The sequence below is a fragment of the Chenopodium quinoa genome, unplaced genomic scaffold (genome assembly GCF_001683475.1).
Source record: "Chenopodium quinoa cultivar QQ74 unplaced genomic scaffold, ASM168347v1, whole genome shotgun sequence".
Classification (NCBI taxonomy): Eukaryota; Viridiplantae; Streptophyta; class Magnoliopsida; order Caryophyllales; family Amaranthaceae; genus Chenopodium; species Chenopodium quinoa.
Genome location: NW_018745286.1, coordinates 1,086,130 through 1,230,308, shown reverse-complemented (window position 1 = coordinate 1,230,308; position 144,179 = coordinate 1,086,130). Strand labels below are relative to the sequence as shown.

The window sequence follows — 144,179 nt, the reverse complement described above, 5'->3', positions numbered from 1 at the left end:
TTGGCAACTAGTAAGTATTGACGGTTGGGAAGTGAAAGGTTACTCTAAATGGGGGTATCACAACCATGAGATGATAGTATATGAAGTGGGTCATCGACAACTGAGCAGCTTAAGTCCTGGTGCAAAACTGGTTGTCAAAGAAATGAGTGATGCTCAAGTGAAGCCTGCTAAAATATTAGCATCTGTGCTAGAGAAATTTCCTGAAGACCAGCCAAACCGAAGACACATCTACAACGTCAGACAGAAACTGAGGTTTGAACGATCAGAGGGAAGGAACCCTATACAACAGCTTCTACACCAGGCACAAGCACGTGGTTACCTGTTCTGGTTTGATTCTGATGAAGATACAGCGGAGGTGACTCATCTATTCCTTGTGCATCCTGATTGTGCTGATATGATCAAGTATTGGCCATCTGTGATTTTGATCGATTCAACGTATAAGACAAACAAGTACAGGTTCCCACTGGTTGAGATGATTGGGATGACTCCAATGAACCAGAACTTTCTAATTGGTCATGCAATCATCAAGGATGAGACGGCTGCGAGTTATCATTGGGTCTTGGAGAAGCTGAGAAACTACATCGGCCCTAACGTTCAGCCATCAGCCATCGTCAGTGATTGTGAGGGAGGTCTCTTTGCCCCCATAGCAGAGCTGTTTCCAGAATCGAAGCACTTATTGTGCACATGGCACATCAACAACTGTGTGAAAGTGAAAGCCTACAACCTTTTCAACAAGAATTTGGAAAGTGCAGAGAGATTGGTAAATGGTAAGTGGCGGAAGATCCCGCAAGCTACCACAGAGGCAGAGTACGATCGAGCCTTGGCTAACTTCAGGGATTCGTACCAATGGTGTCCGGCACTGGTAAACTATGTGATGCAGCAGTGGGTACCTCACAGGGAAAAGTTTGTCAAATATTGGACAAACCAAGTACTTCATTTTGGAAACACTACAACATGTAGAGTTGAGAGCGCTCATAGAGCTACGAAGGACTGGACTGATTCATCCACCGCTACTCTGAATACACTGTTCAAGAGAATAAAAAAGGCAATTGAAACTCAGAAGAACGGCATCAAGAACTATCTCGAGGACACTAGGCGGCGACATGGTATGATGTATGGCCATTTCATATTTAAGATTCTCCATGGTCGTGTGTCACACTACTGCTTGGGGTTGATTCTGACCGAGCACAACAGGATGAGGGAGTTGGCTGATAAAGTGGATGAACGATGTGGATGTGCTATATCAATAACTCATGGATTACCTTGCGCATGCACCATTCACCGCGTAATTACCCAAGATAGGACGTCGTTACATGTTGATCAGGTTCATCCATTCTGGCGGACGCTCGTTATTTGTGAGTATGCAGATACACAGACGGTGGACCATGAACAAGAGGAGTTGGAGCAGTTTTGTTCGATGTATGACCGAGTATCCTCCAGTCATCCTTTTATTATTCGTGATGCTACTCACGTACTTCATGACATGTTCAACACGTCTTGCTTAGATCACGAGGAACCTGAAGGGGTCGAGCGACCTAGAGGTCGCCAACGGCGGAACAGGAGTGCGTTTGAGTACATTCGTGGTCATGATCGTGGTCGTGGTCGTACATCGTCATCCAGTCGTAGCCAGTCTTCTTCGTCTATGAATATGCCCGGCACTGGTACAATAGCTTACTTTAATTTATGTTTTATATTGGTTTTGAGTTTACTGCTGACTTGTTCACTGTGTTTAATGATATGTTCAACAGGAAGATTTGATATTGATCAGTTTCCATACAAGGATAGGATACCTAACATCATCATGTCATACTTAGACGGGTGGAATGATGTAGTTGGAGATGGTAACTGCGGATTCCGGGTCGTGGCTGATGTGTTTCAGATGGGCGAAGACAACTACTGTTTAGTGCGTCAGTTGATGTACAGTGAAATTGCCTCTAACCGAGATGTTTATCGTCATGTGTACCATGACAGCTTAGATAGTGCTCTGCGGCGTATCCGGTGGGGAGGAGGACCTTGCGGCTTAAATCACTATTTCGACGCACCACTAGATCTATTTGCCGTTGCAAACATTTACAAGTTGCAGTAATGCATTTCAGGCTAGGATTGCATAGTCGAGCTTATTATCCTTGTACCACGGTTCTCCCTTGGTCTTCGCATGAGACCGTCACTACACCGGTCAGAGAGTTAGCTATTGCATTTCTTGGGTCGTCATACAAACATTTCATCCGACTGGACTAGTCATCCGATTTTCCTGTGCCACCGATCATACCTCGGTGGTTCGACAGTCGCACAGTAAGCGTAGAGGGTTTGGATGCGTTGTATCATGACCGGATCCATCAATGGAACACCCTAGCTGCCTTTTAGTTTTTCATAGGTACACTATTTCCTATGTGAAAAACCGAAACGACAATGTGAAATGTTAAAAACTAAAACGATTATGTGAAATGTAAAAAACTAAAACGATAATTTTAAATTCTGCAAACTACAAAGATAATGTACTATTTCACAAACTAATATGATAATGTAAAAAATGTTCAACACATAAACTGCCAAAAACATCATTATTCCCTCTTTGCCGCCGACTCCCAATGCGCAAGGGTCTGTTCCAACTCATCAACAGCAGCTCTCCCTGCTGCACTCATGTTGTCCCTCTCCAGAGAGAGTTTTTGTACGCCTTGCATTATCTTTCCCATCCACTACACACAACAAAAAATAAAACATGAAATTGAATAACGATATATAACACTTACAAAAAACACAACAATAAATTTTTGTTTAGACATACCGCTTCCACGGCAGTGGGCGGTGGCATATCATGAGCATCGGTGTGGTCGCCATGGTCGAGGTCTCCAATCAACCTCGGGTGCGAATGCCGGTTGTATCATTCCATGTAGTAGTGGTCACACATGGGAGGCACCCCAATTGGCGGCCTCTGCAACTCCGCAGTCCATAAGCGCGCAACCATCGGAAACTGCTCCCACGTGGCAATCATGCTATCCGGCCATTGGACAACGTACTCCTTCGACGATGCAGATCGGACCGCCTTACTCGGCCATGCCGGTGGAGGAGGGACAACTTGGACGAATCCAAGCTGGCGAAGACATCGCCGGGGCATGTACGCCTCCACGATCTCACGATACTGAATGAGTCCCGTATAGAGGGTCCTGGGTACCCTGTTACTAGGGTTCGGGCCGAAAGACATCCAGTTCACTTGCACATAATTTTTCAAATTAGTAAGATAAATATAATAAATGCATTACAGTACAAATTTAGAAATAATTTATACACTTTACCTCTAAGGGGGACATCCTGTCAAGCATTAACCGTATCAATCGGAGGCGGGTAACGGACTTCTTCTCCAATTGCGGATTCCACGCACACACACGCGACATCCCATCATCAACAGAAACCGGGTCACGGTGTGGTCGCAATGCAGGAAAATACTCGTATATCCAGGTCTTCAATAAAGTCAGACACCCAGTGATACCTGCCGCGTCAACCCGACTCGAAAATCCTAGTTGGCGATACAAATATGCCAACGTAGCCGACCCCCAAGAAAACTGGCCTACTCTATCGGGCTCACACGCATCAACTATGTCGTGTGACCTGAGCTTATTTCTGCTCTTATCCGGAAACAAGGTACACCCGAGGAGAAGAAAAACTTAAGCAGCCAACTGTGCGTCGTGCGTCCTACGTGCACTGGGGTGCAAACAACGCTGCAACACGGATGCGATCTTCACACCGCCATGATCCCAAACACCAAGAGCCCCGGTGTACAGCGCAGCCCTGTCCACCGCCTACAGCTCCGCCAACAAATCTGCCTGATCCGCATCAGTCACAACAGATAGTCGTTTACCCTCTGCGCGAATCCCAAGAATGGCCTCGACGTCATGCAACATGATCGTCATCTCACCGAACGGAAGGTGGATAGAGTTCGTATCTGGCTGCCATCGCTCAACGAAAGTCGTGATCAGCGTAGAGTCAATCCGATCGTGCATGTGGCAGGAAGGTGATTCACCCCAGTGCCCTGCAGTCGCTCGAACATCTCGCTCTCCACCGGCCAAGCCTCAGCCCATGTTCTCAAAAAGTTACAAGTCTTTTCCCGGGTTTGGCATTTCAACAAGCCCGCCACCAAAGCCCTCTCCTGGTCCTCCCAGATACGGGTAGCTATGTGTCCTAGAAAGCTAGGAATCACACTGTCGTCTACAGGCCCCCAGGGCACCTCACCCCTAACAACTCAAGAATCATTAACGGCCCTCGACCATTTTCTGCTTACCCCAAACACGATGGACGCAGATGATGTGCCAGATCTACTAACAAACCTACCATCTCTACCCTTACGCACCTCTACCATATGCGTCTCGTACATGTCATCAAGCCTCTGAATGAATGGACCGTAATCATCATATGGTCCACTTCCATCGTCCACATCCTCAAATGCGTCCTCCTCCTCCTCCTCACCATCATCATCTTCATCCTCATCCCGACGGTGAGCCCGTTCTCTACGAGCCGAGGCCGAAATACCACGAGCTCTAACATGTCTTGGCCCCGAGCTCTTCATCAAATAGTTTCTACTTATATTCTTCCTCGCACCAGGACGAAACTGCGACACCTGCAAAAAAATTAAAAATTTATAAACATAAAAAAAAAATTAAGAAAAATAACTACGAATCACGAAAACAAATAAAGAAAAAAATACTAACAAATTAACGTAAAAAAGAAATTAACATAACACTTACAAAAAATTAAAGAATAAAAAAACAGCACATAGAAAATATCGTAATATATAAACATAAAACAAAAATAAAAACAAATTTACTAACCCTTCAAAAAAAGATTAACACAAAAATTATATTAACATTCTGATTTTCAAAAAAAATTCTGATTTTCAAAAACAAAATATATTAGACAATAAAAAATTAACACATAAAATTAACACACAAAAAAATTAACACTTAAAAAAACTTAACACATAAAAAAAATTAACACAAAAAATTATAACTTAAAACAAAAAAATTAAACATTAACACAAAAGTTAATGATTTTAAAAAAAAAAATATGTTAGACATAAAAAAAAATTAAACATTAAACAATAACACAACAACTTAACAAACACAAAATATTAACACATAAACAAAATTAACACAAAAAATTATATTATTCATAAAAAAAATTTATTAGACGTAAAAAAACCAAAAAAAAAAATTCTGATTTTCCAAAAAAAAAAAATATATATATTATACATAAAATCAAAAAAAAAATTAATAAAAAAAAAAACCACAAGGCGCCTGGCCAAGACGCCCAGCCCCTGGTGGTGGCGCCTAATCCGGCTGCCAGAAACCACTGGGCTGGCGTCTAGGCTGGACGCCCAGCCACGGCAGCGGCGCCTAACAAAAACGCCACAACTGTGGCTGGGCGTCCAGCTGAGACGCCAGCCCAGTGGTTCTGGCAGCCGGATTAGGCGCCACCACCATGGGCTGGGCGTCCTGGCCAGGCGCCACGCCAATAACGACGTTTTTTTTTTTTAATTAAAGAAAACAAAAATACCTTGCCACCGTAAGCCCTCCTTCCCTCCGCCGCAGCCGCAACCGCCGCCAATTCTTTGCCTTGCCGCCTCGACATTGCCGTAGTTTGAATTTTTTTTTTTAGAGAGACGTAGAAAGAAGATGGGTGAGATAGAGAGTGTGGGTGTGTGTGTTTTTTTTTTTTAAGTCAAGGGCAATAGCGTCAATTCAATATAAGTTTGTGGGCTTTATGTGGAGATTTGCTGGCGATGTTTAGCAATCCACCGAAGTACCCACATGTAGTCATGTATGGTTCTTGTTTTTCAATTTTCCTTGGTTTATATAATTACAGTAAAGTGAGTAAGACTCAACAAAACGAAAGTAATACTATACAACATGACAATATCTATGCATCACACAGTGCCACTTATTTATAAATATGGCCGTGTTTGGTGAAAAGCTGAAAGTTGAAGTTGATTGGGTTAGTTGATTTTGACTAGCTGATTATATTAACTAGTTTGACTAACTTATTTTATTAGCTAGATTGTAAAGTGTTTGGAAAATAGTTGATTGGTTAAAATTAGAGTATGTGACATGACAAATAAGCTAATTGTGGGGTAGATAGTTCAAATAAGATATTATATTAAATGGGGGTATAAATGTCATTTCATCATAAGTTATTGAATAAGCTAATTGAAAAAACTCCTATTTTAGGAGCTTTATTGAAAAAGAGCTTATTTAGTGGAATAAGCTCTTTAAATAAGCTTCCCACCAAAACACCCTAACTAAACTTATTTAATAGTCAATAAGCTAATATTGGTCAAATAAGCTAATTTTTCTCAAATAAACTATATGAAAAAATCAAGAAAAACTAATTTTCAATCAAAACTTCATTGTTCAAGTTGTGATTTGAGAGAGAACAAATAAGTTGATTGAAAAAACTCCTATTTTAGGAGCTTTATTGAAAAAGAGCTTATTTAGTGGAATACACTCTTTAAATAAGCTTCCCACCAAAACACCCTAACTAAGCTTATTTAATAGTCAAGCTAATATTGGTCAAATAAACTATATGAAACAATCAAGAAAAACCAATTTTCAATCAAAACTTCATTGTTCAAGATGTAATTTGAGAGAGAACAAATAAGCTAATTGAAAAAACTCCTATTTTAGGAGCTTTATTGAAAAAGAGCTTATTTAGTGGAATAAGTTCTTTAAATAAGCTTCCCACCAAAACACCCTAACTAAGCTTATTTAATAGTCAATAAGCTAATATTGGTCAAATAAGCTAATTTTGCTCAAATAAACTATATGAAACAATCAAGAAAAACCAATTTTCAATCAAAACTTCATTGTTCAAGATGTAATTTGAGAGAGAACAAATAACAAAGATAAATTCTTATTACATCAATCACCAACTTTGATGCAATAAGAGTTTAATCAAAGCTAGCTGAAAAGATCGGGAAGATCGGCGGGAAGGAATTGAACAACACCACCACCACCACAGTTGGGTTGAAGACTATGATGATCGGACTACCACCATTCGTGGATATGGCTGCGTCAAAAGTCCTAGTCCAAAAAAATAAGCACACAGTCGATGGAACACAAGCACGGTAAAGGCTCGTCGGCAACCGAGGAGGACGATCAACCCACCAGGTCGCCGGAGCCGACGGCCTGCTGCACTGCTGCTAGGTAAAGCTATCAATTCGGGTAAACGGGTCAGGTTAGTGTAGGTCAAGTCAACTCAGGTCGAGTCAAAACGGGTTAATGTCGTAACCTATGCAGGTCGGATTCGGGTTGGGTCATACTTGAGTCGGATCGCTACGGGTCATACATCTTATCGGGTTTGGGTCAGGTTTAGGTTGGGTCAATAACAGGTCGGGTTACATTCGGATCGGGTGAATAATAGGTCAGGTTTAACGGGATAAAACAAATTAGGGTCATTCTCGGGTTCGAGTTGGGTTCGGTTCAAGTCAATAATTTTGCGGGTTATAATCAGGTCGGGTCATGTTTAGGTTCAAGTCTCAAATATTGGATTAAGTTGGGTCTTAGGTTGATTTCAGGTCGGGTCATATCAGGTTCAAGTACATTTTTTGGGTCGATTTGTTAACAATTCATGTATTGACGTTCACGTTTAATCAATACTCCCTCCGTGTTTTAATAAGTGTTACACTTACTGTTTCGGGGTTTTCTGATGTCCTGCGGGAGAGTTACAATTCCGAGACTGGAACCGGATGCCTGTACCTGCAAAACAAACGGATGCTCCGGATGATTGGAGATCCGCCTCCGACGGTCAAGTTAGTACTTGATTAAGGAGTAATTAATGCGGAAATTAAAGTGATTGGGTCTCTCTAGGTGAGAGGGTTTAATGTGTGTAATCTGCGTAATCTCCCTTAATGAGGATTAAGGGAGGTATTTATAACCTCGGGAAACGTGCCAATCTAGGTTTAGGTTAACCTTGGGCTGATTGGGCTTCCCTCGGAAGTTGGGCCTGGGTGGCCGACTTCTCCATTAGGCATGGAGTATGCCACGTGTCATGACATAATAGGTCCAAGGCGGACGAATAAGCGTGTGCCACGTGGCAAGCCCTAAGAGGTCCAACTGGGGAACACTTGGCAGGACCTGATTGTCCCACGTGGCGCATTCCGATTGGTGGGAGCAAAATCCCCTAATCATTTTCCCCTCACAGGTGGCACGTGACTGGTCACGTGTTACCTGTGACAGGTATCGCCCTGTAACAGGCGACGACCTGCTACAGGTGTCACTCGGCGAGAGGCCGAGAGATTCTCCCGCCAAAATTTTTAATTCTGGAAGTGACCCTTCGCCTTCTCACTTCGCCTATATAAAGGAGTGTTGACTTCGGTCATTTTCACACTTGAAAACTTTGTGAGAGAACATTCGGACCCCTGAACTTGCTCTGACATTTTGGACCCTTTCTGCCTACCGCCTGCTCTGACAAGCCGACTGCAAAGGATTTTCAGAACTTCATCAATCGTCACTCGTTCAGGTAACTGTCGGTTCTCTTACTCTTAATTTTCTCTTTACTTTATTCTTTTTTGAAATGGCACCACGGAAGCACACGACACGACCTAGGTTAGTGATCAGCCGGTCACCAGGGACGGCTGAATCTAGGACTAGGAGTGCCGCCTGCCCTTTTCTGGACCCATCTTTGCCCTTTATACAAAGTCCGACTGTATCTGTGTCTATGCAGAGCATGATGGCCAGAACCAAAAAGACTACCAGGATCTCAAACTCAGACGGCTCCTCCCACAGGGTGCCGATTAGTGAAACATCTGACCAGGCGCCAGATGTGGAAGTGAAACAAAGCGGCTTGAAAGCCGGCAGTTCTGAGGGAGGAGTCAAAGTGACCCCTTCCCATTTTACAGTTGACAATTCTACATTCTCTCCTGCTCCTTTTAAAGGAGAGGAGGCGGGCCCCTCCGGGAGAGGGGAGGAGTCGTCCTCTTCGGACTCGTCAGAGGACGATTCCGAGTATAGCTCTTCTGGCCATGCTTCTCTGGACACAGAAGAGAAAAACAGTCGCCTGCAAGAGGCGAGGCTTTCTCACGCAGTTGAGAAGGGGGACGATTGGGCGGAGCCATCCGCCTCTCACCGAGAGCAAAATACCCCCTACTACTGCACGGTACCTCGGGGCCGGATCACAGCCATGCAAGAGAAAGTGGAGAGCTTTATCGCAATCCACACAATGGGCCCCGGCTTTTTAGTGTTCGTGCCGGATCCAGAAGACACAGTCGTCTGGCCGGCTGGTACCAGTTATGATGGCGCCTGCTTTGGCTGCTACGAGGCGGCCATCAAGGCTGGGCTGCGCTTCCCACTACATCCGGTTGTTCAGCGGATCTTGGATGGGTATGAGTTGGGGTTATGGCAGTTAGCCCCGAACTCCTGGGTCAACGTACTCGGCTATGTGGCCGGGTGCGAACTGCACGGGGTGGAGCCGAACTTCGAGGCTTTCGCCCACATGAACTACCTCAGCCGGACCCCTAAGGCAGGCGGTACCGGCTTGTATCAATTGACGAGCCACAGGGGATACCTCAGCCACAGGATATACCTCATGACGAGAGGTAAAGCAAACAAATGGAAGGACTGGCGGAGCACCTTCCTTATCATTGAGAGTTCAGACACAGAGCTGAACAAGCGCTTCAACAGGTGGAACAGGAATCCGCCCCTTCTTGCAGGCGGCCGCAGCATGCCGCCTGTTCCCCCCAAGGCTAAGAAAGAGATCCTAGATAAAGGACTCTTCAAAGTAGAGTCGAAGGTGAACTCTACTTCAGGGGTACGAGAGCAAGTACCCCTGCACTGCGTCCCGAGCTTCAAATGGCTCTACGACGAGTACTTTTTGGCCGCCTGTGGCCTCAGCAGTCGGTGCTCAAGAGGTAGCCGGCCTGTCGAATACTCTGTTGTTCCATGCATTTCTTGTTATGACTTTTATTAACTTTGCTATTTGTTTTTGCAGCGGACGACATGAGCAAAATTACCGCCTCCAAGACTGCGGCGGCCATGTTGCGGGCCTCCATCATGCAACAGTCTTCAACCGACTCCCCCAACAAGGGGGCACCCTTGGTGGGCTTGGAACCTTTCACCCTCTTTGTGGAGTTGTGTTTATGCATATACTGACTCTTTTCTTCTTTTTTAGACGGGCGCTCCAAGAGCTTCTTCTTCCCAACAGCCGGACCCCAAGGCCCGGAGGACGACTGTTGCAAGCTCTCCTGGTTCTGCCAGGAAGCATGTGGCGGCTAAGAAACAGCCGGCCACTTCTTCTAAAACTCCAGCTGGGCCACCTAGAAGTATGAAATTATCCTTGTAAATTTTAAACTTGCTCCCTTCTTTACTAGGTCTAATCCGTTTGTTTATGCTTGATGCAGCCAGCCCCAAGGAGCCTGACTTGGTCGAGGTGGCCAAGTCTATGATCAAGGTCGTTCCTTCAGCTGAAAGGGAGGCGGTCAGGGGTGTCGGCACCCTTGACCTAGACGGGATTGCAGGGGTCCTTGCTGAGGTATACTTAGCATATTTTTGAGTATTTGAATTCCAGGACGCCTGTTTTCTTTTTTTTTGGAAACTGACGCCTGTTCCCCTTTTTACTTAGGCCCTGCTCCGAGTGAACGACCTTCGCAAGCCGCTTGACCGGAAGAACAAAGAGGTAAAGGCTGCAAAAGCTATGGCCGCCTCTGACTGTGATAAGGCAATGTTTCAAATTGCCCAAAATGAAGTTCTGACCATTGATATTCTTTATTATCAGGCGCAGGCTACCGCCGCTATCCGGGCTCAGTTAGAGGCGGCCCAGAAGAGGAATAGCGAGCTGGAGGCGACCATCAACAACCTCAAGGCCGAGCTGAGACCTCTTCGCCAAAAGATGTCCTCATACGAAACCTTGGAGAAATCCTTGGCGAGCGTAAAGGTACGCCTGGTGACCCAGGAGAAGAGTCTTACTCATGAGCTCTCGGAAAAGGCCGATCAAGAAAAAAAAGAGCTGGTCCGGGAGATGATGGAAGACTCTGCTCAAATCCAGCGCATGACTTGGGGTCGCCTCTTCCCCAATGCCGACTTTGCCTCATGGGAAAAAACGTACCGCCAGTGTTCTGATAGATATAGTCAAGAGATCCTGGCGGCTGCTGAGGAAGAGGCGTTGGAGGAGGAGGAGCAGCCGGTAGTGGCGCTTGTGCCGCTTGGGGGTAATGCATCAAAGAAGGATGCAGCTGAAGCCGAGTCCAGCAAGAAGAGTGCTGACCAGGCGACAGCTGCTAATATTGAAGATTTGCCCCCTTCTTAAGCTTTATGTCTTCTTTCCACGGCCTGCGTGCCGTTTGTTTGTATTTACCCGGCCAGGGGGGCCGGGGCTCTGAATATTTTGCCGGTCTTTAATGACCGGCTTCCTTTTAATGAATATTTTTGTTTTGCTTCAAATTTGTTTAAGTATTGAATATTCTGATATCCAATTGTACACTATACCGACTGTTTTACATGGCCGATAGTTGCAGACAGGTACGAATAGTTAGTCACGCCGCCTATGCCCCTGGACGACTGGTTGTCTGTTTCCAGGCTAGACGATCAGCCGGCCATTTATCCAATCGGTATTCGAACCATTTTAAAGACTGGATCCCCTTTAGGCAGGCGGTCCTGTCATTTGTAAAATTAACCAAGTAGGAAAGTGGTTTGACCAAGTAAACATGATTGTTACCTAGTCGCCAAGTAACTGAGTAGTAGAGGTATCAAGCGGTTGGTACCGGTTGTTCCCCTTTATTCGCCAATGTTTGTTGGCTTTTAACTCATAGGTTGTTAACCTAGCAGGAGTAGTGGTTGAGAGCCCCTGTTTGCTAAAAACAGGCGGACGACTCATACCTTTTAGGCTCCATACTAAGTTTGAGAGAGTGACTATGAGTTAACTTTGGTGTTACTCAGTCGCTGTCACTCCTGCTTGAGTAGTAAAGGTACCAGGCGGCGGAGGCCGGCTGATCCTTTTGATTCGCCAATGTTTGTTGGCTATTAACTCAAGAGGTACCCCCTGCATTTATCCCAAGTAATACAGGCGGTCATCTGACTCAGATGTCAACTGCTACCACTGGTTTGGTTAGTGATAGAGTTATCCTTGTCTCAAAAACGGCTACGTGGTTGCCCTTGGGGACAGTCGTATAGGTGCCGTGTAATTAGTTTATAGAGCAATGTTCCACCCAAAAGGGATCTGCTCTCTGCGACGAATTTCATCTGGAGGGATGCCGCCGGACGCCTGCTATGATGTTGGGACAGGTCGAATTAGTTTAAAGATTGGATCAGTTGGCTTGGCGCCTGGACTGATCATTCGGCTTGTGGAATTGGTTAGTTCTTGGTGAACGTAGGTGCTAAGTAAGAGGAGGGTAGCCGCCTGTTTAGGCACAGGGTCGGCCAGGCCCTGATCATTTTAAGCTAAGTATAAGGGGGGTGGTTGTGTGCTTTGGAACCAGTCAGCCCTCTTCTATGGAGAGTAGCCGACTATATATCCAGACGGCATGCCCCTATGGTGAGAGTAAAATATTCAATGGAGAGTAGTCGACTGTAAAGGTACAGGCGGCATGCCCTCTGAAGATAGAGTAAAATACTCAATGGAGAGTAGCCGACTGTAAAGGTACAGACGGCATGCCCCTCTGAAGATAGAGTAAAATACTCAATGGAGAGTAGCCGACTGTAAAGGTACAGACGGCATGCCCCTCTGATGATAAAGTGAAATACTCAATGGAGAGTAGGCGACTGTAAATGTATAGGTGGCCTGCCCCTCTTAAGTAAGAATAAAAATTAAACATGGAGAGTAGCCGACTGTTTGTCAGTAGGCATGCCCCTCTTAGGTAAAAATGAAAACTGAGTATGGAGAGTAGCCGACTGTTTGTTAGTAGGCGTGCCCCTCTTAGTACAAAATTGAATATTAAGTATGCAAACTTTTATTAAGTAGCCCTTGACTATTTATATAATTCAAAAGAAATATTTCTTAAGATTATCTGCATTCCAAGTTCGATGCAACGGTTGGCCGTCTGGTGTTTCCAGACGGTAGGTATCGTCCCTGACCTCTTCACAGATTCGGTAGGGTCCTTCCCAGTTGGGAGTTAGTTTGCCAGACTCATTAGCCCTTCCAACTGCTTCCATTTTTCTAAGTACAAAGTCCCCCACTTTGAGTGGACGCCTGTGTACTTTTTTGTTGTATGATCTAGTCATTCTCAGACGGTAAATTGGATGGCGCAAGACAACATTGCCCCTCCTTTCAGGAAGTGAGTCTAATGCCAGGCGCATGGCTTCCCAGTTTGCCTCTTCGTCATATAGCATTACTCGAAGAGTCGGCTCGTAGTGTTCTATTGGAAGAACAGCTTCCGAACCATAAGTTAGGAGGAATGGAGTTTCTCCAGTTGCCCCTTTTTCAGTCGTCCTAATGGCCTAGAGAACATGTGGTAATTCATCCGCCCATAGGCCGCCTGCTCGTTCAATCTTTTTCTTGAGACCGTTTGAGATGATTTTATTAAAGGCTTCTACCTGACCGTTTGCTTGTGGACGGCCGACAGATGCAAAGTAGTGTGCAATTCCTTGGTCACCCAACCAGCTTTTGAGAACAGGCGTCTCAAATTGGGGACCATTATAAAAAACCATAGACATGGGAACCCCGAACCGAGTGATGACATTTTTCCAAATGAATGAAATTACATCCTTCGTCTTGATTCCCTTTACAGCCTCCGCCTCTACCCATTTAGTGAAGTAGTCGACGGCAACAAGTATGTACCTCCTTCCGCCTGTAGCAGGCGTATATGGACCCAGAATATCCATGCCCCACTTAGCAAACGGTAGTGGGCTATGAATGGTAGTGAGGTCAGTAGCCGGACGGTGAATTAGTTTGCCAAATCTTTGGCACTTGTCACATTTTTTCACCATCTCCATCGCATCTGCTTCTAAAGTAGGCCAAAAGTAGCCCTGCCACCTTGCCCGTTGAGCAAGCGTCCTACCGCCTATATGGGAAGCACAATAACCAGAGTGAAGATCGTCTAGTATCTCTCGTCCCTTTTCTGGAGTAACACACTTTAAGAAGGGTTGAAGGTACCCCCTTTTGTGAAGTTCTCCCTTTATTATTTCAAAACTGGTTGCTCGTTTTTTCAGTGCTGCCGCCTGTTGATGATCATCCGGCAGGGTACCCTTTGTCAGATATGCCCTGATTGGATCCATCCAGGTTGAGCTTCTGTCTAAGATTCCAATAGGTTCTTCCTCAATGCTTCTCCTCTCCATTACTTCCCAAAAAACAGTTCGAGGAGTATCACAGGAGGCGGATGATGCTAATTTTGAAAGTGCATCCGCCTGGTTGTTTTCTGATCTCGGCACTTGGGTCAGACGAAAATCTTCAAGGGATCCGACCGCCTGTCGTACCGCCTGTAAATACTTGATCATGGCCGGATGGGTTGCTTCGTATTCGCCATTGTACTGACTCACTATCAATTGTGAATCGGAACAGGCGTCTATTTTTCTTGCCCCTGCCGCCTTGCACATGCGGATTCCGGCTAGTAAAGCTTCATATTCTGCCTCATTGTTTGAGGCCTGAAAACTGAAGCGTAGAGCATACTCGTACCTGTCGCCCTCTGGCGACTGACATATGACGCCTGCTCCACAACCATTTGAAGTAGAGCTTCCATCCACATACACCTTCCAGACTTGGTCTGGAACTTGAGAGTCAGGAGGACGAGTCATCTCAACAATAAAGTCAGCAAAGGCTTGCCCCTTCACTGCTTTTCTAGGCTCGAAAGTAACTTCGAGGCTCTGTATTTCTATGGCCCATTTGATCATTCGGCCTGACGACTCCATAATGGTCAGTGGCCGCTTGATAGGTTGGTCTGTATACACGACGACTGCATGTGCCAAAAAGTAGGGCTTCAATTTTTTAACATCCATGAAGAGTGCAAGACCAAATTTCTCCACTAAGGGATACCTCAACTCGGCATTTTTCAGTACATGACTGACAAAATAGACCGGGAGCTGACAGTCGTCTCTTTCAGCAAGGAGAACAGCGCTTAACGCATGATCAGAGACGGCCAGGTACATGTAGAGTACTTCTTTGGGCAAAGGGCTGACCAGCCTCGGCAAGGAATGCAAGTGAACTTTCAATTTCTGGAAGGCCACCTCAGCATCCGGCCCCCATTCAAACCTTGCCTTTTTCTTAATTGCCTGGAAAAAGTATAGGCATTTGTCGCCTGATCGGCTTAGAAATCTTCCCAAGGCCGCCAGACAACCTGTTAACTTCTGAACCTCTCGGATGGTACGAGGCGACTGCATGTCGATGACCGCCTGCACCTTCTCAGGGTTCGCCTCTATTCCTCTCTGATTGATAAGGAATCCGAGAAATTTCCCAGACTCAACTCCAAAGACACATTTCTTGGGATTGAGCATGACATGGTGCCGCCTGAGTGTGGCGAAAGTTTCTCGGAGGTCCGACAGATGATCTTTCTGAAGTTTAGACTTGACAATCATATCATCAATATATGCCTCGACATTTCTCCCAATCTGATCAAAGAACACAGTGTTTATCATTCGCTGGAAAGTGGCTGGGGCATTCTTAAGACCAAACGGCATGACCGTGTAACAGTATAACCCCTGATCAGTGACGAAGGCCGTCTTCTCCTGATCTTTCTCCCATAAAGGAATTTGATGGAAACCAGAGTAGGCGTCCATAAAGCTCATCAAAGCATGGTCGGCTGTTGAGTCGACCAGGTTATCAATTTTAGGCAGAGGGTAACTGTCTTTGGGGCACGCCTTGTTTAAGTCTGTGTAGTCTACACACATTCGCCAGGTGCCATTCGGCTTTTTAACAAGCACCACATTTGCAACCCAGTCTGGGAAGTAACATTGCCAAATGAACCCTGCATCAAGTAATTTTTTAACTTCGGCGGCTGCCGCCTGACTTCTTTCTTCGCCATGGTTCCGCTTCTTCTGCCGTACCGGCTTCTTTTTCGGATCCACGGCCAGTTTATGTACCGCCAGATCAGGACTAATGCCTGGCATTTCATGGACTTCGAATGCAAAGATGTCCTTGTATTCTTTCAATAGTTTGTGAAAGTCGTCACCCAGGTCCCTTAGAGCAGTCGTCCCAACCTTGATTGTTCTGTCAGGACGCGAGTCATCTAAGATCAGGTCCGTATGCTCACCAGCTGGCTGAGGGCGGAATTCATCCGACCGCTCCTCTTCCAATGATTGCTATTTTCTGTCTTTTCTTGTGGCCCCTGTCTGGGATGCCTTTCTCTTCTTGTCGCCTGCTTCTTGAACAGGCGCACTCTCCTTGACATTGTCAAGGTCTATTTTTCCACCGCTCGACCCAGTGGCCATAACAGTGGGCTTGACATCCGAGAGATAGCACTCACGGGCCATCCTCTGATCTCCCCTTAGGGACCCGACTGTTCCATTATCCCTCTCAAACTTGAGCAACATAAGAGATGGGATTATAACAGCCTTGGAATTATTCAGGGTTGGTCGTCCCAGAATCATGTTGTAGGCCGAGAGTTCTTCTACTACTAGGAACCGGACTACCATATGTCGTCCTTCCCCTTTTTCGCCCAGGCGGATGGGTAAATCCACTCGTCCCACTGGGTGGACGACTCCTCCTCCAAACCCTACTAAAGGGTGGGATGCCGGATGTATGCAATCAGTCTGATATTTTAGTTTCGACAGACATTTGCTACTGATGAGATCTGAGGAGCTTCCGGTATCTGTGAGGATTCGCCCAACTCTCTGGTTGGCCACTTTACATTCAATAACGATAGGGTCGTCATGCGGCCCTCTTACCCCTCCTAGATCTTCTTCAGTGATGACAATCTCAGGAAATGAATATTTGGAGGGTCGTTCTTGGTGAACGGAATTTACATCTAACCGTCTGATATTGTCTTTGTTGCCCCTAATAGTGGGGCCGCCTCCTGAGAAGCCGCCTGCAATGGTGTAGACGACTGCATCATCTGTATCGGAACTGTCGGCCTGTTGATTCTTTTTGGCCGACTGCTTTTTCGAGGAAGTGTTCCCCGTAGATTTCTTGACATAAGTGTCAAGATCACCTTGCTCAGCCAGGCGGTCCAGATACCGCATGAGACTGATGCATTCATTGGTGTGATGACCAACATCTTCATGATAATCACAGAATTTTTCTTGGTTCCGGTTGTTTGCAGAACCCTTCATGGGGACCGGCTTCTCAATTGAGATCCGTCCCTTGATTTCCTTTAGGATAAATTGGCTATCCTTGTTAAACGCATACTTTGGGGAGTATGGTTTGAATTCTTTTTTCTTTTTCTGGGCCGGCTGTTTAGAGGAATCAGCCGCCCAGACCTCTTTTCTCTTCTCGTCTTTGTTTGACGACTGTTTCTGTCGTCCTTCTCTTTTGTCGGACCTTCTCCCGTCTGACTGTTTTACCGTACTACAAAGATCAGTCGCCTGTATATAGGCTTCCGCTTCAATCAAGGCCTCTTGAAGAATCGCCACCCTCTTTCGGACCAAATCAAATTTAAAGGTCGACCCGTCTTTGAGACCTTTGAAAAAGTCAGTATAGGCTACTTCATCCGGTAACCCTTGAATCTGTATTCTCATCAGGTTAAACCGCCTGATGTAAGAACGAAGCCCCTCCTTCTCGCCCTGCTGAATTGTTCCTAAATCAAGGGTCGTCTTCTTCGCAGGGATGTTCATGGCGAAGTTGGAGGTGAATAAGTAAGCAAGCGTCTTGAAGTTATTTACACAACCAGTCGGCAGGTTGCCGAACCATTGTTGTGCGATTCCTTTGAGAGTCGCTGGGAAACACTTGCACCAAGTGGGATCATCCAACCCTTGAAGGTACATCAGGTTGGTGAATGCCATCAGATGGTCTTCTGGGTTAGTAGTGCCGTCATAGGCGCCTACTAATACATTTTTCACTTTGGCCGGCTGAGCGGCTTCAGTAATTTCCTTGGAGAAGGCCGACGGCTGTTCACCAAGTCTAAGCAACCGTAGCTGCCAGTCCATAGGTTGGACATTTTTTGCTGCATGTCCACCAAACGGAGGTGGCTGTAAAAAATACTGTTGTTGCGGTACAAACGGTAAGTTTGGTACCGCCTGGTCGCTATGAAAGCCGGACTGACGGGAGGTGCCGCCTGACTGACTCTCATGATACGACTGAGTATGCCTCATCGAGGTATTTCGCAGACTGTCTTGGAAGTTTGAAGTAGAGGCCGACTCTGACAATCGGTCACTCTTCTTCTGCTCTAGCAGTAGCCGAGCGTCTGTGTATGTTTTCCTCGACCCGTCCGCCTGAATATGACGAACAGGTTTCCTATTTCCTGGAGTAGGAAAACGGTATTTTGTGAAATCAAGGGCAGGTGGCTCCCACTTCCTAGATTTAGGATGAGGGGTCGCCTCTCGCCCTTGAACTGGCTTCCTCTTCCGTGAAGTGGAGGGTTTCTTAGCCGACTGCTCCTTGTCCAGAGCAGGCGGCTTCTTGTTGATCAACTCTTGAATTTCTCCCTTGAAGTCCCTCATGAAGGTCATGAGTTCGTTCCTTGTGATGGGAGCAGACCCATCAGTCGGCTGCTGCCGAACAGGCGGTGCGCCTGCTGGCTCGCTTCCAATTTGAAGATGTTCTCGTTCCCTCCTTTCGGTATGACGGGTACGTCGGGCCCTTAGGGTCCCGTCTGAAGCTGTGTGAGCTTCAACTTCAAATTCATTCTCAGTATCGTGGTCCGACTGAACTAGAGGGTCGTCCAGGGGACGTCTCTCTTCAGAAGCCGGTACAAACGTGGATGCCATCTCAGAAGTACTCTCCCCACAGACGGCGCCAAGATGTTTCGGGGTTTTCTGATGTCCTGCGGGAGAGTTACAATTCCGAGACTGGAACCAGACGCATGTACCTGCAAAACAAACGGATGCTCCGGATGATTGGAGATCCGCCTCCGACGGTCAAGTTAGTACTTGATTAAGGAGTAATTAATGCGGAAATTAAAGTGATTGGGTCTCTCTAGGTGAGAGAGTTTAATGTGTGTAATCTGCGTAATCTCCCTTAATGATAATTAAGGGAGGTATTTATAACCTCGGGAAACGTGCCAATCTAGGTTTAGGTTAACCTTGGGCTGATTGGGCTTCCCTCGGAAGTTGGGCCTGGGTGGCCTACTTCTCCATCAGGCATGGAGTATGCCACGTGTCATGACATAATAGGTCCAAGGCGGACGAATAAGCGTGTGCCACGTGGCAAGCCCTGAGAGGTCCAACTGGGGAACACTTGGCAGGACCTGATTGGCCCACGTGGCGCATTCCGATTGGTGGGAGCAAAATCCCCTAATCACTTACCAAATCCGGCCGTGTTTTAATAAGTGTTACACTTCCTTTTTTTGGCAAAAACTACATTTAAATATTATATTTCTCTTATCTCATGGTCCCCACCTAAACTCACTACTACTTTTTATATTATATCGTTCCTCTCACATTCATTACTTTTCAATAAATTATTAACCCTGCTATCTTTCTTTTATAATTTTTTGATACTCCAACTACCCCATTTACCTCTTATTTTATTTAAGTCAATTAAATTGCCTAAAATTATGTTTCAATCAAACTGTAGCACTTATTAAAATATGGAGGTAGTATCAATTTCTTTATTTACTGTAAGAGAAATAATTTCAAATAAGTACATGTTCGAGCTAATAAATTTAAACTACATTTTTTTTTCCACTTATTTGAGGATAAATAATTTCATATAAGTTCAAATTCGAACTAATGAGTTCATACTACTTCCGGTAAGATAGGTTTAGTAAAGATTTTTGGAAGATAAGTTCATACCCTATTCTGATCTATTTTTCATTGGTTCCACTCATTTTAGGAAACAATTTCAGATTAGTTTATATTCGAGTTAATAAGTTCAAATAAGTTTAGAAAAGATATATATAATAAGTTCATATTAATTCTAGTAAGATAGGTTTAGTTTAGATTTTTAGAAGATAAGTTCATACCCTGATCTATTCACATTGTTTCCACTCATTTTAGCAATAACAATTTTGCATAAGTTCATATTCGATTTGACATGTTCAAATAAGTTTAGATAAACTGCAATAAGTTGATTTAAGGAATCAATATGTAAGCAATGTTAAAGGTAGATTTATTAATTGAGAGTTTGGGTCGAGTTAGCTCGAATCGAGTCAATTTGAGTTAATTGCATTACTATTCTGGTCGTGTTACATTAGGTTTGGGTCACGTTAAAAACAGATCGAGTTGAATTCATGTCGGATTAGTAACACGCCGGGTTGAATTCGGGTTGGGTTACTAATAGGTTGGGTTGATTTCGAGTTTCAACACGTCAAAACAAGTTTGGGTCAATCTCAGGTTTGGGTCGAGTTCGATTCAGGTCAATAATTGACGAGTAATGTTCAGGTCGGGTCATCTTAAGTCGGGTCATGTTCGGGTTCAGGTCCTGAATCCTAAGGTTAACTAGGGTCTCGGGTTGGTTTCAAGTTGGTTCATTGGGTTCGGGTCACCAATTTATCGGGTTCAAACAAGCCTAGTCATGATCAGTTTCAGGTAAAATTTTCGGATCGGGTCAGCTTTTGACAACTTTACTGCAAGGGGGGTGGGATTCGATTAGGAATGGTGGAAATTAGGGGAAATTGATTTGGGAATTTTCTGAATTTGGGGGCGCGTGGCTGGGTGCATTCTATAAAAGTAGTTCTATACTTAATACATTACAGTACGGCTCAAGTGTTCTAATCCAATTAAGTAAGATGATTAATCAGACATGGGCTCTAAGGGTTAGGCTTCAAAATAGACACGCTCTAACTAAATTTTTTTAAAAATAGGTTATAGGTTATAACTTATATAGGCTGTATACACTCAGTTTTTTTTAACATCGACTGCAAAATACATTAGCAAATGATGCTACCGGGCAAGCCCCAAGCCGAACTCAGTACATCAGTGTAGAGATCTTCTACAAGCAACAAAGCTTGTTGACTCAATTAAGTACTGAGTTATCCATGTCAGCATGCTGTATTAGGAATAACTGGAATTAGCATCTTATTTACAGTGTTTCTTCAGTTTTCTAGTTTAATGATGTTACTGTTAAGACTTCTCTGAATAAACACATGCACCTGAGCTACTACATGAAGTTAATCCTTTGCCAAGTCCAATGTAACTTAAGTTCTACAATGCGCAGATGATACAAAGTAAACAATACCATCACAGAAGGCTGATTTTTCCAGATAGACATGTATTACCCTAGATACAACCCTCTGCAAAGATGCAAGTCTCCCCGCACACTAACTACAGCATGGACGTCTTTCAAAATTTGGCTGAGCAGGATGCAAACCTGAATCCATTTCTTCAGGATGATGTGACACATACAATCGTATTCCATCCCCTCCCTCCTGCCTGGTTAAAAGAAAGATACTATAGACACATGTAAAATAAAAAAGAAAAACTGCAGTACGTCTTTGCTAGCCAGGTAGGGTCTCTGCAGGTTTTCTTTCAGCCAAGGCCTTCTCAGCTGTTATTTTCTCAGGAACAAAATCTGGTTAAGAACAATAAATCAACATTTTAAAGTACCACAGAATGTATCAAGTGGTCAAAAAATTCATCGAAAGGCTAAATGAACAATCTATTATTTGTATTCAAGTACCAAGGTTGGCAAAAGTGAAGAATAAGGGTTGGGAGTACCTGAAAGGAAGTCGAGCCTCTTCTCTTTACAGACAACAGAGGCTGAAAAAGACAGAAACGACTATAAGACTTTCTCCATGCAATAAAGCAACTAAAATTAACACAAAGCAACAGGCAAGTGCTAGGCAAGTCACTACAATATCCAAACTTTAAGCCAGAGTCCACTACCAAAAAAGAATGCCAGCAGCATAATGACAAGTGCTGCTTCCATAGTCATGCAAAATGCTTAGGACTACTTACATTTACACATCTTTCTCCTCCCCCCACTCAAGTCATCTTTATCTCTCGATTTTCACTTATTGTTATTAGCATAAAGGCTAAATGTTCTATGATCTTTCTTTTTTTCTTTTGTTTTCTAGTATGCCTGGTCCATTTATGTAGTAAAATTACAGAGGTCACTTTTATGAGGACTAGTGAAGATGTTAAACACTAACAATAATCAGTTTGCAAAAGAAGATTGTCAAAATTTGAGTATGACCTTAGGGCTTACATTATTTAGGAAAATAAATAAATTAATAAATTAATAAATAAATAAAATCTGAATTACAACACAACGATCATCTTTTGCTGTTGACATCCAGCCTAAGACCAATCACCATCTGAAAGCTGCTCTCATCCAGCCTTATATCAGCAGCATTCAAAAGCTTTGAATCATTGCTGGTTCTCATGGATCAGTAGACCTCATTGCAGAGACTAACTTCATATATATCATAATTATCAGCTAGTAACGCAATTTCTGCGTACACTGTACTAACAATGATTTTGCTTCTGAGTCAAGGCTTTCATGAATAAACCTTATCTCAATAGCACCTTCCTATGTTCCACCGCTAGTGGCAAAAAGATACTTTGTATCTTGCTACACTACCTATACTGTAGCTTCTTAATAATAGCTACAACTGAGTACTCAACAAAAGTGACAACTGATTGTAGCAAAGAGATCTTACCAAGGTGCTTGTAGCCAACGAAGCTCTTACGATCTTCAACAGCAAAGTCATACGCATCTTTTGAGAATAGTTCAATTAACTTTTCCTGCAACCAACAATAGAAACAAAAATAAGCATTAAGAACAGAAATATAACAAACTTAAGCATGAAACTGTTATATAATTGTTCCAAACAATAATAATTGTGGCAACTTCTCCATATTCTGTCTTGCCAAACCATGAATCTGGGGAAAAAAATTTATGACTTATTTTTCTTATATAAATCAAAAGCGTTAGCACATCCTACAGAATTTCAGTTTACGGTTTTTCCTTTTTTTGTTTGGTATTATATTTCTTCATTTCCAAATCCGATTAGTGAACAATACTCTACAATCCACAACTGTTGATTTCTCTTTTATGTTTTGCAAGAAAAGGCAAACTGGTATAATAGAATTGTTTCTTGGCAAAAATAAGACTAAAGATTATAAAAGTGAGGACTTAGAAGTTAGAGATCTGAGATATCAAAATATTCACAACTCACTAGGGCAAGACAACAAGCCACCAGATTATATAAAGGTAGAATCAAGTGTTCCATGAATTAGGAGTTATTGCTAAAAGTTTGTGAAAGGGGATAACAATTATCAGTATATTATTGTTAGAATGTCTAACATCAGCCAATGCTATTCAATTTCAAGTTAGTCATCAACCTTCTATTTCTCTCATTCTAATTAAAGAAAATCATGTTAGGAGGAAAAGAGAAAGTGTACACTGAAGCATCCATAAAACAGCATCTATGAAATGCATACCACCTACTAGTCATAACGATATATTTGAACTTTAAAAGTGATAGTTCACTTTCCCTGTATACATAAGGTATAGAAATCGATGCATACAGCCACTAGTCATAAAGTATACTTTAAAAATGATAGTTCACTTTCCCTGTATAGATAAGTCATAGGAGTAGAACTGATAGGTCTAGAATCCAAATTTCAAAAATTTGAATCTTAATACTCAGAGAAACAACATATTCAGCTAAGATGATATCATGTATTCATGCATCACAAGAAGTTTTCCCAAATTCAGAAATCCAATATTGTATACTGAATGTTTACTCATGTAACCTGCTTGCTCGATAGTTCGATACCGTACATAATTATCATCATTCCTCAATATGTACCCATCTTTGTCCACCTAACCTGTCAGTCTATCACATCTTTAAATCAGCTCTCTTACCCTTCTTAACTGCAACCTGATGTTCTCAGCCAACAAATATTCACCTTTCTGTCTCCTTCTCCCTCTATCTCTGTCAACCTCATTATCCAACAGTACGGTGAATACAACTTCAGACCTCCACACTTGCATGTTGAGCAACCTAGAGCCCCGATACACCATCATAAAAAATATGAGAAGGCTACAATTATTCATCTTCCAAGTTCCAACCAACCATTTACAACCTTAATTAGAGTATTAGACTCCACTTGACAGCAATTTTGAGGCTCCACAAACTATTCTTGTTAAAAAATAACCAACCAATTTCATATTGTATGATTTTACTTAAAATCCTTGCATATACACTCACAAATTGGTGCCCAACAATTGCCTTTTCTTCTCCATCTAAACCAATAACTTCATCCACTCCCTCACACAGCAACATTATGCATAACATTCCCTTCTTAACCGACACCAAAGGCCACTTCCTAAAAGTACGATTTTTCTGTAACCTCTCCAACCCCCAATAAACTACAATTCTCCAATTACCAACCATGATCCCAAACCTTTCCCTAATCCAATTAATACAATATCACTAAATAATCAATAACTTCGCAACAACAAATTCTCAATCAATTAGTCCAACACATAGCAAACCCTAACAGTATTGAGTAAACAAATTGCAGCAACTGGAAGCAGACATACACAAAATTCAGAATAAATTTAATTAAACACAAACCCAGAATAAATAAAACAAATTAAGCAAAACCCACTTCAAAATCAAACAAATTCAACCAAAAATTCAATTCAAAAATCAATAAAATATAGGAAAAAGAGGAGAGAGAAAGTACAGCAGCTTTGTTGATGAGAAAAACAGCTTCACCACTGATCTTGGAATCAGAGGAAACACCCTCACTCTTAATAATCCGAAATATTCGATTCGTCGGAAACACACACTCAGAATTCTCTTCCTTCTCCTCCTCCTTTCCCTTCCTCTGATTTTTCGCCATTGTCGCCGTCTTCGGCTTCTTCTCCTTCTTCACATCCTCCACATTCCTCTCTTCTCCCCCATTCTCCGCCTTCCTTTTCTGCTTCTGGGTTTGATCCTTTCCTTCATTCTCAATCTTCACCTTCTTCTCCTCTTTCTTCTTCTTATTATTCTGGGTTGTTGTGGGAGATGTTTTCTTCTTGTTGACAACAATGGCGGATTTGGTGCCATTGCTACTTTTGGGTTTTCCATTTTGTTGTTGAGATGATGATTTGAGTTGTGAAATTAACAGTTCTTCTTCTTCATCCTCTGTCTTTCCACCATTGTTCTTGTTGTTGTTGTTGTCGGTCTCCTTCTTCTTCCTTGAGAATGTCTTCTCAAATCTCTTTCCGCTGCTCATCTCTTTCTCCCTCTCTCTCTCTCTTTCTTCGAGCAGTAAAGAAGGAAAGGAAAGCAAATTGTAAGGGAGAATTGTGGTTGCAGAAGGAACCCAAATCAGGAGGTAGGCTCAACCAAAGTTATGTTATGTTATGAGGTTTCAAAACCAAGCATATGGGTATTGAAGTCAATTTACCTAAACTTGAATCGATTCGATTCGATATAAAGTACGGAGTATCGGTAATTTTTCATTGTAAGGTAAGAAGTAAACACTTTTAGGAATCCATCTTCACAAGGAAATACATTAGCATAGTATATCGAAGATCATTATTAATGTTGACGGTTAAATAACAAATTGCCGTTTTCTGCCTTTGCCAACCTGAAATGCCTTCAACGGTTCTACTTGATATTAGGAAGAATGGAAGTACTTTTATTATTCGTAATGTTTTATATGTTCTTATACAAGCTATTCTCCATGTCCATAAGCTTGTTGTTCAAGCAAGATTAGATGGGATTAGAAGAGCCATTTAGGACCCTATTTTGTGACTGTAAATATAATTTATCTTTTTTTAAAAAAAAAAAAACAAGGGAATCATAATACGAAATATATCATAAGAAAGAATCGAGAACAAGCTAAAGTTATTACAAATTAAACATCTATAATATGCATAGTATAAATTACTAAATGATCTACATTATTAGCCATCTAATCTTCCGTGTAAATTGTTTCTCAATAAACACTTAAATACGATGAATACTCCAACTGTGAAATTGAAGGAAAGAAGGAAACGTGTATATATGCTCGATTTGCTAAGGGATTGCCCAAGTGTCATTTATTGAGTTAGGAACTAATAGATTACACCTTCAATATAAATGTGTATGAATTTCTTGTTTATGATGTCTAACAAAGATACTAGAATTATTAACACCTTTGTTATTTTATCTAATAAAGATATTGCTCCTATAATAGTGCCAACGTCTTCTGATAAAATAATAATAATAATAAAAATAGATTTGTGTTGTGCTTGATCTAAAGAACCACGTCTTTGTACTGTCATTTTAGGAGGGCTTATACTCCTCCTATTGCCGTATGGTTTTGGGATGGAACTTCCTCTGGTCTTGTGAAATGGACTCTCTCTCATGGTTACGGGTGCAGCTTAGACCCGTTTTTAACATGGTGCCAGAGCCAGGTTCACGGTGTGGGACCTCTGATGGCTTTGAGTAATGAGTACAGTGGGCCAAATTTAGTGAGTCCATGTGAAGGAGAGTGAAAAAATGCACTCTAGCCCATGAAACATCACATGAGACAAAAATTTAAGGGACCTTACATGTGAGGGAGAGTGTTGAAGTATAAACTTCCCAAACAACACATGTAAGTGTCCCTCATTGAGAAAAAAAGAGAGAGTTACACACTTTATAAGGCTAAGGGGCTACTCCTCCTATTGCCATATGGTTTTGGGATGGAAGTTCCTTTGATCTTGTGAAGTGGACTCTCTCTCATGGTTGCGGGTGCGGCCCAAACCCATATTTACACAAACCAAGAGAGAATCTACTTCACAAGACCAAAGGAGGTTCCATCCCAAAACCATATGGCAATAGGAGGTTTAGCCCTTAGCCCTATAAAGTGTTTGCCTTTCTCAAATTTTATCAATGTGAGACGCTTACATGTGTTATTTGGTAGGATATATTTCAACACTCCCCTTCACATGTAAGGTCCCTTTAACTCAAGGATCACTTTATCCGAATCAATTTGGCTCAGAATACTTAATGCTATTAAAGGTCCCAAACCATGAGCCTAGCTCTGATATCATGTACAACTTTGTAGAGAGAGAGAATGAAAATGTAGAATGAAGATTTTATTTTAGAAGATTATTGTAGAAATAAATCTTCAACTATCATTATGATTGTACACTATATACAAGAGTTAGTTACAACTATTTAACTTTATAAGGAAATAAAATAATAAATGTTGTAACAAATCCAATAGTCCAAGCTTGGAACTCAATAATATGTGCTGCGTTGAAGCTAGAGGTTTGGTAAGAACATTTGCAAGCTGCTTGATAGAAGGAACATGAGCAGTTTGTAGAAAACCTTCTTCAACCTATTCTCTGACATAATGCATATCCCTCTTCAAATGTTTTGTCTTCTCATGATACATGGGATTCTGAGCAAGATGCTCAGCAGAGATATTATTACAATAAAGTGTAACAGGTAATTGAATTTGAACTTTGAAATCCTCAAGCAAACCATGAATCCAAACAAGTTCACTAGCTGTTAAAGACATGCATGTTCCTATACTCTGCCTCTGCTCAAAATTTAATTACACTACGTTGCTTCTTGGTCTTCATGACACCAAGTTTAACCCAAGAAAGACATGTAAACACTAAATTTTGATCATATATTATTATTATTATTATTATTATTATTATTATTATTATTATTATTAATGTTTTATTCAAGGTACGTTCGTGTACTTGGTAATTATTTGAATATCTCCAAAATAATATCAGCAAGATCCTAGGCATGATAATATGTAAATAACGTAAAGTGAAAGAGATTACGCACCAAAATCATCATCATTATAATAAAGAAATATCTCCAAAATATTATTAGCAAGATCCCAGACATGATACTAAACGGATTAATAACAATCTGTACTTTTTTTATATAATTTTTATGTAGTAGTTTAGAAGTACAAATTGTAACATGTACCAATTGCAATATCTCCAAAATAAGTATGGATATTCGACTAACCCAATTTTATTGGAATTCGGATTTTGTATGAGTCTTATCTTCTAAAAAACATTGCGCAGTGATGAATCCATCGCACAGCGATATCCCCATCTATTGCGACGCGATGAATCCATCACCACGCGTTGAAACCTGTTTTATTTCGGATAGAATAATTCGGAGATATTGCTTTATTATTGTGATTATTATGCCAAGTATAATTAATATTTAAATAACGTAAAGTGAAAGAGATTACGCACCAAAACTCTTGGAACGTATATACCTTGAGTATGAACATATAGGGGGAATTATGCGACTTTATATTTGACCATAACTTCTACTGGGAGTACAAGACGCTGTATATTCCTTTTTATTACGCGCAAGAATTCCGCCACTTACGAGTGGTTTCTTTTATACTGGCACGGTTAGCTCCCGTGTTAGTACCCCTTTATTGGGGCAGGTTAGGGGGAAACCCGTTCGATGCATAATCAAATTAAATGGACATTGGTATTTGTCTAGTTAAGTGTTGAATGTCTTGTATGCTTGTTTACAGGTGCAACAAGGTAAGTTGTGTGATGATAGGATGAAAGCATGTTAGTGTGTTTTAGTTACGCTTATGTACTCAGCATTGCTGATTGTGTGTTGTATGTTTGTTTGGACTTTTCTTTACCTTGGCCCTATGACGACCCATTTCTAATGGCGAGTGGTGGGGACAAGTAGAGAGAAGTTTTTCAGGTAATGAAGCATTTTAATGATGGGCATGAGTGAAGAGCAAATCATGCTTAGTTTCTATAGGAATATGATGTGTTTTATTTGCTTTGAATATTATTTATTTTATTATGCTCATGAGACTAACACAAAGGTTTTCAATATTGTTTGATTTTAAGGGCCTACAATGATTCCATTGTAGGTTTGACTTTGTTTGACTTTACTTTCGTTTGGTTTGACTTTTGAGTTGACTTGTTTTGAATGGTTATAAAGAAAGTCTTCCGCTGTGTGTCTTTGATATTTGCCTTAGCCGTTTTTAAGGTGGCGGTAATGTCTTAGATTTTCCTATTTCGTATTTCAAAAAGGGAAAAACAGGTATTTTAAAGGAAAAGAATTTCTAGGGTGTTACAATAAGCATAAAAAGGCCCGCATGGAAAAGACCATCCGTAATGCGTCAAAAGCATAGGAATTTTACACGTAGGAAAATTGAGAAATATCTTTCACAACTAGAATAAAAAAAAAATACTATGAAAAATCGGAAAATTCTGAGAACACAGAAAGCTGCCGCGAAGTGTAGGAACTGTCGCGAGACGACAGTGTCCACCGCCGTGCGATGGCTTCATCGCTACGTGATGGGGTCATCACTGTGCGATGAACCCTGTTTTCTTGCACCGAGTTCTTCCTACATCGAGCTAGATATCTGCCTTCTTGTTTTGACCGATTTTAGTACTATTTGACCGATTCTACTTCCTGATTGAGATTTTCCTTCTTTTCTGAAACCCATATGTTTTCACATATGGCTTTAGCCCTTGGGAATTCACGCTCTATCTACCCAATCGAAGCTCCGTGCAACCACGGGTACATCCGATTTTGTGAATTCACCCTACCATGGAAGCAAGTCTATTTTGCGAGGTCCCATCCATACGTGCCAACCCTTTCAAAGGTAAGGCTTCCGTGCGATGCATCCGGACTCATAACCATGGATCCTCTTTGACTACCATAATCCTTGAACTTTAGAGAACTAGAGCGTTGGTTAGGTTACAAACTCATTGCATCATGTTGTGACTACTTGACTATTTGTGCATCTCTTACTTGTGCATACTTGCTTGTGACTAAACTAACTGTTTGTGTTGACTTGTGTTATGAATGAAGTCTAAACAAACTAATTAATGACTAAAAAGGACTTTGCTTAACTAATTGATTAATTAATTTGAACTTATAAATATGTCTAAAATTAAGTCATAGTTCCTTTTTTACTTTGAATCAACCCGGATTTTTTATTTCCGTATCCTGCACAAGCGTCAACTTATTTTGGTCATAGCCGGAGTTCTAGAAAGAGTTACATGTTGTGAAACCTATGGATCTGTAGCCCAGAGTTTTATCTTTCATTTGGAATTGGTTTAGTACCAATAAGATTCACAGATCAAAAGTTATGATCAAAATACTACATCCTGTCCAGTTTAGGAGTTCTTGTTAACATCCAACCTTTTTTTTTATTTCTTTTCGTGTCAAGTTTAAATTTCATAATTAACCTATTTAATGAATAACGAAGTCTTTTTTTTAGTCTTATTTGAGTCTAATCATGTAGTCACATGGTCATTACACGAGTCTAGAACATATCATTTTCACTCATGAGTCTTAGCACACCTTGTACATACTTTTTCACACCACGACCATGTCTTAGGTCCATGCATGAGCCGTCATTTGAGTTGAGGGTCCGTCCTATTCCGGAAATTTCAAAATATCTTTCCATTTTCTTTCACATCACTTTTCATACATTACATACCTCACACCATACTTCTTATAACACTTTCCACATTCACATACCTTCATCTTACATGCTTTCTCCATACATCATTCCCCTTATACACTATAATCTTTCCCATCTATGCATGTTGAATCGAGTTTGAGTCAAATAATTAACAATGAGTATCCATGGTTTCCCTTTCCATAACGTTTGGTCAAGGAGAGAAGGGCACTTAATCAAGGACAACACCTTTATACAAATACTACTTTTTGATAGATCGATTCGACAAAGAAGAAAGTTCAAAATAATGGCCAGTCAAGAAGAATTCGAGAAACTTCAACAAACTGTCAATGGACTTGCTGAAAAGCTCAAAGGACTTACCACTCAAATCAATGACCCTAACAAGCAAATACCAGTCGAAACCATCAAGCGTATAAAGGATAACTTGAGTCAATTATCCAATGACTACAAGTACTTTGAGATAAATTCTAAAGGGGTCTCGGTGGACAAGGAACTTCTTCCGCAAAAGTTCAATGCCAATGACATCCCTAAGTTCAAGCTAACTGACAATCCTTAATTTTACCTGAGAGCTTTTGAAACAATCATGGGAATCAAGGGGGTTGATAAGAAAGCTTTTCCCCCACATTTCTCTCTTTCCTTGGAGTCAGTATGTCAACAACGGTTTTTTTTTCTATGGACTCTGAGAAAAAGGCTACTTGGGATTCTATTACACATGCTTTCATCGATAGATACAAATGTAATATTCAAGTAGAAACCGATCATAGGGAACTTGAATTGCTTAAACAAAAAGACAATGAAGGTTTCATTGCATTCTACAATAGATGGAAAGAAACTTCTGCTAAGCTAATCGAAGTTCCAAGTGAGAAGGAATCTGTAAGGATGTTCATTAAGAACCTCCAAGAGAAGTATCAAAAACATTTAAAATATCAACCTTTAAGCACCTTGAAAGCTGTCTATGACATACGCATTAACATCGAAGATGACCTCTTGAAGGGTAGTCACAATGGCAACAATAATGGCAAGGGCAGGAAGAACGACAATCCTAGTTCTGCTTCTTCCCATATTAACTACATTAACAACATCGATGACGATGAAATCTAGGCCCTTGATAAAAACGCCTCAAAAGCCCATAAACCCTATTGGAATGTCCTATGATGTTGCTTTCGATCATCTCTACGATCGAGCATTAATCAAACCTATTGGTCCCACTGAGGATCCATCACCAGAAAAGCGAACTTCAAGATGGAATCCTAACTCCTACTGTAAGTACCATCGAGGAAATGGTCATACCACAGATGAATGTTACAGGTTTCAAAACCCTCATTCAAGATCTTATCGATGCAAACAAGCTTCCATTCCCTCCAGCTGGTAAGAAGACCGAGTGATGATAAGCACACAACACGAGGCGGGCTTCAACGACAATATTTCATGATTCTTTTCTTATTTTTGATTTCTCTTCCCCGAGAAGTCTAGCAAAGGCGCCCTTCATTTTTCCTTAGATTTCTTAGAGTTTGTTTTCACCCTTTTTCCATTTTTAATAAAATGAGCATTTTATTTCTTTGCATATGATCATTGCATTTCATTTCATTAAAAAAAAAAAAATCACGCCGAACTAAGCACAACGTATACTAATGATTTGAGGCACCCCTTGTAGCCACCTCATGTCACCTTTACCCTTTCGAATATGCAATCTCTTTCTTGACAAAAACACTTTGAGCCTCGTCTAACGATAAACTTTTTATTTTTTCAACCCACATTTACATAACCTTGGGATGGGATGGCGTGCAACTTAGGAAAATTTTCATAGTAAAAGCTTGAGTAATTTTTACCGAAGTTTAAAAATTTCAAAAGTTCAAAAAAGTAATAAAGTGTGCAAAAGGGCAAGTGTTCCAATGTCATTGATATGAACACGTCTCAGATTGCGTCTCTTATCGAGTGCTCGGTACCGTGCCTGAGAAACATGAATGCCAAGTGAGTGATAGACTGCATAATCGGGATTGCCCACACTTATAAAAAAAGATTCGAATATGAAAAAATGCAAAAGTGAAAAAACGAGAGTAAAAAAATAATAAAGAGAAAAATGAGTTCAAAAGTGAGAAACCTCAAGCATACAAATACCAAGATTCAAACGCAAGGTTGCACACCTTGGGGGCTTATATTGGAGAGAGCTTTTATCCCTTCTTCTTCAAACCTTTAGCCTAACCCCGTTACAACCCTTAAAAAGACCTCCTTGAGGTATACACACACTTGTGCGAGGTTCGGCTAGAGCAACGTTCAGCCTGATTCCTAACGAATACGTAGGCAATCTTACATTGGGGTGTGGCCGTAATAAAAATACATTCACTCACATTCATGCATGATCATATCAAGGGATCTCCAATGTGCATCCCTATCCATTTAGAGCTAGACTTGGGGGCTTGATCCTTACTTCATTAGCCTACCCAGCCTAAGAGTCACAAATATTTGGCTCTTCTCAAAATATTTTCCACACCCATAGCCTTTGCGGCCTAACTATAGTGTCACTTTTACGCACATCACAAATACATAGCCAAATAATCCTTCCCTTATGAACCCTTTGTCATGAAATCTTGATACAACTTTGAAGCATGCCTTGTCATCTTAGAATAATTCATTACTCATAATCATTATTGCATCACAATGTATGAAGTACTTAGCCTCCGTGCCTAAGTTACCCAAATACTTTCTTTATCGAATCATTAATTAAGATAGTCCAGGATGCTACAATCCTTGCACCACGTGATACAACATCAACGCATACGCTTGATTAAGCTCATTCAACATGCACCATCGCTTGATTCATTCTTTTCATCTCTTTTTCCATTTGGGAAAGTTCAAAACCTTCATCTTTCACCAACACTTTACCTTCCTTCATTTCACGTCTTTCTTTTTTGGGAGAAAGTCGGTACCCTCCACAAAAATGACGGAAATTTTTTGTTTTTCTATATTTTCGAGTCACACGAGCATAATCACAACACAATGCACACACGAGTCATGCACATTGAGTCATGTCGTGTCATCACATCGAGTCGATCTAAGTACATTAAGCCTAACACAATGAGTCGAGTAACACCAAGCCTTGAGTCAACCTCAAGCCAATCAACTGTCAAGGTCCTTTGGCAAAATTTGATCTTTTTTTGCAGGGTTCAAGCACATCACCTATATGGCAATTTTTCCAAGATTGGGTGGTCATCTCAAATTGACAATGTTTCCAAGACTGGATTTTCGAGCACCTTTTTCATCTGGCAATTTTTCTAGGATTGGATTTTCATCTCCTATGACAATGTTTCCAAGAGTGGATTGTCGCGCATCTTCTTCAACTGACAATATTTACAAGATTGGATTGTCACCTCTAGAAATGTTTTTAAGAGTGGATTGTCGTGCTCCTTCTCCGTTTGGAAAATTTTTCCAAGTTTGGATTGTCATACATTCATCAAATCCTAGGCAATTTTTTCGATATTGGATTGTCATACACCCAGTTCCCTATGGCAAAATTTCCCAAAGGATTGTCGTAGGTCTTTATTCAACTTAATATTTCGGCAAAGGTTCCCCAACGTGGATTATCATTCATTTCAGAATTGGCAAATTTTCCCGAGACGGATTGTCGATCGACTCTTTTTTTGCAAATGTTCCACGGCGTGGATTGTCGATGGTGGCAATATTCTCCGAAAAGGATTGTCGCATAGCATCGGCAAATTTCCAAGCATTGACAACATTTCCTAGGATGGATTGTTAAGTGGCATTGACAACTTTCCCTAAAACGGATTGTCGCTCATCATTCAAGAATTGTGTTGACAACTGTTCCTAAAGAGGATTGTCATCACCCCCCAGATACTCATTTTTTCTCCATTAACTCCTTTATTTGTAGATTAACATTTTTCTGCAGGTATCGGCGTTAAAAAGAATGACTTAGGATCGCAGAACGTTCTGAATCATTCTCCGTCCCTATCGACTACTTTGACTTTTGTTTTCGAAACTTACGTTTCTCCAAACTCAGTCAAAGTGGGGGCTTCTGTAGACACCTGATTGTGTCTCCCCAAAACCAAACCTAGTGATGAGTACCTTTCACGTCTTTGATTAACAAGTTAGGTGAAGAGTTGAAGGGTCTCGTGAATTTCCCTTTAGCCTTGACCATTACTAACCTTACCAAGAATGTTTTAGACCAAAATCATTTATTTCGTGCCTTTAAACCCAAAATCATTCATTTCGTGTCCTAAAATCATTCTTTTCATGTCCTTTTTATAAAAACGTCCAAACCAGTTATTTTTGGTCCGTAATCTGGGTCCAATGATTGTGTAGTTGGATGAGGCTTGAAAAGAGATTTCCAACAGTATATTTAAAGCCTAAATCCGAGTTATAACGAAGAAGTTATGGCCAAAATACTAAACTGGGCCCAAACCGAACTTTATATGCGGATCCAATGATCATATGGAGGGTCCATTTATCTTAATTATATCTAAAATCATTAGGATTTATCTTAATCTTCTAGAAGGTTGTTTTAGATTCTAATTATCCTGTTTTGAAAAGATAATGATTAAGAATTTTATTTCGAATAAAACGAGTGTTTTTAATAGATTTTTAATTCTGATAAAATAAGGATAAGTACGGATATTCGACTAATCCAATTTTATTGGAAGTCGGATTATGTACGAGTCTTATCTTCTGAAAAGCATCGTGAGCGATGAATCCATCGCACAACGATATCCCCATCTCGACGCGATGAATCCATCGCCACGCAATGAAACCTGTTTTATTCCGGATAGAATTCGGATCTTTTTATGATCTTTCTCGTGTTTTTTCCTATAAATAGAGGTCATTTTCCCCCATTTTCAATAATCAACAAGCTTGATCACCAACAATCATCATCTAATCTTCTCTATAAGCTTTAAGCTTTTATTAGCTTAGCCTAAACACATCACAAACACACACCATACGTCCTTTACAAGACTCTAATACACCTAGCCAAGCTCAAAGTTGCCTTCGCCCTCGACGTGAAAGGTTGATAATTTTGAGGGTTTGGTCCCAAATTCATATTTCAGTTATTATTAATATTATTGTTTAATCTTTCTTGAAGTTACTAACGTGAGTATTGTTTTGATAGAAAGAGATACGAGGCATCAAAGTGAGTAATTTGATCTCCCTAATATTTATTCTTTTAATATAGAAATCATGCTTAGAATATTATTTTAATTTCTAGTATCATGTTAGGATGCTTAATTAATATTTCTAATATCATGTTCCTAGTATCATGTTTAGGATGTTAATTAATATTTCTAATATCATGTTGATTTCTAGTATCATGTTTAGGCTAAAGCTTTGATTTTTATTTAGTGACATGCTAGGGTTTGTTATTAATCCGTTTAGTATCATGCCTAGGATCTTGCTAATATTATTTTGAAGATATTGCTTTATTATTATGATGATGATTTGTTGTGTCGATTATACATTGCTTGATTATTTATGATTTATTGTTATTGCTTTATCACACCCTTTCTTGCTGGTTTAATTTAAGGGAATTTGTACTTGAAATCACCCTTAATAAGATAATTAATAGTTTGATTTAGGCCTAATATGATTTTAATTCAAGTGATCGCCAATAATAGATTTATTTGTGCATTAATAATCAACCCACGTAGATTAAATATGCTTAGGATTAATTTATTGTATGTATGTTGATCGGAAAGCGCACATGAATATCATAGGAATTAAGTAAAGGCCTATTTAGGGCGGGTTCAATCTCTTTTAGGTTGGATTCGTACCATCATCCCCGAATATCAAGTCATGGTTCCAAACCACTATGGAGTTAGCAATCTCTGTGATCTTGAATGGGGTGTAACCTTCACACCCGTGAACGGTTTACAAGTTCCTAAAACTTGTTGGCGACTCTTTTGCTCTAGCTTCTTTCCCTTTGGACGCCACCATGCTTATATGCATGATAACATTGGGGCTTAAAGTTGAGTGTTGAAATATTCCCTACAGATATCCAATTGCAACCAACCTTGCCTTGTACCTTTTTATAGAGCCATCAAGATTTAGTTTCACTTTATAAACCCACTTTGACCCTGTAGCCTTTTTACCATCATGTAAGATAATCAAATCCCAAGTATCATTGTCTTCTAGAGCCTTAAGTTCTTTCTCCACAGTAGCCACCCAATTAGGATCATTTGATGCCTGATTATAACTGACAAGCTCTATAGCTTTGCAAGAATTCACATTGAAGGATTGTGAATAGTATGAAGTAACATCTCTATGAGGAATGTAAGTGGTTTCAAAACCCTTATACTTACAGGAAGGCTTTATAGGCCTAAAAGAACGTCTCAAAGTATTGTCTTCAACAAAATCAGAATGAGAAACTGAATGATAAAAATGAATAGCAGCAGATCCAATATATGATGGTTCAGAGTTAACTGAATGTTGTATGAGAGGTGGCTGATCATGATGCAAATCATGATCATTATGAGAAGAATTATGTGAATAGTCTGGTTGCATGCCTTACCATAGCAACTCTTCTCACACCTACATTAATGATTAATAAGATATCAGGACAGTGTGGGTAGTTACTATGATCATAATTGAAAGACTTACAGAAAGAATACCTTCCAAGAGAGTTAGTATAAGGTAAGTCCTGTCTACACCAATTGTATTGTTGAATCTCTTAACAAAATTGTTGGTGTTCTCATCAGAGTATAGTTGTGGATCAAATTTCCACGTAGTCCATCTATCCAGTGGACCAACATCTTTGAACCACTTAACAGCACCAAGACTAGCAGCTTTTTGAATTTGTTCCAGAGCCTTCTTAAGTATGAAAGCAGAGTATGCATTTACCACTCCCCAAAATAGCGTGTGCATCAAAATCCCTGGGTATTCACTCTTGAAATTCTTGCACAAATGCCTCCCATAGTATCTCCTTGAGACTTTTGGCCACACTTGATCTAGGGAGGGATCAATACCCTTGTAAAAGATAAAGGTAAAAGGATAATATTAGACTTTATACATACATACATTAAACAAACCAAAAAAATTGTTTAAATCACTGACCTTTTGTCGATCTGACATAATTGTCCAATCATCCCTTCTTGTCTCAGTCAAGATTTGCATATTTGATGGAAAAACCAACACCAACTAGTCTTGCTCTTTAAGTCAACTACAACAGCAGCCACTGGGAAAATTTCATTGATCCCATCTAAGGAGAAGGCTGACAGTAGAACACCACCATAATTTCCTTTCAAGTGGCAGCCATTCACTCCCACTAACCCCCTGCAAACTTGAATTGCAAAGGATGTTCAGGTTGCTGTAAGGCTTTCCATGTGTAAAAAGATATTGACCCAGGTTTTTTTCTTTCAATAAGACACAATACCCATTTAACTTCTGGTAAGAGTCATCATGACCACCTTGTATCATTTTCATGGCCAGGGCTTTCATCTTGTACAAGTTGGAAGTAGCCATAGTCAGCCCAAATCTCTCCCACAACAGACTATTAAGGGCTTTCCCTTTGATATCAGGACTTGCTTTTATGTCCTCTAAAAGTTTCTTAGCTTCCCACTCACAATTGCACATTGGATTTTGTACAAGGTTCATGTCACATACATGGCCATTCTTAATGCTTTTTATGGCCCATGTGTATCCATCTGGCAGTATGCTTGCATGGATTCTCCCACCACACCTCGAATCAGCACATTCTTCAGTGTACCTATTACACTATGCTCTCCTCACTACCAATGAAAAACCTTCTTGAATACAATAATCCCTCAAGGTATCCTTAAAATGCTCTTTGTCAACAAATGGTTGCTATGCTTTTATCCTAATCTTTCTTATGTCAAAGTCAAAATAAACTTCTCCATTCCTATATACCCTACTCAAATAGGCACCATCATCATCATAAAAAGACTCATCTGATCTGAATGGCTCCCATCCACCATCAACATAATTACGGTTTAACAAATTGCTCAAATTCTCTTCAACTTCATCATTCCCTTCATCAGATTCACTCTGATCTCCCTCAGACTCATTTGATGGTTGGTGATCACCTTTAGAATCATCACTTTCTGATCCACTATTGTCCACCCCTTGTTCATAGTACCTCACATTTGGGTCCCTCTGTCTACACCTACCTTTTACATTCTTAACAGGGTTAGAATCCTCTTAGGTTGGTGTATGTGAAGGAATGACAATCCCCTTCATTCTAGTAGTGGTGTGAGGCATCTTTTTTCCATTAGTAAAAATAAGAGTGTTACTCCTAACGCTGGTTTTTTTTCTTAAGAGAGGATGTAGGTTCATTGCTTTGAGGAGATGGTTGTGTTTGAGGAGTTGTTTCTGTTTCATGAAGTGGGTGTGTTTTAGGAGGTGGGTGTGTTTCAGGAGGTGGGTGTGTTTGAGTAGCATTAGATTGGTCACTCAATTCATCATCATCAACCGCAAGTGAAACAGAGGGAGGGGACTTATTGGGAGGTGTCAGTCTTGGGCTCTTTCTAAGTGGTTGTGTTGGTGATTCAACTCCTAGGCTCAATGTTTTTGGGTTTTTCCTAGCTTGAAGTTTGGTCCTAGGAGGGTTACTTGGCCCAACAGTTAATTGTCCTATTAGGGTTAATGCGGAATTAGATAGGCTAACATTAGATGGGCCAGCATTAATGGGTCAAGCATTGGATGGCCCAGCAATTACATTAGATAGGCCAGCAGTTACATTGGGTGGGTCATGTGAAGCAAAAAATTATTTGTTGTGGTTTGACTGTTTTTGCAAAGTTCCATATGAATTTAGGCTCATTTAAACAACCCACCCACACATCAATCTCCCTCTTTGTAATATTCTCAAACATTTTCATCAAACTACCATCATCCACTAACTTATTAGCCTTCATTTGGTTACAATAATGCAACCAAAGGAAATAGGCAACTCAAACTCTCTCCTTTGAAATTCCTCACACATCTCATTAAGCACATCAATTAGCAAACACTTATCTATATCATCAATCGTTAACTCAACACAATTAGCACGATAATGGATTTTCAAAATTCTAGAATCCTCCATCTACAAATTGAAAGAGATAAACCAACAACACAAATATCAACAGTAGCCCAACTATCAAACAAATCACATCAACAACAACAAGTAGTTCACCACATCAAATTGCAACAACTAAACAAAGCTAAATTACGCTCATATCACATATGCCCAAAATTTATACAAAACAAAAGTAAGTTCGCAAAATACCATAATTCTAATAAATTTAACAACTTTGATCATTTCAAATATCAATTTCTGGTAAATTCGCAAAAAAAAATAATACAAAATGTAGTTTGAAAAAACATACCTTCGCCAAATGCAAAGCCACATCGTTGTCTTCAAGCTCTCCTCCTTTCGCCATCCAAAAACCCTTAGAATTCGCTCTTTGAAGATATTGATTTTAGGGAATTACGAATTTATGGGGTAAGAGATTACATTTTTAGGGGGGGGGGGTTATCAAAATCAAAGAGAATGAAACAAAGAGTAGAGTTAGGGAGGGAATTAATTATAAGGAAAGAGAAAAGAACTGTTAAAGGTGAAGTTAGGTGACGGAGTAGATGCTCCTCTAACGTCCGTCATAAATGTAGGATGACGTGGGTTACCGTACAATTACTAACTGTACCATGGGGTCAAATGTAATACCTCGTATTTTTATACGTATAATAATTTAAAACATTATTTTATGAATTATTTAAATAATTCGAAATGAATTATTTATGGTATTTTAATAATTTAAAAAGGTTTATTCTAATTAAAAGTCCATTTTTATTTATTTAATTGCTTTGAAAATATTTTATTTTATTTAGAAACTTTGGGGCATAATTTTTTATAAAAGGAAGTTTTAAAGTCAATGGAGTTTTAAAGAAAGTCAAATGTCATTTGGAATAGGAGTAGGAATCACTAAGGGTAGAAAAAGAATTTAAGTTAGGAGGGTTTTGAGAGAGGGTATAAATACCCATCATCTGAGCAAATTAGACTTTGTCTAAGGTGGATAATACCCAAAGGTAATAAATCTTTCTCTCTCCTCTTATTTTTCTTTCCCCTTAAATTTTCCCACTCCCCTCTTCTCACCTCACACGCACGCACGCACCACCTTCACCATCGGTGGCCGGCTGCAACCACCACCATAGCCGGCCGCCGCCAACACAAAGCGACAACAGCAACCGCCATTGGGAGGTAGTCTTGGAACATATATACCTGATGAGTGACATTTATGTTGCTCTTAGGGTAGTCTTTTCTAGTAGTTTTAGTAATAATTTGGTCCATTTTCGTATGTTTTTGCTATGATCCGCCTAGTTTGAGTATTCTACCTTTTTGATGCGTAATGTGTATTCATGTGGTTTAGGTAGTCTATACTCCCCTCCCCTTTCATTGTATTACGCTTTGCCTTCCTGTTCCATGATTGTAGGTGTATGCCGTTGATTCGGAGATGGAAGGAACTGTTGGGTTTCGTAGTGACCCGACACTACGCGGAAGGAAACCCACCAAGACCCGCCCCTTAATTAAAGCAATTAAACAAGCATAATAAACTTAATCAAACAAGATTAAGGACAAGAATTATACTTTTGACGCGTGCTTCGCTCCTAAAGAGCTCTTACTTCAAAATCCCGAAAAGACGAGATCTCCGACGGATCGTACCCTCGACCCGACCCGAGCGTCTTAAGTCTTGAAGGTTAGTCAAGACCCGGACAAAATTAACTATGAGTTTTACGAATCAAAGGTTTACTCTTTTCTAGAGTTGCCTTTTTAATTCCACTCAAGGTTGTTCCAAATCCCAATACCAAGCTTGGTATTTATAGGGAAATGATCCCTTGATTTCCAATCTCCCATCAATGTGGGAGAGTTGGTAAAATGACAATTATTTAATTCCAAAATTACATAATTAATCAACTCAATCACAAATCGACACTTGGCACAATTATAGAAAAAGCCAAGTGAGGACCAAGGCTTGGGGGGACCATTGCCTTGATCCCCAAGGCCATGAATTGGTCCCCACACACCATGCCCTAAACCGGGTCAAGGTGTGCTAGCTGGCTGCCAGCTAGTGTGCCATCTGGGGCTGCCAGCTAGCGTGCCTTGCTGCCCAGCACCCAGCCAACCAGCCAGTGCACGCTGCTGCTGGGCTGTGCTGGTGTTATGTGCTGGCGCTGGGCGCTGCTAGCACCTAGTGCTGGCACTAGCCCCCAGCAGCCCCACGCACACATTCGCACACTCTTCGCGCCTCATTGCTAGCACAGCCAGCATGCGTGCTGTTAGCGAGCCACGCATGCTGGCCGCACTGTCCCTCGCACCATTCGCATACCCCATTGCACACACGCACTGGCACCATGCCTACGTTAGCACTAGCCAGTGCCTAGCACTGCTTCTGCTTGATGCGAGGCATGCGCACACGCACACGCACACACACATGCATGCGTGGTGCTGCTACCTAGCACCTAGCCAGGCATTGCACACACACGCACCAGCCATGCGCCACGCACCACGCACTGCCAGCCCACACGCATCAATGCGCCTGTGATGCGAGGCTGCTTGTGCGAGGCTAGTGTGCGAGGCTGCGAGTGCCAGGCCTAGCATCGAGCTGGCGCGCATCCCCTCGCATGTGCTGCGATGCTTAGTTCTGCCATGCGAAGGCTAGCACTCAAGCACACGCACATGTTGCGTCATTGCCAGGCAGCCAACCATGCCAGCACTTGGTGCTTGCGATGGTGCTGCCAAGCCAGGCACGCACGCATGCAGCACCTAGTGCTTGCGATGGTGCACCTGGTGCTGCCATGGCCTGCGATAGGCGACATATGCACCCAGGCACCACGCTAGCATGCCTGCTAGCTGCTATGGGCTGCATGTGGCTTGCGATGGCTGTCATGCGCACCTAGGCACCCATGCTAGCTTGCGATGGGCTGCCAGGGTGCGCCTAGGCTGCGATGGTGCCTAGCACACCATGGTGCGCCTAGCACACACATGGTGCACCTAGGTTTGCGATGAGCTATCCTAGCCTAGCTATGGATACGCTCATACTTGTCGATTGTGATTTTGCGACGCTCGGTATCGACGCCCTAGGCTCGATTTCCGACGTCTGTATTCGTAAAACTCTGTCGACTCATTAGATCCTTTCGGATTAATTCGACGTCTCGGATCGGAGATTCGATTGGGTTCGACCCGAAGGGTTCAGTTAAGATTAGCTGTAATATCAATTGTACCCTGATATTACTAATCGGAAGCGGCCTCCACCTAGGCATTCCGATCACTTGACCTTACTGAAAAATTAGCTCTGTAATAATTCTGAACCCTCTATCGGAATAATACACTTGTTGGAAGGACACCATTCCTTTCAGGAACAAGGGCAAAACGGGAGAATTCCAGACCAGACAAATGGCGCGGGCGCGCCACCAGAGGAGCGAGCGTGCCACCTATATGCGCGGGCGCGCCTCCCATGAGCGGGAGCACGCTGATGAGCTGGACCAACCATTAAATACCCACTTTGGAGCGGGCGCGCATTTTGAGGAGCTGTCGCGCCATCATTTAAAGCGCGGGCGCGCCTGTCTGTTGCGGATTCAAATCCCGAATTCAGTCCAATCAACAAAAGGGAGAAAAAAACGGCTAACATTCGACAACATTCTATCATTAGGATACTTTAGCCTAGAAACCCTGGAGGAGAGCTTTTGAGGAATTTTTCTAGGTTATTGTTTTAGCCACTTTTGTATTGAAGAATCTTGATAGTTTTTAGTGTAATTTCATTGCCCATCAACATTAGTTTTACTCTTAGTTTTTTAAGAAGTATTTTGCAACATTGATGTATGGTCAAGCTTGGAGCTTGGATGATGTATGGTTCTTTACTTGGATTTCAATGAAGGTTTTGGTATAATTCTCTATTTTCTCTTGTTTTTATGATTAAAGTTTCTACCTTTGTTAGTTTAGTTGATAAAAACCTTGTCTTTCTTACTATTTCATTGGTTATAATGTTGCTTAGTATGATTGTAGTTGTAGTCATGGATAGTGAGTAGTTTCTTGTTGCTAGGGGTTTGGTGAAGGTATGCTTTGAGTTTGATGTATATTAGGCTAGGTTAATTTGGAATATTTGTGATTAAATCTTCCTTGTGCTTATACTTATTGGCCACTCCATGTTTATGGCCATATGCATGTTGTGGTTGAGTGACTTGAACTAAATCATGACGATAGTGTGATTTAAGAATAGTCATTAAGTGATTGATTATTGCATGACCTTAGTTTTTATGCCTTGTGACGATAGTGTAAGTGTATGCTAGCTAGGATAGCTTTTAATCCCGATAGGTGATTAGAGAGTATTCTTGATATTGCCTTGTATGAGTTGCTTGGGTTACATGTAAACCTATTTTCCGATGCTTAACTTTGTTGAATTCATAGCATGTTTGATCCTTCCCCCTAGCGCTTGTTTTAATTGTTATTCTATCCCCTTTAGTCATTACTTTACCCACCATATTTCTTGACCGAATTAGATTGACATTAGGAGATAAATAGCGGTGCCTAATCGTTTCCCTGTGTTCGACCCTTAACTTGCCTCTATACTCGTTTAGTTGCATGTTTAGGACTACAAATATCATTTGATAGAGGTGTCTTAGTAACGACCTAAAATACCGCTTGTCAAATTGGCGCCGTTGCCGGGGAACGAACCCGGTTCACCCGCGTGACAGGCGGGAATACTTACCACTATACTACAACGATTCTATCGAATTTGACCTTGAAGGTTGACAATGATTCTATCGAATTTGATTCTATCGAATTTGATTTGAATAAGGTAATGAGACAACCTTCCTCTAGTAATGAATGCTTTAGAATAGATACAATTGAAAATTTGATGAATGAGTTTAGATACCCTCATATGCATGCTTCTAATGATCTACTTGAGAATGTTTTGTTGAATGAGAATGAAGTAGATGATCAAAAGGAGATGCAATTATATGAGGAAGTGCTTGATGAGAAAGAGGAGACAACCACCGACCAAGAGATGCTCCAAACATATAAAGTCTTCCAAGTAGAAGAAGAGGAGATCTCCAATGGTAAGGGAGCTCCGAAGGTAGAATTGAAACCTCTACCTTCGGGCTTGAGGTATGTCTTTTTGGATGCTAATGAGACCTCCCCGGTCATTGTCAATGCTAACCTCACGGAAAAGCAAACCTCCTCATTGCTTAATGTTTTGAAAAAGCATAGGAAGGCTTTGGGTTATACTCTTGATGATCTCAAGGGTATAAGCCCATCCCTATGCATGCATAAAATCGATTTAGAGGAGGGTGCTAAGCCGTGTAGGCAACGGCAAAGGAAACTTAATCCTTCCATGAAAGAGGTTGTGAGGAAGGAAGTTTCCAAGCTACTTGAAGCGGGGATCATCTATCCAATCGCTCATAGTGATTGGGTGTCCCCGGTTCAAGTAGTGTCGAAAAAGGGAGGTATGACGGTAATGGTCAATGATAAGCAACAATTGGTCCCAACTCGGCTTGTTACGGGTTGGCGTATGTGTATTGATTACCGCCAATTGAATGCCAATACTTCCAAAGACCATTTTCCATTACCGTTTATTGACCAAATGCTTGAGAGGCTTACAAAGCATGCTTTTTATTGCTTTCTTGATGGTTATTCGGGATTCTTCCAAATCCCAATTGACCCAAAAGATCAAGAAAAGACCACTTTCAGTTGTCCTACAGTACTTTTGCTTACCGTAGGATGCCTTTTGGTCTTTGTAATGCCCCGGCTACCTTCCAAAGATGCATGATGTCAATTTTTAGTGACATGATCGAGGAAGAAATGGAAGTTTTTATGGATGACTTTTCCGTTGGTGGAGGCACATATGAGAAGTGCCTAATGAATTTATCTCGTTGTTTAGAAAGGTGTGAGAGTGCCAACTTGGTGCTCAATTGGGAGAAATGTCACTTCATGGTGGAAAATGGCATTGTTCTTAGCCATAAAGTCTCCCAAGCGGGCATCAAAGTTGATGGTGCGAAGGTTGATGTGATTGAGAAGCTTCCCCCTCCCACAAATGTGAGAGAAGTGAGGTCTTTCCTTGGTCATGCCGGCTTTTACCACCGCTTCATCAAAGCTTTCTCTTTGATTGCTAAGCCTCTCACATCTCTCTTGCAACAGGATAAAGAATTTGTATTTGATGAAGCTTGTCATGAGTCATTTTGTAGGTTGAAAAAGGCTCTTTGCACCGCCCCCATAGTCCAAGGACCGGATTGGTCTCTACCATTCGAGCTAATGTGTGATGCAAGCGACGAGGCCATTGGATCGGTTCTGGGACAAAGAAAGGATGGGAAACTTCACGTTATATACTATTTGTCCAAGACTCTCAATGATGCTCTTGAGGCAAAATCGGAGCCTTGGTATGTGGATATTGTGAACTACTTGGCTTGTAGTGCCATACCTCCGGATTTCACTCCTCAACAATATCGAAGGCTCAAGCATGAAGCAAAGAAGTATATATGGGATGACCCCATGTTTTTGAAGAGAGGGTTGGATGGACTTTTGAGAAGATGTGTTCCTAATGAAGAGTTCCAAGATGTGCTCTCAATGTGCCACTCATCCCCTTGTGGTGGTCATATGAGTGCTCAAAAGACCGCTTCCAAGGTTTTGCAATGCATGCTCTTTTGGCCCTCTCTATTCAAAGATGCTTGGCAATTTGTTAAGACTTGTGATAGGTGCCAAAGGACGTGGAACATATCAAGGCGCGATGAGATGCCCCAAAATCCGATACTTGAGCTGGAAATTTTTGATGTTTGGGCAATTGACTTCATGGGCCCTTTCATCTCATCCCAAGGAAACCGGCACATTCTAGTTGCCATTGATTATGTTTCCAAGTGGGCGGAAGCCGTGGCATCTCCCACCAATGACTCAAAGGTGGTCATCAACTTGCTTAAGAAGGTCATCTTCCTAAGATTTGGTGTCCCGAAGGCAATTATAAGTGACGGAGGTTCACACTTCAAGCACCATGCATTCAACAAGCTCCTCTCAAAATATGGTGTTTCGCACAAGCGTGGTCTTGCTTACCACCCCCAAACAAGTGGTCAAGCGGAGATCACAAATAGGGAGTTAAAGATCATCTTGGAAAAGACCGTGGCTAGAACAAGGAAGGATTGGTCTAGTAAGCTCATTGATTCATTGTGGGCATATAGGACCGCCTTCAAGACTCCGATTGGGACAACCCCCTACAAACTTGTGTATGGGAAGAATTGTCATCTCCCGGTGGAAATGGAGCACAAGGCGCATTGGGCCATAAAGCAAATTAATTTTGACCTCCATGCCGCGGGTGAGCAAAGGATGCTAGATCTCCATGAGTTAGAAGAGCTTCGAATGAACGCCTATGATAGTGCAAGCCTCTACAAAGCAAGAACCAAGGCATGGCATGACGCTCAAATTTCCAAGAAGGAGTTTGTGGAAGGACAAAAGGTCCTGCTTTACAATTCAAGACTCAAGCTTTATCCCGGAAAATTGAGGTCTAGATGGAGCGGGCCATTCCAAGTGTCCAAAGTCTTTCCATATGGCTCAATCGAGATATTCAATGACAAGTACCCTCCATTCAAAGTGAATGGGCACCGTCTTAAGCCATACTACGAAGGTCAACTAATTGAGAAGCCGGAAAAATTGTCACTCATTGACGTTTTCGAGTCACCATGATTCTTTTGTGAAGGGCGTCAAGCTAGTGACGTTAAAGAAGCGCTTACGGGAGGCAACCCGGTTTCTAACTTTTTTTTATTATTTATTTTTATTTCCTTTGTCACACTTGAACTAATCCATCTAACATTTTTCTTAATCAATTGTGATTTAGGTGTGATTGTGTGTGTCCATGAGGAAAGAGAGATAAGAGTTGAAGCAAAATGAGAAATTTTGAGAATTTGTGGTCGAATGAAGACCAAAGACAGAGAGCCAACGCGATTTGGTCGCGGCAGAAGAGCGATCCGCGAGAACAGAGTGGCGCGGGCACGCGTCTGAATGGCGCGGGCGCTCCAGTTCTTGGGTCATAAATTGCTCCCATTCCAGAAAGTAGGAGCGATTTTGTCGCGACTAAGGAGCGGTTCGCGTCATCAAAGGGGCGCGGGCGCGCTAGTTTTTGTCGCGGGCCCGCCAACTGTTTGGTCTAAAAGGCCTCCCAATTCCAGAGAGTAGGAGCGATATTGTCGCGCCTAAAGAGCGACCCGCGATATCAAAGAGGCGCGGGCGCGTTAATACTTTGGTCTAAATTCCAGGGAGTTGGGGCGATTTTGTCGCGATTCAAGAGCGGTCCGCATCTTCACTTATGCGCGGGAACGCCCGTATTTGTAGCGGGCGCGCCATGTCTGGCGCGGGAGCGCCTATTTTGGGAGCGGGCGCGCCCTTCTGGGTTTCAAAAAAAAAAATACGGCTTGGCTTCGTCTCTTAATTCCTCATAAACATAGCCTACCTCCCACATCACCTTTCTCTCTCTAACCCCGCGGCCGCTCCTCACCACCCATTCTCAAGATCCGTTCATCATCTCTTAATCATTCATCATCATCAAAGCTTCAATCATTCATCATCATCACCGTTCGTTCATCACCAAAAAGCAAATGGGCATCATCAACACCAACCACAACGAACTTCTTTGCTACTCAAAATCTTCAACAATTCGACACCAAAACAGTAATTTATTCGCATAAAGGTAAAGGTATTCAAATTCCTTCGTTAGTTATTCTCTTTTAAGCAAGGATTTTGGTTATCTTAGGTTATTATCGAGATTTTGTTGATTATTGTTGAAAATATTGCTGGATTCTGTTGAAATTGTTGTTGGATATATTCGTTGTGTTTGTTGGATAATTATTGCTTGTAAACAGGTACATTGTGGTTTTCTGGAGGTTAAGGGTGGAAATAGCCAGGAGTTGGCTTTGAAAAAGGAGTGAAAAAGTGGGTAGTCATGAGTCTAAGGATTGGGAAAAAGAGAAAAATCGCAAAGTCGGGACAATCGTCCCAAAACCCAAAGTTGGACCAACCCTATACCTTGCCCACCTTAAAGTTTTTAAACAAAAGCCACTCCTCCATATACTCTGATATGAAAAAAAGGAAGTTGCGACCTTCTAGGCACTACCATCGTGGAGACATGATAAAACTTGGAATAAATGACGACTTGTGGATTCTTTTTGACAACCTTCGACTAGGGTCATTCGTAAACTCTTCATTCATGACCTACCAAGAACCCACCTTAGAGTTTTTCTCGTCTTTCCAAGTTGATACACTAGAAGATAATGACTTTCGGATATCTTTCCAACTCTTTAACAACCAACACACCATGTCACTAGCACAGTTTAACCAAGCCCTGGACTTTCACTCAGATGCAGACCTCCTCTACCCGCTTTATGAGAACTTTAAGGAGTATAGTGAGTACGCTTGGTGGCATTCCATTTCAGGTATAAAAGAGTTTCATACCAGAACTTCCATAGCCAGTGAGATTTGGCACCCTGCCCTTAGGATCCTACACCGTTTATTAGGTTATTATACCATTAGTAAACAGGACCTAGGAAAACTTACTAAGGAATAGGTCCTTTTCCTGTGGATAGCCACAAAGGGAGAGCATGCACGGAGGTTGAATTTGGGATTCCTCTTTATGCTAACTTGCCAAGCCATAGCAAAGGGAAAAAAGCCAGGGGAGATAGATTGCGGGGCGATGGTCACTAGATTGGCCACCAAGTTAGGTTACACTGACCTTCTACCTCTATGCACGGCCGTAGGTAGTAGTGGGGATATTTACCTCGACTTGGACCAGCTTCGCCGCTCTGATTTTATTACTCCCACGGCAAAACCCAATGCTTTTAGGTGGCTAGTTAGAGGAGCCCACCATTGTTTCCTCCCTAAGCCTCACTTCACCTCCCTCACGCGTCAGTCCTCCAATGTGTGGAGAGTTTTGAGAGATAGCGGGAGAGTGCCCAATGTTGATGGGGACGATGAGGTAGGGGTAGGTAATGAGGAGGAGGTTCAGGAGCAGCACCAGCAGCAGCAGCCGGTTACCCAGCAACCCACATGTACAGGTACATTTAGCTATCTGATATAGCTAGACAGTTGCAAGTGATTTATGAGTCACAGCAAGGCCACCATCTGCAGCAGCAGGCCCTCTATGACTCAGCTGTGGATAGAGGAGAGATTTCTCCCCCGTGAACTACCCCAATTGGCCGCCACAGCACGGCCCTATTCCTTCTTGGGGAGGGGGACAATCTCCCCACTTACCCCTACTGGCAAGGTCCTTCCAAGCTCGGTAGGGAGCTCCGCAGCTTCCCAGAGGACAGGCAGTATGATTATCGTGTGCCCGGCGGGTGTGACTTTAGAGGGGACCCTGCTTACCCCTATGTGCATCCTGATCACCCCGCCCCTCTGTATTCCCAGTCTGAGGACGCTCCCTCTGATCCTTTGCCCAGTTGGAAAGAGGATCTTTACAAAGGTCACTACGATTGGCCGCCGGGCTTTGACGGTGGTTGGGGCCTTCTCGGCCCCCCTAGTGGCTTCACTTATGACGAGCCACCACGTCGGCCTGGCTCACCTAGTGAGCCTAGCTATAGTGGCCAGTAGGCTACGTCCCTTGAGTATATCTCTCTCCCCTGCTTTTGCATGCTTATTTTGATGAGTAGGAGATATACTTTTGGTAGGGAGTGACTTGGCTGGGATTCTTACTTGCTTGCCTATCAGTCTTTCATTGTTCTACTTGCACCTTTATGCTGCTGAGTTGCATGACTGTTTTCTTTGGTTGATTTTGCCCCTGTTCACTGATATTGTTGATGAGTTTTTGATGTGGTTTTGATGATGATGCTGCTTTGGGGACGCTTCTCTCGGTTTGATGGATACCGGTGAGTCCGCCCCCCGTTTTTTCCTTGATGATGATGATGATTACTGGTTTTCGCCGACATGGCGATTAACCAGTACAGGCATGTGTGTATATATTGTTCAATGATTTTTGATGATGATGTTGTGTTTTGAGGAGATTAAGAAATTTTGTCAGTGGTAGATTAGTTTGGTGTGAAGCAAAACTAAAAGCAAAAAAATAAAAAAAAAATTAAAAAAAAAAACCGAACAAGTGAGGGTTGCATTATATCTTCTGTTTCTCTTCCCTATTTTCTTTCCTTTTCACCCTCATTTGTACTAATCCTTTGTGTATATAGTTTGTATTTTTCTTTTTTTTTTCTTTCTTTCTTTCTTTAGATACTCACCTCTTCTGGGAAGTGTGTTATCACTTGGATATGCTTGCGAGGCGTCTTTTTGGTGAGATCTTTCCCTTTTTCTTTTTCTTTTTCTTCCTATTTCTTCTGGTGTACTTCAAGATAGTTGTAGTTTAATGGAAGTTGAATGGTTCGAGGATGTTTGCTATTAACACCTAGTGTGTTTGGGGCCGTTGATGTTGATATCTAACGACCACTTGTTTGTCGATTGGGATATATTTGATTATGCTTGCTTCCTCTTCTATTTCTGCTTTCTTGGATTGCCAAAAAAAAAAAAAAAAAAAGCTTAATGGATTTGCATTCTTGAATGTCTTTATTCCTAAGGATTAAGAGTTTCCGCGTTCTTGGATTGCCATTGGTTGACTCTAGGATATGTCTATGCTAAGGTAGTTGTGCTAGAAATCGTAAGGCCCATCGAACCCAAATTCAATTGTTTGTGGTAAGAAGGTGTTGCTCTCATTAGGGGATTTGAAGCCCTCAAGGTAGTTTTTGTACCCCGATGTGAGCTCTATTGTTCAAGCCTCCAACACTTCTTGTATGAGCGGCATAGGATCCTTACCAAGGCATGCTTAGATCGAGAACTTGATGTCTAGCTACCCGAGATCGCGACTGAACTAAATCTAGGAGGACAAAGGCATTTTCTTTGGTGACTATTTTGCTTTTCTAGGTTTAGCTTTTCTTTTGTTGCTTCCTTGTAATTTCATTTGCATATCCCCCTTGCTAGCCATGTTGATCCTACACCTCCTTGTTTGTAGCTTATTACAAACCCTATGGCCCTTCTACTTCCCTTTTCACCCGTAGAATTGTGAAGTTTGAGCCAAGAAAGTTTGTTGTGATTTTGGTTTGATAAGTTGGAAGGTGATGGTTTGATATGGAAAGTAAGGTTGTTTTCGATATTTTTGGTGTTTAATAGAAGCAAATGTGAATTTAAGAAAAAGCCGTCCATAGTTATAAAAGGGAAGGCCAAAGTAATAAAAGTTGACAAAAGCATGAGCTTAAAAAAAATTGAAAAAATTGAAAATTTGCAACAAGATTTTGATGTCGTGTCCTCCCTAGTTTGCGCATTGAGGACAATGCTCAATTCAATCTTGGGGGAGATGTATTTTTGTTTGGAAATTGGTGATATTCTACGTTGTTTTCGGGAATTGGCGCCATTCTTTGCTTCACAATTAGGATTTACCACCAAATTTTCATATTTTTCCTCACCTTTACCTCCTAGCCTACATTACAACCCCTTTTAAAGTCCTTTTGACTTGGATTAGTTGAGTCACTAGTCGGTGGAGGGGGCTAGATTTCAAGCATATGGAGATAGCATGACTTGGTAAGATGTCGGGTTTCCCTTGATTTTATTGTCTTATCTTTGTTCCGGCTCCTTCATGGAGTCATGAGATGCTACCTAGTAGGGTGGATTTGAATCTAGATGAGGGAACGCGGTAAGAATGTTTGGAATGCGGGGGGAGTGGAGCATGTTAGAGTTCTCTATGCTTAGCATAGCTTATCTTTCAATCAACCATTGGCATCTAAAAGCATGTTTACTCTCATTGCTTAGAAAGATTGTCATTCATCTATGCTTGTCCTTTCAATACACTCTTCTTATTCACGTTTTGTTTCATGTTTTTAGTTGATTTTCTTCCTCATTTGCTCCTTTGTTTTGGGTTTGTTTTGAGCATGACGCCAAGAGTTGTGGGTTTAACTCTTTGGAAACCCCCACGAGAGCATACTCGTCCTCATTGGCAACTTTGAGGTTTAAAAGGCTTGTTGTTTATGCTAAAAACAACCGTGATTCCAACAAAAGTGAGTTAGTGTAAATTCCTTTCCCTCCTTATCTAATTTTCTTGTGTTAGAATAATTGTTTCTTATTCTTCTTTGCCCTTAGCTTTGCTCGAGGATGAGCAAAGGTTTAGCTTGGGGGAATTTGATGAGTGACATTTATGTCGCTCTTAGGGTAGTCTTTTCTAGTAGTTTTAGTAATAATTTGGTCCATTTTAGTATGTTTTTGCTATGATCCACCTAGTTTGAGTATTCTACCTTTGTGATGCGTAATGTGTATTCATGTGGTTTAGGTAGTCTATACTCCCCTCCCCTTTCGTTGTATTACGCTTTGCCTTCCTGTTCCATGATTGTAGGTGTATGCCGTTGATTCGGAGATGGAAGGAACAAGGGCAAAACGGGAGAATTCCAGACCAGACAAATGGCGCGGGCGCGCTACCAGAGGAGCGAGCGCGCCACCTATATGCGCGGGCGCGCCTCCCTTGAGCGCGGGCGCGCTGATGAGCTGGACCAACCATTAAATACCCACTTTGCAGCGGCCGCGCATTTTGAGGAGCGGTCGCGCCATCATTTAAAGCGCGGGCGCGCCTGTCTGTTGCGGATTCAAATCCCGAATTCAGTCCAATCAACAAAAGGGAGAAAAAAACGGCTAACATTCGACAATATTCTATCATTAGGATACTTTAGCATAGAAACCTTGGAGGAGAGATTTTGAGGAATTTTTCTAGGTTATTGTTTTAGCCACTTTTGTATTGAAGAATCTTGATAGTTTTTAGTGTAATTTCATTTCCCATCAACATTAGTTTTACTCTTAGTTTTTGAAGAAGTATTTTGCAACATTGATGTATGGTCAAGCTTGGATCTTGGATGATGTATGGTTCTTACTTGGATTTCAATGAAGGTTTTGGTATATTTCTCTATTTTCTCTTGTTTTTATGATTAAAGTTTCTACCTTTGTTAGTTTAGTTGATAAAAACCTTGTCTTTCTTACTATTTCATTGGTTATAATGTTGCTTAGTATGATTGTAGCTGTATTCATGGATAGTGAGTAGTTTCTTGTTGCTAGGGGTTTGGTGAAGGTATGCTTTGAGTTTGATGTATATTAGGCTAGGTTAATTTGGAATATTTGTGATTAAATCTTCCTTGTGCTTATACTTATTGGCCACTAGCGCGGGGAAATTATGTCGTTGACTAACCTCCTCACGGCCAAACAAAATTTATTATAATCCTAAACTAACCCCTAAACAAGTCTAGTGGTAAGTTCGGAGTCGAACCACAAGGAACGGTAATGTTGGATTGTTCTCGATCTAATGCTTAAGCTACGCCGAAGTCGGTTTATGGATAGTGGACACTACAACTACACTAACACACATATAAAGATCAAGATATTACAAAGTCTACTAGGGGCAAAGATCCACTTTGAACAATTAACAAGTTAATGGGAATCGATTTGATAATCAATCATGCAAAGAAAGAATTAAAATGGGAATTAATTACCATCAAGAGCAATCTCTCAAATTCCTAGCCTAGATCCCTCATTGACTAGGTGCATAGAAGAAATTTACCCAAAATGCAATCAAATATATAAATTCTAATTCACAATCCCTTGTCAAACTAGAACTAACATGCAATTAAGTTTGCTATCTTGGGAGATCAATCCAATCTAAAACAAACAACATGCCATCATCAATTCAATCAATTTAATCACACAATTATCATCAAATTTATCTCAAATAACTCAATTAACCATAACAAAGCTTCACTCAACACCTAGTAGAAGGAAATCTACTCAAACATGATTAACAAAGCAATTAATAAAGCATAAAGAGAGAAGAGAGTAAGAAATGCTCATTGATATAAAATGGAGATCTTCAAATCATCAAATTCCTCCTTTGATTATCCAAAATCCATGAAAACCATTGTTTCTCTCACTTTCTCTCTCCAAAATTTGAGAGTTTCTCTCTCTAAAAACCTAAAACTACTGAAAATATGAATTCTCTCCCTAAAATGAGCAAAAAATCTATTTATACCCCTTACTAAATTGCCTAGGAAGCTCCGCAAAAAGTCGAGCAGCGTGCAGAGGAGCGGGCGCTCCAATTTCGTGCACGGGCGCTCCTAGCTGCAGCAAAATATGGCAGAATCGTTCCAGAAAGTTTAGAGCGGGCGCTCCTCATAGGATGCGCGCCCGCTCCTATCGGACTAGGCAAACCGCTCAGCTTCAAATGAGCATATCTCCCACGTTTTACAACGGAATTGGGCATATGACCTGTCTTTGGAAAGCTCTCAAGATAAGCTTTCATCTCCAATTGGAATTGCCCCAAAATGTTTTGTAGATCAAATTATATAGGCGTTTGAAGTTTGATCATTGAAAATCAAGTGCACATTTCTTCATTACTTGTTCTTTTATGTTTTATATTTCTTCAATCTTGAGCAATGAACTTATCCAAGTGTTCCTAAACATAAGAATAAACCAATAAAGTTTAATCTAATGCCATAAGCAACTAAAATATGCAAGAAAAGCCAAAATTGAGCAATAACGACATTTCACACGCAATCATGACAAATGTAATAAAATGTTATTAAAACCAAGTAAAAAGATATAAAAACTATGAAAAAATAACTAGAAAACTCTTAAAAATAGCGACATAAATGACACTTATCACCACTCCATGTTTATGGCCATATGCATGTTGTGGTTGAGTGACTTGAACTAAATCATGACGATAGTGTGATTTAAGAATAGTCATTAAGTGATTGATTATTGCATGACCTTAGTTTTTATGCCTTATGACGATAGTGTAAGTGTATGCTAGCTAGGATAGCTCTTAATCCCGATAGGTGATTAGAGAGTATTCTTGATATTGCCTTGTATGAGTTGCTTGGGTTACATGTAAACCTATTTTCCGATGCCTAACTTTGTTGAATTCATAGCATGTTTGATCCTTCCCCCTAGCGCTTGTTTTAATTGTTATTCTATCCCCTTTAGTCATTACTTTACCCACCATATTTCTTGACCGAATTAGATTGACATTAGGAGATAAATAGCGGTGCCTAATCGTTTCCCTGTGTTCGACCCTTAATTTGCCTCTATACTCGTTTAGTTGCATGTTTAGGACTATAAATATCATTTGATAGAGGTGTCTTAGTAACGACCTAAAATACCGCTTGTCAATACCTCGAGTATGAACATATGGGGGGGTTATAGGTTTTTATATTTAACCATAGCTTCTACTGGAAGTACAGGACACTGTATTTTCCTTTTTATTATGCGCAAGAATTCCGCCACTTACGAGTGGTTCTTTTATACCGGCACGGTTAGCTCTCGTCTTATTACCCCTTTATTGGGGCAGGTTAGGGGGGAAACTCGTTCGATGCGTAATCAAATTAACTAAGCAATTTATTTATTTATTGGTTGGTTATGTTGTATGTTGTATGCTTGTAAACAGGTGCAACAAGGTAAGTTGTGTGTTGATAGAATAAAAGCATGTTAGTGTGTACTATTTACGCTTATGTACTTAGTATTACTGATTGTGTGTTAGTATGTTTGTTTGGCCTTGTCTTTATCTTGTCCCTACGACGATCCATTTCTAATGGCGAGTAGTGGGAGAGAAACTTTTCAGGTGACGAAGCATATTCATGATGGGCATGAGTGAAGAGCGAATCCTGTTTAGTTTCCATAAGAATATGATGTGTTTTATTTGTTTTGATTATTATATAATTGCTTGTGAGACTAACGCAAAGGTTTTAATATTCGTTTTGGGTTTTGATAAGGGCCTACAACGGTTCTAAGTTGTAGGTTGACTTTATTTGACTTTGTTTGACTTTGGTTTGAATTTACTTTTGTTTGGTTTGACTTTTTAAGTTGACTTATTTTGAAAGGTTTTTAAATAAGTCTTCCGCTGTGTGTCTTTGATAATTGTCTTAGCCGTTTGCACGATGGCGGTAATGTCTTAGATTTTCCTATTTTGTATTTTCAAATTAGCAAAAATAGGTATTTTAAAGGAAAGGAATTTCCATTGTGTTACATTATAGTGTGGAATTCCTCAAAAGGGTGGGCACACCTTGGAAAACCCAATACTATAGGGTTACTACGTAGAAAAACCCTTCTTTTTTTTTGGAAACTTTTAAAAATATTTTACTATTTTAATGTTTTTTATATTCTCTCTTAATGTGGGTGCATAGAACTTGGTAGAGGAAGTTGAAGAAGTGTCGCGTGTTGTGACACATTGTAGTATTAAGCTCCTTGGTGGTCACCTCTCGAGGTTGACCATAACCAAACTCAAGTAATCTATAGTTTTCTTAGAATAAAGCTCCAAGGATTCCATGTGTTAGCCGAGAGAGAAAACTTGTCAACGCATCACTTGATTCAATCAGCTATATCTTCTTTATTATAAGGAATTTTCAGGTAATTCAAATCAGAGATGAAAGTAGAGTCCGAAGCTTTCCAACGACAGGCCATATGCCCAATTTGAGCAAGAAACAAAGAAGTTATGAGAAACTGAAATCGATTTGTCCAGGTAGAACCACTGGAGCGATTTGACCGCTCCACCCTTTAGAGCGACTGTGCTGTCTCAATTTGGAGATTTTGACAGAAGTATTGGAGAGACCGCTCTGACCCTCTAGAGCAATCGCTCTAGTATCCCTATTCTGCGGCGGTTTTTGTTCTTTTTTTTTGTTGCTTTTCTTACTTTTAATCTTGGCCATTCATCTTGTGATCCTAGGGTTGTAAGTTTATGAACTTTAAGTTTGTTTGTAAGCCCTATAAATAGGGTTAAGCTAGTCGTTATTTTAGACTTTTGCTTAATTTTAAATTTAATGAGATTTTCTTTCTATCCTTAATCTTTGTGATTATTTGTTATATTTGTGATTGATTCTTTGTAATATTTGTGTTTACACCTTAACCCTAGCTTTACTTGGTGTTGGCTTTGATTAAGAACCCCTATTTTATAGATCTTGGTGATTTTTTAGATTAGTTTACCTTGTGTTGTTGCATTGGAGTTGTTGTAAGTTGATATTACCCTCCTCCCATGGTTATTTCATACCATCTCTCCTTCCTACTTATACTTAGGTCTCGTTTGATTGACGCCAGAAAATATATACTTCGTACTAACTCCGTTTTTTTTAGTTGAAACGTTTTGACTTTAGCATTATTCACTCACTCTCCTTTGACCATGTTTTCTGTTTCATACCTAATGAAAATATAGTCATGTGGGATCTTCTTAGATTCGTCATGATATATATTTTCAAAATATCAACTTTTCATAAATTTTTCTTTATCGGTAATTAGAGATATTAATGGTTGAAGTTGTGCATTGGTAAACGTGACTAAAGAAACAACTAAAAAGAAACGGGGATAGTATATTTTAGTGATAGTGTAAAAAAAGTTGATAGTATAAAATAATTTTAAAATTTGGGAAATTCTCTTTGGTAACACCCAACTTTCTTTTTTTCTCTTTGGTAAAGGGCCAAAACTTTCATTATCATTGGTAGCATTGTAGTTTTGATTACCAAATATAATCACCATTTTAATAAAAAAAATTTAACCATGGTTAGTTTATTTAATTATTTAATAATTAAATAATTACCAAAAAAAATTGCAAAAAAAAAAAAACCCAACCCCTTTCCTAGCCACCAGCCCCCGTGCTGGCGCCAAGCACCCTCAGTCTGCAACTGCAACCACCCAACTCCACCAGCCACGCACTCCAACCACCGATGCTGCTACTCTTCGCCACCTCCATCACACAAACATCATCAATCGCCAACTATAGACACCAGATTGTGTCTCCCCAAAAACCAAACACGGTGATAAGTACCTTTCACATTTTGATTAACGAGTTCGGTAAAGAGTTGAAGAGTCTCGTAAAGTTCCCTTAAGCTCCGACCTTATTCCTAACCTTTACCTAAAATGTGTTATTACAAACTCATTCATTTCGTGCCTTTAAACCCAAAATAATTCATTTCGTGTCCCTTAAAATCATTCATTTCGTGTCCAACTCATAAAAACATCCAAACCAAATTATTTTGGTGCATAATCCTAGTCCAATTATCGTTTAGTTGGATGGGTCTTGAAAGAGTTTTCCAACGATATATTATAAGCCAAAATCCGACTTAAAACGAATAAGTTATGGCCAAAATACTAAACCGAGCCCAAACCGGACTTAGGTCCACCTTACCTACGGCCCAATGATCATGTGGAGGGTCTAATTACCTTAATCTCATTCCTAAACCAATTAGGATTTATTACAAGCTTCTAGAATCCTCTAGAAGGTTGTTTTCAATACTAAATCTGTTAGGATTTATTATGAGCTTTTACAATCCTCTACAAGGTTCTAATTATCATGTTTTCGAAAAATAAAGATTTAAGAATTTGATATTGAATAAAACATCTCTTTTTTGATGATCCTAATTCCGGTAAAAAAAAAATACGTACGGATATTTGGTTGACCCAATCCGATTGGGAATCAAACTCCGTACGGATTCTTATCTTTCCAAAACCATCGCAGAACGATAGAACCATCGCACTGCGATGGACCTATCGCGCCCCGATAAAACTGTCACGCCGCGATGAGACTTGTTTAGTCCGATTTAAATTCTGACTCTTTTCTGATCCTTCGACCCTCTTATTTCCTTATAAATAAAGGTCGTATCACCCCATTTTCAATCACAAACAATCATCATCAATACCCTTTCTAATACTCTCTATCTCTCCATATTCTTAACCTTAGCCTAAACACATCCTTGATACTCATCCAAATCATTCACCATTCCTCATTCACGAGATTCGAACACTCCTTGCCCTCCTCAACGTTGCCTTCGACCCCAACGAGAAAGGTTGATAGTTTTGAGGGTTTAGTTCCAAATCTATATTTAAATTATTATTTGATTTATTTACTTTGTTGATTTAATCTTTCTTGAAGTTACTAACGTGTTTATTGTTTTAATAGCAAGAAGAGAGGAACATCAACGTAAGTAATTCAATTACTTAATCCTTGGTTTTGGAATAGAAATCATGTATAGAATACTATTTTAATTCCTAGTATCATGTTAGGATGTCTTTATGATTCCTAGTATCATGTTTAGGATGCTTTTTATGATTTCTAGTATCATGTTCAGGTTAATGCTTTGATTATGATTTATATTAGTGACATGCTAGGATTTGTTATTAATCCGTTTAGTATCATGCCTAGGATCTTACTAATGATGTTTTGATGATTTTGATTATGATGATGATTGTTGTGTCGATTAATTGTACATTGCTTGATTATTCATGGTTTATTGTTATTGCCTGATCACGCCCCTTCTTGCAGTTTTAAAGGGAATTTGTACTTAAAATCACGCCTAATAAGATAATTAATAATTTGATTTTAGGTTAATATGATTTTAATTCAATTGATCACCAATAATAGATTTGATTGTGCATTAATAATTAACCAATGTAGATTAAACAGGTTTAGGGCTAATTTGATGTATGTATGTTGATCGAAAAGCGCACATGAATATCATAAGAATCAAGTAGAGGCCGATTTAGGGCGGGTTTGATCTCTTTTCGGTTGGATTCGTACCATCATCCCCGAACATCCAGTCATGGTTCCGGACCACTATAGAGTTAGTGATCTTCGTGATCGTGAATGGGGTGTAACCTTCGCACCCGTGAACGGTTTACAAGTTCCTAAAACTTGTTCGCATCTCTTCTATCTCTAGTTTCCTTCCCTTGGAGCGCAGCCATGCCTAAAAGCATGAACGCAGTGGGGTTCAAAAGGTTGAGTTTGAAAAATTCCCTACAGCAACCAAGCGACAAAATTACAGCCTGCAACAATCCAATTCACAGCAGCCATCTCCACCTTCCCTGCTTCACCTCGCCACAATTATCCGCCCAAAACACCGCTTCCTTCACCTCGCATCTGCAGCCATGATACTCCCCTGCTCCCCACAATAAATCGCAAGCAGTCCAGCTGTAGACACCTGATTGTGTCTCCCCAAAAACCAAATCCAGTGATGAGTACCTTTCACGTCTTTGATTATCGAGTAAGGTAAAGAGTTAAGGAGTCTCGTGAAATTTCCTTTAGCCTTGACCATTTATAACCTTTCCTTAAATGTCTTTAAACACAAAATCGTTCATTTAGTGTCTTTGAAAATCATTCATCGTGTCCTCTTTATGAAAACGTCCAAACCAGTCTATTTTGGTCCATGATCTTGATCCAACTATTGTGTATTTGGATGGGGTTTGAAAAGATCTTTCCAACGATATATTATAAGCCCAAATCCGACTTATAACGAAGAAGTTATGGCTAAAATACTAAACCGAGCCTGAACCAAAGCCTTACCTGCGGCCCAATGACCATGTGGAAGATCCATTTACCTTAATCTCATCCCTAGAATTTATTACAACTTCTAGAATCTTCTAGAAGGTTGTTTTCGATCATAAATCCATTAGGATTTATTGTGAACTTCTGGAATCCTCTAGAAGGTTCTAATTTATCCTGTTTTCGAAAAGATAAAGATTTAAAAATTTTACATCGGATAAAACATCTGTTTTTCTATGATCCTAATCCGGTCAAAATAGAATACGTACAGAAATTTGGTTAACCCAATGCGACTGGATATCGGATTCCGTACAAATTCTATCTTTCCAAAACCATCACTGAGCGACGGCATCATCGTGCCGCGACAAGTCTGTCGCGCCCGCGATGGAACCTGTTTTACTTTGATTTGATTTCTGACTCTATTCGGATCCTTCAACCCTCTTTCTTCCTTATAAGTAGAGGTCATTTCACCCCGTTTTCAATAACCAACAATCACCATCTAATCTCTTCTCTAATACTTTCTGTCTCTCTTGGTTCATTTCTTAGCCTAGCTTAAACACGTCCTAATACATCCTTGATACTTTTCCCTAATCAAACACCATACCTCTATCACGAGCTTCGAATACTCCTAGCCAATCTCGAAGTTGCCATCGACCTCGACGTGAAAGGTTAATAGTTCTGAGGGTTTGGTTTTTGGGGAGACACAATTAGGTGTCTACACCGGCCATCTCAACCTCGCACACGCCAACCACCTGACCAGCCGCCAACAATACCACCGAACCGTCGCAACATACCACAAGTCAGCCACCACTCCACCTTCGCACCACCGCAGTAGCCCCAATTGCACTAATTTCGCATCTAATTGAAGAACCATGGCAGCAATTCAACAGAGAAATCCCAATTTTGATTCATTCTCATCGCGGGCACGCATCCTCCAAGCATAGGTTTACCACGGCCGCGAACAGAGATGTGAAAAATTGCAATTTGAGGTAGCCACACACTCCAACCACCGGTCGATAATTGAGGGTGAGAGGAGCAGGTGAAGGTGTTTGCGTGAGGTGGATGTGAGGTGCGGTTGTTTGCGGGGCAGTTGATTGATGGTGTGCGGTGGAAAAAAATAGAGATGGAAGTGTGAATTGTGAGGTTGCTGTAGTGACTGGGTGGGGCGTCGGGTTTAGGGAATGAGGGGAGGGTGGGGCGTCGGCCGAGGGTGGAGGGTGCTCGGCGCCGGTAGGGGAGAAGGCTGGTGGGTGGGAGCGGGTTTGGGTTTTTTTTAAAAAAAAAAATATTTTTATGATTATTAATTATTAAAACCCAAAACCTTTAACTATAGTAAAAAATCTAATATAAATTACTCATTAATGTTATAAGTAACTTAATATCAAAACTACAATGTTACCAATGATAATGAAAGCTTTGGCCCTTTACCAAAGAGAAAAAAAAAAAAGTTGGGTGTTACCAAAGAGAATTTCCCTTAAATATTTATACTATTATTTTTATTAAAAAAAAATAATATCACTACGAAAGTATCTGCTTTCATTGTGAGGGTATTCTAGTGATAGTGATAGTGTCGGCAATTTGGCATGTCATATCATATGCTGCATAGAAATGTCACCTTAAATTCAATCGTTATTTCGTACAATTTGATATTTGATGCTACTATAGACTATTTAGCTATTCTCATTTCCCGCCAAGGTTTTCATTTTACATTGGCTAATCCCTTAGATCTATAAGCCAATGTATTAGTTTGACTTTAATTTTATATAATTAAATATTAATAAAAATTATTTTAAAAATTATATTATGAAACTTTATATTACTACCTATCTAACAACATATTTTATGATAAAATATGTTTTTATCATGTTAGTAAAAAATTATGGTCAAAGCTAATATATGAATAGTGAAAAAAGTCCAATGTCCCAAATATTCTGGAACGGAAAGAGTATTATGGAGTAAAAGACGTGGGAAGCAGATAATTTTTTTTCTTTTTTTTTAGAATTGTGGTAATTTTTTTTTCCCGTTTTAGTAATAGTATAAAATACAAAAAGGAGTATGTAGTTATTCAATCATTAATATACTTTATTATTAATATGGAAAAATATATATAAAAAACATGATATTCATATGAATCTAATGAGATCATGTATAACAATATTTTTTCATAACTATAAATTAGAAAAGCTAATCAAAGTAGAATAAATAAATAGTGTAAAAGTCAAAGTGTTTCAGTGATTGAGGCTACACTAGGTAAGGAGGACCGTGTGTTCAATTCTTCGCAACAACAATTGGGAGGGGAGTGGAACCTAACCACTCGGAATTAGGCCCCCAAATCCGAATTAGCCTAAAGGGTGAAACGGGTGGAACTAGGAGTGCTGATCGAGCGAGTCGATCACGAGCAGAGGGCTACTCGACTCGTGCTCATTATGATTCTAGTCGAGCCGAGTTGATCATGAGCTGCTCGTTTAAAGATTTAGGCATCTTAAATTTCAAATGTTTGTTGACTATATTTTTTTAACTTTATATAAATTTTTCCTAGTAAAGTGTATTAATTTATAATTATTAAGTCAAGATAATTTTTTGTTTTTGAAGATAGAAGAATGGAAAAATGTTGAAAATCCGATACACTTAACAAGTTTCGAGCGAGCAAGAATCAACTCAAATCGAGTTTGAGCGAGTCGAGTTCAAGCTGCTCAACTCAATTAGCACCCTTGGGCGGAACACCAAAAAAGAGAACGGATGTATTAAAGTTAATAGACACAAATCCCACCCTAGTACAAGTTTAACATTTTATAATCACGAACCCCATATCGAGTCGCCACGTTTGCACTTAACCTCCCCCCACCGAAAGACATTACTCATTTTCGCAAATGTTGTTTTCCCAACCCACATCCTCCACCTTCACGTGGTTGGTTATCAACATCCTTCAATTCTCCCATTAAATCATCCTCACCATTTTTTAATACTTTCGGGACCACTCCACACTAATTTGTACCCTCCTCCACCCTATTACCTCCTCCTTAATCACAATTAACTTCGCTAATCTCACTTCCCATCTCTATTAAAACATATTAAGTGTAGCAGTTCAATTGTCATGACTCACCACCTATCACCATTATACAACATTCCCCATTAATATCACATTATTTAATATTTTCTACGTATCCACATTATATTGTAAACCATCTTTTATCAAGACGATATATGAATGAATAAAGGAGGAATTTTTCGAGAGTATATAGATATCGCCACATAAACGTGCCAAAGCCGAACACTTAAACAAAAGAAGTTTTGCTGGGGTTCTTTAGTCTTTAGCTTTAGGCTTGAGTATTTTTTTGGGTTATCTTTTAACCTGGGTTTTGTTCAACAAAGCGGACTAGCAACAATTTGCTTCAATTTCTCTTCTATCTTAGCTTTAAACTCAACATTATTATATCTTAAAGTATTTTTTTCTGGGTTTTTCATCAATTAATACTCCACATTATTACTATAAATATTCAAAATCATAAAAATAAATTTCTATTTTGGGTTGTTATAGAAAAATTGATTACAATGAAGAAGAAAATGATGATGTTGTTAATAGTGGTTTGTTTGGGTGTTGTTACTACGACGTCGTTTGCTGCTGCGAGTAATGTGACGTATGATCATCGAGCTTTAGTCATTGATGGCAAACGCCGTGTTCTTGTGTCTGGGTCCATTCATTACCCTCGTAGCACACCCGAGGTTTGTTCCGTTTTTTTTTTAATTACACCAATCGACGCGTGATTTTGTTATAACGGATTACATTACCTATGAACTAAATTACTTTTTGTGTACAGATGTGGCCAGACCTCATTCAAAAATCAAAGGATGGAGGACTAGATATACTTGAAACTTATGTTTTTTGGAATTTGCATGAGCCAGTTCGAGGCCAGGTTTTTCATTTATTTTATTTTAAAAAAAATTGTTGAGTTATTTTTAGTTGCAATTTCTATATCATTTTGCTTTCTTTAATTATTGTGGTAGTTAATAGTAGTATAAATTTGGAGAAAATGATGAAAATTTACTTGGGTTTATCGTTATTCTCAGTTTTGGAAACTTCAGTTAAATGATGTTTTTAATGAAGTACCAAATTAAATTTATGGGAATTGATGGGAGTATACTTTTATTAATCCCATTTTTGGTAATGCAGTATGATTTTTCTGATAGAAAAGATCTAGTCAAGTTTGTCAAATTAGTTGGTGAAGCTGGGCTTTATGTTCATCTTCGGATTGGACCATATGTTTGCGCTGAATGGAATTATGGGTAATTTTATTTACTATTTTCGTTTGTAATTTAACTAGTTTTAGTACTAACGTAATCATATACTCTTTTTGAAAGAATGTAATCTTATAATTCGTACAACTTTTGTCATAATGTTGTTTCCTGGAAAATTTGATGTATTAGTGGGTCTAAATTCTGTAAATGTTTGATGTAGTGGGTTTCCTCTTTGGTTGCATTTTATTCCTGGGATCAAATTTCGGACCGATAATGAGCCATTCAAGGTTGCTATCTTAGCCTTTATTACTAGTAATTCGGATTTTGGATTCATAATTTTCTAGTAAATATACTAGTATAAAAAAAAAAAAATTGTTACTGAAAATACTAATACATGATGGATGATGGTGATATAGGACGAGATGAAGCGATTCACCACCTATATTGTGGATTTGATGAAGAAAAATGACCTATATGCTTCACAAGGAGGACCCATAATCTTGTCCCAGGTTAGTTCTACAATTCAATACTGATTTATGATGATTGTTGAAAAATCTTTGGTGGTTGAGCCTATATATTATAATCATACATATCTAACCATTAAAAAATGTGTTTTTTTGACTAACTAAAGTCCTCATGACATGGGTCAATGATGAGTGTTTGTTGACACTTGATAGGGATGTTTAGTTGATACGGAGTAATAGTATATTTAATTTTGCTAATCACAGATTGAAAACGAGTACGGAAATATTGATGCAGCGTATGGATCGGCTGGAAAATCTTACATTAAGTGGGCAGCAAACATGGCGGTGTCTTTGGATACTGGGGTGCCATGGGTTATGTGCCAACAGTCAGATGCCCCTGCTCCTATTGTAAGCCGGAATCTTTGATAAATGTTTGCTATGTTGGTTGGATATCTGATAAACAATAAAAAAGAAAATAGTTCTGTAATCTTTCTTGTTGTTTCTGTAATTGTCATTATACGCAGATCAACACGTGTAACGGATTTTACTGCGATCAGTTTACACCAAACTCCAACCAATCACCAAAATTATGGACAGAAAATTGGAGTGGATGGTGAGTGAGGTTTATGAATCTGTCTCGTTTTAATAAATAATAATTCTTTTGGGTTTATATATTCTACAGGAAATTGGAATAATATCTTATGACTTGCTTAAACTATAAACAAATCAGCAATTATTCCCTGATTATTTTATTCTTCATAAGCATGGGTTGCCATGCCAAGAAATAGACTTCTCTTTCAGTACATTGTTTCTGGATTTTTATGGTTTAGCCTTTCTGGTGTGTTAGGTTTACTTCTTTTGGTGGTAAGATACCTTATCGACCTGTTGAAGACCTAGCTTTTGCAGTAGCACGCTTTTATCAACGAGGGGGATCGATGCAAAACTATTACATGGTAGTACTCTGCTCCTGATTACATTTCACATAGTTGAGCTACTTTATTCATAGAGACATAGAAATAATTACTGCTATAAAATTCTTACTCTAATAACAGAAGAGTTGTTTCAACTACAACTCTCACTAACCCAAGTCTTAAAATTCTACAAACTCCATCTAGAAAAATAAAAACAAATCAAAGAAACTTCCTCAATTTATACCTACACCTCAAATTTCCCCAATAAGTATCAGAGAATATTTTTCTTCTTTAAGGATATAACCCGTGCTAATGTGCGGGTACACACTGAAGAATACAGGAGTGTATACTAATATGTCTAATTTGTATTAAACAGTACCATGGAGGAACCAACTTTGACCGCACTTCTGGTGGACCATTCATTACTACCACTTATGATTATGATGCTCCAATCGATGAGTACGGTATGCTCATGCATGATTTACTTAATGCAATAGTTTTTATTCAAGTCAAAGCATCATTTACTCCACTTAAGTCAATAATGTAGAGGAAATGTTGCTGCAACTACCAAGATATAAATTCTCATATAGGCGCTATATAAGTTGAAAAGATACTCCGTATTGCACATAAAAGTTGAAAGGAATTGACATCTTTCTTGTTTGTTTTTACATCTAAAAATAAAACTCAGGCATTATTAGGCAGCCAAAATGGGGCCACCTAAAAGATGTGCATAAGGCAATAAAGCTCTGTGAGGCAGCAATGGTGGCAACTGATCCCACATACCCTTCTCTAGGTGCAAATTTGGAGGTATGATCCATCATTACAGCTTTAACAACGAAATCTGTTCTCTTTTTCTATCTTTGTGTTGCAGACTTCTCGTGCTTAAGTTATGTAATTATGTTCTCCCTCTTTCAAATCCATTGCAAGTTTCTAGAAGCTTGACCATTTACTTAATGCCCAGGAGACACAAATATATTACTTTCTCCATTTCTTTTTAGTTGACACGATTCTTTAGTCACTTTTGCCAATGCACTAATTCAACCATTAATATCTTTAATTACCGATAAGTAAAAATTATGAAAAGTTGATATTTTGAAAATTCGTGACGAATCTAACAAGATCCCGCATGACTATATTTTTCATTACGTATAAAGCACAAAAAACAGTCAAAGGGGAGTGTGTGAATAGTGCTAAAGTCAAAATGTGTCAACTAATTAAAAACGGAGGTAGTATGTCATATTTATATTGTATGGTTTATAAGAGTCATCTAAGGTAACTAAAGCAATATGTCAACTTGCTTCATTGGCATACCTCTTTGAAGAATATACCAGTATCAATATAATATATTCATCATAAAAACTTTTGTTTAATTGCAAGCAAAATCCTTTCTTATCTTTTTGGCTATTAACAAAACTACAGGCTGTGATTTATGACTAAAACTTTCATTTAACTAGGGTGTTATTTTGTCATGTACATAGTGCGAAATATTGTATGAGCGTTGCCATAAGAGTCAAATGTGGTCATGATGTCAATTTTCTCTAAGTTATGTCTTTTGCAGTACTATGACTTTTGGTTGAATATATTCTCATATCTTTGGAGGTTCCAAAGAAACCTACCTCATATAGTTTCTCTTTTTCAGGCCACGGTATACAAAACACAATCAGGATTGTGTTCCGCATTTCTGGCCAATACGGATACGCATTCTGATGCAACAGTGAAATTCAATGGCAACTCATATCACTTACCTGCATGGTCAGTGAGCATCTTGCCTGACTGCAAAAATGTGGTGCTCAATACTGCAAAGGTGTGTTTAATTTGTCAAAAATGTCTTATTACTTTATGTGAGAATATGGAAAAATAACTTTTTTAGGAGGATCCGTTTGAAAAAAAAGTAGAAATTCCTCACTGCACAGCATGTATTAATGAAATGTTGTATTCCATGGAAGCTTTCCTTATGTGTAGATCTGGGCACCTCAAGTAGCTCTTTTTCCAGTCTAGTTTGGTTTTGTTAATTGTTCCAAGCTGCTCATTGCTCGATTGAAATTGCTTTAGTTTCCTACATATACCAAGCAGACATGACAGTTGATTGAAAATTTCTTGTGCCAGATAAATTCTATGGCCATGCTTCCCAAATTTATTCCTCAATCTCTAAAATACAACCTTGATTCTTCTGGAGATATCCAGTCAACATGGAGTTGGTTTCGAGAACCAGTAGGTATATCAAAGACGCAAGCCTTTGTAAAATCTGGCCTACTGGAGCAAATAAATACTACAGCTGACAAAAGTGACTACTTGTGGTATTCATCAAGGTATTGTATTCAAGACATTGCTTGGTCTAAAAACATTGCTGAGTTATCAAGTGGCATATATATCATCTTTATCACCATTGTTGAGTTGCTTGGGATGTCTTTGAAACCTGAACTTAATGTATTGCAGTATTACTATCGAAGGTGATGAACCATACCTTCAGAATGGATCTCAGACTGTTCTTCATATTCAATCACTTGGTCATGGCCTTCACGCTTTCATTAACGGGAAGCTTGCAGGTAGAAATTACAGCTTTGTAATCACTATTGATTTTTATCATGAAGCAGGCTTGCTTAGTAAATTGAAAGTTCATGTGCTACATAAAATTAGAATTTGGATCTAGGTGTTTACATTCTACGGTGAAAATCCTTTAGCATCATGTCTAAATTTTAATCAATACTTTAGAGTGATGATATCCTTTAGTTCCCAATTTTTTGATTAAGTGATGATAACTGCCAACTTCAAGTGCATAACAAAATTATGTTTTAAAGCAACAGTTAGGTTAATTTAGAATACCGAACTTGCTTCCAGAAGTAATGCTCGTCTTTAGTCACCTTTTTCTTTCTATAATGACAATGCTTTGTTTGCTGGAGCTGTGGCCAGCTACCAGATATTCCCCGACAGGAGATCATAAGATTTCAGTGGACATTCCTGCAACACTTAACACAGGAAAGAACGCAATTGATCTCCTAAGCTTGACTGTGGGACTTGCGGTTAGTGACTAATAGTACTTTGATAAATTTCTGAGTACAGCCAAGCATATACAATAATGAATACAGTACTGAATAGTGTCAAATTATGACTACCTGTTAATTCCATGAATTTTTGTAGAATTATGGAGCATTTTTTGATTTAGCGGGTGCTGGTGTTACTGGTCCTGCATTGCTTAGAAGCTCTAACGGTGGCCTTACTGTAGATCTCTCTTCTCAACCATGGACATATCAGGTTCATCTTCTTACCTTGAGTAATTTTTTCTGCTTCTCACTGATATATTTCTAATAAGGTGGCTATACAAAATATAGATAAGTGGCTGGATATAAAGTCTTCCATTTTGTACGGAAGCAATAAGCTTTATAAAACTGAAGTACAGAAAGGGAAAGTAAATGAAAAACGAAAGTGGCAAAGACAAAGGAGTGGAAATGTGTTCAGCTGTCTATTCCATAATTAGTGAATTTCCATTTCTGGATGTTCGAATCACAAGTATTCTTCTCTTAATAAAATTTCAGGTTGGACTGAAAGGTGAAGACTTAGATTTAGCCAGTGGAGGTTCCTGTAATTGGGATTCATCTGCCTTCCCTAAGAACCAGCCCCTAACGTGGTACAAGGTAATCTTAAATTCTCACTTCATTTTACGAGCAACAGCTAAATGATCTACCACCCTTAAAAATAATTCTCATTTTTCAAATAATTGCAATAATCTATTGCATATGGTACCATGATTTACATGCTCATCCGTCATCAAGTTGTGACTACCCTGCTTTAAATATAATTGGGCAAGTATTCATAAGTTAGAAAAGTGTATTATATCCTGAAATATATACTTATATAACAAAAATTTGTCTTCCAAATACTGAGTATGAGTGTCCAACCTCTCAGTAAAGTAGCTCAAATACCTGGTGTTTCGGTGACATTATTGCTTATTATTCAAACTGGCTAAATGTCAAAGGGTGATGTATTGTACAATATATTCATCTGGATGCAGGGCATGCATGTGTATCTCTTAACATAACTACTTGAAATTGAAAGTGCTACATCTTAGACAAACTATCTAACACTAAGATGGAAGCTTTTGAAGCCATAGAAGAGATGGCCATCTAACCACTTAATAATATGAATTTTTGTAATTATGGGATGCTTATTCTGAAAATAACTACTTACTCAGACATCGTTCAATGCTCCTGATGGGAATGACCCACTTGCTCTGGACTTCACCGGGATGGGAAAAGGTGAGGCATGGGTGAATGGGCAAAGCATAGGACGCTATTGGCCAACTTTGAGTTCGCCAAGTGGTGGTTGCAGTGACCATTGTGATTACAGAGGACCTTATAAATCGGACAAATGTCTCAAAAATTGTGGAAAACCGCCCCAGCAATTGTAAGCACCAGGAGTAATTTCCTTTTCACCCAAGTGAATTATCTTTAAGTACTATAAACTAAGCATCATGAACCTGTATTTTTATTTTTTATGAATTACAGGTATCATGTACCTCGTTCATGGGTGAAACCGAGTGGCAATGTTCTTGTGGTGTTTGAAGAGATTGGCGGAGATCCCACAAAGATTTCTATCGCCACTAAGCAAGTCGGGAGCATGTGCTCACATGTATCAGAGACTCATCCAGCACCTGTTGATATGTGGAATACAGATCAAACAGACAAGAAATTAGGGCCTATGCTTTTGCTAGAGTGCCCTGCACCACATCAAGTTATTTCTTCAATCAAATTTGCAAGCTTTGGTACTCCTCAAGGTTCTTGTGGGAGTTATACACATGGTAAATGCAGGAGCTTCCAAGCACTGCCAATTGTGAAGAAGGTGGGCCATCTTATTCCTTATATTTGTTCTTCCTTTTCTGGAACTCGTATGTGCTTCACAAATTTCAGTTTATATCCGACTCTGACCATCAAATTTTTCATACAGGCTTGTGTTGGAGCTCGCAGTTGCAAGATTGGAGTGTCCATCGACACATTTGGCGATCCATGTAGTGGAGTGAAGAAAAGTTTAGCTGTAGAGGCTATTTGTGGATAGTTCGCTAGTACCTTACCAATTTATGAGGATTGAAGCACAAGCATCATCCTCTTATACATTGTTAAATAATGACTTCCATTTTTACATTCTTTCACATTATTTTCAAATGGGACGTAAAGCCAGTAATGAAACCAAAAACGGTTTGAAGATGTTAGTGATATTTCAACATCTTAATCAAGTGATCATATCCAATCTTCTGGGTGCCAATCAACTAGGTTTGCTGGTGTGATTATGCTATTACCAACGGGAAAATGATGAAACCAACAAATTAGATCACCTTCGTAGTGCATCGCAATAGTTTAGTTGTTAAATCAAATTGCCATTGACAAAACCCTTCATAATAATGAAACCAACAAATTGATTGACATTGACAGAACCCTTGAAAATGAAGCCAACTTCCATTGGCGTGACTGTGTGAGCATATATCGAATATGGACAATCATTTCAAAGTGAAAAAAGTAACCTATATCTTCATAAGATTATCCTAATAAATCTTTAAATTAGAAGCAGGCTATAAGAGAATGCTAAGAATATATGGGGAGTTCAATCTTTGTATCTTGCAAAGAACTCAAGTCTCCTGCTTTGATGATACTGTTTGAAGTCTCGGACTCGGTATCAGTCATGGTCTCTTCTCTAAGGTCGTTTACCATTTTGATGAAGTACAAATGCCTGCAAACAGCAATAAGTTTATTATAGTGAGTTTCAACAGATAAGTTATTAAATAAAATAAAATAAAAACTCTGAAAGTCAAATAGTTACCATCTACTGTCAGCAGTCAATTCAGGATGGAAGGACGTTCCTAGCAAATTCCCTTGCTTTACAGCTACAGCCACTTTGTTTACAGATTCAAGATTCACCTACAGAAATTCAATAAAATTAATCAGGTATGATGACAATTATGACATGAAAATGACCAATTATTCCAAAAATTACATTATTTATCAATACAGATAACAAGCAACATTAATCATATACTAGTACTACTTTTTAAAAAAATTTTGCACAAAGGTTGGCCCTTTGAACAAAGAGGATTTCCTAATTTCCACTCTTTTCATGACAGGAGTCCATAATTTTGCATATCAATCATCAGCAACAAAAATGCCTATTGGAAGTATGTCCTTCAAACAACATGCATTACTGTAAACGATAGTTTATAGGATCTGATAAATATAATGATTAGTTAGTTGAATCAAGTAATTGATATGTTTAGCTGGAAACCGCTATTAATTAGCACACTTGATGTAATTGGCTTGCAGCTTAATGTAAACTAATCACAAAGGATCGATACAAGTAAGAATCAGCTCTTGGAATTTGATGAAAAATATATTTGCGGAGAAACATCAAATACGGATCTATACATAATTGATTATGAACCTAATATGAATATTCATAAACCTCTAGTAGTGTGCCTTCCCTAAGCCAATTCGATTAGGTTACAGACTTCTAGAACCTCACACGAAGCTCATCTAATGGTAAGAACACGTACAATCGCCCGACAATCCTGGACTAGCTCACCAAAGTCTTTGGAAGATAACATGCAGCTAAGCATTTGTCCAAAATTCCAATGTCTAAGATCCCCCTCTTTCTTTTCCTCAATATTCTCCTTTCCCACATGTTTCTATAAACAACCCCATTTCTATCCCCTCTATATCTCCAGTTCTCCACACTCAACTCTCTCAATAACTCTTAAATATAGTCTCATAAACTCCAATATATCATACACTTTCAGATGTTATCCACAAAAATTTTATTATTTCCTATGACTTCTTAACATCCCTTTTCCCTAGCTCCTTTCTTTCTTCATCCGATAATTAGTCCATTATTCTAACAGTTTCTCCTCTTCAGAGGGTTGCTGCCAAGAGAACCTGTTGAGATCGAGATAAATAAAGCACTTCCTTCAAAAACAAATAAATATCCACTTAGGGTTAGGCACACATGATAATACTCCCCATCAATTCTTTTAAGTTGCAACCAAACCAATGACACACAAATTTAATAAGAGAGAGAAAGGGAAAGGGGTATGCGATATGCAAAATTAATCCCATTGAGTAGAGACAGTGGAAATGGGAGGGGTGAGGTAATCTTGGTACTTAAATTAAAGGAAAATTTGTCAGAAACAACCTTTTAAAGTGCCCACTTTGTTAAACCAACCTTTTAAATTTTTTTAAAACACCATCATTAATGTCATCATTAGGAGGAAAAAGATAACTAAGATCATTTCGTATAATCCAAAAAAAGGGGGGTTACCGTTGGTGTGTAGCAATTGTAGGGGGTTACCATTGAGAATATCCCTTTTTTTTTTTGTAACTTCAAACCACATTATAAATTTTTTTTGTCAAAGACAACCTAATGCTACTTTCCGGCGTTGACTCTATTTTTTCTGGTGTTGACCACGAGTGTGCGAGACACGTGACCTCTTATATTGCTTAATACACCCTTTTACTCTTATTAAAACCTCTGCTTCTCTCTCATTCCTCTTTTTCGATCAATAGGAAAAATATTCTAGGGTAAATTCCTCTAAAGCTATCTGAATCTGGGATTTCAAGTTTTCAACCAAGCAATTCATCAATTTCAAACCAGGTATCGTGGTTGCTGTTGTTTAATTGTTTGTTTCATTATTGAAAATTAGGGTTATTTTCCCCCAAATTTTTGAAAGAATTAATTGACTAAGGATTTGTCAATTATGCAGCATTCATGGTATGGTTTATCCGAGGGATATCAAATGCGCTTGTGGTATCCCTGTTGCTAAGAGGACCTTGTGGACTCATGATAAAATTTTACGCTTGTAAGTTTTACAACCATGGAACTGGTCAAAGGGGATGCAACACGTAAAGCGAGTTACGTGGGCTTTTGTATTATTCAATAATTGACCTTCAATTCCCTAGAAGATGACACAGCTTTCTTCTTTCCTTTATCTTTAACCATGGCAGCAAATGTAAAATAAAATAAAAATAAAAATAAAAAAGTGAAGAAGCGAAAATAGGAGAAAGTTTGAACCTTTATACTAAATTGCATAAATGAATTCTTATTGTATTTGGGAACTCTTCGTTAACGGAAGTAGCAGCAGTAGAGAAGAATTGCAAAGGGTATTGATGGTGAAAAGTGATTTTTGTCTCCAAAATTGAATGAGAGAGAGGCAGAGGTTTTAATTTGAGTTAATTGGAGGGAAAAGGGGTGTATTAAGCAATATAAGAGGTCACGTGCCTTGCACACTCGTGGTCAACACCGGAAAAAATAGAGCCAACGTCGGAAAGTAGCATTAGCCATTAGGTTGTCTTTGACAAAAAAATTTTATAATGTAGTCTGAAGTTACAAAAAAAAATTTAAAAGGTTGTTTTAAATAAAGTGAACACTTTAAAAGGTTGTTTCTGACAAATTTTCCTAAATTAAACTTACTAAATTTACTTGCAAATAACATGCCAATTCCTAAATTGGAAAATGTTTCAACCAAAAAGAAACGGAGGAAGTAGTTTTTAGTTAGGTGGTATAGCTCGTACAGGTTTTTTGTAGCGTAAAAAAGGAATTATAAAAAAAAATAAAAATAAATAAACAAATAAGTGCAAGTGAGAGAGATAAAGGGAGAGGGACCGTTAGATGGAGAGATAGAAAAAACAAAGGAAGGGAAAGGAATTATAAAAAATAAATAAAAAAACAAATAAGTGCAAGTGAGAGAGATAAAGGGAGAGGGAGAGGGACCATTAGATGGAGAGATAGAAAAAACGAAGGAAGGGAACCGCGAGGAGAAAGAGATGGTTTGGAAGATTTTTTATATATAAAGTAAAATATGTCATAGGACGGGTATTTGTGGACAATTATTGGAGGATAGAGGGAGTAGATACATCTCCTATTTTATAATACAAAGGAAAGGTATGAGTAACAAAATTGGTGATAGGGAATTCTTCAATGGTGTTCTCAAATTGGTCCAAGCCCCATGATTTTTTCACAAACCTTCTTGATTCCCAAGTTCGAGGACGAATGAAAGGACTTCATCTTATATGTAACAGTGATTTAATCAATTTCCAAAAGATTAAAAAAAAAGGAAGGAAAAAAAAGATAGTAAGCCCTTGAATGTCAGAATACGTGGCTTGAAATGGCTATGGGCTGGTCTATTAATCCCTAAATGAACCTGACCCAATGGTTGACCAGCCTCTAACTACAATAAATTAAAACTTGTTTCCGAGGGAACCAGAGAACTCCTCAAGCATATGCACAATGGACCACTTCTTAGACATCTATGCATCTCAAGGCCCTATGTCTTAGACATCTATGCATCTCAAGGCCCAATGTCTTAGGATGATCCTGTAGGACCAACACATCGATTCTCAAAAGGAGGAGGTTTTCAACAGTTACCAAGAGCAGAAAGGACCCTTGGATGTTCAAACCATAAAATCATAAATAGCACCACTTCATATGACCTAGATTCAAATTCCTTGGGACCTGATCAAGACCAGCTCCTTGTCAAGGTTTCAAACCTACTCTCTTCAAAAGTCCTCTCAGACAAGTCAAATTTTAGCTTGAATAACAAGAGGAAAACTTGAAAATAGGGAACTGGCTACTATAAACTCCTTTTAAAGATTTTTTTAAACTCTTTTAATGCCCCACCAGCATCCAAAAGTCACAAAAATCAAAGTGTTAAATTATCTAGCCCTCATAGAAAAGAAAAATGTTCCGCCTTTAAGATAGGAATGGAGGAAAATATTATACGAAGTATGTGCTAACCTCTTGAATCTCCTTTATCATGTCTGAATTCTTAACTTTGTCCGGAATAGGAACTTCTGCCAAAACTTCAACATCTGAGCCAACTTCAAGGATAGCAGGAGCACGGATGAATAAAGCACGAAAACCTGGTGGACCACCTTCTTTATCTGCAATATACGGCACAGAGATCTCTTCCTCGAAACTTTGTATCTGCCAGAGTGAAACTCTATTATCTTAAGATCCACAAAAGATAAATAAGTCGATAACAGAACCCAGCAAAATAACACAGTTTCAAAAGTGCTTGGCTTTTTGAGTGAAACCCAAATGTTACACTCATCAAACTTATGAGAATCTATGGCAGGATTTACAAGTATAATAATTAAAAACAAAAAAAAAGTTGGAGCTCCAAAAAGCCTAACAATTCAAGTAAAGATAACTACTCATTTACTCAAGCAAGGCAAAATCATACTAACAAGAACAGCCTGAGGTTATCAATTTATACTCTAGACACCACATCCCTTTCAGTCTAAAATTATCAGCCCTCTAAACTGCAGAAAATGCATAACATAGATATCAAATCATGCACTAAAATCACCACTTCTCCATCAGATCCATCACAGAAAAGCCAAATTGCAGCTTAATCAATTTTTTAAGTAAAGAAGAAAGATCAGAAAGTACGTAAATCCAGCAACAAAAATGCAAATTCAGCCGAATCATGCAAACTTTCATACTACCAAAACAGCCAACAGAGATCCAAAACTACCTGACTACCAAAGAAATTCCTGTGGACTGTGCAATCAAGGCCACCAACAAGGTCCTGCCCACCAACTTTCTGACCTGAAAAGCACAAGTCCGTTTAAAATGGTACATGTATTGAATAATCTCTTTTTAAACACCCTAGCTAAACCAATCTAGATTTTGAAGGCAACAACAAGAGATAAACACTCGGTTTATGCAAATAACCCCATTCTTTTGGGATTAAGGCTTTGGTATTGTTGTGTTGAACTTTTGTCAACAATTTTAAGAATTATTAAGATCATTCAATCATTGTCATTCCGGCTTGAAAGTAAAATCAAAGAAGTGACATACATGCCTTGAATATACAGAAAAGGGATCTCTAATTGACAATTAGGAGATTATATTGATAAGAGATAATTATACCAATAACTTTATTTGCCAAGAAAATCAGCCCTGCACAAGTTCCCCATACTGGCTTGCCCATCTTGACAAACTCCCTCAATGCAGGAAACTGTGAACAAAATCAAACTTATTACTTCTTTCTGAATTCTAATCCCACAATCAACTCAAAATAAAATTAAAAAAGAATACAACTTTCCCACTCCAAATTTAAAAACCCATTAAAAATCATAGATCATTAAACAAAATTAAAGCAACCCCAGTATGAAACTTGATAAAATAAAAGCAAAGAAAACCCAATTCAAAAATAGACAAACATTACTTCTTTCTGAATTCTCATCCCACAATCAACTCAAAATGAAATTAAAAAAGATTACAACTTTCCTACTTCAAAATTAGAAACCCATCAAAAACCATAAATCACTAAACAAAATTAAAGCAACCCCAGTTAAAATAAACTTCATAAAATAAAAGCAAAGAAAACCCAATTCAAAAAAAAAATAAAAAGTTGAAAATTATAAAAAAGAGATATACCATGTTGTTTAACTCAGCAAGTTTAGCCATGGTGGTACTTTCACCACCAGGAATGATAAGGGCAGCAATATTCTCTAATTGTTCTGGCTTCCTAATTTCCACTCCTTTCACTCCTACCCTCCTCAGCGCTACACATACAAAATTCAATACAATTATGACATAAAAACATTAGATTGTTTTGTCCGAACCCTTAATCGGGTAAAGACGTAGACGGGATTTGATCTCAAGTCGTAACGGGTAGCAATATAAGTTTTTTTTTTAAAAAAAAAAAGGAAAAAATTCAGAAAAATACCTGCTATGTGTTCGTTAAAAGAACCCTGGAAAGCAAGAACACCAATTGCCATATTTGATTTTCGTTTGATTGTTAGTGAAAAAGAAAGAGAATTTGGGATTAATTTTATTTATAATGAAAATTGAGGAGTGGAGAATGAAGCAAATGTTGAAGACGTTCGTTTTTTGTTTTTATAAGTCGTAGCTGCTTCTAATGCCTCTCGCCGCCCTCAAACTTTTTACATTCAATTCAAGTAGTGCAGTCCTTTTCAATTTACCTAAGCTATAGTACGTGATTTGCACAAATTCTTAGCCACACCGTGTGGTCATCTGTCATGTTCGTTACTTTCGTTACTTTGTTATGTGCGTGATTTATCTGAGCTATGTGGTCATCCGTCATGATCGATACTTTGTTAGTGTTATATAGGGGTTACTTCGTTAATATTATAGTGGTTATTCGTCTATTCGGTCACCGTTTTAGTGGTTATTCAGTCAACATTACAAGGGATACTAGGTCAATTTATAGGGGATACATTGTTCTTTTACAAGCGGTTACATGGTGCAGTGAACCACACACAAAACACGTTGCTTAATTTATTATTATCATTAGGACTATTTTGATTTTACCACCTAAAAATAACCTATATTTTGAACTAACTACCTATTTTAATTTATATTTTAAAATACCACCAAAAATTAAAGACAAAAAAATTTAAATTTCACCACCACTTAACACTTTCCGTCAAGAAAACCGTTGAATTAAACGTTTTTAAAAAATATCTTAGATTTTCGGGTCAAAAACATGTTCTTTAGTGATTTATGGGGATAATTTCGGCCCTAAAAGAACCAATTTGAGGTCAAAATTGACTAAAAATGATGGAAAATGTCTCGTTTTGCACATTAAAAAATACCTCAATTTGTGTGATGCACGCAAACCAAGGCTTCTTCGATAATTTTTTTTATCATTTTTAATCTCAAATCAAGCCCTTTTAAGCCAAATGACCTCAAAACCTCAACAGAGCAAGCTTCGACACGAAAATCGACGATTTATTTTTAAAATATGGAACTTAACGTTTTTTTTTTTAACAAAAAGTGTTAAGTGGTGGTAAAATCTAATTTTTTTTCTCTTTTTTTTGGGTGGTATCTTAAAATAAAGATTATAATGGATGGTTAGTTCAAAAGATGGTGTTTTGAAGGGTGGTAATATACAAATTTTCCTTATTATTATTCTCTTAAAAAAAATTATTACTCCGTAGTATTATTAATTTATTACGAAGCATTTATAAAAAAAAATAAAAAATCAATACAACATCTTTAGAGAAATTTATATCTAATAAATACATGATAATTAAATCAAATAGAAATACCCTTTCAACAAAGCTACGTTTATTGTTGCAAATCGTATACTTTGTATTATTCATATCTCTTTTCATATCGTTGTGATTCACTCCCTCCGTATTTTATTACTTGCTCCACTTTCCTTTAGCAGCCGTATTTTATTACTTGCTCCATTTTCTTTTTTGAAAATTTTAAACATTATTTTACAGTACTAGTTGTGGGTGCACCCGCGACGCGGGTGCCCCCTCAATTTTGCGAAATTAAATGTATAGTAAAAAATGTGTCGTTTGTTATTAGTAATGTGTTATGTAGTGTAATTATAAGGGTAATGAGGTTAGATAAAAGTTAGCATATCTTTATTAATGTAATTAGTGTGCGTTGCATATGTCAGAAATAATGAAAGAGCTTGTATCGTTAATGTTGTGTAACGAAACAAAGGAATAGAGGTGAATTCTATCAAATATTAGCCTAATCCATTGTTTATTACTGCTAAATATTAAAGCAATAGAGTTTTGGATCTTTTAAAAGGAATAATAGGTTGGGGCCGTTGTGCATTAATCATGCAAACTGTTTTCTTGTTTATGAGGCTTGGTGCAAAACTTATTATGATAATATATTAACAATTGTTGTTAGATGAAATTAAGTTAATATTGGGTTTTGTTAGTTTTGTTACATATTTTTTGAATTGTAGTTAATTTATTTTAGTAAGAATTACAATGAATTTATAGTCCTATAAAAAAAATAAAAAAATAAAAACATATGTACAGATATAGCCCAAAAAACAGTTAGAGTTACATGTTGTAAGGTTTAATAAAAATGGTGCTTAGCCCAAAAAATAAAGCTGACCCAAACCAAATGATAGTCTTGGTAAAAGAAAGAAAGTATTTTAAGGGGTAGTTCAACCGTTTAAATGTGTGCTAAAAGAATTTTGTCTATAAAATTCAATCAAATTCTAAGCTCCTTCCCTCATTTGTCGTAAATCACATATAGGTATGGAAAATTCAGAATAAATTGAAATTGTAATTATCAAATATCGTAATTTTTGTGCAGTGCACAGTCATATCACATGGAGGTAATTAAGCTTGGCGTTCATAGCATGAAGACAGAGGTTGATCAAGAGATTGCTAAAGTAGGTGTGTTAGGAATTTTGTACGTACAACCCATCATGCAATACTCTCAATAAGTACTTAAAAGAAAAAAATAACCTTAAGTACACACAGAGTACAGTATGGAGAGATCAATTACTCACTCCCCCCCACCTTACCAAAACCCAAAAAAAAAAAGACTTACAGTACCAATTATAATAATTATACCCCTAATAAACAAAATCAATAGTAACTGCACCAAAGACAATAACGATTTAGCAATAATAATTAGCCCCCTTAGACCACTCTCAATGGTGAGCAAAAAAAATGCTCACCCACTCTCTCTCTACCCACTTTCTCTCTCAACAAATCAATTTTGCTCATGGGCAAATTTTTTTTCACATTTTCTCTCCCAATGGTGAGTAAAAAAAATGCCCACCCACCACTCTCTCTCTCTTACTTTTTCAATACCCCACCATTACTTTCTCTCTCCTATACTACACTTCTTTATTTATTTATTTCATTTATATTTTAACAATGTTACTCCAAATAAATAAAAACTAGTTTAAATTTGTGTAACTTATTTTTTTTATTTTTGTCTTTTTTATCGTTAAAATTTGTCGTAAAATTAAGTACATTATATAAAAAAATTGTAAAAAAAGGCTCAAAATTTGTTAAATGTTTTTATTTATTTTAAAAGCGGTACAATACTAGAAACCAATTACATTTGCAACGTCATGCGTAATTAAACTTAGGAAATAAAATAAACACAACAACTAAAAAATAACTCGAATGCGTACGGAAAGTAGCTACGCCATAGTACTTGGCTTTATTTAAGTCGTGCTAATTTCTCCCTAATTACGTGGCCCGTATCGTTGCCAAATATGTTCATCCTTTACTGTTAAGGGGCCAGCCAAATTTTTTTAAGTGCGTCTGACTGTTGTGGGGCCCACTTCCTTTACTGTTCATCCACGAAAATGCCCATACTATGGGCGTTTTTCATTTTGCCCATGGTCTTTTTTGATGGTGAGCATTTTATTTTACCATCAAATATGCCCATGAGCAGATAAAATGCTCACCATTGGCAATGCTCTAAGATCCCACCCCACCACCCAAAAACAAACAAATTAAGCACTAACTGTACCTATAATGATTATTGCAACCCAAATTTTATAAGTAGTAAAACTGCACCCAAAACCAGTAAAATCAAAATTAACAATAATAACAAAGATCAACAATCTAATAAACACTTATCAAGACAATGATAATGCTATTAATCATGCGAAACCTTAAATATACCACCAACAAAGAAAGAGCACAACATCATTGTAACTGTAATCTGAAACAATAAATTCAATCTTCAACAGAGTCCAACAGACGTGCCGATCGAACAGAGCTTCACCAGACCAAAACCCCAAAGCATCATCTTAAACAAAATTATACTGCACCTAATCCAGAATTCAGGAAGTAATGTCACAAATTATACAGCACCTAATCTAGAATTCAGGAAGTAAGGTCACACCTAATCCAGAACTGAGGACGTAATGTTTACTACAAGCGCACAACACCATTAAAACCACAAACTCAGAAAAGAGAAGACCAAGACAAAAATGAAGAGCTGACGTGGCGTAATTACATCTGAGCTGGCTTTATGCGAACAAATGGCAGCAAACAAACAAACCAGCAAATAAGGGCATAAGAGGAATTTTACTATTACTAAGCTACTGTAAAGAAAGGAACAATAACTTTGCTACTCATATTTTAGGGAGTAGGAATTTTACTACAACCTTCTTTAGTGAAGGGGTCTATATCTGTTGTAGTTGTGAAAAATTTCTCGTCTGATTTAGTTTATTGTAATCAAAGGATAAACCTTTTTTATAGAAAAAATGGAAACTAATAATCCCACCTTTGCTATTTCTGCTTAAAACAATCCCACCTTTTTGAAATTTAGAAACAATCTCACCTTTGACCCTCATATGCTCAAAACAAGCCTTTTATCGGTTTGTGAAATTGGCAACCTATGTTAGAAGGTGACTTGCCACGTGTCACCTTCTAAATGGTTTTTTTTTTTTTTAAAAAAAAATAATATAAAAAAACAAAGAACAAAAATAATAATAATAAAAAAAATAATCAACCCCTTTCCCAAGGGACTTGTTATTCATCGCCCGCAAATCTCTACATAAAGCCCACATTTTATAATTTTTTGACAAATTTGCCCTTTTTATAATTTTAACCGAAGATAAATTTTTCGCACTAAAAAAATGTGGAGCAGCACCGGATCGCCGAGGATCACCGGAGAATCGCCGTCGTCATCGGAAAACGAGGTTCGTAACGCATCGTAAGGACGAAATGGTGGCTGGCGCCTAGCCAAAAGGCCATGCCGTGGTTGTGGCGCCTAGCCAGGACGCCGCCACCGTAGTAACGGCGCCTGGTGGAGAAGCCTCGACCATGATAGTGGCGCGTGGCCAGGACGCCGGAGCCACGGCCAGGGCGCCTGGCCAGGACGCCGCCACCATGGCGGCGGCGTCCTGACCAGGCGCCCCGGCCGTGGCTCCGGCGTCCTGACCAGGCGCCCAGGCCGTGGCTCCGGCGTCCTGGCCAGGCGCCACTAGGGGAATATATATATATATTTTTTTTTTTTTTTAATTTAATCCCCTTTTTTTTTTTTTTTTTTTTGTTTTTTTTTTTTTATTTGTTTGTTTGTTTTTATTTTTGTTTGTTTTTCTTTTTTATTTTTTTTTTTTTTAATTTAATCCCCTTTTTTTTTTTTTGGTTTTTTTGTTTTGTTTTTCTTTTTTTTTTATTTGTTTGTTTGTTTTTATTTTTGTTTGTTTGTTTTTTTTTTTGTTTTTTTTTTATTTGTTTGTTTGTTTTTTTTTTGTTTGTTTGTTTTGTTTTTGTTTTTTTTTTTATTTGTTTGTTTGTTTTTTTTTGTTTGGTTTTGTTTTGTTTTTGTTTTTTTTTTGATTTGTTTTTTTTTTGTTTATTTGTTTTGATTTGTTTTTGATTTTTTTTTGCTTGTGGTGTTTTATTTTGTTTTGTTTTTTTTTTGGAATTTTTTTGTTTTTGTTTGCTTGTGTTGTTTTATTTCCTTTTAATTTTTTTTGGAGGGAATTAATTTTTTTTTTTTAATTAAGTTTTTTTAATGCATCTTTTATTTTGTGTTTGTTTTTGTTTTATTTTGTTTTATTTTGTTTTGTATTTGTTTATTTTTTTTATTATGGTTTTTTTTGTTTGTTTATTTATGTTTGATAAATTTGAAATGAAATGTGTGTTATTATTTTGTTTTTTAAATGTATTATGCGTTAAATATAAAAATGATATTTAGAAATTTAAAATTTAGAAATTGCGTTTGTGATAATTTTGTGTTAAGTGTATTAATTTAATCTTAATGTAATTATATTTATACGTTATATGTTATTGTTACAGGATTATGGTGGAGACGGAAATGATTACAGTGGGATTTTTGTACATGATGGCCTGTTCGAAGATGCTCAACAAGCGATTGATTGGGCAAAACAGGTTGCAATTAGATCAGGCTTTTGTTTAGTAGTAGCAACTCATAAATCTCAACGGGATGGTAGAATGGATCGCATTTTGAGATGCGACCGTTATCGCAAAAGAGAAGAACGAGATTTCAGTAAAGCGATTCGGTTTGACTCAAAGCGGAAAGGTTGTGGGTGTCAGTTCCGAGTTAAGGTTCGACAACATCAAAGGCGTGACGGTTGGGAAGTGAAGGGTTACGGCAAATGGGGATATCACAACCATGAGCTGATAGCATACAAAGTGGGGCATCGGCAGTTAAGCGGCCTAAGTCCAGCTGCGAAACTAGTTGTAAAAGAAATGAGTGATGCTCAAGTGAAGCCCGCTAAAATATTAGCGTCTGTGTTAGAGAAATTCCCCGAAGACCAGCCAAACCGAAGACACATCTACAACGTCAGACAGAAATTGAGGTTTGAACGGTCAGAGGGAAGGAACCCTATACAGCAGCTTCTGCACCAGGCACAAGCACGTGGTTACCTTTACTGGTTTGAATCTGACGAAGACACATCGGAGGTAACTCATTTGTTCCTTGTCCATCCTGATTGTGCTGATATGATTTCGTCTTGGCCATCTGTGATTTTGATCGATTCAACGTACAAGACAAACAAGTACAAGTTCCCACTGGTTGAGATGGTTGGGATGGCTCCAACGAACCAGAACTTTCTGATTGGTTATGCAGTCATGAAGGATGAGACGGCTGCGAGTTACCGTTGGGTGTTGGAAAAGTTGAGAAACTACATCGGCCCAAATGTACAGCCATCGGCCATCGTAAGTGATTGTGAGGGAGGTCTTTTTGCCCCTATAGCGGAGCTGTTTCCGGAGTCGAGCCATTTACTGTGCACATGGCACATCAACAACTGCGTGAAAGTCAAAGCCTACAATCTTTTCAACAAGAATTTAGTAACAGCAGAGACATTGGTAAATGGTAAGTGGCGGAAGATCATGCAAGCTACCACAGAGGCAGAGTACGATCGAGCCTTGGAAAACTTCAAGGATGCGTACAAGTGGTGCCCGCCAATCGTAGACTATGTGATGCACCAGTGGGTACCTCAGAGGGAAAAGTTTGTCAAATATTGGACGAACCAAGTTCTTCATTTTGGGAACACTACGACATGCAGAGTCGAGAGCGCTCATAGAGCTTTGAAGGACTGGATTGATTCTTCCACGGCTGCTCTGGATACACTGTTCGAGAGAATAAACAAGGCTATTGATACTCAGAGGAACGGCATCAAGAACTATCTCGAGGACTCCAGACGACGACATGGCATGTTGTATGGCCATTTCATATTTAAGATTCTCCACGGTCGTGTGTCACACCACTGTTTGGGGTTGATTCTGAGCGAGTATACCAGGATGAGGGAGTTGGGCGATGAAGTGGCTATTCGGTGCGGATGTGCTATATCAGTGACTCATGGATTACCTTGTGCATGCACCATTCACCGCGTAATTACGCAAGACAGGGCGTCGTTACATGTCGATCAGGTTCATCCATTCTGGCGGACGCTCGTTATCGGAGAGCATGCTGTTCCGCATACGGTTCACCGTGAACAGGAGGAGTTGGAGCAGTTTCAGTTGATGTTTGACCAAGTGTCCTCCAGTCACCCTTCGATCATTCGTAGTGCTACACACATACTTCATGACATGTTCAATACATCGTGTTTGGATACCGAGGAACCGGAAGGGGTCGAGCGACCTAGGGGTCGACAACCACGGCGGAACAAGAGTGCGTTTGAGTACATTCGCGGTCGTGGCCGTGGTCGTGGCCGTGGTCGTACATCCTCATCAAGTGGCAGCCAATCATCGTCGTCGGTGAATATGCCCGGCACCGGTAAGACATTCGACTTCAATTTCTTTTGTTGACTGTTTGATTAGTTTACTGTTGACTTGTTTATTGTGTTTATTGATGTGTGTAACAGGGAGAATGGACATTGAACATTTTCCATATAAGGACAGGATCCCTAATATCATGATGCCATTCTTGGACGGGTGGAATGATGTCATTGCAGATGGTAACTGCGGATTTCGGGTTGTGGCGGATGTGTTTCAAATGGGTGAAGACAACTATTGTTTAGTGCGGCAGTTGATGTACAGTGAAATCGCATCAAACCGAGATGTGTATGGCCATGTGTACGGCGAGGACTTGGATAGGTCTCTGCAGCGTATCCGGTGGGGAGGGGGACCTTGCGATCAAAATCATTGGTTCGATGCGCCACTTGATCTCTTTGCCGTTGCAAACATCTACAAGTGTGCAGTCATGCATTTCGGCCTTGGTTTACATAGTCGAGCCTATTATCCATGTACAACGGTTCTGCCCTGGTGTTCGCGCGAGACCGTCACCAGACCGGTAAGGGACGTTGCTATTGGATTTCTTGGGCCGTCATACAGACATTTTATCCGATTAGACATGTCACCCGATTTTCCGGTCCCACATATCATACCGAAGTGGTATGAAATTCGTAGAGCAAGCGTGGAGGGTTGGGATGCTTTGTACCATGCTCGCGTGCAACAGTGGAACAATTTAATTGCCATGTAGTTTTTGTTGATGTACACCTACCTTTTACTATGAGGCCTTGTATTGTCAATACTATGTCATTTCTATGTGTTCATTTTTAAAAGATAATGTTTCATTTTAAAAACTAACAACAATAATTTCACAATATTACAAACTAAAAAGATAATATTGAATTTTAAAAACTAAGAACAATAATTTCAAATATTACAAACTAAAAAGATAATGTCTAATTTCAAATATCAGTAATCCCTCTGTGACGCCCACTGCCACTGCTCAAGGGTCCGTTCCAGATCGTCAATAACAACTCTGCCTGATGCACTCGTCATGCAGTCCCTTTCCTCAAAAAGTCGGTGTCCCAACTGCATAATCTTGCCCATCCACTACACAAAACAAAAAACATGAAACGACGTATTATACATATATATTAAAATAAGAGAACAAATAAAAGATGAGACGTACCGCATACCACGGGATCTAACGTGTCTGGGCCCCGAGCTTTCCATTGAGTAGATCGTACTCCTCACGACGTCAATACTCTTCCCCGCACCAGGTCCAAATTGCGATGCCTAACTCCAAGTAAATAACGAAACATAATAACGAAAACAAATTAAAAAAAGTCGAAATAAACACAAAAGCAAATAAACAAGTCACGGAAATAAAATTATAAACATAAAAAATATAAATATATACAAGACAATATACATATAAACATAAGAAATATAAACATAAACATATACCAAAAACAAAAAATATAAACTACAAACAAAAAAAAAAACAAACATAAACAAAAACAAAAAATATTACCAAAAACAAAAAATATAAATACAAAAAAGGACGAAAATAAACACAAAAGCAAATAAACAAGTAACGGAAATAAAATTATAAACATAAAAAATAAAAATATAAACAACACAATATAAATAAAAACATAAAAAATATAAATATAAACATAAAAAAATATAAATATGAACAAAACAATATACCAAAAACAAAATATATAACCAAAAACAAAAAATATAAACAACAAACTAAAAAATGAAAAACATAAACAAAAACAAAAAATCAAAAATGCAAAGAAAAAACCAAAAACAAAAAACTAACAAAACTTAAAAAATTTAAAATTGCAAAAACTTAAAAAAAGAAGAACATCAAAATTTTAAAGAAAATTTATAAAAAAAAAGGGAACTTATAATTTTTTTACATACAAAAATATAATTCAAAAAAAAAAAAAAATACATAGGAACATAAAATTAAAAATTAAAACCAGAAACAATTTTTTTTTTAAAAAAAAAAATAGAACATAAAATTAAAACAAATAAAAAAACAAAATTTTAAAAAAAAAGATAAAAAAAAAAAGGGAACATACAATTTAAAAAAAAGAAAAACAAATTTTTTTAAAAAAAAAAAAAAAATTCGAAAATAAAATTTAAAATTAAAAAAAAACAAAAAAAAAATTTAAAAAAAAAAAGAGAAGGAGGCGCCTAGGCAAGACGCCCGTACGGTGGTGGCGGCGCCTAGCCCAGACGCCACTATCACGGCCGTGGCGCCTAGCCTATGCGCCGCCGCCGTGGTAGTGGCGTCTGGGCTAGGCGCCGCCACCACCGTATGGGCGTCTTGCCTAGGCGCTTCCTCCGTGGTGGTGGCGTCTCGCCTTGGCGCCCCACCGTCGTCGGAGGTTTTTTTTTTAAAAAAAAAATTACAAAAATTTAAAAAATTACCTTCTCGCCGGCAAACCGCCTTCCGCCCACCGCCGGTGCCGCCACTTCCTTGCCGGGCCGCCTCGACATAGCTCTGGAAATAATTTAGAGAGAGAAAGTGGAAGTAGAGAGTAGAGAGAGAAATTGTGTTTTTTAGTTTGAGGGCAAAAGTGTCATTTCACTCTTATTTTGTGGGCTTTATGTAGGAATTTGCGGGCGATGTTTAACAGTTCACTTTCCCAAACCTCCCACCTGAAACAGACTCCCCACCATTGCCTTCTTCTTCCCTACCGAAGTAACACCACTAGCCAACCCCACCGGAAAAGCCCAAGCCACCCCAGCCTTTCCTGGCCAACGATAGCAGCCCCTTCCTCTCTTTTCCCTCCTGACCGCCACCTGAAACAGTCCCCCCTGCCCACCAACAACAACCTAACCAAACACCACCAAACACGCATCGTAATAGTAGCCATTTCAACCTCATATGCTGCACTTTCACCTTATCACGACCCACAAAATCAAAGCGTTGCTCAACCCCATCAACCACCAATTCTGTTCCCAAATTTGCACACCTAGATAGCAACCACTAATCTGCCCACTAACAACCACACCTTCACATCCACCACTCCCAACGACAACAACATCAGCCCTTGCAACTCCAAAACAACCAATAAACAACAACCAAATCGACACCAAAAGTATCAATTATAGCAAGCCAACACCCAATTCTGACCTCCTAGGACTCCAGTAGCAACAATTCACTCAATTCCATCCACAAATTGACGCAATAGCAGGGGGAGGGTGACGCGAGAGGGGAAGTAAAGCAGAGGGAAGGTTTCGTGGGTGGCTAGGGTGTCGAGTTTAGGAGGTTTCAAGATGGCTTGATGGTCGGTTTAGGGAGTTTCGTGGTCAGGTGAGAGTGGGTGTGGTAAGGAGTTTGGGATAAAGGTCTGGTGGTGGTTATGGAGGCTTGGTGGTGGTGATTATGGTGGAGTTACCATTATGGGTTAGGGAGGTGGGAGGTAGGAGGAGAGAATTAAGAAATTAAAGTAAAAAAAAAAACAAATAATAACCTGTTAAATAGGTTTTAGGTAAAACGGATCATTTTGAGCAGATCATGGGTAAAGGTGGGATTATTTTCAAATTATTCGAAGGTGGGATTGTTTTGAGCAAAAGTAGCAAAGGTGGGATTATTAGTTTCCATTTTTCCTTTTTGATATCACATACTCCGTTAACAGTTATTTGCAACATTTACCCAAAAAGAGTGCTACCTATTATTTTGCAACAAAACTATTTCTTTTCTAATATAGTAACTTTTTTCTGATAAAATGACCAAAATACCCTCATTTAAAAATTATAAACACGTAATACTACACATAATTACAAATTATTATAACCCTAATCTAACTTAATTATCTACACTTTTCCCAAAAAAATTTGATTTCATCTCCCTACCATTTCTCTCCTCCTTCTTCATCTCTCATCTATCATCTTCTTCCTTATTCATCTCTCATCTCAGTTCGTGGGTGGTTGTTGGTGGTTTGTGGGCGGGTTTGGTAGATCCGGTGGTTTTTGTGGTTCGTAGGTGGTGTTTATGGTTCGTGGGGGACTATTTCGTGGTTCGTGGGTGGGTGTCGGCGGTGGTGGTTCTGGACGGTTCATGGGGGTAGTTTCTCGGTGGGTTTGGTTTTTATTAGGTTTCAGATCTGGTGGTTTAAGGGTGGTTTTCGTGGTTCTTGTGTGGTTTTCGTGATTCTTGGGTGGATTTCGGTGGTTTGTAGGTGAGTTTCGGCGATTTGTGGGTGGCGTGTGGTGGTTGTTCGGTGGTTTGTGGGTGAGTTTTGGTGATTTGTGGGTTGCGTGTGGTGGATTTCGGTGGTTCGTGGTTCTGGGTGGCATGGGTGGTGGTTCTGGGTGGCGTATGGTGGTGATTCTGGGTGGCGTGTGGTGGTTGTTCTGGTGGGTTCTTTTTAATTGTAATTGCTTTTATTTTATTTTTTTAATTGATTAATAGCTAATTACATGTTCATAACTTTCAATAATCATGTTTAAGAAGTTTTGCTTAGGAGTCCGCGCTGACCCCTTTTGTTGCAAATAACTGTTAATAGAGGTAGTAAATATGTAATTATGAAACAACTTATATTGTACTAATAAGTATTGCGTATTACATACATTACAAGTCTTATCATGTTAGTTTTCTTAGGTAAAATTTTCCATTATTGTGTAATGATCATAAGGCAATTTCACAACTTTAATTTTTAAGTTGTTAAAATTTGTTTTTTTTTTCGATTTGATGAAATGTAATAAATTTATTGTTCTATTAATTAAAATACTTCCTCCGTTCCAATTATATTGCAATAATTGGACTTTTGCACTATTCATCATTCTTGTTTGACCATATAATATGATTTATACGTTAAGCAAAATATAGTCATGTGAGATCTTGTTAGATTCTTCTCATAAAATACTTTCACAATATAAACTTTTTATAATATTTACTCTTATACAATTATATATATTTAACATATAAAATGTGCTTTTGAATGCGTGATTTCATCCTTGTGCAATATTATTGAAACAGAGGAAGTAGTGAATAGTTATCAAATAAATTTTTTTGTATCATAATATACAAAATATACCTCAGAGATTGCTAAAATTAAAATTGGAAAATAAGTGTTAATGACTTACTATTTTGGTTAATTAAGGACTCAATTGCGCACAATAGGCTTATTGATAGGATCACCGACGGTGAGGTGGTTGTTGATGGTTAGTCTTCTCTATTAATTGCTTCAGTTTTCCTATTCTGTGAGTCATAGGAGTTCTTTCTTATTAGCCATTCTAGTGCTAATACTCTTGAACTTATGACCTTGCATAAAATTTAAGTGTCACTCTAGTGCTAAAACCTACTAAGTCCGTTCTTGTATGTTCTACTCACTTAATATATATCACAATTTAAGGAAAAATGTTAATGAATGTGAGTTGGTGTAAGATAAAGTAAGAGAGAATGTAAAAAAAGTTAGTTGCGTGATAAAAGGGTGAATGAAATAAGAGAGAGTGTGAAAATATGCAATTATTGTGGGGTTGATGAAGAGTAAGATGGTAAAAGAGGTATGCCATAAATTAATTAAAACAAAATGAGTTGAACATAAACGAACGATCAATCTAAAATGAAAAGTGAGTAGAATTAAATAAACGAAGGGAGCATGATTTAAAATGGTTATAAAAAGACTTATAATTAAAGATATGTTCTTTTCATCTGATTAGACTTAAAACTTATATGAACTGAACTTATTAGATCTGATTGAAGCCGATTGAAACTTATAAGACCTTCTTGGACTTGATTGAAACTCATTGGACCTGATTCAAACGAGTTGATTAGTACTCATTTTGTGTTTAAATAAATGAAACGTTTTCTTTTTGCGACCATGTTTTAATAAATGAAACGTTTCCTTTTTAGTAACTTCTCTCCATTTTTAAAAAAATATTCTCTCTATTTTTCAATAATATTCTACTAACTTTGGTCTCCATAAAACCCCTTAGTTTCTTCTCTCTCCTGAAACTTATACCTAGGCTGATCAAAACTATCCGAAAAATCAAAAATCCGATCCGTAACCGTTCCGAAAATTCGGGTACCCGATCCGATAACCACAACAGTTCGGGTACCCGATTCGATAATTTGTTATCGTGTATGACTATTGGGTATCATTTTAAAATTAACGGTTACTCGATCTGATAAACAATTTTTTTGTTTTTTTTCCTACTTTAATCTATTTTTCCAAAATTTCAAACACTTACTTTACTTCATAATCACTTTATAATACTAGGGCAGCCAAAGCGCGCAGCTTGCCCTTTCGGCCTAATTTTTCTTGGCTTGTGTTTGCACTTGACATGGAGTTAATGGACTGATAAAGGAATATCTCTCTATTACTTAGTCTTAATTTCTCTTGGCTTGTGTTTGTACTTGACATGGAGTTAATGGTCTGATAAAGGAATATCTCTCTATTGCTTAGCCTTAATTTTTCTTGGCTTGTGTTTGCACTTCACATGGACTTAATCATCCGCTGCCGATGGCTCTTGTCTTTGATGTTGTAGGATATTCTGGGAAATCTTATACAACAGGCTGCACCCTTATTTAATTAGTGAAAAAAACAACGTGCTAACACTTTATATAGGAATTTTTGATACTAATATATCTTTTGGGTTCATTGACCTAATTGGAAACAACAAGGTACATCATATAGCAGTGCAGGGTACATCACAATACATAGTAGTGACATTAATATATAATAGTATTTAGATACACATGATTTCACAATGCTCAAAAGTTAACAGATAATTGAAAATGAACTCGGACAAAATGCTTCTAACAATTTGGTTTTGTAGTAAAATAAGCTCTATGCAGCCCCATAATTCCCTTGAATCCCATCTTGCTTTCTTCCCCTTTTCACCGTAGTCAGTTTGGTTTTCTTTCTTCCTAGTACATCTATTTCGACACAATCATAGATTAATTTCATTAGTTTCAATGTCCTTTAAACACAATTATGTATAAGTCGTTAATTTTGACCTTCACAAAATAAAGAAAAATAAAATTTCCACATAAAACAACAACCTTTCGTTGTCTAGTGATTAATGTTGTATATAATTAAACCATAACCCCCATTAAATTAAATATAGAAAATTTTAAACTTTATTATTCCATTCTCCATTTAATTTCTAATTAATTGATGGGTCTTAAGAAAAATTACAAAATTACACATGGGGGTAAGAAGGTAAACAAACATTTTGAGGGATATAATGGTCCGTGCACTATTCATAAGAACGATATCCTACTTTTTATAAGGTAGGGATCAATGATTAGTAATATTATTAATAAATTGTCAAGATCATGTGATATTGTTGTTAATTAGTGTTAAATGATATCGTAATAACTACATTATTAAGTTTAATTATCATTATTGGATATCTTATTGGGTACTCAATAACCGATCTGAAAATCCGGGTATCCGAATTTATCGGTTCGGATTATAGATATCACTTTTTAATGATATTGGTTATCGGTTGCCCAAACCGTTAGAGATAACAATATGGGTACCTGATCCATGCTCACCCCTACTTATACCCCACTCTGGCTACATAACTGCCCTCTATTCATATTTATGGGTTACGTTTGGAATTTCATTAGGAGAAAAAATGGTCAAAACCTTGCCAACAAAAAGGAACCAAACAATTGACGGAACAATTTTGGACGCAACACAATTATAGTTCCTGAAATAAAAAACTGTACTCTACTAGTATAGAGAGATCGACAACTCCGGTCACTAGTCAGTAGTCACTACTCACTAAACCTTAAACCCAACTCCCTGAAAACCAACTATGGCGACACCACAATCTAAAACCCCTTCAACAGACACCCTTAACCCTTCCACCACCCCAACAACTGTCGCTGAAACCACCCAACAACCCACTTCCGGCAACCCACCACCCAAGTCCCCTGAATCCTCCGTTAAGCGCAAGCGAGAGGAAGAAGATGTAGAATCAGAATCAGATGACCTAAAAAAGCCGAAACCCGCCTCGCTCCACCCCCTCCACAAAACAAGTCTTTGCTCTTACTTCCGCAGCAATTCTGGGTCTTGTAGTCATGGAGAAGAATGCCGATTTGCCCATAATGAGGAGGAGCTTCGGCCTCGGCCCGATGGCTCGTGGGACCCCACTTCGCTAAGGGTGAAGAGGAAAGAGAGTGAGGAGAAAAGGGATGCTGAAGATGATGAAGGAGATGTGGAAGAGGAGAGGAGTGCTATGATGACTGAGGTTTTGGGTGATTCTGGTGATCCTCAGCTTAGTAAGTGTTTGATTCATTTGCCTAGGAAGTGGACTTCTGACCAGTTGAAGACTTATCTTGATGAGCAGGTTTGTGGGTATCTTGTTTTTTTAGTTATTGTTTTTGATAGCGCGTGGATGTCTACTAGCTTAGTTGGTAAAAGTCTTGTAAAGGTGGTACCCGAGACTTGGGATATAATCCCGGTTATATCATTGTACTTTGTGGCTCGCTTTTTACTGAATTTGTTTTGATAGTGAAATTTGATTGAGTAGTTTTTGTTGGTGGATTGTAATGTTTCATATGGCTGTTGTTGAAAATGCCATTGAATACAAGTATGAAGCTAGGACTTTCAGTTGAATATATCAATATTGAACTGTGAATGTCTACTGTTCCTTATATGACGAGAAAAAGAACCAACTTGAAACAAAGAAAGATACCAATGATCTAGGAAGCTCATTGTTGCTAATAGGCTTAGTTCTGGTGGGTGGACTTTTTAGGGGTACCTACCTGATTTTCTGGGGCAAACCACTTAGGTTGGTTTTGCATTGATTGGGTTTTATTGTTTCTTTCAAACATGTGGATTTCCAATAGTAAAATTTTAGTAATTTAAGGGTCATTAATTTCACTAGCGGTTCATGTTTTGCCATTGCACTCTTCTGATTGTTCTCCTTGGAGAAGTAGGAGTTTATTCTACACTTGTCCTTGTTTAGATACATGTAGCTATCTTGCTGTTATATAATTTAAGTTAGGGCTCAATTGAGTAGTGTTTAAGTGTTAATAATAAAGTTGTTGTACATTGACTTCAAATGCAGTGAGCGCATGTAACAAGCCCCGCAATTTGTCCAGGCACATTGATTTTCATGTTGCTGGCCTTGCTGCATATGCAGGGTCATCTCAATGATTTCTGCTAAATAAAGAATAAACTGGCCTTATCAATTTACCGTATAAAAGCAAATGCAAATATTTAACTATCACCATTGTTAGGAAATTGTGGATGTCATGTAGCTTAGTTGATAAGACTTTTGTGAGTGATGCTCAAGGCGTGTGTTGGATCAAGTGTACATCATTTGCCCTTGTGGCTCTTTCTATAACTCAACAACAACAACAACAACAACAAAATGTGATTGTTAATTTTTGGATGGAGTATGTCAGAATATTAGAAGTACAGTAGTGAAGTGTAATCGTTAGTGGCATGATGGCTGCAACAAACCACTTAACAAGTGCAAGATGCTGTTTTCTCAACTTTGTGATTGTTGTTGCTTACCACGATTATGCTCATAGCTATACTGCCCTTTTCTCCTCCCCCCCCCCTCCTCTGGCTGCAATCCTGGAACTTTTTTAATGGAAAATTTCTAGTGAAATTTTGAAGCAGGGCACTGACATTGTGTAGTGAATAATATATTTCACAACCTCTTTACAGATGGCGTGCTATACAATGAGATGAAATTTTACTTTCATTATGTTTGAAAAACCTCTGTTTTGTTATTCCTTAACTAGAGGGGTTTTTGGGGAGTTTGGGTTATTGTGTTTATGGAGATATATACTGAAGTCCAAGTCACCTTTTATGTCACTTGGGCTTGCGATTAATACTTCTAATCTTACTAGGGTTGTCCAAAGTGGAATTTGAACTAATATGTGTCGCCTGGACTTACCATTGTGTAGAAGGTTTTGATTGACGGAAAAGGTCATTACCGTGATATCCATGAAAATCTCCAGAATTCTTCAATGCCAATCCCTCCACATAGAGAATTTGAGAAATGTGACTCTTATACCCGAGGTCAAAGTACTCGCTTCATACCATATCTTCTTTCCACCCTCTCCCTTTGTTTTTCAGTGTCTCTCATACTAATTAATGAGGTCTCAAAGATATATACTGCTATTGGTTTAAAGGTTTAATTTGTCTAAAAAAAGCTCTAAATAGGTGTATTATCTCTGTTCTATATTTCATGCCTATTAAGAACGAGAGATTGGAATTTATGCTTTTTGGATGTTAGAGATAGGAAGATCCCACTTACTGAGAAATGAATGTAAATATTCTGAAACAGACCAAAATGGAAAATGTTGAGGCTATTTGGTGCAGGAGGAAGGAAATTATAGGGATGCAAAGTTGGAGTTATTGTGCTTGAGAGTATGTGTAGTAACCTAAACCTAACTCTTAGTCCCTAATTTTTTATATTTGTTTCCTACATAAGAGTAATTCCTTTACATCACCTTTCTAAGAGGAAATGCAAAGTGTGTGTGTGTGTGTGTGTGTTGGAAGAGGGGGATTGATGCAATTAATATGTCCACCAATATCGGTCTAGTGTCCAATCAAACAATGTTGTGTCCACAGTTTTAACAAATAAAGGTGTTTTGTGTAGAAAAGTCCTCATAGTCTCATTTTCTTACTATAAGTAATGATGATTTTCTTGCCTTTTGGGTTTCGCACAAATTTTTATTTTTGGTTATATGGGCTCGGTAAATAAGGGTCTTGGGTCGTGAAATTAGAGTTCATGACCCACTTTTTCTGGGTCGGGTTGGTTTTTAATGGGTTTATTTAAAAGAATTTTTATTTATTTATTTACTTATTTGCTTTAGTGCTCTGTTACGCACTTACGTGAGTGCGTAAGTGAGGCTAGTAAGTCCTACATAAGAGTAATTCCTTTACATCACCTTTCTAAGAGGAAATGCAAAAGTACATATTGTGAGGCTAGTAAGTCTACACCACGGCAAAAGGGAGTTTCTCACCAGCCAACTTCTTAGTTTATATAATTGCGCATCAATCCCCCTCTTCGATATATATATATATATATATATATATATATATATATGTTCAGACCTGCTTTGTTCCGATTGAGTTGACCTCTTTGTCATAGCGCTGATCAATAAGCTTCTTAGATATATACTACCTCCTTTTTTTAGTTGATGCGTATTCCTTTTTGGGAAGTTTTTTATTTATTTGACACGTATCCCTTTTTGGGAAGTCTAATTTAGTTGACCCCACTACAAACTTGATTAAATAAGCTTTGCACATGGTCTACCCACTCACTTTAACATTCTTTCTCTTCTCCTTAAATTGTGTGCCTAAATTGAACATGTCATCTAAAAGGAAACAGAGGAAGTAACATTTAATTTTTGTTATCATCTTTTCTAAAAAGCAAACTAGTTGTGTAGTTCTTTTGTTTTGCAGTGTCTCTTTTGACAGATGGACACGTTATACTAAATTTGTACATTGTTGCTTACATTTCTAGGGGGTCGTCTTCAAACTAGCTAAGAAGAAAAAAGGTATGTCAGTTGGGTTTCTGACATTTGAAGCAGCTGAACAAGTTAAAAGTGCAACAGAGGTATTCATATTTGTGATAGGATAGACCAGTGATGGAGCTGTTTCAGAACTTAAGTTTATTTCTAACTCACAATCTGATTGCTTTAGCTATTGGGAGGAAAATCTATTGGCAAGGAGAAACTAAAGATTGGGGATGTCATTCCACGATCTTATGATGAAAAGATAAAATCAGCCCAAAAGAGGTATCAAAGTGGAATGCCTGGAGTAGCTGATGAAACAGAGGCTACTTTGGCTTCAAATGGTACTGAAGATGGTGAAGGGAATAGTTCGACTTCAAGGGTAAAGAGTGTACGTGATGCAGTGACTCCCCTTGCTCACCTATCATATGCAGAGCAACTAGAGCAAAAAAAGAACTCTCTGACGCAAATGCTCAAAAAACTTGTTAGTTGTTTTATCCTTCTTTTTCAACTAATATGTATGTCTCTTTTGTTGCTTTTATGATCTTAGGAATGTCAAGATTTCATGAGTGAAGCATTGATGGACTTATCTTATATTGCAGACTAGAAATGCACGTAAAGCATGCCCAAAAGATCTTCAACTACCTGAGTGGGTTGTTAAATCCAGAGAAATAGGTAATTCCACTTGTCATATTAAAAAAAAATTCTTTTATTTGCATTACCCCTTGCTTTTTCCTTGGCTACTATATGCTTTTAAGCAGGCATGGTTATATTTAGCAGAGCAGTCCATCCCCTTATGTTTCTCATCTGTAATACTTCCACCATCCCTCAAAGATCAACCCCCCCCCCCCCCCCCCTCTTTTTTTTTCCAATCCGTCCCTCAAAGATTGCCCCATGCAATTTTTGGTATGTGGTCTTCACACATCTTTCCTCAATACAATAGTAATAAATATAGGTTAATGACAAACCTACCAGCTCACTTGCTTTTATTCTGCCTAACTCTTAAAAAAAGCATTTGGGACAATCTTTGGAGGACAGAGGGAGTATTATTTTCATGATATTACTTATTGGATTTACAATGCTACTTCTCCACTTTTATGTACTAGGTGGACTTCCATGCAAACTAGAGGGGATAATTGAGTCACCACTTATAAATGGGTATCGTAACAAGTGTGAGTTTTCTGTTGGCCTTTCAGTACAAGGGAAACCTACTGTGGGTTTTATGCTTGGAAATTTCAGGTAAGATCTAGTTCCATAAATTTATGGGTCCCTTGGATCTGAACAAGATTTTAATTAAACTTTACATCTCTGTCTTTGCAGAGAGGGCGTGACAGCTGTTGAGGAGCCTACAAACTGCCTGAATGTTTCTAAAATTGCATGCAATTATGCCTCGGTCTTTCAGGAATTCTTGCGGGATTCGGCTTTACCTATTTGGAACAGATTCAACAATAGTGGCTTCTGGCGTCAATTGACTGTCAGTTATCTCTTTTTTAGACTTGGTGGTTTTGCTCATATTGATTATTGAGTCCTTGTTTCCAATGCATTGAAAAGAACCATTGAATGCGAACCTTTGTATGTTTTGTTGGATGTATCTTTCTCTCATCAACAGGTTCGGGAAGGCCGGAATCCACAGAAAAATGTTGAGCTGGAGATTGAAAATCACGAGGCTAATATTACAGAGGTCATGCTTATTGTTCAGGTCTAATTCTCGTACTATAATGTCTTTCTTTGGTATTCTGAGTTGGTATAACTTGTTAATTGTTCCAATGAACTGGTGAAAGGAGTCTTAGCAACTGATTGGTGACTTGTTGGCGGTTGATATTGACCTTCAGCACCAAAATTTTCTCGTGCATAAAGAAGTAAATTCTATCATTACTTGTGTAGTGACCAAATTATTAACATTTTCATAACCATTTTTGTCTTTTAGGTTTCGACAGAGGGCTGTGATGATGATCTCGTGAATAGTGAACTCGAGAAATTGACTCAAGCATTTGTCAATGGTGCTGCTTCAACATCTCCACCTTTGCCTCTGACTGTATTAGCTCTGCAGGTTAGTACTGAGTTCTCATTCATTTTTATTTTGCATATGGAAGGATACTCCATCAATCCCAAAATAGAGTCCCTATTTGATCTTTTGTGGTCAAAGTTTGATTGATTTGACTATTAATTTGTCTAAATTTTATGCGATTAACAGTATAAAAGTAGAAAGTAGAAAAGCTTGACAATATTTGAGCTTTAAGGGCCCACAAAGTCAAGTAGGAAGTTTATTTTGTGAGAAAAGGAGTATTTAAATTTGCATAATCAATCTATCTATTGTGTGAAGTGGGCTATGTAATTGTTATTCATCTATTCTTACTCCTTTATCATGAGTCAAATAAAGAAACCATTCTAGTAGCTTCACCGAGTTAATGTTACTTCCTCCATTCTACAAATATTGTACTATAAGTGCACAATTATTAAGGTTAAGAGAGAGACAATAGAGGGACCGTTGTGATGAGGAGAGTGATAGAGAGAAACATTTGCCATATAAGGTAATGATGCAATAACTTTGCAACTTTCCAAAAGGAAAGTGTTGTAATTTTGAAGACCGAAGAAGTATGATATATTGATATAAGCCTCTTGGCTAAATTCATACTCGTATGTTACTCCTATTTTTGAAGCATCATGGAAACTTTGAAAGATGTTTAGCATCAGTATGATTCCTGGTTTGTATGAACACCTTACTATTAGCTACTGACCTATGCTTTGTGTAATATTGTTCCTGCAACTGTTTTGTATTGCTAATTCTTGGAAACCTTTTTTAAGGTTTGGTTTGTAGGCCTACTGACCTAGGTCTCTGTAATATGTTATCTGAGAATTTAATTTTATTTTTTATTTTTTTGATGGGTATGGTGATTCCTCCTTGAGTCTGATTCTCTATAACGTTGAGTTCTAGATGCATGTGAGGACTTTAGAAGGATGATTGAAATCCACTTGTAGAATTCATGCATTCTGCATTTTAAATATTTTATGCTTATTTATTTATTTATGAAGTAGTTGTTTTGGATCAAGAGTCTATTATAACTGGCCTCTTTGTACTGAAAAAGGTATGGCTATGATGAATAATTACATATCTCTCCAAGCATATCCTTGGCAAAACCCACTGTTGAGGCATTGGAGTAATGATGGTATGGTGCATAGTATTGTGCACTCTCAGAAGAAACCTTTGAATTTGATTTGTTCCCACCTTTTTCAGGATCACAAAGGCATATCCAATGTAGCTCCTGCTGATGCTCCATTGCGTCCACTACCTATACATACAGCTCAATCTGGTTCTGAGACAGAAGTGATCATGGCTACCAATGAATCCAGGATTCATGATTACATTGGCAATCTTCGGTTCTCTATATCACCTACTGCATTCTTTCAGGTTTAGATCTCTTGCTGCTGTTAAATTTTATTATGTGGATGATTTGTTTGACAATAGCTATGAACTGATTTACAGGTTAACACTCTAGCTGCAGAGAAGCTATATTCTCTTGCAGGAGACTGGGCTGGTCTAGGTCCGGATACTTTACTATTTGATGTATGTTGTGGGACTGGCACAATCGGCCTGACATTAGCCAACCGTGTTGGTATGGTAATACTGTGAATCTTAACTTCTTTCATTTTGTCTCCAATATCATGTTAGAATTCAGCTTTAGGCACTGTAGGTTCCTAATAGATGGCCTGACATAGCTGATGCTATTGATATGTATCCTGTACCTTTTTTAAACCTTACCTGGTGAAATACCTGTTAATAATTTTCACAATACTTTCTGCTGCCCAGCAGTTTTCCATGTAATTTCTTGTCTTATATATTCAATTTTAGTAATGGCGTTATTGGATTTCCACCCTCTTAAGAAACTGTGATCCATTTTCAGGTAGTTGGTATTGAGATGAATGCTTCTGCTGTATCCGATGCACAAAGGAATGCTGAGATTAATGCCATTACCAACTGTAAATTCATCTGTGCAAAGGTTGGATCTCAATCCTTCTTGATGTATGGGTTGTATGGCAGTCAAATGCTATGCTTAATTGTTTGGTTATATGTAAGACTGTAAGTTATCAAGTTCTTTAGTTTGTAATGCCTATTCTGGTAGCAATGCCAGTTAATATTCAACAACTTTTAGCTATTGAAAATGTTATCCTATGCCTTGGGTAACTAGTTTTTGCTCATTTTGTCTGTGTTTTTGTTGTTATATCAGGCTGAGGATGTCATGGGGTCTCTACTGAGAGAATACTTGGATGATACTTCAAATCCTTTGGATGGTGACGAAAAAGAAAATGGCGCAGCAGAAAGTCAATCTGTATCATTGAATGAAGCAGACCCTGAGGATTGTTCGAATGAAGTGAATGTGGATACTAACCATGCATGTGGTTCTGATAAAGGAGAGCAGGATCTGCAGAGCAATCTTAAGGACAGTAACACTAAAGATGGGAGTGCCTTGAAGCAACACTTTAAAAATGTTGTTGCAATTGTTGATCCTCCACGCTCTGGACTTCACCCGGTTGTAAGTGTCATTGTCCTCGTTTTTCTTGTGTATCTTGCCTTAACTTGCAAATTTCGGAAACTATTTTTCTGCTGTCTTCTGTGTCTTTATTCTGTTAGCCACCATATCGTTGTATGTTGCATCATGGTATCTTTTTCATTTGAGATAAACATTGAAATGTCCCAAGTTTATAGTTACAATGGACCACTGGTCCCTTGTGATTGCATCTCCATTCAAATTTTATACTGCCTCCGTTTCACATTTTTTGCAACTTTGGAGTTGACACGGACTCCTAGGCAAAAAATGAGAAATGGAGATTAAGAAAAGGGAGGAGCATGTGATTAAGGAAGGAGAGAGAAATTGGGGATAGATTAATAATTAATCACCCTCCATGGCACCCGCTACACAAGTACACAGGCCACCCCTTGACGCACAACCACTTCGCATCACCACCCAGTACCAGTCGCCAACACCAGCCTCATGGGCACCGCCAACCACCACACACCCACCCCGTAGCCACCACACACCCAAAACCTAAAACCCACCTCGTAGCCACCACACACCCACAAAAACCCGAAACCATCTACCCACCCTGCCGAAACTGACCCGACAACCACCACAAAACCATCCCGTAACACACCCATAGAAACTCAAATCATTTACCCTAGCCAACCAAAAATCATCCCACACCCTCTAAAACCACCTACCCACTGACCACCTCTAGCACCCCCAACCCTCATTGAAAAACCCACCGACCCACCTCACCCTTAATTCAGTCGTAAATATCGGTTCAACCACCACCATATAGCACGAAATTTCCGTCACCATTGTCCACACGTAGATCTCCACCACCGGGTGGTTTGTCTTCATGGGAAGAGAGAAGAGAGAAGAGAAAGAGTATGATTGAAGGATAGAGTAAGAAATTGGGGAATTGAAGAACTTCAAGAATTGGGTTTGAATACTGGAAAAATTTGATGATAGCTGGATGTTGGTTCGTGAATTGATTTGGTTGGGTGGGGGAATGAATTAGATTTGGGGGAAATAATTAAAATAATTAAGTTATATTAGTATTTTATTAAGTTTTGTTTTAAGTAATTAATTGAGTTTATGAAAATTTTAGTAAGGGTGTTTTAGTAATTTCATTTTAAAAATTTTACTAAAACTGGAAAATTTTGGAAAGTTGCAAAAAATGGGTAGCGGACGTTTTTGGTAAAAGTTGCAAAAAATGTGAAACGGAGGTAGTAATAAATCTTGATTTCACAAGTCAGATTATCCTCGCGTAATCTATTTGCTTTCTTACTTCCTCCGTTCCTTAATAGATGACACGTTGCTTTTATCACGTTTGCCAATGCAGAATTTTCACGAGTTATATCTCCCATTATCAACATTGTAAAATTATAAAAAGTGGATATTAATAAAATATACATTAAGACGATTCAAACAAGATCTCACAGGGATTATGTTTTATCGTAGCTAGATCACAAAAGCTAGTCAAAGTGTTGTTTGTGAATAGTGCAAAAGTCAAACTGTGTCATCTATTAAGGAACGGAGGAAGTATGTCATATTTCCTCCCACTGTTACACTTCAAGTAGCTGCCTTTGGCCTCTCTTCTATAATATTTGGAATGAATTTCTGACGAATGGTTTAGAACTTTATGGTTGCTGTGAGTAACATTTACGCTTTGTCTCTCATCTGCTTGTTGAAAAAGTGTCATGGATTATTTCTTCAATCATAGTATCCATTGGAAACGAGCTGTATGTTCTAATTGTATTTTATTGGAGTAGGTTCTAAAAGCTCTGAGAACTCATCCGTGTCTGAAGAGGCTTGTGTAAGTCCCTTGCTTTTCTGTACTTGTTTTATTCCATTGGTCCTGTATTGTCTAAATTGCCAGCTTGATGGAAGAACTTTATTTTATAAAAAAAAAAAAAAAAAAAAAAAAAACAAAAAACTTTAGAAAGTAAAGTTGATGGGAAATTCGACAACTTTACAGAAATCGGGACATCTAATGTTTATTTCCGTCTGCAGATACATTTCCTGTAATCCTGAAACACTGGTGGCAAATGCTATTGAACTATGCACACCGTCCTCAGAAATAGCTGAGAAAGGCCGCAAAGGCCAGGGATGGAGGAACATGAGCAATGCTGGTTTGGCTCGTCATAGACTAAAGTCCATGCCGAAGTCCGAGCCATTTCAACCTGTGAAGGCAATGGCGGTTGATCTCTTTCCTCATACGCCGCATTGTGAATTGGTAATGTTGTTAGAGAGGTGAACGCCTAACTTGTGATCATAGTCTCTCTCATAGCTTGTTTCCAATACAATTTTGATGGCAAGGTCAATTTTTTATTTTATTTATTTCCTCTTTGTATACATATATCTTAACAGTATGAGTACTTGGGGAATTTGACGAGAATATTACTACCATGCACTCATGCCGGTAGCCTTTTTTTGTGGTAAATTGTACTGTAATGTTGATACCTTGATATCTCTTGCAGCTATAACTTTTTTTTTTTTTTTTCAATTTTTTTCTTGTAGTCTAGTTTTAGCAGTTCAAGACTTCTATTGCAGTACCTAGGTTAGATCTTGTGCCACGCACGGTAGTTTTTAGTATTATTATCAATTTAGCACTATTTTAATTAGTGTAAAAAAATTGTGCAAAAATAGTGTGATCTAAACTTCTAAATATTTACTAAAATGAAACATAATCATTAAAAAAACCGATTAGCTAAATATGTATTTAAGAGCTATCCAATCAATCATATGCTTATTTTTATGTATTTGGAGTGGTACTGTTATAGCACTTCCTCCGGTCTAATATTATAGCAACAACTGGACTTTTGCACTATTCATTATTTTGTTTGACCATATAATATGATTTGTACGTTAAGCAAAATAAATTATGTGAGATTTTGTTAGTTTCGTCTCATAAAATATTTTCATAATATCAACTTTTTATAGTTTTAGTCTTATACAATTATAGATATTTATCATATAAAATGTGTTTTGGGATGCGTAATTTCATCCTTGTTGCAATATTATTGGAACGGAGGAAGTATTACTTTTCTTGTTAATTAAATGAAAATTTTAAAGTTGTGCATTTAACCCAGCAATTAAATAGAGATGTCAATAGAGCGGGGCGGGGTGGATGTTGGCCTTTACATCCCCACTTAATATTTTCATCCCCATCCCCACAGTGGGTCCAAAATTCATCCCCACCCCCGCCCCAACAGGTACAATTCAAAACACCCCGCCCCACCCCCACTTGGATATCCACCCCCACCTAATCCCCACCCAAAACCCACCTAATCCCCGTCTTCCAAATACACAATCCTACATAATTAATATGGATTAAAATAATAATAATAATAATAATAATAATAATAATTGTTAATATTACACACTTTTTTTGTTTATAATATAAGTGTATTACAAAGTATTATATTTATTATTTTATTTTACATAATTATTTTATAAAATAATATAAAAGTATATAATTTTGGTTTTAAAAATATATAGATGTGGGTATGGGGTGGGGCAAGTATGTATGAAGTGGGGCGGGGATGGGGCGGGTACATCCTAATATCCACTCCCGTAACATCACTAGGCTATGGCGGGTATGGTTTTATCCCCATCCCCGCCCCACCAACCGCCAAATCGAGACCCATCCCCGCACCATTGGGGTGCGGGTGGGGGGGGGAATGGGGCAGGTCTCCTACTTGACCCGCCCTACTGACATCATCCCTACGATTAAATTTTCACACTTTAAAATCATTGTACTATTTTATCTAAAACCATACAACCAAAAATATTAGGGATATTCTATTTGGTGGTCTCATGGTTTCAAAAATTCCACATGGAAGACAAACTTTTTTTTTAGTCTCTGTAGTGACCTCGTGGTTTTGCATATTTGATTATAGTGACCTTTTTTAGGTTTATGGCTAACCTTTTTAGTTAAAATGGTTAACCTTTGATTTTTTTATTTTATTTAAATTATATTTTAAAATAATAAAATTAAAAAAAAACAAAAAAAACAAAAAAATTCCCAGCCACCTATTCCCACCCCTAGCCTCGCCGGAAACCTTGCCGCCGCCGGCTGCTGCTACTCCCCCTCCCCTTGCACCGGTTTCTCCCCTCCCCCAACGCCGGTTTTCCGCCTCCCCCAACGCCGGTGATGAGACTCACCTTCCTCCCCTCCTTTTCCACTGGCAACCACCACTCGAATCTCCTTCCGGCAACCACCAACCACGCATCCTAACCCTATCTCTAACCTAAAACCCCACGAAATCAGCCCACCACGGCCCTTCCCCAGCCACAAAATCAGCCCTATCACTTTCCTCCACCCCGGAAACAACACCCCTCGCTGTTTCGAGATGGAGGAAAAGGAGATAGGCTGGTTTCGTGGCTAGGGAAGGACCGCGGTGGTTTCGGGCTACCGATGCAGCCGGTGGGTGACTGCGTCGGGGTAAGGGTGAAGAGAGGGGGTGTGTCAGCTGGCGAGGCAGGCAGGTCGCCGGCAATCTAGGGAGAATTTTGGGCAGTTAAGGTGAGGGGAGGGGTTGGTTGGCCGGTGATCTGGTGGTGGTGGTTTTTGTTTTTTTTTTTAATTTTATTATTTTAAAATATAATTTAAATAATTTTTTAATAAAAAAAAATCAAAGGTTAACCATTTTAACTAAAAAGGTTAGCCATAAACCTAAAAAAGGTCACTATAATCAAATATGCAAAACCATGAGGTCACTACAGAGACTAAAAAAAAAGTTTGTCTTCCATGTGGAATTTTTGAAACCACGAGACCACCAAATAGAATATCCCAAAATATTATTACATGTCTTTGCAGCAAAGTATTTTTTTTTTATTCAACTTTTCTCTTGTATGAACTTTATTTAAATATTTTTTTATTCTTTCGAATGAAATTAAAGATTTAGACTATAACATAATTTCTACATTAAGTTATTTAAATTTTAGTCAATTTTATTTATTTATTTATTTATTTATTTTACCTTATAACTCCACTTAAAAAAGGTTTCTCCAAAAAAAATTAAAGAAAAAAATAAAATAAAGACACACCTTGAGATGACATGTGTCATTACTAGTGTGTCTTTTAGTATATAGTTATAGTTATTATTGAATGATGACTAGATATGGAAATTGAACTCATATCAATGAATTAAGTAATGCAAAATATATTAATATTATTACTCCGTAATAGGGTCTTTTTAATGGAAAATTTGTCAAAAATAAGCCAACCTTTATGTGATTAGCTCAAAATAAGTCAAACTTTTAACTCATAATAAATTAATGTTTAAGAGGTATTTATTTTAAATAGGTCAAATGACCTACAACCTATCATACAAGTCATTTTCTTTCATTCTTTTAATTAAAATTATTTATTTTACTTAATTACTAAAATAAATTTAAAAAAATACTCAGGCCACCTCTACTATTGACCACATCCCGCGTCGGCCACTACACCCACCCAAAGAAAACCACCACCCAAAATTCGTAAAGTAGAAATAGAGAGAGGGAAGGACAGAGGCGGCGGTGGAGGGGAGAGAAAGAAAGTGATCTGATCGGCGGTGGGAGGGGAGAGAAAGAAAGTGACCGGCGATGGGTGGGGCTGATCGGCGGTGGCTAGTAGGTGAATGTGGTCGGTGTGGGTTGGGGCTGTTTTTCGTTGGGGGAGCTGAGGGATTTTTCTTGATTTTTTTAAAATTAATTTAAAATTTAAAATGAACCAATCATTTAATAACACATGGCATACTTAACCTAAATAACCAGTTACCTTCATAATCAACAGGTTATGAACTAATCCCTCCGTTTCATAATTATTGTAACATTTTTCTTTTACATATAAGTATACGTGTTTCATAATTATTGCAACACCTCATATTTGGAAAAGACCTACCATTATTTTGTTATTTCGTATTTCTCTTTCCCGCACTTTTACAAATATACTATTATCTCTCATACGAACCCTATTTACATTACCTTTTTATTATTTTTCTGTCCTACTTACTATAATTTATATTATAAAAAAATCCTTTTTTGGTCCACCCCTATAATTATCCTAAAACTTTGTGCATACCCTATTGTTGCGATTATTATGAAACGAAAGGAATACTAATTATTAAATATAAGACTACGATCCATTTTTCGCCCTCTTTGATAGGAACATAATAGGGAAAGTTATGTATGCCCTACTTGATGGTTTATAAGAAGGCAAAATTCAAGTCACCCTCTTTTCTAGAACAAAGTCGCCCTCCTTGAGCTATTTTCTTGTAGTGCCTATTTTTCCTTTTTATGTTGCTAATGACTGAAAAAGTTTTTCAAAAATGGCTAGTTATAGCACGCGCACATTAACCACCCTAATATGGTAGAAATCTTTTCATAGTAGGTTTTTCTCCCTTAAGCTTAGTTGCTTGCTTAATAGTCTTCAATGCTGTTAATTGTGTGGGTAATTACATACTAGTTAGCGGTACGATTATCAACTTATTTACATTTGCTCCTGAGAAACTTAAAAGCTAATGTTTTATGATTAACATTTTATGCTAAAATCAATTTAAAATTGTAAAGACTTTGGTGCAATTATAAAAATTATAATTCCATATATGGTAGGAAATGTCCAACGCTAGTTGATTATAAGTGGAAACTCCAGTCATCTTGGAGAGGGATTAGTAAAGCAACTTTTCTGATTCTATTAGAGAAGAAATTAAAAAGCTTTCCATTATACGTACAACTTTTTTTTTTGTTACAACTCATACTTGGGCTATAATGATAAATAAAGTCTAGTAAAGCAACTTTTTCTTTCTAGTATAAGAAATTAAATTTGTATAAGCAACTTTCGTACGTATTATCCTCAAAACTCACTCTAGTATTTTTTTTTTTTGACGATGTAATATTTACCGTTTGTCTTTATAAAAAGTAAGGCCTTATTATATTCACCTTATTTTAAGTATTTCAAATCTCTTAAGTTCATACGAAGTATAAGATAAATTAAGAAAACATATATTTTTGAAAAGGGTTGATAAGGGTTATATTTAAGTTTAAATTACAAATAAAATACATTTTATTAAGTTCAGATAAATTCATATAAGATAAAATAATTTTAAGTAAGGGAAATCAGGTAAAATGGTGACAATAAGTCTTGTATAAGGCTAATTTACGTTAATTTTATTGAAAAACGGTCAATATGAGTGTAACTTTAACCCCTTTAAGGGTAACTTTTAATTTGTGATAGGTTTAATTTATTTTAATGTGTAATTTATGATAAATATGTGTTATAAAAACTAATATTATTAATCTAAATATATTATAAGTGTTTTTCTAAAAGTAAAATTTATGTTAGAAAAATGGTAACTTTTATAGTATGCTCCCTCCATTTTTAAAAATATTTGTTCCATTTCTCCATGCACGGAGTTTTAGAAGAAATTGGAGAAAGTAATAAAATATGGAGGTAATGGGGTAGGTGAAAGAATAAAAATTACTTCCTCCGTTCTTTTTTTATCGCATCACTTACTACTTTAGGAAGTTTACTTATTATTGCATCATTTCCTTTTTAGGATAAAAAATATTTATGTTCACACTGCAAATACCCAACATACCCTTACTTTTTCACACTTACTTTTTATTTTATCTTACATTACATGGACAATTTTGTATTTTTACGTTTCTCTCTCTTACTTTTTCCCACTACCAAATTTTGCCTCCAAAACCCCTATGATGCAATAAAAAAACGGAGGAAGTATAAAAAGTAAAAGTAGTTGAGAGAATTGGAGGAGAGAGAATATGAAATTAATAAAATATGATTTATGTTGGGTTCACTAGTTGAGAGAAATGAATTAAATATTGTAAAAACCTTTCCAATAAGAAAATGAAGCAAGTATTTTAAACAGCCAGAAATGGAAAGTAGAGCAAGTATTTAAAAATGGAGGGAGTATAAGGATAACTTTATACTACGTATATTTTTAGGGTAATTTTAACCCATCTTACAATAACTTAATGTAAATCTGCCTTAAATAATAAGAATTTGTGGAAATGGTGAATAGAACACACCAATAGTTACACATATATAGATAAAAAAATCCATAAAAAAATCCTATCACTACTTTGAAAAAAAAAACGATTTTTTTCTAGATAAGTATTCTCTTTGTCTCAAATTAGCTATTCAATCTGTTTATTACCACAAACAGGAAATAACAATCTGTTTATTACAAGAAAGTACATTATAAGAGATCTGGTTGCATTGGCATGTATTTTAAAAAATATTCACTTTTTTGATAATTTTATGGAAAGGCAGTCACAAATTATTGATAAGACCAACCTTTATTTATTGACTTATTATTGTAAGATTTGTAACACGGGTTAAATTTAAACACCGTGTAACTAGCTACACCGTTTTAAATATACATTATCATAACAACTCAATTCTTTGGCTGACACTGACAGATTAGTAAAGCAACTTTTCTCAATTTCTAAAATAAAAAATTTATAAGATTTAATTATATTGTAACAACTCAATATACTACGTATATTTGGCCGACAATGAGATAGACTCATACACTAAAAAGAACAATTTAAAGCCAGTTTGTTATCACTTAAATGTATGGATTTGTGGCTTTATTATCAAATGGAGATTAGGTCGTTTGGATATGATTACACTTACACTAATGCTAAAAATGGACTAGTAAGTAGTGTAAGATGGGAGAATTAAAAATGGACTAGTAAGTAGTGTAAGATGGGAGAATTCTCCTTGGAGGCATATTATTGATATGTGCCAATATATATATCCTTTGGGTATTAGGGTTTACAATCATACAAAGCTAATTATGGACACTAAAATATTTACATATTTATATTGTCTAACACACCCCCGCAGTCGAATCGGGAGGAGGACAAATGGATAGATTGGAGCGAAAGTCCCTGAATAAGGGAATAGGAAGTCCCTTTGTGAAAATATTTGCATACTGATAGGAGGAGGGAACATGTAGCACTCATATGTGACCCAAAGCAACCTTTCCCGAACAAAATGAATGTCCATTTCCACATGCTTGGTTTGTTGATGTTGAACTAGGTTATGAGACATGTATACGACACTACTGTTATCACAATACACAACCGTCGCTTTCCGTAGGGGATAATGAAGTTCGAGCAAAAGATTTCGAATCCATGAAGTTTCGGCTACCACATTTGCAACCCCACGGTATTCGTCCTCAGCATTAGATCGTGACAATGTGGGTTGTCCTTTGGACGACCATGATACCAAATTGTCACCCAAAAATACACAATAGCCAGAAGTAGAACAACGGGTATCGGGGCAACCACCCCAATCAGCATCAGTATAAGAAATAAGACCAGAAGCAGGAGTAGAAGAGAAATTGATAAGTGGTTTATTTTACCACTTATTGTGGTGATTTTAACTCGATTTTGTAATCTTTTCCCCTCTTTCTAACCCCCTTTTGTATATAAATGATGCATCTTGGCTTTGCTACCTCTTTGTATGTGTTTTTCCATGATTTGTAGGTATAAGACAAGCTTTGACAAGCAAGCAAAGCTCGTGGAAGAACGCTAGAGGCATCAGTTGATGAAGGTGAAGGGAGAGGTCGCTCTTGGAGGAGCAGACAGGCACCTCTCCAAGAGCGGGCGCTCCTGCAAGATTTCAACATTTTGCCCATTTATGAGAAGTAGGAGGAGCGGGAGTGCACCACCTTTGGAGTGGGCGCTCCCCCCCTGTCGAGCTGATTCTACCTTTATTCTGAAGCAGGAGGAGTGGGCGCGCACCACCTTTGGAGTGGGCGCTCCTCCCTTGTCGAGCTTATTCTGCCACTATTTGAAGACATAGGAGCGGGCGCGCAATTTCACTGGAGCGGGCGCTCCGAGCTAAGGAGTGGGCGCTCCTATTCCTGGAGTGGGAGCTCCAATCTGGAAATCCGATTTTCTTTTGACGAATTTACCTATGTAATTCCGGGAGTATAAATACTACCCCTTTTTGTTCATTTGAAGGCAGTAGTTTTTAGAATAGTTTTAGCAATTTTCCTCTTAGTTAGCAACTTAGTTCATTACTTTAGTTGATGATTTAGTGTATAAATTCTCACATCTAATCATTGTGGAAGTGAATTCAAGGATTGTTCTCTAATTTTCAGCAATTGTACTCAACTTTGAAGCTTCAATTTAGTAACTTCTTTCACCTTTCTCTATCAATTTTCTGATTTTATTTTGATATTGCAAGACTCTTTGAATCTCTCTTGAACTTGTTAATTTGTTGTTGCATGTTAGTTTTATCTTTGATAAATCACTTTTTCCCAATTTTAGAATACTTAGAACCCTAACTTGGAACTTTTCATGTTACTCACAATGAGTTATGTCTCTTTGCTAGGGGTTGGGTGAAACTCAACCTAATGGTTAATTAAGTGAGTTTGGGAGAGTATTGATGATCGATTTATGATTAAATTGATTAATGGGGTTTCTTGTTAGTTCACTTTGATAGGAGTAAATACCCTTGATTTTGGGCTTGATGGCATGATATGCTTAGTTTGACATGAGAATGTGAATTAAGTTTATCATTACTTGTTGCAATTTGATTACTTATCTCCTATTGCTGAACTAATGAGGGATCTAAGTTTAGGAGTGTGTGTTGTTTTCTTAATTGCATGAGGTTGGTTTTACATGTAGTATTTGCTATCTCTTGTCTCTATTTGCTCCCAATATGCTAGGTTACCATGGTTAGTGGATCCCATTCCCTAGTGTTTTTAATTACTTGATTTAGAAACAATAGCTTGTTTGTCTAATTGACGAACCCCCAAAGCAACCAAAGTCTTCAAACTAGCTTGCATGTTAAGATCTTTAGCAATTATTTCCCATTCCTTGTGGACCGAACTCTTACTTATCATTGTGCTTGGTTTTGTGAGATTCTTGCTTATAAATGTTTTTGAGTGAGTGTGGAATGTGCGATCGTTCTAACGCCCATCATAAATGCATCCCATAATTAAGCGTATCTTTTATGTATCGAAGAATACGCTTAAGAGCATAAAAATGAGATTCTCGGGGGTCATGCATGAACAGGCACATCTGCTGAACTGCATAAGTGATGTCCGGTCTAGTGAAGGTAAGATACTGAAGTGCCCCATCAAGTTGACGATATAGATTCGCATTGTCAAACTTGTTGCCACTAGAAGCACTAAGTTTGGACTTCGTGTCCACAGGAGTAGAGGCCGGTTTACAATAAGACATATTAGCCCGGGCAAGAATTTCCTGTGCATACTTTCTTTGACAAAGAAACATTCCTTCCTTGGATCGAGAGACAAAAATACCAAGAAAGTAGGAGAGGGGGCCAAGATCCTTCATATCAAATTCGGCACTTAAGAGTGCAATGATTTTCCGGCGGAGAGTATTTGATGAGCATGTCAGAATTATATCATCAACATATAACAAAAGATAAATTGTATCGGCACCCCGTCAAAAAATGAAAAGGGAAGTGTCACTCTTTCTATTTACGAACCCAAGAGAACAAATGTGAGAAACAAACCGTTGGTACCAAGCACGTGGAGCCTGTTTTAAACCATAAATAGAACTGCAAAGGAGACAAACATGTTTGGGCTTATCCGGATCAACAAATCCAGGTGGTTGATGCATATACACGGTTTCTTGCAAGTTACCATGAAGAAATGCATTTTTCACATCAAGTTGATGAATACTCCACTTTCTTGACACAACTAAACTCAAAATAGTACGAATGGTAGTAGGTTTGACAACCAGACTAAATGTCTCGTCACAATCAACACCAACCTCTTGACCTTTACCATTAGCCACAAACAGAGCCTTATACCGCTCAAAAGAACAGTATGACTTCTTTTTGTTCCTGAATATCCACATACCACGGATGACATTGGCATCGGCGGGGTGTGGCACTAAATGTACCATGGCATTATATTCATCACACATTACCTTATACCAGTTCGGATCTTTAAGGGCGGAGAGATGAGAGCGAGGTAGAGGTGAGATTGTTGGAGTAGTGGTAGAGGTGAGAGCATAATCATCATATTTTCTTGTTCGGTTTGAAAATACCGTGCTGAACACAAGTAATCATAGAATGGGTATACTGATTAGTGGCGTGAGATTGAGAAACTTGGGTAGGAGAAGAATCTAGCCCAGTGAATGTAGTAGAGGGCCCAAGTAGATTTGAAGGAGGAGAGAAACCATTTGCATGGGTAGCCCCCGAATGGACCGTGGCTGATTAAACAAACCCATGGTCCATTTAAGGACTATTCTTCCCATGCAATGGAGGAGTTTGGGCAGGGTGATTGGATAAGGAAGGAGAGTGAGTGTTGGGTTCAAAAGATGATGGACTTGCGGGCTGCACATGTGTTTGAGTGTGATGAGCATGGAGAAGAAATGGATGATTTGGAGTATCATCATCAGAAGAAATAAAATCATAATCATCAAGTTTTGCAGTGTAAGATGAGGAATAAGGAAATATACTTTCATCATAAACTACATGCCGTGAGATTATGACCTTTTTAGACTTGATATCATAACACCTATAGCCTCGATGTGACGAAGGATACCCAAGGAAGATGCATGGGGTAGAACGAGGACTCATCTTATTAAGTGAGGTGGCCGATAAATTAGGATAGCATAGGCATCCAAAAGTACGAAGATGAGTATATGAAGGTGCTTTGTGACAGGATAAAGTCGTATCACCTAATCAAAAGTATTACCTAAGTTCTCTAACTAAAGTAGATAGGGAAGTAGGGTCGAATCCACAAGGAAACAATGTTCTTTTATTACTAATTAATTATTATAATCTAAATTATAGAGTAACCAATTTGTATGTGTGAATTATGCTAATAATTAAACTAAGCGAATTAAATAAGAGAATAATCAATAATAAAAGGTCTAGGGTATAGGTTCACCAATAAATAATACTCCAGGGTAAAAATATAACAATCAATCATCAATGCATAAATTAATCAGATTATAAAGGGCTTTCGCTACGTATTATAATCATAGAATTAATCTACCGGTATTAAATCGCATCTCTCGAATCTTGACCTAACCATTTATAGATTAACATGCCTATTGAAACTAAGCATAAACATCAATTCTCATCTCTCGAACCTCGAACCAATATTGCAAACCTCATACAATTAAACCTGGCCAAATCTAATTGCATAGCATTTAATCAATCAATAGGAAATTAATCAATCATTAACAACCAACAATAATAATTTACTCCTTCATATTATTTATGGATCCCCACAAACCCTAGAAATAATCTACTCACTCATAATCAAATCTAAGCTATACAAAATAATTAAACAAAACATAATTAACCAAAGCAATTAAATTACTGAAAATAAAAGGGAAAGGAATTGTTACCAAATTAAATGGAAAGGATGAATTACATAAATCAAAGAATGTAGAGTGAAGAAGAGTATCAAGAACAAAGCTTAAGCAAAAATCTGGAAATTAATCTAATGAAAAACGTAATCGTCAGTCTAAAAAACGTCCTACAATTTAAGCAACCCAAAGTATTTATACTAAGCTCCTAATACTAATTAAAGAAAAAGCATAAAACAAATTAAAATTCCTAACGTAAACACGCGCCCGGTCGGGGGCGCCTTTTTCCTCTCTGATGCTTTGCTCGCGCCCGGTCGGTCGCGCGTCCGGGCGAAGCTCGCCCTTTACTATCTCCCTCGCCCGGTCGGGCGCGCCTTTGGGCGAAGCCCTGCACGATCGGGCGAGCTCCCGGGCACTGGATTACTTCAATTGTTTTGGGCTAGTTTTCTTGGCCCAATAAGATTTCATCCTTGGGTCTTGAATTATGGTCCAATGTCCGAGCTCTTCTTTTCTTCACCGAGCCCTTAATCACCAGGTTGATTTTTCTAACGCGACCCTGGGCTCCAGAATATGATCATAGTAACGCGTTTCGCTCCAATGCTCGTGGTGGCTCAACTAAGTACGGGGAAAATGCTCCAAATCTGCAATTTCCTATAAAATTATACCACAACTACGAAAACACTAGAAAACGTATATTAGTAATAAAAGTAAATACTCCTAACTATGATCAAGGGACGGGGATAAAATACTACATAAAATGAACATATCAAACTCCCCCAAGCCAAAATTTTGCTTGTACCAAAACAAAGAGCTCATCAATGAACGAATAAAATATACTTCACCCCAAATATCAATCAAAACCAAGCATAACCGATTCAGGGAAAATCCAACAAATATGCATCAAAATTAACCAATCAAATTCATCTAACTACTCATCCTTCCTAACAATTGTCAAATAGAGCAAACCACAAGAGCATATAGAATTCAAGACTAGTGTTCACACACTCAACTCTCATTTATGTGGCGAGTAAAAGATGTACTTGATCGCTCTCCAACCACCCCTTTATATGTGAACAATGCCCTCCCAACTCACGCACTCGTGTGTTTAAAAGACATGCACTCAACCTACTAGTCGACTTGAAATATGTCAAATCATTCTTTGCATTGAAAAACAACTAATTTCACATTCACATAACTCTATGCACAAAGGTCGGAAGGTTTTCAAAGCTTGTAATGTAAGACTTAGGTAAAGGGTAGGAAATATTTGGGAAAATGGGAGAGTAAAGCCATGCTTAAGGGAGCCAAATCCTAATTAATAAAACCAAGGTAAAAAATAAATAATGACCAACACATTTCCAACACAACTCAACCCTACCAAAAATTCACCAAACATCCAATCCATTCATAACCAAATTTCCCAACACTTACAGTTTCACTCATAAAATATAACATTATAGAACTTGAGAGAACAAACAAACTTTGAACTTGAATTTTTTTTCGTTCTCATTTTTCTCTCGAAACTTATTTTTCTCTTTCTTTTCTTTTGAGCAACCTTCATTAGAACACTTGAACATTGAAACAATTTTTTTTCTTTTGCTCTTCTTTTTTTTTTCTTTTATCTCACATTGGAATTTTTTCACTTTTGAACACTTTTTTTTTTTTTTAATTTTTCCAATCCACAAAAATAAGAACAAACAAACTTCTCAAAACCCACCCAAATTGTGCAAATGAATACGCACACTACAAACTCCCTCACCTCACTCACTAATAGCTCCCACAAGCCAAGCTTGGGACTAGTAACCAATGGAGCAAAATAGGCTTGTAATGTGGCTAAATAAACAATAAAAGGGCACAAGCAACAACATGGGTAGTAAGAAGGGAACAAATGCATCTAAAATCATCTGAAGGCCACCTAAAAGAACAAATGCCTTCGTCCTCCTCATTGTGTATAATAATGAGTCATACAAACATTACTCAAAGTTATAAACCAATACTCAACTTCATTGACATACCAGGAACTAACACACATGTCTAACCAAATCAACTAGTCATCAAGCACTATATTCACAAGCAGTTGGGCAAAATTGACTCATGTTAAGACATCAAAGCAATCAAACACCAAATCATGGCTAACCTATCCACAATACTCATCATCATATACCAAGAATCAAAACAATTTTCATGTATGGGGCACAGGGAAGCATGATTTATAATTCATTGGAACGTATTTTTGGATTTTTTAAATTTTTTTCAAAGCAGTAAATCTACCCTAGAAAGCAATAAAACTAAACTATACACATCAAAAACAAAAATAGAGAGAAAATAAAGATACCTCAATCCAAAAATCTCCCCCAAGCCAAAATCAGACAATGTCCTCATTGACTCGGGAATTACCCCAGCGCAGCTAATCATCACATCCTCATCCATCCGGCCAGACCCACCGCCACTGCCACCTACACCACCAAAAGAACTACCACCAAAATAGTTAGGGTTAACATCCCCCCCTAACCCCCCAAAGAGAAAGTCTCGGCCATAGTCGGCAAATGTGGAGTAATCAGTGTAAATACCATGGGAGGCGGGATCTGCACATCCCTGGGGTGGTGGCTGGTACCAATCAGGGTAAACGACATCGTCGGGAATAGCACCCCGATGAGCATAATCATCATACATGGGAAAAAGGGCTCTACCCTGGTTCTTCTCAACATACCCTAACCTCTGGTCAATGGAGCCAACCATCCTCCTAAGGTCACCCGGGACCGCTCTACCCTGCCTATGGCCTGACCTATACTCAGTAAATCCCAAATGGTCTCGGAGTCAAGTCTGGGTCGTGGTTGAGGTAACTGAGGAGGAGGTGGTGGTGCCTCATAGTGAGGCTGTGGGGGTGATGGTGCACGTGGTGGGGGCTAATTTTGACAGGATAAAGTCATATCACCTAATCAAAAGTATTACCTAAGTTCTCTAACTAAAGTAGATAAGGAAGTAGGGTCGAATCCACATGGAAACAATGTTCTTTTATTACTAATTAATTATTATAATCTAAATTATAGAGTAACCAATTTGTATGTGTGAATTATGCTAATAATTAAACTAAGCGAATTAAATAAGAGAATAATCAATAATAAAAGGTCTAGGGTATAGGTTCACCAATAAATAATACTCCAGGGTAAAAATATAACAATCAATCATCAATGCATAAATTAATCAGATTATAAAGGGCTTTCGCTACGTATTATAATCATAGAATTAATCTACCGGTATTAAATCGCATCTCTCGAATCTTGACCTAACCATTTATAGATTAACATGCCTATTGAAACTAAGCATAAACATCAATTCTCATCTCTCGAACCTCGAACCAATATTGCAAACCTCGTACAATTAAACCTGGCCAAATCTAATTGCATAGCATTTAATCAATCAATAGGAAATTAATCAATCATTAACAACCAACAATAATAATTTACTCCTTCATATTATTTATGGATCCCTACAAACCCTAGAAATAATCTACTCACTCATAATCAAATCTAAGCTAAACAAAATAATTAAACAAAACATAAATAACCAAAGCAATTAAATTACTGAAAATAAAAAGGAAAGAAATCGTTACCAAATTAAATGGAAAGGATGAACTGCATAAATCAAAGAATGTAGAGTGAAGAAGAGTATCAAGAACAAAGCTTAAGCAAAAATCTAGAAATTAATCTAATGAAAAACGTAATCGTCGGTCTAAAAAACGTCCTACAGTTTAAGCAACCCAAAGTATTTATACTAAGCTCCTAATACTAATTAAATAAAAAGCATAAAACAAATTAAAATTCCTATCGTAAACACGCGCCCGGTCGGGGGCGCCTTTTTCCTCTCTAATACTTTGCTCGCGCCTGGTCGGGCGCGCTTCCGGGCGAAGCTCGCACTTTACTATCTCCCTCACCCGGTCGGGCGTGCCTTTGGGCGAAGCCCTGCTCGATCGGGCGAGCTCCCGGGCAATGGATTACTTCAACTCTTTTGGGCTAGTTTTCTTAGCCCAATAAGATTTTATCCTTGGGTCTTGAATCACAGTCCAATGCCCGATCTCTTCTTTTCTTCACCGAGCCCTTAATCACCGGGTTGATTTCTCTAACGTGGCCCTGGGCTCCAAAATATGATCATAGTAACGCGTTTCGCTCCAATGCTCGCGGTGGCTCAACTAAGTACGGGGAAAATGCTCCAAGTCTGCAATTTCCTGTAAAATAATACCACAACTACGAAAACACTAGAAAAACGTATATTAGTAATAAAAGTAGCTCTAAAGAGCCAAAAATACTCCTAACTATGACCAAGGGATGGGGAGAAAATATTACATAAAATGAACATATCACTTTGTTGAATAGAATGTGAACAGGAGTTAGAAATTGCAAGAGACGAGTGGGTCAAATATTTAACATATATGCAGCTACATGTAAAGATTCAACCCAAAAAGTAGGTGGGAGTGAGGCATGGAACATGAGAGAACAGCAAATATTATTAATAATTGTCCGAATCAAATGTTTGGCTTTGCTGTTTTGAGGAGATGTATTGGGACAAGAGTGTCTCCAAATCATGCCATTATTTTGTGAGAAAATAGTGAAGCTATCATTATCGTATTCCCGGCCATTATCACATTGTAAGGCTTTAATTGACATCCCAAATTGAGTTTTAACATACACATAAGAGCTCATGAAAGAAAAAAACACACTAGATTTTGATTTTAAGAGGAAACACCCATAGTTAATGTGAATAGTTATCAAGAAAGAGTAAATAATATCGATATCCAGTTTGACTAGAAATGGGATATGTAAACAAATTTGTGTGAATAATATCAAAAGTAGCATAAGTCTTAGTTTGTGAATCGAAAAAAGGAAGACGACAACGTTTGCCTAATTGATAACCAAAACACACACATGGTAAACCGCCTTTATTACAAGAAATAATATGATTAGACCTAAGATAACTAAGAACTTGAACTCCAGGATGTCCAAATCCGTTGTGCCTGACTTCCGTAGATAATGTAGCAAAGGTAGAAGAGGAAGTAGATGAAGTAGTGGATGAGGTAGACATTGGATAAAGATTTCCCACACTATTGCACATCATCAACAGATTCCCCGTCTGTAGGTCCTTCACAGAAAAACCAAAGGGGTCAAATTCAACAGACACAGATTTATCGGAAGTGAATTGACAAACAGAGACAAGATTTTTTATTATGTTAGGAGCATAAAGAATGTTTTTTAGAGTGAGAGGAGGGAAAGGTTTAAAGAGTGTAGTTGTTCCCGATCCTTTAATTGGTATTTTTATGCCATCACCAACCATAATATATGAATTTAAATTGTGCCAATCAACAACAGAGTTAGTGATACCTGAATTGTTCATGAGGTGAGACGATGCATCGGTGTCCATTTACCAATTGGAGTCCGGGGGCTGCATAGACAAGGCTTGGAAAAATGAAGGTAGGTCAATAGGTTGATAATTTGACCCACAGGCAAGGAGAGCCTGATTGGATGGTGGACGTTGGGCTAGAACAGGGCCCAAAATGCCTTGTTGAGATGGGTTAGGCTACTGTCCTCTCCACTGATACCCTTGAGAAGGAAATGGGCATGGTGGATAAGACCAATTAGGACCCCACATAGGCATCCAAGGGGGAAATATGCCTTGATGAGGATGTTGCTGCTGAGTAGTACCACGACCAGCACCCCCACCACGACCGGAGCCACCTTTCGAATTTTTCTTTCCTTTATTTCCCCATCCAGCACCACAACCACTGCGGCCTGCACCGCTGGATGACTGTTGCTGTTGTGATTGAAGAGAAGAGGAGTTGGAGTCGCCTGATGTCGAGAGAAGAACGGTGGCAGGGGAATCGGAAATGTCCCTGTTCTTCTCGCGCGATGTTTGATCCAATTCAAGCATTGAACATGCTTTATCAAAAGAAGGGAGAGGAACCGATTGCTTGATTATAGTAGCCACCATATTATAGTCAAGGGAAAGCTTGCCAACCAATTAGATAACGAGACGCTCGTCGGAAATTGGATGATCCATGGCCACCAATTGATCTGAAATTGACTTGAGGGCCTGACTATAGGCAGAGAGAGAAGAGTAATCCGCTAATTTTGTCAAACCGAATTGGTTTCAAGAAGAACAATACGAGTGCCAGAGTAATATGCTCTGATACCATGTAAGATGGGAGAATTCTCCTTGGAGGCATATTATTGATATGTGCCAATATATATACCCTTTGGGTATTAGGGTTTACAATCACACAATGCTAATTATGGACACTAAAATATTTACATATTTATATTGTCTAACAAGTAGTAACAAGGTTATCTACGTGTCAAATTTATATGAAGTATATTAAATTGTGAATGTGTCAAAAAAAACTCAAGTTAACTTCACAACAAATCAATTTAGATTAAGGGTAATGATATATGTAGCCCTTTGGGTTATATAAGCATTAAATGTACTTTTTAAAATGGAATTAAGTTGGGAATTCATGACAAAATCATGCGCATAACAGTGTAATTAGGCCCTGTTCACTTCACCTTAAACAAAAAATATTAAGTAAAAATAATTTCAGTTCTGTAAAAATAATTTCAATTCAATAAAAATAAGTTTAGTTAAGCAAAAATAATTTCAGTTCAGCAAAAATAATTTCAATTTAGTAAAAATCAGTAACTTTAAAAAAGAAATATAATAGAGAATCAATAAAAATAATTTCAGTTCAGCAAAAATAATTTCAGGAACCATGACTGGATATTCGGAGATGATGGTACGAATCCAACCTAAAAGACCGGCCCTAAATTGGCCTCTACTTAATTCTTATGATATTCATGTGCGCTTTTAGATCAACATACATACATCAAGTTAACCCTAAACCTGTTTAATCTATGTTGGTTAATTATTAATGCACAATCAAATCTATTATTGGTGATAACTTGAATTAAAATCATATTAGCCTAAATCAAATTATAATTAGCTGGATTTCAAATACAAATTCCCTTTAAACCTTCAGAAAGGGCGTGATCAACCAATAGAAATAAACCATGAATAATCAAGCAACATATGACTGACACAACAATTAGCATCATAATCAAAATCATCAAAACATCATTTGTAGGTAGGATCCTAGGCATGATACTAACCGGATTAATAACAAATCCTAGCATGTCACTAATAATCAAGATCAAAGCTTTAACCTAAACATGATACTATCAATCAAAATCAACATCCTAAACATGATACTAGAAATCATAAAAACATCCTAACATGATACTAGGAATCATAAAAACATCCTAACATGATACTAGGAATTAAAATAATATTCTAAACATTATTTCTACTCCAAAATCAAGGATTAAGTAATTGAATTACTTACGTTGATGTTCCTCCCTTCTTGCTATTAAAACAATACACGCGTTAGTAAACTTCAAGAAAGATTAAATAAATAAATCAACTAATAATTGAAATATAGATTTGGGACCAAACCCTCAGAACTATCAACCTTTCATGTCGAGGTCGAAGGCAACGTCAAGGAGTTCAAGAAGTATTCGAATATCACAAAGAGGTATGGTGTTTGATTGGGGAAAGTATCATGGATGTGTTTAGGCTAGGCTAAGAACATGAGAAGAGAGAGAGAGAAAGAATATTAGAAAGGGTATTGATGATGATTGTTGGTGATTCAAAACGGGGTGAAACGACCTTTATTTATAGGGGAAAAAAGAGAATCGAAGCGATCTGAAAAGATCAGAATCCGAAACGGAATAAAACAGTCCATCGCAGCGCGATAGGAGTATCGCGGCGCGACTGGCGCGATGGGACTATTGGGGCACGATGGTTTTGTCGTTCTGCGATGGATTCCTAAGGATTCGAATCCGTACGGAGTCCAACTTCCAATTGAATTGGGTTAATCAAATATTCGTACGTTTTCTATTTTGGTCGGGACTAGGATTATCAAAAAAAGAGATGTTTTATTCGATATCAAACTCTTTAATCCTTATCTTTCGGGAACAGGATAAATTAGAACCTTCTAGAGGATTCTAGAAGCTCGTAATAAATCCTAATTGGTTTAGGATTAGAAATAAGGTATTGGACCCTCCTCATGATCATTAGGTCGTAGTTAAGGTGAACCTAGGTCCGGTTTAGGCTTGGTTTAGTATTTTGGCCATAACTTATTTGTTTTAAGTCAGATTTAGGCTTATTATATATCGTTGGAAAACTCTTTTCAGCCCCATCCAACCAAGAAATAATTGGACTAGGATTATGGACGAAAATAATCAGGTTTGGACGCTTTTATGAGTTGGACACGAAATGAATGATTTTAGAGACACGAAATGAATGATTTTGAATTTAAAGACATGAAATAAATGACTTTGGATTAAAACATTTTAGGAAAATTTAGAAATATGGTTAAGGCTTAAGGGAACTTCACGAGACTCTTCAACTCTTCACCGAACTCGATAATCAACGACGTGAAAGGTACTCATCATTGGGGTTTGATTTTTGGGGAGACACAATCAGGTGTCTACACTACTGTATCATCCGGACCGCATACTAGTTTTACTCATAATTTTTTGTGATAAAAATAACCAAGACATGTTTTACGGGTTGGCAGTGGTACAAATCATTGAATATTACTCTATATTTTTTGGTTTAAGAGAAGTATATTACTCTATATGATTATATGAGTGCATTAAGAACCAGAAGTTGGTGATTAATGATTTTTTATTACATTTTTAAATCTATAATTTTTTTAGAAAACTCTTAATTAAATTTATAATTGAGTGGAAATATTATTTGCGCAAAATGTGTTTTTATTAAAGTTAAAGAGATCTAATACATAAATTTGTGGGCTTATCCAGTCGTTGTCTCACTTATTAAAAGGCCAACGGAGTACTATTTAAATTTTGGCCACTTTGTGAAGCTAATGGGTGTCTAAGATTGGCCTCTTGAGGATTGAGGAACAACGAAATACCTCTCTTATTACTTCTATTTTTTTATGAGTAGGGCGACTAAAGTGCGTGTTATATGATCTAGCCCTATTCAGAAAGCTATTTTAGCTTTACCTTATGTCATAATTGTATGATCATATTAATTGAGCAAGAGCCAAGAGGTATTAACATGTAATAAACCTATATAATTGCAAGCAAGAATGCAAAGATGTATATGATCCAAACAAGATGTATAAAATGTTGTTAAAGCAAATTGAAACCAATGTTAATAAGAAAAATTCTACATCTATATTGTTCTAAAATTTCTGTATGATCTATCATCGTAAACAATTCTAACTTAAGATTAGATTTAAATGAATTTGTTTCAATTTGAGTAAAAATAGGTGAGTCTACAATTAATCTCATCTTAATTGTATGGGTCACAACAATGGCAATTTGGTTAAAAAAACGAGTCGGATATAAACAAGTTACAAGTCACCATAGGTCAAAACAATATATAACATGTTCCGTTACTTGTGTTTAGGGTCGTCCTAACTATTGTGGAGACCCTGTACAACTGAGATTAAAATAGACCCTTTTTTAATACTACCTCTATTTTATATTATTTGCAACTTTGCGGTATTATTTGTGAGATATAAAATATTTCAAAGTTACAAGTAATATGAAATGGAGGTAGTATGCAAAGAATGGTCTTCTTAAATGAATTAAAAGTAAAATAAGCATTTATAATACTCCGTATATATCACCAAAATAAATACAAACCCACAGATAGTCTTTTAATGTAAAATGAGTACTACTCCATCCGTCACATTTAAATACTAAATGTGATTCCAAGTGACTCGAACCCAGGAGCGGGTATGCTAGAGATATTATCTTACACCACTTAGGTCTTGTTTAGTTCAACTTATTTTTACTTATTTTAGAAAAAAAAAGTTCAAATCAGATTAGAAAAAAAAAAATTTAGATCAGATAATCGTTTTATGTGCGGTTTTTTAACGCTAAATATCTTTAATTACGTAATGAAAAAAATAATAAAATTACATGTTAATAAAATACACATTCATGCTCTAATTAAAGTCATAGCACAATCTATTCCAACCTATAATATATGATGAGCGTGTTCCGTATTCCGGATGGTTTTATTGATGATATTCATGCTCTAATTTCTCGCTTTTGGTGGGGTTCAACAAATACTACGCGGAAGATGCATTAGCATAAATGGGATTCTATGTGTATGCCAAAGTCGATGGGGAGGGGTTAGGGTTCCGCGACCTCAAATCTTTTAATTAGGATCTATTGGCAAAGCAGGCTTGGAGGTTGCATAGAAATTTTTGTATTTAGAGTAGTTTGGGATGTCCCTTGGTAAATAGAAATCAGAAAATTTTGCTTTGATAGCAAGATATGGGGGTTCATATGGAAGACAGTGAATAATCATAGCAGAAACACGATCAGGAAGATCATAGTGCTTGTCTTCTAAGACATCGCTCATGTAGGAGCAATATAATTGTATTTTCTTGACATAGTCAAATGGATGTTCATTGTTTTACTTAATTAGAGTACCAATTTGGGATGTTTGCTAGGAAGAATCGGCATATTGTAAAGGAAAAGGCTTAGAAAATAATTCCCTTCCCAAAGAAAATAAAAACAATACAGTTCTTGCATGAATTAAGTTCAATGTTCAATCAAAAAATTTCACTTATTCTTAATCACATAATCACATGCTTTCAATTAATCAATTCACATGATTGAACATCACAACCTAAATATTAATGCATACAAGAACATAATCATTTCTAACTTATATGCCCAAATTCTTTCATACCCAAGCTCGCCAACATGCTTTTAAAAGCTTTTAACACATAATAATTACCTCAATCCTTGCTTTCCAGCAAATTGAACAAACTAAATATATTTTTGACTCTTCTTTAAAATAAATTTTTCAAAAATAAGCTCTGAAAAAGGCCCTTTTCGGCCAAATTAAAAAAAAAAAAATTCGGATCCAAAAATTAAAAATAAGTGAAAATAACTCTCTTTTAAAATAACTTAATTAAATAAGCACTTGGCCAAGTTTAAAACAAAACACTTTAAAACACGTTTTTGGCTTTAGTGGTAATAAAAATCTCAACCTAAGCTCCCAGATACCACTTTGTAACACCCTAGAAATTCCTTCCCTTTAAAATACCTGTTTTGCCCTATTTTTAAAATACGAAATAGGAAAATCTAAGGCATTACTGCCGTGAAAACAGTTAAGGCAAATATCAAAGACACACAGCGGAAGACTGACAAGCTAAAGTCGTATCACCTAATCAAAAGTAATTCCTAAAACCACTAACTCAAATAGATAGGGAAGTAGGGTCGAATCCACAGGGAACAAGTCTTTCTATTCCTAAATAATTAATATAATCTAGATTATCAAGTAGCCAAATTATTTTCATAGGAATTTAACTAAGGAGAAAAATTAAACCTAAAACAAATTGAATAAGGGAGGAAATTAATAAATCAAAGCTAGGGTATTGGTTCACCAATAAATAATATTCTCGGGTAAAACACAACAATTAATTATCAATGCATTAATTAATCAGATCATAAAGGGCTTTCGCTATGTATTACAACCATAGAATTAATCTACCGATATTAAATCGCATCTCTCGAATCTTGACTTAACCATTTATAAATTAACCTGCCTATTGAAACTAAGCCTAAACATCAATTCTCATATCTCGAATCTCAAATCAATATTGCATAACTCCTACAATTAAACCAGGCCTAATCTAATTGCAAAGCATTAAATCAATCAATAGGAAACCAGCCAAAGCATTAACAATCAACAATAGTAAATTACCCCTTCATATTATTTATGGATCCCCACAACCCTAGAAATAAAACTACTCACACATATTTAAATCTAAACTAAGCAAAGCTAATAAACAGGACATAAATAATCAAAGCAATTAATTACTGAAAATAAAAGGGGAAGAAATCGTTACAAAAAATAAATGAAAATAATGAATTGCATAAACTAAAAATGTAGAGAGAGAAAAAAAAACAAGAGTATTAACCAAAAGTTTAAAACTAAAATCTGGAAATTAACTAATGAAAGACGTCCTCAATCCCGCTTAACAAAAGCGTATTTATACTTAAGCTCAAAAATCCTAATTAAAAACAAATTAAAATCGTCGAAACTCCTCTAAGAAACACGCGCCCGGTCGACCGGGCGCGCCTTTTTGCTGGAGACTTCTCCGCTCGCGCCCGGTCGAGCGCGCCTCAGGGCGAGGGCCTACCCGATCGGGCGAGCTCTTTGGGCAACCATGGATCTTCGATTGGGCTATAAACTTGGCCCAATCCAGATTTCCTCTTTGGGGCCTTGAAACACGGTCCATTGCCTCGAACTCTTCTTCTCCGCCGAACCCTTAATCATCGGTTTGATAACTCTAACCGGTCTTGGGCTACAGAAAATGCTCATATATCTCTAATGCTCGTAGTGGCTCCCATAAGTTCGCAAAAATGCTCCTAATATGTAATTTTCTATAAAACAATACCAAATCTACAAAAACACTAGAAAACGCCTATTTGCATTAAAAGTGGCTCTAAAGAGCTAAAATAAGCGCAAATATGACCGTGGGACGGGGAATAAAAATATATATAAAATAGACTCATCAAAGACTTTCCTTAAAACCATTCAAAACAAGTCAACTTAAAAGTCAAACCAAAGTTAAACAAAATCAACTTACAACTTGGAACATTGTAGGCCCTTAAAACCAAACAACACTAAAAACCTTTACGTTAGTCTCATGAGCACAATAAAATAAATAATATTCAAAACAATTAAAACACATCATATTCCTATGGAAACTAAGCATGATTAGCTCTTCACTCATGCCCATCATGAAAATGCTTCATCACCTGAAAAGCTTCTCTCTACTTGTCCCCACTACTCCCCATTAGAAATGGGTCGTCGTAGGGCCAAGGTAAAGACAAGGCCAAACAAACATACAACACACAATCAACAATGCTGAGTACATAAGCGTAATAAAAACACACTAACATGTTTTCATCCTACCATCACACAACTTACCTTGTTGCACTTGTAAACAAGCGTACAAGATAATCAACACTTAACTAGACAAATACCAATGTCCATTTAATTTGATTACGCATCGAACGGGTTTCCAACCAAATCCCTGCCCCAAATAAACAAAGGTAAACTACACCGAGAGCTAACCGGGTAGGCAAATGTCACATGAAGTGATTGGACGTCCTGCGCATAAAATAAATAAAAAGGAAAATACAGCGTCCTGTACTCCCAGTAGAAGTTATGGTCAAATATAAAATCGCATAACTCCCCCCATATGTTCATACTCAAGGTATATACATTCCAAGAGTTTTGGTGCGTTATCACTTTTACTTTACGTTATTTACATATTATTAGACTTGGTGATGACTCTCAACCCATAACACAATCAAACATTATAATTCATTCAAGCAATCAAACATACCAATTTAATTCTTGAGTAATTAGTGACCACATAAATAAAATGTTGAATCCTTTTTAGTCTACCTCGGTGTCAAAGACACCTTAAACGCATAGTGCGCCGCAAATCCTATCCCTCGGTGTTAGAAACACTTTAAGTGCACTTAGGCACTAAAAATATAATTTAATCCTCGTGTACCTAGACACTTAAATAGCTCCTTTCTCATGCTTACAACATCAATAAAAATTATATGAACCATAATAAAATTCCTTTTCATATTCCAAACCAAATTAAACATTTAGTTTAATTAAACATACCTTCCATCATGATAATAATAAAAGTGTGGCTCATATCCAACATGCCAACCTATTTAATTTTAATCACCAATTCATAATAAATAATTCATACACCACAAATCATTCACCAACATCAATCCAATCAACAATTCCAATCAATACCTATCATGATACTTCCTTGGAATTAATTAATCAAAACTTAGCATGCTTCTACATACTCAAATAATTACTAAGTAGGCGAATGTACCTTGAATACGATCTCAAAATCGCCACGACTAAATAAAATCACTCACTTGGAAATCTCCTACAAACCAAAATTACAAAGAGACATTAATACCCATTCCACACAAATTTCCAGCAATATATACACTCCTTAAATCACTCATAAACCCTCTAAAATAAGCTGAAATTTAATTTAAAACCCTTACTTTTATTCCCAATTTATGGGTAATTAAAAATCCTTTCAAGAAACATAATTATAGCTTATATATAAAAATTCCAGCTTTATTAAATCATCTAAAATTGTTGTAATTATGTTTCAAAACACTTATTTCAATAATTTAAATCACCCATAAACAAATTCCATCAATATTCATAAACTTAGAAACCTAGGGTTTATAATTTGGGGCTTTTTTAATTCAAAACCAAATCTGAAAATTTATATACATCATACTTAAAATCAAACGTCATAAAAAATCATCACAAACCCAAAAACAACAATTAATTAAAGGCTAGTTTAGGATTAAAAACAAAAGAGAATTTTTTTTTTGTTAGACCACTGGCGCACGACCACAAGGCCGGCTGCTGCCGCGCCCGCCTGGTGGCCGCTGCTGCTGGCGAGTGCCGGTGGTGGTGTGTGGGTGGGTGGTAATGACAAAAATAAAATAAAGGGAAAGGGGAAAAATTAAGGGCGAAAGAAAATAAGAGGAGAAAGAGAGAGTTTACCTTTGGGTATTCTCCACCTTGGGCAAAGTTTGATTTTGCTCATATGATGGGTATTTATACCCACTCTCAATAACCCTCCTACTTAAAATTCCTTTACTTTCTTAATGATCCCTTTCCTATTCAACCTAACATTTTGACTTTAAAATTTACCTTTTATAAAATAATATGCCCCAAAGTTTTCAAATCATGAAATAAAATATTTTCAAGATTGTTAAATAATTAAAAATAAACTTTTAATTAAATAATTCTTTTTAAATTAATGAAACATCATAAATAATTCATTTCGAATTATTTTAATACTTTAAGAATTACTTATTTAAGTTAAAATACGTATAAAAATACGGGGTATTACATCAAAGTTTGGTCAAATTAGACAATCAGATAAGATCATACCAGAACAGATTAAATCAAATCAGACCATATCATATCAGATCAAATAAGCATAAATAAGGTGAACTAAACAAGCCTTAATCTACAACTCTTCCATATAATTTTTCACAACATTTATTATATACTTGTAAATTTGTAATAGATTACAACTTTGAGGCCCAAATGAAATATATCTCCACCAACTACTAGTATTGTTGGAAAAAATACCTGTTGATTCCAAGAATAATAATAGACAAATCATAAACTTCCCTGGAACAAATTCGATCGCCATACTCGAATCAAAGACCTGTCCTCCTTCGATTGTGCCGTGGTTTGGTACCCACTGCCTTAGAAGCGAAATACGCCACCACTGGTACAGGTTTCCCGGTGACGCACGCCCCCCAAGTTTTACACAACAACCTGCGCAACCCGTGTACCCATGTACCCGAACTCGAAGGTTGGAATTGCTAAGAACTGTTCAGATCTCAAAGGGTAGGTTTGTGTTTAGGTTTCGTATGAATGTATGTTCGAAGAGAGACAAAACAATCATATTTATATGTTTCCCGAAAATAGGAAACAAGCAAACAAAATCGACCCAGAAAGAGGGCAACCGGCCGCTCAATCGGGCACGAGGAAAAGATTCCCAGACCAGGTGTCGCGCCTGGTCGGGTGATCTCAAACTTCGACTCGGGCGAGCTGCCGGGCTAATACCGCTCTGCCGGGCTCGTCAAACCAAGGTCCCGCCGCCCGGTCGAACGAACCACCGCCCTGCCAAGCGCGAGAACCTCCCTTTTTCTGCTGCCAATTTCGCCCGATCGGGCTATCCCCGCCCGGCCTGGCGCGAGAGTCCTCGGAGCATTGTTTAATTCCCTCCACAAGTGTGGATCGTCATGGCTTTGCTATTATTTGATTGCATTACCATTTCCAACAAGTATAAGCTGTAACTATTACTAAAACAAAAAACACTATTAATTTCTTTTCCCTCCTAAATCCCTTTTCTTTCATTTTATTTTTTTATTTTAATTTTTTACTCCTTAAATGTTGAAAAGGTTTTAGTTGGTTCTCCTTAATTATTTCTTATAGTTGCTACATTTTTCTTTATTTTAAAAAAAATTATCTCATGTGTTTTACACTCATTTGCAAAAAAAAAATTGTATAGTTGTTGATATTTTTTGTAAAGACACTTTTAACAAACTTCAAAAATTAATGTCAATATATGGGTTAATTAATTTGATTGATGAATGTATTATTCTACAAGTATTTACTTTTTCTAATAAACGACAATTTTTAAAAATAAAAAAGAGTTAAATAATTATTGGTCTACCATTTTTTTTTCATGTCAAAGTTAAATAAAGGTTGTGATTTTTGTAATAATTTGTACTTCCAATATTGGCTAACATATTAAATAATTATATTTTAAAAAATTCTCCCTCCCTATTTTATAAAAGTAAAAGATTACTCTTACGAATAGTATATTGCCAATTATACCTTTTAAAATGTCCATTTACATACACCCAGTTGTACCATGCATCCAACTAACTCAAAATTAGTTTTTGCTTTTCATTTGATGATGAAATGAAAAACAATCGTCAAAATGAGAATAAAATGCTCATGGGTTTACCGTGCACCCGGATGTATATAAGAATTTCTCGTTATTCTCGAATGGAATAGTACAGTAAAAGGCCAATATTGTCACAAGCACGACCCAATCCAAATGGCGCGGGAGAAATGGGTAGTACTAATACAAGCAGCAAATCCAGCAATGGTAAGTGTTAGTGGAGGAATTTAGGTGTAGGCCCTTCAATGGGTCCCTCCCTTTTCCCTTCTTTCTCAATACTCCCCTCTACCATCAACATCCTTCCTTTGCCATAAATGCCATCTTTTTCTTCCCTTCTTTTTTTTTTTATTTTTTTTTTCATTATAAATTTAATTTCCTGCTTCACTTACTTCAAAATTATTTATTATCCTTACCCTCCCAATTTTTCTCTCTTCTTTCAGACTTCAGAATTTCTGTGTTTTATTTTTCTTTCTTTCAATATAATTTTGTAAGTTATATAATCTTTTTTCTTGTTTATATAATAATTCATGGAAATTGAAGAGAAGTTCATAGCTGCTGATTCTACCTGCGGAGATCACCATGTTCTTCAAAATCGAAAGGTACCCTTTTAATTTTAGTACTATCCTTTTCATTTCTATTAATTCACCTTGTTTCGAATCGATCAAAGGTTTATGTTGTTCCACTTCGATCAAATGATTGTTTTTGCTTCGTAGCCGTACTACTACTTCGTAGTAATTCGAAGATAAAAGTAGAAATATTAATCATTGTGTTTGGTAGGAATTCAAAAATTAAAGTAGAAATATTAAACATTGAGTTTGATAAAATAGTCCGTATGATTTTGTTATGTATTCCGAAATTTATAAAAATATTTATATTTTGTAATTATTCATAGTTATATATAGTCACTTACGGGTAAAAACTTTATTTTTAATTACTCTATTATTTCATTTGACATGTTTCAAGGGATTTTAGGCGTGTTTATATGTTACACTAGATCACATGATTCTTCTTTTTGTTATAAACGGAGTACATGATAATAGTGTTTTTATTCCCGTCAAAAAAATAAATAAATTATGTTTTTATTTGATTTTTCAGCTTTGTTGTTTTTTTTTTTTTTTTTTTTCCTAAAGAATGGAGCTTTATTTTATTTTATGTTATTGTATTTTTTATTTGGTAAGTTATTTAGGTAGTTGAGTTTGTTAGGTTGTAACAGCATTTTATTTGCTTATGGCCTCCAAATAAATCGAACGTTTGTGTTCGAAACACGTGTCTTATCGTCTGTTTTATTTTATTTTTCTTTGGAGTACTGGAAAATTCAATAACCTCATCGATCTGAAAATCTCATATTTCATTTCATATGAAAATTTAATACCTGAGTTTTGGAATTTTGTTAACATGTAATTTATGATTCAGGAGTTTGCCAACATGGGAATCGTGAGGCTAATTGATAAGTTGTTTGTTTTTTAGATTGAGACTTGAAAGGTTTTGTTTTATAGTGTGTTTGGTTATTTAAAAAAAAAAAAAAAAAACAAAGTTCTTCGAAAGAGGATAGAATGAATGAAAGGCGAGGGAAAACGTGACCTTCCATTTTCTTTTTACCCAAAACTACCTAATTATTAAGTACACATGGGTGTGTGTAGGCGTGTTTGTTCTAATAGTGGAAGAAGTTTGTTTAAGAGGATGGAAAAATAGGATACTTTCAATTATTATTTTTTTTCCCTTCTTTTATTTCCATATCCAATTTATGAACATAAAATTCGGGTTTTTGTTTCTCATTTCATCCCAATATACTTCAATACATTACTTCTTGAGATACTGAAACGGAGAACTTATCTAGAGGTTGCGGCGCATCTGTATAGATATGTCCATATTGTATAAATGTATAGTTAGCGAAGCCTTTCTATATGAGGTAATGAGTATTTGATAGCCAGTACGACATAACTGCCTATCAAATGAGCCGTTATGGACCATAACTAACAAAGCAATTTTATTAGGTACATTCTCTCAGGGTGACATAATATGCTAGGCCACTACTGATTTGCTTTGATTTGATGATTACCTTTTTAACTGATTGTAGCTCATCATTATTCATTTGACATTTGTTTGAATGTATTTACAATGTACGGTCATCACTAGGTTGTAATGAGCTAACAGACAATAATACTCGCCTAGTTTTTTTTATTGAAAATTCCTTCAGTTCAGTGTGCCTTCCTCAGCATATGTCCATATACCGTTTTGGTGCTTCATGTAATCTAGCTTCAAAAATTATTCTAATTACTTGAAACAAATAAACCGAGGAAGTGAACTTGTTCACCTGAGCGACTGGGTGTAAAGACTAGTTGGAAACTTGGAATAATGATAATGTGCCCATATCATCTGTATCTTTATTCAGTTACTTGTGATCTTTCAGGTTGAGAGTTCCTCTGCAGAAAACGTAAACACAGAACGTGTATCCAACTGGAAAAAACAGAACCTGTCTCTCGACATTCCTACAAGAAAAATTGATGGCCCTCAAGATTGTGTTAAAATCAAGATGCCTCCTACACCAAAGAGAGTCAACTTTGTTTTGACACCAACCTCCTCTGATGTAAAACCTAATGAATCTCCTGGTCCTTCCTCAGTGAGAGGGCGCTCATCGCTCAAAAATCTTCTACCAAAATTTTCCTTTTATCGTAGTTCTTCAGATGTTGAGAAGGCTATGTGCATAGCAAGTGATGTTCCATTATCAACACCACGAGAGAAGACTTCCAGCCCCAGGTCAACGTCACTTACAAAGATATTTACACCAAGGATCAAGCGAACTTCATCTCTTCCGGTCACCCAAAATGAGAACCCGGTACCTATTCCTTGTGGAAGCACCAGTGGTTCACTACATTCATGCGTAAGCTCTAATTTATTTCTGAAATGTTTAACTGCATAGCTGTTCAGCTTACTGGTGGTGATTTTATGTCACTAAACAGCATCTTTTGCTAAACAGGCCAAAGTTTAGACTTTGTAAGCATTATGCTCTTAAGAAATTGTGATGCACAAGAATTCCTACACCCTTTACAAGTTAGCTTATTATTATGCCCAAATGTGAAAAGTTATACCCTTCAAGAGTAAAATACTCTATGTACAGATCATCCTCTTCTTCGTTAGTGGAAGTAGATATTTTACAAATTTCTTGTAGATGTCTTTGCTAAGAGCCTAAGAATCTTCTAATCTTATGTATAAGCTAGACACTGAAGCTGAACTTTGGTTTTTCAGTTTTTCTTTCACATGTACGGAACAACTCAATCTCATGTCCATCTATTTTTGGGGTTCTTCCAAAATTCTTACTCATATTGCAGGCAAAGGGATCTCAAAAACATGAAGCTGAGGTACACATTTCTCGTTCACTTTCAGTTCCCCTCAATAAAGAATTGCGCAGTAGAAGAATGGATTCTTTTATTCGTGTAATCCCCTCTCCTCGGGTGAAGGCAGGGGAGCTTCATATTCCAAAAACAAGTGAGCCAGTGAAAACTGGTAAGTTAATTATTTATTTTCACAAAATTCCGTAAAGTCCCTCCACTAAAATCATACTTAGCATGTCACTGTTACTATGTTTGCCTGCCCTGGAATGAGAAACTTTGTTTCAATGTTATCTTGACTTTTCGTGCCACCTTGATTATCCTTGTTAGAATTGTTACTCAACAATATGACTAGGGTATAGAACTTGACACTTCATATTTTGCCAAAATTATGCAAACTTCTCACTTTATAGCCAAGTCAAGCACTTAGATTTGTACCTATGACCCACACTTATAGCAAGTCCAAGTAACGTAGTTTCTGATAATTATAGTCTAGTTTTGTTCATGATTATTATTGGGAATGATAACATTGTTTTCCATATTTAGCTTTGTAAAAGAGAGTGTTTTTCTGGCTGAAAATTTTTCCCAAAGGTAGACATATTTCCCGGGCATGTCACATTTCATCTGCTGATCTTATGGACTTTCGCAATTTAAAACCAGTATGAAGTTTAATGACCCTGGATCCTACTGATTTTTCAGTACCCTATTCTTGTCAGCAACATTAGTAATGTTTAATCTTGATGCCCCATGATGAGTATGCAAAGAAACTTTTCTATACTCTACTAAAACAAGCAATGGATATTCTCTTAAACCATTTGTTCTTTGGGTTTCCATTTCAAGTCATCTTACTTTAAGCTGAAAAGTATAGTACTTAAAGTTACAACCAAATATTATCAGAGCTCATTTTTCTTTGTATTAATTGTATATACAATTCATTGCAAAGCCTGAAGGAGATGACTGCCTAAACTTGATCATTGGTTGAATGATGACTCTCAAGTCCGGCCATCATGAATCCTATTGAATATCGGGCTCATCCAACTAACCTATGTTCCTCCAGATTCGGTTTCTAATTTATTGTTTCTCCACTTTCAGAAAATGCAGAAGCTGATAGTGAAGATATACCCGAAGAGGATGCTGTTTGTAGAATTTGCTTGGTTGAATTATGTGAAGGCGGAGAAACCCTGAAGATGGAATGCAGTTGCAAAGGTGAACTTGCTCTTGCCCATCAAGAATGTGCAGTGAAATGGTTCAGTATTAAAGGGAACAAAAAGTGTGATGTATGCAAGCAAGACGTACAAAATCTGTCTGTCACTCTTCTGCGTATCCAGAGTACTCGTGCAGCAAATGCTGCAACAACTAGAGCTCAAACGATTAATATCAATGATTACAGGCAAGTTATCTCTCTTATTTTCAGCTTTTTTCTTCAATCGTGTAGGAAAAACAATCCACTTTTGGTATACTTGTGTAGAGTGTAGAGAGAAACGTATACATATTAGATGAAACATTTCATTTTGGCACGTTTGTCAATGCATACTTTCTAATACAAATATACTTGATTATATTTTAGCAAAAGTTATAAAAATTTGATATTATTAAAATAAATGTTAAGACGAATTTAACAAGATCCCACATGATTATAATTTTTCTCAACACGAAATCATATAACGAAGTCAAAGCAAGTTATGTGAATAGTGCACAAAGTCAAACTGTGTCATCTAATTTGAAACGGAGGAAATACATCGCTTATCATCTTCAGTTGTCACACATTTTTAGATGTGCATCTTTGTCATTCTATATAGAACCCTTTACATTATTATATAAATCATTTTATCAAAAGAAAAGTACTGAATTCAGTGATCCGCATGCTTCAGTACATACCTTGGATCTCTTCCAAATACCATCCATGCATTCAATATCTTTTCCTTGTTTGATTTTAAAACTTGAGGATTGGGTGCCAAGACTGCCAACTGATGAATCGGACATACTTCCTTTGTTTCTTTTTAGATACAACACTTTCCTATTTTGGAAATTGTTAATTACTTGCAACACTTACCATTTTTGACATTTCTTTCTCTCTATCTCTCTCCTACCCACATGGGTCCCTCTTATTTTCCTCTCTATCTCTCCTCTTCAAAAATTGCCTAGGAGACCGTGAAAATAAAATTGTTGCAACTAAAAAAACGGAGGAAGTAGAATCTTTCAGTCACTGCTTTCTTAACCCGTTCATGTGAATCATTTGCAGGGCTTGGCAAGAAGTTCCTGTCCTTGTAATTGTCAGTATGCTGGCCTACTTTTGTTTCCTGGAGCAACTACTAGTAAGACATATTTCATTCATGCTAATAAATCAAGTTTGCTAATCGATTTTGCTTCTCACTGCTTATTTCTGTTTCTATTCAGGTTGCAAAAATGGGCACTGGAGCAATTGCTCTCTCACTTCCATTTTCTTGCTTGCTGGGTCTACTTTCGTCAATGACCTCATCAACAATGGGTAAGTCTTCCAGGACACTCGAGGACATAGTCTTGTGTGTTTTCTTTTAGTTTACATAATTTGGCGATCAGGAAGACATTAGGACTCTATTCAATGTTGCATGAAATGAGTAGGTGTAAAGGTATGTTACGGACATGGGAAAATGGATACAAAACTGAGACGAACACGAGTTTATTGTAATTTGAATGTACAAAACTGAGACGAACACATTCTTTTGGTGTCATCAAGGCCACTTTTTACAGAATGCATTCTTTTGGTGTCATCAAGGCCAATTTTTTTTCAAAATTTGAATACAAAACTGAGACGAACACGAGTTTATTCTTATACATGTATTGGTGAAAATTTATAGTCAAAGTTTGTGAAGTTTGACTTTTAAACAGTATTATGGAAATCTATGTAGGGTTAGTAGAGATAAAGTATATATACGTAAAAGAGGTATTTTGTGGAATTTTTAGTGAATTACCAATACTTAATATTTAAAAGTGTCCATAGGAGGGCATTTCTGAGTATCTCAGCGCCCAGTTAATGTTATTGACTGTCGAATCTGTGTCCATAAGCTAAAACATACAGAGAGGATCTTTTGTGTGCTAGAAACGTTATGCAATATTATTTTCATCCTCTGCAGTAGTGCAGTCTGCATGCCCTCTGTGGAACATGCGTGACATAGATCTACTTGTTGGTAGTTGTGTCTGCATTACCTGGGTTTGAACTAGTCTTTTGACCACCCAATAAATCAGTATTTAGTCCCTATCGATTTAATGTAAGATCCTCCTTATATATGATCAAACTTGTTAAGTTTTTGTTTGGGATGTTGTTTGTGAGGTTATAGCTCTTGCCCTTAATTTCAGCTACACTGACAATTTGTTCACTGACCTACCTTTGCTTCACATGAATTCATCTTCATTTGGATAATGGAAATAGATGTTCAAGGACCAACAAAATAATATTGAAAAGAAAAAGTTTTTCAAATTTACAAGTGATGTGTAAATCTGAGCCACTAGCATTTGTGCGCTCTCGAGCTTTGAGTCATAGAAGTGTAATCTTGCTTCCTTGTCACTCAGTGCATAGTACATTTGAGAAGCCTGGCCTTGTGTGCTAAACTGGGAATTGGAGTACTGTCTAAGATTGGACTGATCGATTATGGACTTCTGGTCATGCATATGTGCAATGTGCTTTAGCCATTTCAACTCTTAATAAAAATTGTACCTTCTGAAGTCAAATTTGATCTGGTAATTTGAGATAGGAGGCAATAATAAAACCAGTAGGTAGATTATTAATATTAAAGGGTTTCAAGGGTTCTTGTCTTTACAAAGCTGTCAAATTTAATTTTACAATGCTTGAACCTAATTTACGTTTTAACGACATTTTTGTTTGTAAAGCTAATTCACTACTACACTTTTCAGCAACGAAACGATTTGTCTGGCTATATGCTTCCATGCAATTTGCTCTGGTCGTCATCTTTGGTCATATTTTCTACACAGTGGTAAGAGGTTATATATAAGAATTTTTTTTCAAAAATATAAACAGATAACTGTATGCATCTTTTCTAGCTTTTTAATAATTCATTTATGGAAAATATGATCTCTCTGGCTTTGCAGGTCCATTTACAAGCAATCATATCAATTTTGCTGGCGACATTTGTAGGGTATGGCATTGCCATGAGTGTTAGTTCTATCATCGTCGAATTTTTTAGATGGAGAGCAAGGAACACCCAGCCACATACACGGCAAGATCCTCAAGCAGCTCATCAGCCAAACAATCAAGAAGAAGAAATCTCATCCCCATTGCCTTGGCCGGGTTTCCCAAACCGTCTTCCAGCATATGCAGATAACCCTGAGACGTTTAGTCACACCTGAACTGTAACATGTATAGTATTTGTTTGCGTGTATTTAAGATATATGCATGCTCTTGCCCGGTTTCAAGATGTGTAAATCTTGTTGACGTATCAGTCGATTGTCATTAGTATTGTAAGTGAGAGAGTGGTTTCTAATGAGTGCTCTGAGTGTTTGAGATATAGTTATAGCATTGGTTGGTAAGTTGAAATACCATGAATACAAATAGTTTGAGTTTTCCTGTAATGAAGAGTGGGTTCAGGCGTGCAGCCACTCTCATGCTCCTATTGTATGTGAACTCAGTTTGTAAAAAGCAAAGAGGCAGAAGGTTTTTTTTTTTTTTTTTTTTTTTTTTTTTTTTTTTTTTTTTTTGTTGTTGTTGTTGTTGTTTTGGCTCATGTCATGTGACCCCACTTATGGGATTAAGACTTTAATCGATTGATTGATTTTGTTGTTTAGTTGTTGAAAGTAAGAGGAAGAAGTGAAGAAGTTTAAGGGCGTTAAAATTTGGATTTTTTCGAAAACTAGTACTACCTAAATTCTAAATACATACCTTCAAAATTAAGTATGAATCTCTTCGGCTAACAAAATCACCAATATTATCGTATTGAAAATTCTGATTGTTGTAACAAAACAATAATGACATGTTTTCTAACAAGATTGTGTAAAAAGTAATAATAACTTGATGATGAAGTAATAATAGCGTGTAAATCTGTGTGGTCTAGTAAATTAAGATTTAACTTACTTGTACATGTTTAAGTCCTGACTTAATATGACCAAATTCACTATAACTCGCTAAAACCCGATTACAAATTTACAACCTAACCAAAAGTTTGCCAAATCTTGTTTAGGATATAAAAGAAGAGGGATAGGGATTTTGGGAGATAAGAATTCTCATGTTTGTTTTTAGGGATAGGGACTAGAGAGGAGGATGAGACAAGGATTAAAAGCCCCATTATTCCTCAATTTTTAAACCTACAACTCGTTTGTTTAGAAGGATAGGAGAGGAGGGGTAAAGACAAAAGGAAAAGGACTTGACTAGTCTCTTGTTTGTTTAGAGGGATGGCCGGATGGGGATAAGGATGGGGGTTGGAATGGGGATCAAAAAGGGTGTTATCCCCCTAAAATAATAACTAAGGGAGTGGTATAAAGGATTGAGATTAAATTTATTGGGTAAAAGATATTTCTGCCCTCAATGAAAGAGAAAGGAGAAGAGAATGAAGAAAGGATAGTAAGGGTAATTATGTATTTTTAATTTGTTATCCCAATCTAATCTCAACCTAGACCAAATAATGGAATATATTATTTTTATCCTTATCTCACTTATTTATTCCACCTTCTTATCCCACCTTCTTATTATCCTACTTAATCCCATCCCTCATACCAAATGCCCCACTATGGGTTGGTATAAGGGGAAGGAAGAAGATTATAATTGAAAAGACATATATACCCTTAATGAAAAGCAAAATAAAGAAGAAGAATAAAGTTAGTCAGGTATATTTGTAGAGAAAATACATGTTTCTCAACATGAGAAACATGTCATGTATCTCAACTGGGCAAATTCGTCATTTTCAGTCTTTGAGTTGGGGTAATTTTGGAAATTTTGTATAAAAATTGAATTTTCAAGGAAAAACAGATCCAAGGTTTCAATGGAAACTGAAGAACGTCAATGTATAAATAAGGAAACTTCAATGGAAAAGTTGAACATGACAAGGTTCGTCAATGGAGTAGGATGATATCATTATCCATTGGGTTAACTTTGCCATTTTTTTCACCATTTTTTCTTAGGGTTTTAGTTTTATTCGGTGACAAAGCCACCGAAAATATGACAGTATATGGAATTAGTGATTCACAAGAGGAAAACTCGAGCAGCTTCAAGGGAGGTGGTCATGGGTTGGGATTGGAGGTAGAAAATGGAGGTAATTGGTTGGTTATGGCTGGAGATCTAAGGTAGAAGATGAAAGAGGAGGAAGAAGGAAATGGGAAAAAGTCAAAATACAGCACACTATGTAGCACGTGTCTCGCATGCCTCGTCTACTGTTCATGTTGAGAAACATCTAATGTTTCTCATCTTGAGAAACCGGGGCAGCCTCACATTTGTAACTTTGTTAACACTTTATTTTATCCTTATCCCACCCTTAATTCCCTATCCTTATCCATGTCCCTCATACCAAGCGCTCTGGAAAAAGAGAGTGATAGAGACAAGATGTAAGAGAAAAAAAAAAGTAGTATTAAAGAGCGGGCATGGGGATAAGGATATGGATAAAACACCCCCTTATCTCTCTATTTCTACACACGAGGAAGATTGGTAAATGGGGAAGGGATAGAAAATAGGATTTAAAAGACCAACTTACTTTTAACGAATTTGAAAGAATAAAGAGAAAAGGAAGAAGTTAGTAAGGGTAATTTTGTAACTTTGTCATTTATCCCAAACTTGTTTCCAATACATACCAAGGTTCCGTTAGTTTTGAAGGAAAACAATTGTCATAGAAAATCACTTTTCAAGGAAAATAATTTTCAATGGAAAACATGATTTGAAAGAAAGTTTTCCTTTGTTTGTTTGATTAGAGGAAAACTTAAGGAGAAAAGAAAAAATGAAGTAAAAGGAAAGGAAGGATGGGAGGAGAGTATAAGGAGAAGTAATGAGTAAAGAGGAAAATGTGGCATACCTTCTTTTTCAAAGGAAAATGGTTTTCCTTTTCTAAAGTGCAATTTTCTGCCTTTAGAAAATTTGTTTTCCATCTCTTATCAAAACTAAGGAAATGGAAAGATGAAGGAAAATCATTTTCCACCAAAACAAACGAAGTCCAAATATGGTATAAGAATTCTTTATCCTGATCCCACCTTCCAATTCCCTACCTAATCCTCCCTCCTTATCCCTTTTGTCCTTTTCCCTTATACCAAATGTCTAGTAAGTTTTTTTTCATCGAACCGAAACCAACTTACCAACCAAAAGGACATGTTTTAATTCAACCCAATTTGACCCACTACTCGATTATCTCAAACAGTTTAATCACCAACCGAATTGTAACCTGGCTCCCAAACCTGCAAACCTACTCGATCATGACTCGAACCGATTACAATTCTACCGAAATTAAAAAAATAAAAAATACTCTGTACACATAAATAAATCAAACCAAACCAACTCCCTAATCGAAAGTTTGAAACCATATCATAATCGACCCACCTTGATCCACCAACCAAATTAACACGTTTTAACCCGAACCAAAACTGAAACATCAACGGTGCTACCTTAAATGTAACACCCCAATAATTCTTTCTTGAAAACCTGTAAATACCTTTAACAATGTGCAAGAGAATTTCTAACATGCTACCGCCACGTGTTCAAACGTTAAGGCTAGTTCAGCATTTAGCAGCGGAAAAACTAACTCAGCTATCAATAAGTTTCAAAACCAAAAATCAAAACCAAATTTAGTCTTACAAATTGGAACCATTAAGGCTCTTATTCAAAACCCAATAAAAGTAGTAAATAAATCAAACCAGAGTTTAATTAAATCCAAACTTATGAAATGAAATACACTGTGGAAATATCCAACACTCCACTCAAAATCCCCTCACTTTGATGCAAGTTCTGATTATGTAAAAACCTTTGATTAATCTGCTCCCCAATATTACAAGTGTAAAAATTGGATCATTACAGGGTCATTGAAGGGCGAAGGCCATGACCGAGAAAAAGACACACAAAAGCACGCAATCAGCAACGCTGAGTACATACAAGCTACGAAATATATCAAAGAGTTCATAGATAAAAGACATGTTGGCTAATACATTTCAGATCACCATGGGCCAGCAAAGGTAAACTGCTATCAAGAACCAAGGAATCCTACTACCTAGAAGGAAAAACATGTGAGTATCTATTGTGGTGCATTATATATACCTTTACCGTGTTTGTGTAATACCAAGCCTGCAGTGATATTTGAGTGTAGCTGAAATATAAATATTATTATATTATGCCATGTTGCTAGTTCTGCTCTGATTCTTCAGTTTTACATGTTAATTAGTTAATGATAGGTTGTTAGCTAATTTTTTTTAAAAATGACTTAACATAGAAGGTATTAGATAAGCTTATATTTAGTTTTGATTTCTTTTTGTGGGACAATCAGAATTTATCCTATCTAGGATTGTAAACTCTTCTTTTTCGCATTGCCACACCGGCACACCTATCCTCTGATAGCCCTCTAGTCTGCTTCTATGTTGTGAACTTGATATCTCTAAACATTTTCTAAAGTTCATTCCCACTTAGGATTAATGTGGGCCCTTGATTTTGTGAAAGCCATGTAAACATTAAAAGTATATGAGGCTTATTCTGGGCTGTTAACTAAAGTTTTCTCATTTTCATGTCTCAATCTTTTGTATTATTCATTAATTCCTAGTTGTTACTAATATGAAAAATATGTTGACCTACTACACTCTGCGGCCAAGAAATGTGAATTCTGAAGAACTATATGTGTTCTTTTCTCCCTATAAATAAGTCTCTTGAGTCTCTTAGGATATAGCTATTTTTTTTAATGTTGATTTTTGCATTGAAATCTCGGTTATTAAGGAGTAATGTATGCTTACTTTAATGTTAAAAAGAGAATTTTGTACTCATTGTTCTTAGAAAAAAGTAATTGTACTTTGCCTTTACTTACATAAATGCATTTTCATTGTAGAGGTTAGATGATCCAGTATATACTCAGAAATCGAATATTTAGTACCTTACATTTATTAAATTGACAAATTAAGATCGTTTAGTTATGATTTGTAGTTGCTTACCTTGCAGTTCTTTCCATCAAGACTTTGTGGGTTATATATGCTCTCAAGCCTTAAAAAGATGATGCTAGTGAAGAGAATGAAGACGTATGGACATTCCTTACTGAGGGGGTTGTCGTAAAATTTTGTACAAAAATGGAGTTTTATAGAAGTTTTTGTATAGTGTTTTAGATGG

At 37.7% G+C, this 144,179-nt stretch overlaps 7 protein-coding genes across 7 annotated transcripts; 4 read left to right on the top strand and 3 right to left on the bottom strand.

The window, feature by feature from the left end:
* Positions 1-20,970: 20,970 nt before the first annotated feature.
* LOC110711952 (ABC transporter F family member 4-like) lies at positions 20,971-25,545 on the bottom strand. The gene is made up of 4 exons (XM_021890389.1): positions 24,642-25,545; positions 22,604-22,688; positions 21,660-21,701; positions 20,971-21,513 (listed from the first exon to the last, which is right to left on the bottom strand). The coding sequence occupies exons 1-4, from the start codon at positions 25,176-25,178 to the stop codon at positions 21,440-21,442; spliced, it is 738 nt and encodes a 245-aa protein (XP_021746081.1). The 5' UTR covers positions 25,179-25,545; the 3' UTR covers positions 20,971-21,439.
* A 37,999-nt stretch (positions 25,546-63,544) lies between these two features.
* LOC110712018 (beta-galactosidase 8-like) lies at positions 63,545-71,479 on the top strand. Its single transcript, XM_021890445.1, has 19 exons — positions 63,545-64,357; positions 64,453-64,548; positions 64,806-64,918; positions 65,091-65,157; positions 65,287-65,379; positions 65,599-65,742; positions 65,859-65,947; positions 66,182-66,287; positions 66,622-66,709; positions 66,934-67,052; positions 67,885-68,049; positions 68,352-68,554; positions 68,682-68,791; positions 69,156-69,265; positions 69,384-69,497; positions 69,779-69,877; positions 70,435-70,646; positions 70,748-71,081; positions 71,187-71,479. Exons 1-19 carry the CDS (start codon positions 64,187-64,189, stop codon positions 71,292-71,294), a joined length of 2,541 nt encoding a protein of 846 aa, XP_021746137.1. The 5' UTR covers positions 63,545-64,186; the 3' UTR covers positions 71,295-71,479.
* Positions 71,480-71,632: 153 nt separating this feature from the next.
* Positions 71,633-78,164, bottom strand: LOC110712019 (probable pyridoxal 5'-phosphate synthase subunit PDX2). The gene is made up of 7 exons (XM_021890447.1): positions 77,956-78,164; positions 77,664-77,791; positions 77,154-77,241; positions 76,756-76,829; positions 76,014-76,202; positions 72,054-72,151; positions 71,633-71,963 (listed from the first exon to the last, which is right to left on the bottom strand). Exons 1-7 carry the CDS (start codon positions 78,005-78,007, stop codon positions 71,819-71,821), a joined length of 774 nt encoding a protein of 257 aa, XP_021746139.1. The 5' UTR covers positions 78,008-78,164; the 3' UTR covers positions 71,633-71,818.
* A 7,140-nt stretch (positions 78,165-85,304) lies between these two features.
* Positions 85,305-86,535, top strand: LOC110711988. The gene is made up of 2 exons (XM_021890424.1): positions 85,305-85,727; positions 85,816-86,535. Exons 1-2 carry the CDS (start codon positions 85,475-85,477, stop codon positions 86,430-86,432), a joined length of 870 nt encoding a protein of 289 aa, XP_021746116.1. The 5' UTR covers positions 85,305-85,474; the 3' UTR covers positions 86,433-86,535.
* A 6,747-nt stretch (positions 86,536-93,282) lies between these two features.
* LOC110711829 (zinc finger CCCH domain-containing protein 24-like) lies at positions 93,283-104,286 on the top strand. Its single transcript, XM_021890258.1, has 14 exons — positions 93,283-94,012; positions 97,154-97,246; positions 97,333-97,626; positions 97,745-97,817; positions 98,249-98,381; positions 98,463-98,616; positions 98,752-98,841; positions 99,070-99,192; positions 100,378-100,551; positions 100,627-100,761; positions 101,045-101,140; positions 101,369-101,674; positions 103,438-103,481; positions 103,679-104,286. Exons 1-14 carry the CDS (start codon positions 93,479-93,481, stop codon positions 103,920-103,922), a joined length of 2,493 nt encoding a protein of 830 aa, XP_021745950.1. The 5' UTR covers positions 93,283-93,478; the 3' UTR covers positions 103,923-104,286.
* An 8,326-nt stretch (positions 104,287-112,612) lies between these two features.
* Positions 112,613-113,587, bottom strand: LOC110711915 (uncharacterized mitochondrial protein AtMg00810-like). The gene is made up of 2 exons (XM_021890352.1): positions 113,234-113,587; positions 112,613-112,984 (listed from the first exon to the last, which is right to left on the bottom strand). The coding sequence occupies exons 1-2, from the start codon at positions 113,585-113,587 to the stop codon at positions 112,613-112,615; spliced, it is 726 nt and encodes a 241-aa protein (XP_021746044.1).
* An 18,419-nt stretch (positions 113,588-132,006) lies between these two features.
* Positions 132,007-139,572, top strand: LOC110711854. Its single transcript, XM_021890294.1, has 8 exons — positions 132,007-132,181; positions 133,993-134,463; positions 134,912-135,086; positions 136,004-136,301; positions 137,154-137,226; positions 137,309-137,399; positions 138,803-138,882; positions 138,998-139,572. The coding sequence occupies exons 1-8, from the start codon at positions 132,110-132,112 to the stop codon at positions 139,253-139,255; spliced, it is 1,518 nt and encodes a 505-aa protein (XP_021745986.1). The 5' UTR covers positions 132,007-132,109; the 3' UTR covers positions 139,256-139,572.
* Positions 139,573-144,179: the final 4,607 nt, after the last annotated feature.

What these genes read in the sequence shown, in the direction of transcription:
- LOC110711854 (XM_021890294.1), top strand. Translation starts at nt 132,110, where the DNA reads ATGGAAATTGAAGAGAAGTTCATAGCTGCTGATTCTACCTGCGGAGAT. An exon ending in ATGTTCTTCAAAATCGAAAG is followed by an intron (nt 132,182 to 133,992) that starts GTACCCTTTTAA and finishes GTGATCTTTCAG; the next exon opens with GTTGAGAGTTCCTCTGCAGA. An exon ending in GTCATATTTTCTACACAGTG is followed by an intron (nt 138,883 to 138,997) that starts GTAAGAGGTTAT and finishes CTGGCTTTGCAG; the next exon opens with GTCCATTTACAAGCAATCAT.
- LOC110711829 (XM_021890258.1), top strand. Translation starts at nt 93,479, where the DNA reads ATGGCGACACCACAATCTAAAACCCCTTCAACAGACACCCTTAACCCT. An exon ending in CGCAAATGCTCAAAAAACTT is followed by an intron (nt 97,627 to 97,744) that starts GTTAGTTGTTTT and finishes CTTATATTGCAG; the next exon opens with ACTAGAAATGCACGTAAAGC. An exon ending in AGGTCATGCTTATTGTTCAG is followed by an intron (nt 98,842 to 99,069) that starts GTCTAATTCTCG and finishes TTTGTCTTTTAG; the next exon opens with GTTTCGACAGAGGGCTGTGA.
- LOC110711952 (XM_021890389.1), bottom strand. Translation starts at nt 25,178, where the DNA reads ATGAGCAGCGGAAAGAGATTTGAGAAGACATTCTCAAGGAAGAAGAAG. An exon ending in TTCTCATCAACAAAGCTGCT is followed by an intron (nt 22,689 to 24,641) that starts GTACTTTCTCTC and finishes TGTTGGTTGCAG; the next exon opens with GAAAAGTTAATTGAACTATT. An exon ending in CGTTGGCTACAAGCACCTTG is followed by an intron (nt 21,702 to 22,603) that starts GTAAGATCTCTT and finishes TGTCTTTTTCAG; the next exon opens with CCTCTGTTGTCTGTAAAGAG.
- LOC110711915 (XM_021890352.1), bottom strand. Translation starts at nt 113,587, where the DNA reads ATGTGTGATGAATATAATGCCATGGTACATTTAGTGCCACACCCCGCC. An exon ending in ATCCGGATAAGCCCAAACAT is followed by an intron (nt 112,985 to 113,233) that starts GTTTGTCTCCTT and finishes TTTGATATGAAG; the next exon opens with GATCTTGGCCCCCTCTCCTA.
- LOC110712018 (XM_021890445.1), top strand. Translation starts at nt 64,187, where the DNA reads ATGAAGAAGAAAATGATGATGTTGTTAATAGTGGTTTGTTTGGGTGTT. An exon ending in TGCGCTGAATGGAATTATGG is followed by an intron (nt 64,919 to 65,090) that starts GTAATTTTATTT and finishes TGTTTGATGTAG; the next exon opens with TGGGTTTCCTCTTTGGTTGC. An exon ending in CAGATGCCCCTGCTCCTATT is followed by an intron (nt 65,743 to 65,858) that starts GTAAGCCGGAAT and finishes CATTATACGCAG; the next exon opens with ATCAACACGTGTAACGGATT.
- LOC110711988 (XM_021890424.1), top strand. Translation starts at nt 85,475, where the DNA reads ATGTTTGACCAAGTGTCCTCCAGTCACCCTTCGATCATTCGTAGTGCT. An exon ending in GGTGAATATGCCCGGCACCG is followed by an intron (nt 85,728 to 85,815) that starts GTAAGACATTCG and finishes TGTGTGTAACAG; the next exon opens with GGAGAATGGACATTGAACAT.
- LOC110712019 (XM_021890447.1), bottom strand. Translation starts at nt 78,007, where the DNA reads ATGGCAATTGGTGTTCTTGCTTTCCAGGGTTCTTTTAACGAACACATA. An exon ending in TTTTAACGAACACATAGCAG is followed by an intron (nt 77,792 to 77,955) that starts GTATTTTTCTGA and finishes TTGTATGTGTAG; the next exon opens with CGCTGAGGAGGGTAGGAGTG. An exon ending in TGATAAAGGAGATTCAAGAG is followed by an intron (nt 72,152 to 76,013) that starts GTTAGCACATAC and finishes GAATTTCTGTAG; the next exon opens with GTGAATCTTGAATCTGTAAA.